Raw genomic sequence first — 144,179 nt, forward strand, 5'->3', positions numbered from 1 at the left:
TTGGTGTAGGTAGACCACTTGATATTTCCTGCAGATTTCTATGTGATTGACATGGAAGATTCAGCCTACTCTCCACCATCGCCAATCTTACTTGGACGACCTTTCATGAAAACAGCCCAGACGAAGATTGATGTGGCCAAGGGAGCCTTAACTATGGAGTTTGGTGGTGATATGATTAACTTTAAAGTTTATGAATCTATTGAGAATCCTAATGATGTTCGTTCTTGTTTTGCCATTGGTGTAATTAAAAATATAGGGCAGGAACGTTCAACACCAATCAAGAAGGATGCATCTAAAACCACCATCGAGGAAGGAATTGGATTGGAGCACAAGGAGCACGCCACTACCCTAAAAACACCCAATATGGCCGTGCCTAATGATAAAAATTGGTGAGATGGTGGCTGCCCTAGGGGCATTGCCACAACATCCAAGTAAGTCTCCAATCTCAATTCCAATTCCCATTTTAACTAATAGGTTGTTACTTTCTTTGGTGCAGGTTCCCAATCAAATCCAAAGTGGTGAGAGCATTTACATGGACTTTAGGAACCAAAACACCACAATCAGGGAGGATCACTATCCCCTCCCATTCATTGAGCCATACTATAAGCATTTTGAGGAGCATGTAGTGGAGGATATACCCCTCCATGCCGTGGGCTCCAATGAAGCCTAAAAGGAGGTATCGTCCAGCTAGAAGACATTAAAGCAAGCGCTTCTTGGGAGGCAACCCACGCAAATAAAGAAGACCTAGGAATCTCTAACATTCCACAACCAGATTTGCGTTCCTAAACCCTACTCTTTATTGCTTTTACTTTGCCATGTTTGTTAGTTGTGTTATTTGTTTGTTTGTTTGTGAGTCTATGCTTAAAACATTGATGACAATGTTTGGTTTAAGTGTGGTGGGGGTAAACAAGCTGTTTTTGCATGATTTTCATGGGATTTTATCATCTATCACTTCTAAAGTTGTTATTCACTGTTTTTAAGTGTTTTTAGAGTGTTTTGAAGTGTTTTTATGTGTCTTAAACAGAAAATCCGAAAATTTGAAAAAAAATCGAAAAGGAGTGTTTTAAAAACCCAAAAAGAGTTGTTTTTGTTTTTGTTTGTTGTTTGTGTCTTAGAATACCTTCCAACACAATGATGAGGATTTGGTTTTTAATTGCATGACTGTTAAAGAAAGTTACAAACATGGGTAGAAGTTTGATATGCTCTTTGGTTTATGCTTAGTTGTAGTTGACATTTACGAATTGACATGTAATCACAAAGGAAAAAAAAAATCAGTTTTTGTAACATGCTTGAAGGAAGAAACTCAAAGTAACGCTACAACCCTGAGAGATTTGAGCCTAAACGTTCTTTGGAGAGTTATTAATCTTGATGTTTTGTTCTCTAAATTCGTTGCATGATCTCATTACTCTTTGCTAGGTTGCTACTTAGAATGCGTTTTATCACTATAGTTCCAAATACTAGAACTCAAGCCCATTTCATTTAAAGTATAAAATTGAGTGCATAACATAAAACAAGATGAAGTTGTTTAGTTAAAACCAGAGCCAAAAAGCCTTAGCCTTTGCATATGTATTTTAGGTTTAACCCCTTTGAGCCTTATTTAGCCTATTTTATTTGTTAACCACATTATCCTTACCTAGCCTAGAATAGGACTATCCATACCCTTGTTCTTAAAGGATAGTGAAGCATGACTTAGAAGGAATTCCTTTTGATCTAAAAATTGCAGAAAAACAAGTGTGGGGGAAGGTGTTTTTCATGGGAATCTAGGAGAATGTATGATTTGTGTGCCAAAGAAAGAATTGGGCACGAAGGAAAGAAAAAAAAAACGTGAAAAAGAAGAAAAAGTTGAAAAAAAAGAAAGAAAAGGAGTTGAAAATAAGTGAGAATGAACTTACAAGTGTTGATTGTTGAAGAAAGGGTCCAAAAGTTTGAATATGGCCCTAAGTGTTGTGTGAAGTTTCCCTTGGTGTTCAAAGTTGATTTTTGCATTGAAAAGGTGAATTCTAAGTGCTTATTTCATTACTTTACTTACTATTTCTTAAAGAACTTTTGTTTATCCTAACCTTTCTTTGTTAGCCAATACCTTAGCCCCGTTACAACACTTAGACTTCGATCTTGATTGTTATGTGTGTCAATATGTGGAGTTTAAAATTGGTATGAGTACATGGTATCCCTGGTTTTCGCATCTAAGTAGTGGCATTCCATTCGTGAGATCATATTCATGTTAATAAATCCAAAAAAGTGCCTTCTTTGATTATACATATGTGAGTGTTAGTCTACATGTTTACATCAATCTTCACACATATACCTAGTGTACGGAGTGTAGTCAAAAAATCTGTGTGAAAACAGAGAGTATATTCGGTGAGGGATTGAGGGATTCTCTAAGGCATGTTACTACATTCAAAATGTTGTTTTAATTGATTAAATGTGAGCTAGTGAGTGGTGACTACGGTTAAGTATACGCTCGAGGGTAGGGATAACTAAAATTTGTGGGAGTAGTGTTTTTTAACATGTCATGTTGCATTGGAAATCCCTGAGGTAAATGTTGGAAGGTCTAGATTGTGTTTTGTTTGTTTTGTTTATTTTGTTTTGCTCGAGGACTAGCAAAAGCTAAGTGTGGGGTAATTTGATAGGAGCATATTTATGCTACTTAGTTAAGTTGTTTGTTTGCATTTAGTTAGCTAATTACTACTTATTACAGTGTTTTAAGTTATTTTCGTGTGTTTGTAGGTCCTAATGACAAAGTTGGCAAGAAAAGGCAATTTTGAGCCTTTTAGAGCAGTTTTGGGCTTATTATGGATAGCTTGCATATGGAGCAAGGTGGATGGACGAATTTGGAGTCAAAAGAGGCTAGGAACATGCTACAAATCTGGAGAAACAAGTTAAAGACAAAGAAGATAAGGAAAGAGCAAGAAATAAGGAACATTATCCAACCTTATCTTATCCAAACCTTTGATGTGAGAATTATACGCACACAAATTAAACCCTCTTTTTATCAATTGTAGTGAAGAATGTAAGTAGGGATCGTTCTGGACCGGGGATTAGGAGGGATTGTTAATCACTTGGATTTGACTCAAAAACGTAAAAACACAATATAAAACACTATACTGGACTCAAAGAATGCAAAACTAAACTTTAAAACACTAAAACAAACCAAAGGACTCAAAACAGCCCCAAAACACTCAAAACTGCCTTAAAAACACAATCTGGGCAGTTTTGAGCACTTTGGTGAATTTGGACGAATTTGTGTAATAAATTGAATCAAAACACTTATAAACACAAACTAAGACACTTTCTAACTAAATTGGACACTAAAGTAAAGGGGGATTGAGGTTTTGACGAAATTAAACTAAATGCACAGATTGTAATAAAGGGCAGATTCTAAAGATGAATTTGATGGAATTGAATGGATGGGAAGCTAGCTAAGGGGTTCATCTCCACACATGTTATACTTGCACACAAAACGATTTCTAATTGCTTTTCAATAAACCATGAATTCTCAACGCCCCAGATTAACCGCGAATTGCACTAATTAACCCTCAGATTTTCCTAACGTTATTGAATTGGATGATTGCATACGACAACCCAAAACATTCCCCACAAGTCCCCTACATGATTGCATAATAGAGATACAAGCAAGAATCATTAAGTTCTATGAAAACCATAAGCGTTGACGAAGCACTTGTTACTATGATTGCATGAAACTTATGCCAAGAATTTACTTAACGCGATTGAGATCATCAACCTTTACTACTTGTGAATATAATTCCATAACGATTAGGTGAAATTTCCTTATATCCTAGCATCCAATTTATGCATGATAATTAAGCGTGCACTCTCAACCAACACACACAAATCAATGTAATTCACATAGATAAGTAAATTGAATTCACAACTTATGAAACGCAATTGGAAGTAATCAAATCATATTGCAAGCATAAACATGTATTTCGAATCCCCCCCTAGCCAAGGGGGGGTTTAGTTCCTCATACGCACAAAACAAAGAGAATTGAAATTAACCATTGAAATCAAGGAGAGGAAAGCACCTAAAAATTCCAACAACTCAAACTTGAATTGTATGAACGTTTAAGCCCTCTTCTCCTCCTCTTTGTTGCGGCACAAGGGTTTGTTGTGAATTTTGGGGGTTATGGATGGTGTAGAATGATGTGTTTAGGATAGGGATGGATGTAGGGGATGGTAAGGCTTATTTTTGGGCAGAAAATATGAAGAATGGTGAAGTATGGATGTGTTATAGAGAGGGGATGAATTTCTGGCGTGAATGGTGAATGAATGAATGGTTTGTGGCCGCAACAAGGATGTTTATTTATAGGTGGCTGAATGATTAAAGAGGGAATGCATGTGGAATGACAGCTAGGGAGTGAATGATTAAAGAGGGAATGCATGTGGAAGTGTGGCTGATTGATTAAAGAGGGAATGCATGTGGAATGACAACTAGGGAGTGAATGATTAAAGAGGGAATATGACAGCTAGGTTAGTTGGTGGCTGCAATGGAGGTGTGGAATGATGATGGGAGAGCATGTGGCTGCAATGGAGGTGTGCAATGATGATGGGAGAGCATGTGGCTGCAATGGAGGTTTATTAATAGGATTTCAGGAATTAAAACCCTAGGTTATTTAGGTTATAATGGAAACTAGTTTCCAATTCTTGATTCCTCCTTCTTCCTTCGATTCTAGGCTCACTTGGTCTTCAATTTCGTCCAACACTTTGACTCCAAGCATAAGCTATCCATTCCAAGCCCAATTTTGCTCCAAAATGCTCCAAAATGCACCTTTTTGCTTCCTTAGCCATATGAACCTAGAAACACACGAAAATGGCATAAAGGACTAAAATAACTAAAGAAACACAACGTAAATGCACGAGAACAAGCCAATTAAGTCGCATAAATATGCTTCTATCAACCTTATCCTAACCTAATCTTGTTCCACCTTAATTTCAGCTGCAAAGAGGACTTCATTTTAGATTAATACACCAAGATATATGGTTCTATAAGGTCCTATCCCTCTCCTACAAAGGTGCCGCACCCCTTAGCCTTTGTTCTTCTAGAAATCTGCCCTAATATTCTTTCTAGAAGACCTTATCTGCTCCTAAATGTATGCTGCACCCTCTCCATATTCTCTTTGGTTTTCTGACTTCTAGAAGGTCCAAAACCCTAACCTTTTCCCCCTAGGATTGTGCAATCCTTTTCCTTTCAGATTTTGGGCACCCTAGTCTCTTTCCTACCTGATTTCTTCCTAACCCTAGGGTTTGCCGTGCATCATATATATATATATATTCATGTTTGTGCGGTAACCCCCCTACCATCCATTCACTCATTCATTCATTCATACATTCAGCCATCTAACACCATAATTCACACCATATCACCCTAGTGCCGCAAGCAAGGAGGGAAGGAGAAGAGGACTTGTGCAATCTACCATCCAAGGGAGTGCAGTGCATGCCAATGGAGTGTGGAGCGTTTTTGGGTGCTTTTTATCCTTAGTTTTAGTTCGATGTTTATTTTAATTTGGTTTTCAATTATGATGAACATGTGGAACTAATTTCTTTTTAGTTAGAGGTGAATTCGAAGCCATGATTATATGTTTTATATGAATTGATTACATCCAGTTATTGTTTCCTAAGTCTTGAATGTGATTTGCTTATATGAGTTATTAAAACTTGTTTATGTATGTTGGTTGAGGGTCGACACTTAATTTGCATGCATGAATTTGATGCTAGAGTATAAGGGAATTTCACCTAATCGTTATTCACTTATATTCACAAGTAGTGGAGGTTGCTAGTCACAATCGTGTTAAGTAAATCCTTGGTATGAGTCTCATGCATTTCATAATGATGAATGCCTTGTCAATGCTTATGATTTTCATAGAACTTAATGACTTTTGATATGTATCTTTATTATGCATTTCATATAGAGAACTTGAGAAAAATTTGGTTGCGATGCGTATTCCATCCAATTCAATGAGTTAAGGAAAATCTGAAAGTTAATTTATGCTTTTCATGGTTAATTTGGGGCATTGTCATTCATAGTCTAAAGGAATAATAACTGGAAATTGGTTTATATGCATATGTCATGTGTGGAGAATGACCCCCTAACTAGCCTTTCACGATTTAATTCACCTTAATTTGAAGTCTTTTTAAGTTGTTTTGCAATCTATTAAGTTTAGGTTTAAATTTGTCCAAATAAACCCCCCTTGACATTGAGTTGTGTGTCCTTTAGTTAGAACTAGTTTAAATCTATCTCCATTGTTTATTTTGAGTCTAAATTAGTTAAATTTGGTCTAAATATCCCCATAGAGTCAGTTTTGTGTCTATTTGATAGCATTGAGTTGTTTAGAGTCAGTTTAGCTTCTTTTGAGTCAAGCTAAGTTTTATTTTCATCAAAATCGCTTGTTAGGTCTAGAATTGAGTCTTTTTGATTGTTTGTTGCTGTTTTGAGTGTTTTGAGTTAGTTTTAAGTCTATAGAGTCTAAATTAGTGTTTTTAAGTCTTATTTGTGTTGATTAGCATCCCTAGTTAATCCCCGGTCTAGAACGATCCCTACTTACATATATACTACAATTGTCAACAATAAGGTTTAATTTGTGTGTCAAGTTAATTTTCACATCATGTGTCACGCGCCACCCACGGCGAGTGGATTCACACAATATTAAATTAATTATTAAAAAAATTAATTAATTTTGCACCGCTGCTTTGGGGATAGCGTGGGCTGTGTTTTTGGGACACAACTGGCGAGTGAATCAATGTGGTTCACTGACATACGTAAGTGTATATTTATGTTTGGTATTAGCAATGTTTTTAATGTACTAAAATTTTGGAAACGTTCTTAATTAATCTTTAAAAAATATCCAACACATGCCAATATTTTAGGAAAATCAAAAAGAGATAATGTTGATCAAATTTACTCATGTTGATTAAGCATTTTAAATTAGAAGGAAATATTCTTTAGGAGAATATTTAAAAAGGATTACCTAATTAACAAAAAATAATGAAATTAGACTAGGGTTCACTAATGGTCTCCTCTTATTTGATGTGGTGTCTGGGAAAAATCTTTAAGGAGACACTTTGGGTGTCAAAGAGGTTTCGTTTTTAAAAGCTTCGTGTTGCCACCCCTCTCAGATTTGACCTGGCCACACATACGGAAGCCCATATGTCGAGCCCATTGCCTAATGCGAGGAGTGGTCTGCTTAAAGCAAGCATCTTGATCAGAATTTGATGTGCCGGGTTTGGTTGTTATGCACTCAATTTGATGTTGCATGAAAAATGGATAAGCTTAAAGCATAATAATGTTTAAATTAGATTAATTTCAAAAATAATTAGAAAATATGATCTTGACTCTTAGAATTGAATGGTAATTACGAGCGACTTAGCGGATTTTGCAATTTCAACCTTGAAGAAAAAGTGAAATATTTTCTAATGAGTTTTTGAAATAAATAAATGTAAGATGTGTAATTAATAATGTCAAAATTATTTCACCCTTGTAGAAAGAAATGGCTGCCAAAAATGTTGTTGTTGATTTGACCAAAGGAGAAAAGCTCGTTGGAACCAACTATGATATTTGGCATAGGAAGATCTTATATCTTCTTAATGAACAAGAGCTCTTGGAGCCTTTGGAGGCTTCGATGGATGAGCCTGATCTTGAGAGAGATGGAACCACTGCGGCCTAGCATACAACTAGAGTAAGGTCTTATGAATCTTGGTTCTAGAAAGATCGAAATTCATGCTTTACTATGATAAGCAGCATGCATGATGATCTTATTGGTGAGTATGAAGGGTACTCGACCGCCAAGGAGATGTGGGACCAGCTGAAATTTGCTTTCGTTGGAACCTTAACTACTAGGCTGAGAAGTCTAGTGTTGAAGTTTGAGGTTTACAGAATGGATCCTAAGCACTCTGTATCGGAACATCTTAGGAAGATGTCCAGCATGTCCAGCATGATATGAGATTTGAAAGCTACTAGGAGTATCCTCACCGATGAACAACAAGTCCAAGCTATGATTATGTCTCTCCCGGACTCGTGGGATGGCCTTAAATTGATCATGACGCACAATGATCAAATTAATAACTTTCATGACATCTTGCGTCATGTTGAACTGGAAGGTGAACATTAAGTGGTGACCCAGAGTACTACCCTTTTGACTTAAGGTGGGTCCAAAAAGGGTAACTAGTTCAAAGGAAAGGCTAAAACCAAGTCTGAGAGAAATGATGCAGAGCTTGCTCCTAATTATAATAAGATCAAGGCATAGAGGCAAACGTGGCAAGAAAGACGAATCCAAATCAATGTGCTTTAACTGTAAAAAGAAGGGACACTTCATTCATAATTGCACTGAGCCGAATAGCAAGGTAATTCCTAACCCTAAATCTGTCATTGTTTGTGTATGTTCGCATATACATGTTGCTCACACGTCCGACAATTGGATTGTAGACACAGGAGCAACCAAGCATGTGACGTGAGAAAAAAAAAGGGTTAAAAAATTATCAACACTTTCCAGCAAAGTCACACTGGGTGTACATGGGTGAAGGAAGTCATAAAGAAGCTTTGGGAGTTGGTTCGCATCGACTTTAACTAAGCACTAGGGGTCAACTACTTCTGCATGATGTCTTGTAGGCCTTTGGAATGCAATTTAATTTACTTTCAGTTATTGCACTTTTATGTGAAGGATATTGTTTTTACTTAAGCCCGTCTAGATTTGTGATATATTTGGATCAAGTTGAAGTTGGATATGGTTCAATAAAGAATGATTTTGTTTGCTTTGATTTGATTGATTCTTGTTGTTCTACTTCTTTAATAACTGTTATTAAACATGTTAATTCTGAAACATGGCATGCTAGACTAAGGCATATATGGTAAGATAGAATGACAAGGTTAGTTAGAGAAAGCCTATTAGTGTCACTCACTAATGTCAATATACCTATATGTGAGCCTTGTTTAGTTGGCAAAGCAATTAGAAAGCCTTTTGGAAAGGTTGTTCGAGCTACTCAACTGTTAGAGTTAATCCACTCTAACATCTGTGGACTAATGAGTGTGAAAGCTCGTCATGACGCCTCTTATTTTCTGACTTTGATTGACGATTACATACGATATGGTAATATGTACTTGATCCCTCATCACTATGAAGCTTTAGATTGTTTCGAATGCTTCGTAGCTGAGGTTGAGAATCAAAAAGGGAAGACTGTAAAAGCTCTTCACAGTAATTGTGGACGTGAGTATTTGTTTAACAAATTCAAGGTTTTTTGGTGAAAGTAAGGGGATACGCATACAACTTTATGTTCCTTACACGCCATAACAAAATGGTGTTGCTGAAAGGAGAAACAAAACTTTATTAGACATGGTCAGGTTTATGATGGCGCAGACAAATCTCACCATATCTTTCTGGGGTGATGCATTATTGATTGCGACATATATACTTAACCGTGTGCCTTTAAAGATGGTTCCCTCAACCTCATACAAACTTTGGAATGAGGTAAAACCCAATCTGGGTAATTTGCGTCCTTGGGGTTGTGCTAAATTTGTTCATAATCAATCACAGAAGTTTGGAAAGTTAGGTACTAGAGCAAATAAACATATCCTTATTGTGAAAACTCGAAAGGTTATATGATGTATGGTGAACATCCAGATGGAGGAACAACCGAGATTGATTCATGTGATGTGGAATTCATAGAGAATGACTTCCCAAAACTTGATGATACTGTTAAAAACATTGATCTCCATGAGTTGGAGAAAGATGAAGAACTTCTAACATCTTCAACCGAAGGAGAAGAATTAATTTCCAATCTGATGGTCGCAAAATATGATGTAGGAAGACTTGATCTGAGCGGGAGTACACGACCCAGCGGGAGTAATGTATCCATAAAAATTCAAGAGAATACGCCCAATGATAGAAGCTTACCCTTTGAAATTGAAGGTCACACAGTTCGAAGAAGCAAGAGAGCTGTTTCCCAAATGTCATTTTGAGGTTGATGGGGACGCCTACATTTGCATACCTTTAGTTGCAGATGAACTTTCTTCTTACAAAGAAGCGTTGTGTTCAACGGCCAAAGAAAAGTGGATAATTGCAAAGGAGGAAAAGATGAGCTCCATGAACAAAAATACTGTTTGGGAGTTAGATGACTTTTCGCCTGGGTGTAAAAACATTGGAAACAAGTGGGTTTCAAAAATATAAGGCATGCCTTGTGGTGAAAGGATACACTCAGCAATTGGGTATAGACTATGAAGAGACATTCTCCCATGTGGTAAGGTTTGCCTCTATTCACCTCATTTTAGCTATTGTTGCTCAATTAGATTTGGAACTTTACCAAATGGATGTTAAGACAACATTTCTCAATGGAGAACTAGACGAGGAGATATACATGGATTAACCTCTAGGCTTTGAGGCCAAGGGACAAGAGCGCAAGGTTTGCCGCCTAAAACGTTCCATATATGGCTTCAAGCAAGGGTCTAGATAGTGGAACCTTAGATTCCATAATTCAATCAATTCATTTGGTTTTAAGATGATTAAGGAAGGCCACTGTGTGTATCTTAAGAAATCTGGGAAAAGTATTCTCATACTTTCTCTGTATGTTGACGACATCCTAATAGCGAGAAATGACAAAACCTCTATAGAAACCACGAAAGTGTGGTTGTCATCCCATTTTGAGATGACAAATATGGGTGAAGCACATTATGTGCTTAGAGTTAAGATCAAGAGAGATAGCTCAAGGAAACTTCTAAGTTTGTCTCAAAAAACTTCCATTAAGAAGGTACTTGAACGATTTAAGATGAAGAACTCCAAGCCCATAGACACTCCTATGGAAAAAGGCGTGATATTGTCCTTAGAACAGTATCTAAAGACTAAGAAAGAGAAAGAACAAATGGCAAACGTCCCTATGCCTCTGCAGTAGGAAGTCTGATTAGCACTCCAAAATCTCATTATAGGAAAAAGGCACAATTTTTTTTTTATTTTTTATAAGGAACTGTTATTAGCACTCCAAAATCTCATTATACACTCCTCATAAGTATATTTTCTTTCTAATTATAGAATATTTGAAGTGCCAAATAAGATTTTTGGAGTGTTAATAGCAATTCCATTTTTATAATGTTTTGTATTTTCAATTAATTTTTTTATAATTTTTTATTAATTTTTAACAACTTGATGTCACGTCATTGCCCCTGAGGGCTAAGCCAGTTGATTAGTCAATGGGTGAGTAACTGGGCTTCCTAGGAGGCCAGTGGTTTTTTTTTTTTTTTTAGGGGGGATTAAATCAACTACCTCATACAGGATATTTGTTAAGGTGGTAGTAGTTTGAGACAAGTCCACGGCAATTGGGTGATTGAATCCCTCAAAACCCACAAAATCCTCGCCACCTCAAGCCCAATTAGTCAGGCTACATTGAAAGGAAGCAGGCTCGACTACTATATCGGGCCACAATCGCCCAACCCAACGCCTGATGGAGTATGACGTCATTCACGTTATAATTTTTTGTACCAGGTATGTGCGCTTCACATGCTTATGAAGTGCAAGTTAGTTATCTAAACCTGCAGCATTGGAGTCCGCCCCCTCAACCGTTTGATTTGCACCTAGTTTTTATCCTACAGTCCATATTTTTCTAGCAAAAATAAATAAATAAATAAATAAAAGGAAAAATCTATATAAAAAAAAAATCAGCTATTACCTTTTCGGCCCACATGGCACAATATGAGCTGTTGGATTACAAAAAAATGTAATATAACGATTCATATTAATTACAGGCCATGACACGTGGTATGACAGGATTGATTAAAAATCTTATTTGAAATTAAACATAAATTTATCTTTTTGTTAATTTTTTTTAATAAAAAATTATCTTTTACGGGATAGAGATGCACTCGAATAATTACTATTCATTAAAGTAATAATTTCTTTCCCTAATTGCCCAAGCAATTATTGGCTTGAGTATGGAAATGCTCTTAGAGCAATGATGTTGTAGAGATTGGACGGGATGAATCAAGGATTGTGACAGCCCGTCCCAAAAACATTTTAATGTACGTGTGAAAAGACGAAATTGCCCTTAGTTTGATTTCTTTACGTTTGATTGTCGTTGTGAGCTTTGTTGGCATGTGTGGAGCCACACACACACTCCCACACTTCCCACCTGTCCCTGTCCCTTTCCCTGTGATTTCCCCGAGCCCCATTTCCCTTCCCTTTCACCATAAACGTACGGACACACACACAAGCACACTAAACACCCACAGATCGAAGAAACTAAACCTATATTCGAACTCATGGAGCTTGTAGGAACCCAACCGTACCATTTTCAGGTAAGAATATCAACGTTTTCACGTCGATTCCACGAAGTCCGATTTGGGGTACTATTCATGCAAACGTAATTTCTCACGTTTTAGGGACAATGAAGCTTGTGGGTAGCTTGGTGAGGTCCCAAGGAGTCTCGGAGTAGTTCGTTTGAAGGAATTGGACGTCGGGATCACCATATTCGAAGTTGGCCGGAATTGGATTGTGTGGACAGGTGAGATCTCGTGGTTTTTAACCCTTAAAAGTGGTATATTGGTGTTCTCCTAGGTCTAAGCTTCAATTTGGTAGTAATTTTATGAAATTTGGACGAAAAACGAACGAGATATCAACGTTTGAAATTTTTCCAGTTTTCTGGCGCCGGCGACGGCGCCGGAGGTTAGCCGGGGAAGAAGACGGAATATTCCGTCAAGTTTGACGGAATATTCCTGACGCCGTTGACGGAATCCGTTAGAACTAACGAAATATTCCCTACGGCGTCAGTTGACGCCGTCAGCGTGCCAGGCACGTGCTTGCGCGTGGCCAACGCGTGTGGCCATGCCTTGGCAGGCGCGTGGGGGCGCGTGCGGCGGTGGAAATTTTTTCTAAAAATTTGGGTGTGATCCTGAGGTTGTGTAGAGCACGTTGGTATATTCAATTGTCCAATTTGAGCAATGTATGAGAAGTTATTTCTAAAGTTTGGTTATGTGCTTTAAAATTAACGTTTTTATAGTTATTTCGCATATAGGTGAGACGTATCCCGAGGACGAGCGTTGTCACTCGAGGCAGGGGGGCTACGACCCTTCCACTTATCAGTGAGTGGGCTTTTGGTTTTCCGTATATACCTATATACTGATATTTTTCCCATAAATTGATTTAAATACTTATTAGTTATATGCCATGTGTTATATTATCGTTACTTATGCATCATTAGTTGCTTTATTAGTCATATATATATATATATATATACGTATGCATAACGGGTGTTGTGGACGCTCAGGTAAGTGTTAATTGTGTTTATATTGAGTAGTGATTCGAGATGCTTAGAGAGCTCATAACCTGCACCCCCGGTGTTAGTGCTCCCGCCCAGAGTAGGGCACAGTCCTTCACGTGTTGTTCACCTCCCGCACCACACGCTCAGCTTGGATCCAAGTAAGGTGCACAGTCCTGTCGTACAGATCACTTTAGGTGGTTCCGACTCGTAGGTAACCCGCGAATATTCGCACAGCCTTCACGTGATCGTAGCACTAGAGCGTTTATATGTATTACACCCAGGCCTGTTGTACAGACCACTTTAGGTGGTTCCGACTCGTGGGCAGGTTTAGTTATTGATATTGAGATTTGAGCTCTAGATGTAGCCGTACAGGTCACGTTAGGTGACTCCGGCTGCCAGACTACATGTTATTGATATGATTTCTACCTGAGCACTTGCATTTCATTGTGAGATTTGGCATGGCATATTCTTAAGCATGATTGTTATATATATGTACGTATGTTTATTTTCTGGGAAGTATACAGGTTTTACGGCGAGGGGTTAGAACTTATTTGTCAAAATGGTTTTAGAAAAGCTTTGTTTTTGCCCACTCACGCTTTTGCTTTGCGCCCCTCCAGGTTCTAGCTAGCTAGCAATTTGGTGGTTCCCCAGAGGGCTTTCCCGGCATTTTTGATAGATGATCATCAGCGTAGGGCCACCTTCGGGTGTATTATTGTCACATCTTTTCCTTTTGGACTGCTTTAGGCGTTTTGGCTCTGAACTTAGTGTCTCACTTACGCTAGCACTTATTACTTTTAACTTATGTATGCTAGTTTTTATTTATTCGTACTTTTACATTACTATTTTATTAGCTTCCGCACTGTGCACATGGCTACGTCACTTCCACGTGACGGCCAGCACGCCCTGATCTCGTTCGGGGTGTGTCAAGGATTGTCTTTTGTTCTTTTTGAAAGGCCTACCTCGCACAATCATCATTCCTCAATAGGGTTATAGCCAAGCATTTTGCTTATGTGTGCAGAGATGTTTCTAAACTTATAGTATTAATGGTTCAAATTAACTAGTGGATTCGTGTCTCCTTTAGAAAAACAAATTGTATGAAACGAGATTACCAACATGATGACATTTTGTTCAATAATATAAAGTCATGTAAAAAAATGGTATCACATCTTTGTATTGGAGCACTTCCAGTGTGGTGGAGGCCCCCTAGGGCTATCCACCATGTTATCCACCCAGTGAACAGTAACTGCCTTTAATGAACAGTTATCGCTTTTTGCATCTCCACCCCTGCACTTAAATAGCCCTGGCAACTGGCAATAAAATATTACTATTTTATTTATTTATAAAATAATACAAAATAATTTTATTTGTAATTTCGGATAAGATTTTTAATCGTTCTCGTTATGCCACGAGTCATTATCTGAAAAGACAATTATTGGTGATGGATTTCCGATAACATTTTTAACAAATTACGTCGCATCACGTGTCACAATTTGTTTACAATCTTTAAGGATAGATTTCAGTCAGATTTTTAACGAATGATGGCATGCCACGTGGCATTAACCACAACCTAATCCTTTCTGAATCCTCCATATAATCCACCATCCATCCTCACAAATTTTACACTATTTTTTTCAAGATCTCTATCATTATTCATAGTTTCTGCTTCCTTCTTTCATTGTATTGATAATTGGATAACGGGTCGATCCCGACACTTGTTCAAGGGGGCGTTTCGAGCACTTCAAGTTAGAGTAAAATGTAGAAATATAGAGAATAATCCGAATGATGACTTTGAGGTACGACTTGAATTGTTTCCTTAAAGTGTTATTTGCCTCCACTTGAATGAGTTTGCTAAAGGGTTCTTGGCAAGTCACTTCCAGAATACAACAAAGTATGGAATATTCGATTAGCAAAACCAAATTGTATTCCCTTAGAAATAACTAGAAAGAAATTGTATGAATGTTATGGAGAGAAAAGAGAGCAAGGAATGTAGAAACAAATTTCTGAAAATTGTGCAGACAACAAATTTCTGAAAATTGTGTAGACAACAAATTTCTGAATAATTCCTTTTCTACTAATGTCACCAATATATATAGAGAGAATTACACCCATTTGACATATCCTTTGATTTGAGTATGTCTTTTCACCATGGAATACAACACATTGCAGCAGTATATCCAATGGATATATCTGACACAAAACACCTCTTATCCAAAGGATCATGAAACATGTCTTTTTGGCAATAATCAAAAGATGCATGTTCAAATTGAAGAGATGTGCTTTTTTGGTGAATAACGCAATCTCATCCCCTGTCAATCAAACAGCCGCATATATATATATATATATATATATATATATCTATGTTATATTATATTTTTAAAATATTCAACAACCCTTCCCTATTTTAAGAATATATAGAAAATGATATTTCAACAATTCTCTCTTTATAATTAATCACAAGCATAACGATATAATCATGCATACAATAAAGGTGTCTTTCGAATTAAACCTTTAATTAGTGTAAGTAATTCAAAGTTATAACGAATGCGATGGTGACCTAAGTTTAAACCAACTATTCTTATGTTAAAACCGACACAAATGATTATGTCTTATTTCCTTAAAGAAATTTCTCAACTAATTAAGCAGTATTATGGCATTGTGCTTCATCCTGGTTTCATAAATATTTACAAAAGAAAACCCAACTCTTGGCAAAAGTGGGACCACTTCTTATGTTCATATAGGTGAGGTTCCTTCCCATGTCCCTGCTACTATAGACATAACTACAAATAATCTCATTAAGAGATAAAACTCATCTCCTAAACGTAGTAGTCTTGCATTGATCATTCTGTAATGAGCTATATATTAATTTCAGTGCTTTCTCAACTACTTAACAACAACTTGTTATTACCCATTACACTTTTAAACTAGTGATATTTTAGACAAAGTCGGGTTACCATTATTGGTGGCCAATTTTCAGTAAAGGGTTTTAGCCCCATTCCACTAGATGTACTAACTACCAAAGCTCTTGAAAGTGTTTTCGTTAATAGATCCGCCAAGTTATTACTTGATTTAACATAATTAATATTAATAACTTCATCAGTTATTAATTGCTTGACATAGTCATGTCTCAAGCTAATATGTAGACTTTCCATTGTATACCTTATTGTGTGCTCTAGACAAAGTAGTCTCACTATCATAGTATAAAGAAATGGATGGCATTGGTTGTGGCCACAACTCTATTTCCAATAACAAATTTCTAATCCATTCCGCTTCTTTACCTGCTGCTGCTAATGCTATAAATTCAGATTCCATAGTTGAATGTGCTATACATGTTTGCTTCTTCAAAGCCCAAGATATTGCTCCTCCAGCAATTGTAAAAATCCACCTGATGTAGACTTATTATCATTAGCACTTGTTATCCAACTTGCATCTAAACATCCTTCAAGTACTGTTGGAAACTCATAGTAAGTTAAACTCAGGTTTATAGTTCTTTTAAGATAACCAAATATTCTATTTATTGCTTTCCAATGAGTAGTACTTGGATAACTAGTGTATCTAGAAAGTTTGCTTACTGCAAATGTGATATCTGGCCTGGTACAATGCATGGCATACATTAAACTTACGGTTACACTAGCATACTCAAGCTGTGCAACGAACCTACCAGAATTATTAAGCAAAGTTTCACTAGGGTCATAAGGGGTATTTGCTTCTTTTATTTGTAGATACTTAAACTTAAGAAACAATGTTTTGTATATAATGTGACTGACACAAAGCGTAACCCCTACTATGCTTGTTTACTTTAATTCCTAAGATAGTATCTACTTCATTCAAGTCCTTCATCTTAAATTTTGAATTTAGATACTCTTTAGTTCCAGATACACCTTTCATGTTTGTAAAAAAAATTAGCAAGTCATCGACATATAAACATGTAACAACACCATAATCATTTGTGAATTTAGAGTATATGCATTTATTAATGCTGTTATGTCTAAATCCATATGCTATAATGACAAAATCAAACTTTTCATGTCATTGTTTTGGTGCTTACTTCAATCCATATAACGACTTTACTAATTTACAAACCTTCTTTTCATTCCTAGGGAGAACAAACCTCTTTTGGTTGTTCCATGTAGACTTCTTCATCCAAATCACCATTTAAAAATGTTGTGTTCACATCCATTTGATGCACATGCAAATTATATAAAGATGTCAATGCAAACAATATTCTAATTGATGTGAGCCTAGTTACTGGGGCATATGTATCGAAATAGTCTATTCCCTTTTTCTGCTTAAAACCTTTGGCAGCCAGCCTGACTTTAAATGTCTGAATAGACATGTCTGTATTGTATTTTCTTCTAAATACCCACTTACAACCTATTGCTTTTGATCCTTGAGGCAAGTCTACTAAAACTCATGTTTGATTAGATATCAATGATTCAAATTCATCATCTATAGCCTCTTTCCAAAAGGCTACATCTCTTGAAGTCATTACTTCGCTTAGACTTTTAGGATCATCCTCAACATTCAACAATATGGGTATTTTTTTAAGAACCTTTGTTCTATCTCCTTCGACTAAAAATACAATAGATTGAGATGAAATAAAATCAGAGCCTAGAGTCTTTTCTTTTCTTACTCTTTTGCTTTTCCTTGGTTCATTAACAGTTTCAAACTGTTTTCTTTTCTCACCTTGAGAATGACTACTAGCCGGATTAGAGAAAAGTGTTTGATCATTCTCTTTCCCAAACGTTGAGTAGTCGTTATAGAATTTATTTTCTATAAATTCGACATCTCTAGACTCAACTATTGTATTTGAGTCTAAATTAAGCAACTCATATGCCTTTGAATTTTCTGCATATCCTACAAATATGCTTTTAATTCTTCTTGGACCCAACTTGGATCTCTTAGGGTCCAGTGCCTTGTAAAAGGCTACACAACCCCATACTCTCAAATATGACAAATTTGGTTTTCTTCCTTTCCAAATTTCATATGGTAACACATGTGTCTTTGTAGATGTAATTCTATAGTGTATATGGCATGTAGTAAACAATGCTTCACCCCATAAATATTTTGGAGTATTAGCATTAATCATCATAGAATTAACCATTTCAGTGACTGCCCTATTTCTTTCTGCCAAACCATTTTGTTGTGGTGTATAAAGTGCAGTTCTTCGATGTATAACACCATGTTCTTCACAAAAAATATCAAATTCATGTGAAAAATATTTACCACCTCTATCACTACGAAGGCACGTAATTTTCCTTCCTTTTTGGTTTTCAACTTCAGCTTTATAGCGCTTAAAACACTCAAAGGCTTCATCTTTATTAGACAATAAATAAACATAAGTGAACTTAGAACAATCATCTATAAATGTGATAAAATATCTATTTCCTCCTCTTGTTAAAACACCATTAAATTCACATATGTCGGAATGTATTAATTCTAATGAATTTGTATTTCTTTCAATAGTTGGAAAAGGTTTCTTAGTCATTTTCGCTTGAATACATGTTTCACATTTATCATTATAATCATCATTGCAAGCAATTAAACCAAGTGTGGGCATGTATTTAAAGATCTAAAATTTATATGTGCTAAATGTAAATGCCATAAATGAGAGGGAGATTCAACAATATAAGCAGAAGAATTCACTTTATTATTAATACTTAGTTTGAACTGGAATACCCCTTCCCAACAAACATTCCATTTTTCGACATTATTAACTTGTCGGACTCTATAACAGTCTTTATACTGTTCTTACATAATAAATTTGCAGGCACAAGATTCTTTCTAATTTCTAGAACATGCAGTACATTAAGCAACGTCAATTTCTTCCCAGAAGTAAACTGAAGTTCAACGGTTCCTTTTCCTAGAAATTTGGCGGAATTATGATTCCCCATTAAAACCTCTTGATTGTCCGTTGATGCTTCTTATGTCATGAATTGTGCCTTGTCATTGCACACATGTATAGTAGCTCCTGAGTCGAGCCACCAATCAAAGGATTTTATTACCGCTGCCATATTCAGTTCGGTAATTATGCCAATATGCATTATTGATACCATTGCAAGAACGTTATTAATTCCAGAGTTTTCCACCATATTTACGCTATTGGTCTTACTGGCATATTCCTCACTTGCTTTTTTGTGTCTACAATCACAAATGTAATGGCCTTTCTTTCCACAATGGTAGCAGGCACCATTTGCATTCTTTTGATTGTTGTTGGAATTGGTCTTTTTCAACTTCCCTTTATCAATTTTGACTTTGAAGTTCTTTGTGTATTTGTTTCCTTCGACAATGTGAACTTTGGAGAAACCTTGATTTGCAACACGATTTCGAGTTTATTCTTTAATTTGAATACCTTTTTGCAAATCCTCCAAACTAATATCTTTCACCATGTGTAGAAGTTTTTTTCTATAATTATTCCATGTTTGGGGTAATTTTGCCATAATAGCCCCAACTATCATAGGATCCAGAATAACTATTTTAAGTTCATGAAGCTTTGAGACCAAGGTTCTGAAAGACTTTAGGTGCTAGTCGGGCAGCGAGTTGGGGCCTCGCGCCTAGGAGGCTAGGCGGGGTCTAGGCGGCGCCTAGGCGGACTAGGCAGATTTAACTAAATCCATTATATTTCATGTAAATAAGTGTATGTTTATACTTAAAATATATATAATTTCAACATAAACTATAAAATAGAATGACACATATATTATGAAGTATTGGAATATAATGAAAACATGGGGAACAAGCATATAATGTGTGCTCATTTAAGTATTTGACAAGTCTCTTACAATTTATTGAAAAAAATTAAAATGCAAAATGAAAGTTATCTATTTTCTGCCTAAGTGAGTCGATGCCTAGGCGGGTTTGAACGGGTGCCTAGGCAGTTTAGGCGGGCATCTCAGTAGGTTTATGGGCCCTTTCTTAATTTTCAAACGCCTAGGCATTAATCGGGGCGGTGACCAACCGCCTAGCGCCTAAGCGGGGCCTAGGCAGCGCTAGACGGGGATTTTTAGAACAGTGTTTGAGACCAAGACCAATAATTCATGAACTTGGTCTAGGATGTTATCAAACATAGTGAACTCATAATATTTGAACATTAAAAATTTATCGGTACCTCTTTTCTCCGTTGTGTACTTGTGTTTGAGTGCTTCCCATATTTCCTTTGGAGATTGAATGTGTGCATACGTGTCATATAAGCGATCAGATAATGTGCCCAAGATGTGTCCTCGACATACCAATTCATCTTCTTCACGCTTCTTTTGATCGGCAACTATTTTGTCCAAATCTTCGTCACTTGGTTCACAAATAGGATCCAATTTCGGGTCCAACACATAAATGAAATTTAGAACAGTAAGCATGAAACACATCTTATCCTTCCATCGGGTGAAGTTTGATCCATCAAATTTGTCTAGCTTGTAGAAATCTTGATTGATAATCTTCAAAGCCATGTTATCAGACTTGCTCTCCATGATGAAAATAACACTTTAAGATTGTTAGAGTAAAATGTAGAAATATAGAAAATAATCCGAATGATGACTTTGAGGTACGACTTGAATCGTTTCCTTAAAGTGTTATTTGCCCTCACTCGAATGAGTTTGCTAGAGGGTTCTTGGCAAGTCACTTACAGGATACAACAAAGTATGAAATACTTGATTAGCAAAAATGAATTGTATTTCCCTTAGAAATAACTAGATAGAAATTGTATGAATGTGATGGAGAGAAAAGAGAGCAAGGAATGTGGAACAAATTTCTAAAAATTGTGTAGACAACAAATTTCTGAATGATTCATTTTCTACTAATATCACCAATATATATAGAGAGAATTACACTCATTCGACACATCCTTTGATTTGAGTATGTCTTTTCACCATGGGATACAACACATTGTAGCAGTATGTCCAATGGATATATTTGATACAAAACACCTCTTATCCAAAGGATCATGAAACATGTCTTTTCGGCAACAATCAAAAGATGCATGTTCAAATTGAAGAGATGTGCTTTTTGGGTCAATAACCCAATCCCATCCCCTGTCAGTCAAACAGCCGCATAAATATATATATATATATATTATTTTTAAAATAATCAACACTTCTTCTGCATCATCTTCATGAACATGCGAGGCATGATCGGGTGTAGAGTGTAGAGTGTAGAGAGGTGCTGTTCATGAAAACTTCTAGATCGACAGGCATAACTCTGAATTTAGGACAATCTTTGACAATATTCCAACACTCCCACCAGGTGAATGATTTGTTTTTGCTTTTGGTTTTGGCATTATATCAAGCTTGTGTGTGAAGTTCCTACACAATGCGGGAGAATAAATAATTATAAAGAAAGTAGGTAACAAATAAATAATACAAACAAATAATTATAATCAAAGTAACTAACAAATAAATAATACCAACAAATAATTATAATCAAAGTAGCCAACAAATAAATAATACAAACAAATAATTATAATCAAAGTAGGTAACAAATAAATAAGACAAACAAATAAATAATATATTGTTACCTAATCCGCTAAATTTTCCCCACTTCGAAGATTACCACTAGCTTGTGCCAAGGTGTCTCTCCACGTACTATACGATTGGCTAAGTAATTTCCAACGACTGAACATCGATTCTTTGGTTCTTTTCCCACCCATTTTTTCAAGATAATTGGTATGAATAAGATCCCACATTTCTCGCAATTGCATCTCATTACCCATAAGCGAATCATGAGTAATTTCAACCCAGCTAGTACACATTTCAACCCAGCTAGTACACAACGCAATATCTTCAAGAAGCGTCCAATTCACACCTGCCTCATTAGTCATTCTGTTGGAAAAAAATTGGATTGAAACTTTGGGAGAAATATCAGAATGTGATTGGAAGTAGTTGAGCAAATAGAAATTGTGGTGCAAGGTAGAAGATAATGAGAAGGTATTTATAGAAAAGTAAAATCAATTTTTTATAAATTTTTCAAAATTTTTTTTCTTCAGATTTTTAATAATTTTTTACATTTTTTTTTAATTTTTTTTATTCACATAATTAATCTATACTGTTGGATAAAAACAAATTTGTATTCCAACACTCCAGATTGTGTCACGTGGCACAATAGTAACATTTCTGATTTTAAATTTTTTTTTTTAAATTTATAAAGTCGAATAACGTGGACCGTTAATCTCAAATCCAACGGTTGATATTAAATAAGGTTATTTAATTTTTTTTACCGTTGGAAATCCAACGGTCCACAAATTGTAGTCGTTGAAATCTAGCGGAGGTGGGGAAGCCATGTGGCTCCCCAACGGTAAGAAAACTGAATGCACTGCGGGCCCCTTTTCTGAATTTCTATGTGCTGACACACGCCCATGTGCCAGACAGAAAAAATATAAAAAAGACGGCTTACGTCTCTCTGACTTTAGCCCACGTCAGACTGCCTTCGGATGCTTGGGCCGGCACGAATCCACTGGCCTCTTCCTCGAGCCTGCACGGCCTCGCTCACCAACCAAGGCTGGGCTTCCTCCCTGGGCAATCAAGCCCTGTTCTGCAACCTGTCCCTCGAGCACGAGCTCCTGCTGGAGCTGCTCTTATGACACGGGCTGCCGCGTGGCGGGGAACCGCCCATTTACAAAGAACATTAAGCATTAGACCTTAGCCATTGGGCCCACAAGTATAACACTAAAAAATTAAAAAAAGAACAAAAATTTGTAGGGATGCTCCAATTGGAGGGCTCTTGTATTTCCTTTTGGCTTTGATTTTTTTTTTAGTAGCCACCAAAAACTCTTAGAGTGCGCTTATTGTACTCGACTATCTCAACCTGGACTAACTTTAGGGACTAAGCTAGATTGGCTTGACATGGATTAAGTAGTATAAGGATAATGAAGTATTTTGTGCAGTATCAGACTAAATGACAGATTATTTTAGAGTTAAAATACTTTTTTTTTTTTTGTCTTAATTCATTTGTCTTAATACACACTTTTTGTATTTGACTGTCTTCCCCCCATCCCTCTACTTTTCTTCTCTGGTTTGCATCTGTTCTTCACAAGCTCAGATTTTCTTCCACTGATAATCAAACCCATAAACTTTCTCTTCTTTTCATTTGCTTTCTCTTCAACTAAAATCCATATTTCTCTTTTATTAATTTACTTTCTCTTCAGATCAAACCCAGAAAAATCCCAACTTTTTTTTTTTTTCAATTTGCAAAAGCGCTTAACGGCCTTGAGAAGGACGCGACGGTCGGAGAAGAAAAGCATAATGGCCGTGGGTTGGAGATCTGTGGAAGACGACTGAGGAAGTCGAAACCTCAGCACGATGAAGATGCGAAGCACTGGTCTTAGACCTGGTTTGGTATTGAGGTGATTCTGAAAAAAAACTGCTATCAAAAAAAGTTGGGAGTTGTTTTTGTGTTTGGTAAACACTCAGCTTCAGCTTTTTTTCACAGTTTTGGATGAAAAAAAGCTAAAAACAAGAAGCTGCAAAACCCAGCTTTGAAAAACCGGCTTTTTTTTACATCTATTTTACATAAAAGTTTACCAAACACTCTAATATTGCTTTTTTTTTTCAAAAGCACTTTTACAAAAAAGTTTACCAAACACTCTGCTGCTTTATTTCACAGCTGCTTATTCTCACAGCATAATAGAAGCAGCTTTTTTTCAAAGCATAGCAATCCCATCTTTTTTGCCCGGCCTCGCTAAGCCGAGATAGTGAAGAGTTTAGTCGGAACGAGTCCGAGCTAGTCCCATTAAACTCAGTCCTGGCTTGCACCAAACACGGATTAATATTCTTAGCTAAGCGGAGTCTAGTCCAGTGAGGCTTAGGGAGTGAAAACAAACACGCCCTTAAACTCAGAACCCCAAAACCCTCCGGCGGCCAGGAAAGGGGTTGCTCAGCCGTTGCAGAGAGATAGAGATGCTTAGGGGCGGCAAGAGCTACGTGTCAGCACGTCCGGCCTTCTCACCGACGCCAAGCGCCTCCTTGTCTGCACAGGCACCGCCGTCTGCATCTTTAGCACCTCCGCTGGTTTGCGGGTTTTCCAACTGTACCCTCCTGTTCCTACTCAATTTACACTCCCATACCCCCTCCTGCCTGACAATATTCGATTTTTTTGTTGATTTCTTTCTTGTGATTAGATATCGTCCTTGGAGGGTCACAATGCGTTGGTCACCTCCGTCATTGGGACTTTGCAGTCCCTGAGTTGATGAAGACCATTGATATTAAAATGCCCATTTTCTCTGTGGTAGATAGCTTTGCTGTTTTATTCTAGTTTCTTTAATTTTGTGTTTGGAGCGGAGAAATTTTTTGACGGCGTGACGCTATTTGGTTTTGATTTTCAGGTTGTTCCGTCTACAATGGGCCAACCTGGGAAAGGAACACAAGAAAATGATTCTAATGCAGCTCACGTTTTTGCTTATTTGTCTGTTGAAAATACACCAAAGCCATTGCATGGACAGATTCGGAAGTGTAATTTGACTGAATCTCGTTTGGCTGGAGGTGCTCTCTCAGAGGTAGAGCAATAGCGAACTAGAAGTTATTTGACTCTAGATTTTTTTTCCTATACATTATTATGTGATATTCGTGAGGTTTCCTTCCGGTATGCGTGGAAATGAATTTATGAAGTGAACAAAAGAGAAGTGCTTTGATATGATTTATTGCATAAAAAGTTACATTTACGTGTTTAGTGCTTCTCTTATAGGTTGATAGGTATGTGTTATCATGTGTTATGTATTGCCTGCCAATGTAGTAATGTTCTCATACCCTATTTGATGCTGGTGTATTGTTACTCATGATCAGAACTTGAAGGATATAACAGTCGAAGTCCATAACATTGATGCAAACACATGTCTGTATGAATTTTTCTATAATATACTGATTAAGAGCTAATATTTTTTGTGATCAATTTCCTTTATATTATCCAAGACCAAAAGAATTATTTAATTCCCTCTCAGGAATTCATATTAACTTTTTTGAGATGAAACTTCCTTTAAGAGATACATGAAGATAATTCCATTCATTCTTGAGTTCTTTATCAGTATCCAGAAATTGTGTACGAATAGCTTTTACTTAACTACATTAAATTTGTTGGACATCTGAATCTATATGAAAGGAATTGGAACCCCCCCACCCACCCCGTGGTAACTTGTTATTTAATTCCAATATTTTTTCTCGTATTGCAATTTAAGAGGCATGAAAAACTGACAATGGGTTTGAATTTGACAGACTCGAAAACCAGAGGCTATAACTATCAGTCCCTCAGGAAAATTCTTTGGCATCCGGAACAAGCGGAAGCTTCATATATGGAGAGTCCCTGCTAAAGACTCGAAACTCATGATTGCTAAGAATTTTACACTGCATCATACAAGAAACTTTACCGTTCTTGCATTTCATCCAACTCAGGCAATTGTTGCCGCGGGTGATACAAGTGGGAGAATTCTAATCTGGACAGGATTTCGTAAAGGTAAGTTTTCTGATGGTGACAAAAGAATGAATGAAAGATCAATGAATAATGAGGATGAAAGGGATGGAGTTAGGGGAGATGACGATGCTGATGCTTCCTCCACATGGCATTGGCATGGTACTGGAATAAGTGTTCTTTCTTTCTCTTCTGACGGTGCCTATTTATATTCAGGTATGTGGGTTTTGAGCGAATTCAGGTGAAACTCACCCTGGATTATGCCTTGTTTTGTCATGGATTTCTTACTTTAAAGTGACATATTTATGACACTTCTATCTTATCCAGGTGGAATGGAAGGAGTTTTTGTGGTCTGGCAGCTAGACACAGGGAAAAAGAAGTTCTTGCGCAGAATTGGATCTCCTCTTCTATATTTGACTGATTCTCCAGACCCTTCACTTTCTTCTGTAAGAAAACATCCAATTTATTGGGATGGAGTATCGTAGCATAGTAATGCATTCTCTGTGATAAAGAACTAATGTATTCCACTGTTCACTGATATATGGATTGTAGATTTCTTGCGCAGATAATCAAATTCATATGCTAAAAATGCCCTACATGGAAATCTTGGAAGTCTATTTCAGGGATCAAGGTATTTGAAAATTCTCAGTTTTTTTTTATAGAATACATAAGAGGCTTCTTTTCAAGGCCATGCTATTGTGTGTTATTGACTATTGTGGTAATAATGATTAGAAGACAGGTTATGTTGTCTTATAGGAACCACAGATTAGTAGGTTACATTATTGACAGTGCACATCATTAGGTAGTCAGACGTAAGTTGCATATAGAATGCTACTAATGTTGATGTATATTTCCTTCCTAATGCTAGAATATATTTAGTATAATGGCACAAGCAAGGGTGTCGAATCCACAGGGACTAATTGGACCTATGTAATTACTTGTTTTGCAAAGAACTCTAAGAAATGAATCAAACTAATCAAAATAGGCAGATTTGTTGTTGTAACTTGAAAGCATAAGAAAATGAAGTAAACACAAATCAATGAATCAACAACTTTTATAATGGGATAGTATCAATGGAAATGAAGCTAGGGATTCGGTTTCACCATTGCTCAACTAAGTCCATGTTTGTTAAGTTAGTTTGTAGTCATTCATCTACTTATTTCTTGAGTTTGTTTCACTTGGACATGATCAACCATATGATGTGTGGATTTGATCAAATGTCTCTAATCATGAACCTAATTGTGATGTGCAACTTTGGTTCATAATCAAGAGTATGTAATGCACAAGAAACTTTCATAAAACCAAAGGGAATAACTCGGCAGGATGTTTGCTAAACATTCCCTTCATTCATTCACATATCTACCAAGATTATGCATGATGTGTGTTTTAATCTTGGCTACACAACTTTGTGATTAATTCAAATGATGATCAAACGTTAAAATCAACACACTAAGTCAACATTAAATCAGGGAATGAAACAAGAAATAGATGGACAACTGAGCATTCTAACTTAATTACATGGCAAACTTTGCAAGGTTACATCGAATCCCTAGAGGAAGATTAGTTACAATTCATGTTTACAAAAGATTTGACATAAAAATATAAAACATGAATGAACATAGAATTAATAAGAAGAACCCTTGAAGTAACGCTGAAGTCGAGTTTCTTGAAGAGTGCCCTTTTGTGTTGGTTTTCCAATTGTGATGCAAAATGAAGGTAGCTCGGCTATGGTTGAATGTTGTCTGCCAATGGGATAGAAATGGACAGAGAATGGAGGGGAAATGGAAGAGGTTATGTGTGTGTAATGGACTGAATGAAGAAGAAAAAAATGCGGAACCCTTGTTGTGTGAAGTGAGCTTTATTTATAGAAGGGAATGTGGCTCCAATTCAGATTGGATCCCATGCACAAGTCAGATGGAATAGCATCAAAATGAGCTGGAATTGATGGGTTTCTGAGGTAGTGGACGCATGGTATTAGGGAATATGCATGAATGTTGTTTGTTTAATTTAGCTACATGTGCACTTGCTGCAAAGCTGAAATGACACCCTGGAAAGGGTATCAAAATGCACGGCATAGACAAGGATGAGCTAGAATCACATGGAATGATGGGATGAATGGATTTCTGGAATGATAGATGCAAGGAATGGACATGATCTGCAGGTATGAGGATTATTTAATAAAGAAGCATGTGGATTTATGCAAAGGTGAATTGAACCACCAGAAATTGTTTGTACAAATCTGGAAAGGGGAAGAAAACACACGGCATGGGATGATGGAATGAGTGATTTTCTGGAATAATGGGTGAATAACAAAAGGGAAATGTGCAAGCATGTGGATTTTTGCAAAGATGAAACATGAGAAAGATAATGGAATGCACGGAATGGATGTGAGCATGCATGTGAATGCATGCTTTGGTGTTTAGAAATGCATAATCTGACTTGGAACCACATGGGATTTGCATGACATGATTATGTTTGTTGGTGGAACTATGGTTGAATGAATTAAGTAATGGAGGTGCATGTTCTTGGTGCAAAAGGGAGCTGGAATGGCATGGGAAGCACGGCAAGGTTGCAAACATGCATGTGAATGCATGTTTGGGTGTTGGAATCACATAGCTGACTTCCATGTTTTTGTTTTGTTTAAAATCACCCAATATGGCCGAATTGCATCTCTTAGCACTTCACATCTTTTCTGGAATGTTTTTACTTCATTTGCCTTCCCATTGATCCAAGTTCACACTTGGCTGCACACTAACACCAAATAATGTAAAATGCAACTAGTTTAATCCAAAACAATCACAAAGACACCAAATAAGGAAGATATAAATGCATGCAAAATGTGACTTATCAAATACCCCCAAACCTGGTTATTGCTAGTCCTCGAGCAAACTTAAAACTAAAACACACAAAACACAAACATCTAACTAAACCACTTTCGCTGGCTAAACGATTGCACTGAGCATGTGCAACAAGCCTTTGAACCCCTAGGTGTCCCTAGTTGGAGGAGTTGTGTCTCCTGAGGGTTTACAGTGATGACACCCACAAACATCTACAAACAATTTGGCTAATACATGCTTTAAACAAACTAATAAGAACCAATGAAGGTTTTGTCATTCATTCAACTCAAAAGTTTGCCACTACAAAGAATCGTATCAATTGTAACGTATAAAGATATTTCTTAATGTCTTACAACTTCAAGGTCACCATACCCAAATGCTTAAGATAGAATTCGCCTCAACTCTACTCCTCACAGCTTCCACTCAAGTTTTCACTCAGATCTTAAGGTTTAGTCTCTCAACAACATATATGAGTGAAATTATGTAAAGGAAATCAAAATTCTCACATATGAAATCTGAAATGGAAGCACAGTTTCTGAGTAGATCTCATGAAATGAATCAAATGCTAAGAATATAGATAACACACACACTTACCATCACCCATGAATACATCCTCAATGATCAGCTAGGTCTTTCTCAAGGTTGTAATGCAAGGCTTAGGGTATAGGTTATGAAAGACTTGATATGAAATGCTAGAGTTTGGGGCATACCAAGGTGTCTTTGAGGCTCTTCACTGGCATTTGTCTTCTTTTGTTTTTGACGTCCAGGCCCTATGCTTTATAATGAGGCGATTTGGAATTTGTCTCCACTTTGATCCTCTCTTATTTTTTTTTTTTTTTTTTTAGAAACATTTTCAACATAGGTGCCCTCGGTACACGCCACAATCCTGCTTTATAACTCAATCTGCCCTTAGTCTTCATCACATTGGTATTCCCCAAACTATAAGGTATGGCTTGTAATGGGCTAGAATGGGTAGATTATGGTGTGGGTGATGAATGAATTAGGCTAAAGTGTTTGGCTGCAACAAGGGTGAATGGAGCACACAAATGGGTAGGATTTAAGCCTTTTAGTAGTTAAACATGCATAGCCTAACATCATCTCATTGAGTTCATTCATGAATGATACTAAACACATGGTATCTGCAAAGGAGAATGATTCTTAGTATCCAAACAAAATAAAAGTAATGAGATCATTTAGAGTGAAATTGAAAGAAAAAGATAGGAGTAGAAACACTTTAAACCCTCTCAAAGAAGCAATTAGGCTCAAAATAACTCACTAGGGTAGTCTCCACTATTCTTCTTCCAGAATTTAAGTATGGTACCTCTATCATCATAATTCCAAGAGTTATAGCTTTATACATGACAACAAGATGCAACACTTTTTCATAGCAACCCAATCGTTTGTTTTCAAACATAGCCCTCATATACATTCATATTAGCAAGCAAAAACACACTTAACCCAACAAAAACAAACAAAACAAACAAACCACCCAAAAATAAACCTTCAACAATCTTACCCAAACTAACACATAAAACAAATCCAAAACACAAACCTTCCATCCTACACCCCCAAACCTAACCTAAGCATTGTCCTCGATGCTTAAAATTGTATGCAAAGTAAATAGGCAAAGAATATGGAATGGAAATAACATAAACACAAAATAAGGAAAGAACACAAACCACACTAGGTTGCCTCCTAGCAAGCGCTTTATTTAATGTCTAGGTAAGACATGGTAGCTTGTTCATGGTGTTGTAAACTCAAGAGCATCTACGACTTGATACACTTGCTCTTCCTCCACTTTCTCCAAGTATGGTTTCAGTCGCTGCCCATTGACTTTAAAAGAAGTGTCATTCTTCATGTTCTCTATCTCCACAGCTCCGTGGGGAAATGTTTGTAACACTTTGAATGGTCCCACCCACCTAGACTTCAGTTTTCCTGGAAAAAGTCTCAAACGTGAGTCATACAAAAGTACTTTCATACCTTGGTGAAACTCCTTCCTTAGGATGGCCTTGTCATGATAGAGCTTAGTCCGTTCCTTGTAGATTTTGGCATTCTCATATGCCTCATTTCTAAGCTCTTCCAACTCATTAAGTTGGAGCTTCCTTGCTATTCCAGCATCCTTGTAATCAAAGTTGAACTTCTTGATGGCCCAGTATGCACGGTGTTCAAGCTCCATTGGCAAATGACAAGCTTTCCTACTCACCAATGTCCATCTAGGGAGGCTTACCCCGGGTATGTTCAAGAACAAGTGAACCTCATGAATTCTTACAATCAAAGGCCAAGGAATGATGTGTATTCCAATACATATAACTCAAGTTGGAGAGATCATCCCAACCTTTCATGGAAGAACAACAATCAATTCCAAAATTTCCAACCAAAACCTGCCACTACCCTTGAGGACACGGTTAAATTGTTAGCCCAAAACACCTTGCAATTCCAACATTCCACAAATAGCACTCTCCAACAACATTCAGCAGCCCTAACCAAAATGGAAACACAATTGGGGCAGATTGCAGATGCCTTGAACCAAAGAGAAGTTGGAAAGTTTCCAAGCCAACCCGTGATACTCCAAAGGAACCAAGAGCAAGCCAAAGCAATCACTACACTTAGAAGTGGTAAGGTTATTGATAATAGAGTTGGCAATGAAGTTACTGATGAATATGATCATGTGAATGCAGGTGTTACTCAAGGAGACAATGAGAAACCAAATGAGGAACCAAGCCATGCTACTTCCTCATAGAATTAATAAGAAGAACCCTTGAAGTAACGCTGATGTCGAGTTCCTTGAAGAGTGCCCTTTTGTGTTGGTTTTCCAATTGTGATGCAAAATGAAGGTAGCTCGGCTATGGTTGAATGTTGTCTGCCAATGGGATAGAAATGGACAGAGAATGGAGGGGAAATGGAAGAGGTTATGTGTGTGTAATGGACTGAATGAAGAAGAAAAAAAATGCGGACCCCTTGTTGTGTGAACTAATTGGACCTATGTAAATACTTGTTTTGCAAGAACTCTAAGAAATGAATCAAACTAATCAAACTAGGCATATTAAGAAATGAATCAAACTAATCAAACTAGGCAGATTTGTTGTTGTAACTTGAAAGCATAAGAAAATGAAGTAAACACAAATCAATGAATCAACAACTAATATAATGGGATAGTATCAATGGAAATGAAGCTAGGGATTCGGTTTCACCATTGCTCAACTAAGTCCATGTTTGTTAAGTTAGTTTGTACTCATTCATCTACCTATTTCTTGAGTTTGTTTCACTTGGACATGATCAACCATATGATGTGTGGATTTGATCAAATGTCTCTAATTATGAACCTAATTGTGATGTGCAACTTTGGTTCATAATCAAGAGTATGTAATGCACAAGAAACTTTCATAAAACCAAAGGGAATAACTCGGCAGGATGTTTGCTAAATATTCCCTTCATTCATTCACATATCTACCAAGATTATGCATGATGTGTGTTTTAATCTTGGCTACACAACTTTGTGATTAATTCAAATGATGATCAAACATTAAAATCAACACACTAAGTCAACATTAAATCAGGGAATGAAACAAGAAATAGATGGAAAAACTGAGCATTCTAACTTAATTACATGGCAAACTTTGCAAGGTTACATCGAATCCCTAGGGGAAGATTAGTTACAATTCATGTTTACAAAAGATTTGACATAAAAATATAAAACATGAATGAACATAGAATTAATAAGAAGAACCCTTGAAGTAACGCTGATGTCGAGTTCCTTGAAGAGTGCCCTTTTGTGTTGGTTTTCCAATTGTGATGCAAAATGAAGGTAGCTCGGCTATGGTTGAATGTTGTCTGCCAATGGGATAGAAATGGACAGAGAATAGAGGGGAAATGGAAGAGGTTATGTGTGTGTAATGGACTGAATGAAGAAGAAAAAAAGTGCGGAACGCTGCTTGTGTGAAGTGAGCTTTGTTTATAGAAGGGAATGTGGCTCCAATTCAGATTGGATCTCATGCACAAGTCAGATGGAATAGCATCAAATGAGCTGGAATTGATGGGTTTCTGAGGTAGTGGACGCATGGTATTAGGGAATATGCATGAATGTTGTTTGTTTAATTTAGCTACATGTGCACTTGCTGCAAAGCTGAAATGACACCCTGGAAAGGGTATCAAAATGCACGGCATAGACAAGGATGAGCTAGAATCACATGGAATGATGGGATGAATGGATTTCTGGAATGATAGATGCAAGGAATGGACATGATCTGCAGGTATGAGGATTATTTAATAAAGAAGCATGTGGATTTCTGCAAAGGTGAATTGAACCACCAGAAATTGTTTGTACAAATCTGAAAAGGGGAAGAAAACACACGGCATGGGATGATGGAATGAGCGATTTTCTGGAATAATGGGTGAATAACAAAAGGGAAATGTGCAAGCATGTGGATTTTTGCAAAGATGAAACATGAGAAAGATAATGGAATACACGGAATGGATGTGAGCATGCATGTGAATGCATGCTTTGGTGTTTAGAAATGCATAATCTGACTTGGAACCACATGGGATTTGCATGACATGATTGTGTTTGTTGGTGGAACTATGGTTGAATGAATTAAGTAATGGAGGTGCATGTTCTTGGTGCAAAAGGGAGCTGGAATGGCATGGGAAGCACGGCAAGGTTGCAAACATGCATGTGAATGCATGTTTGGGTGTTGGAATCACATAGCTGACTTCCATGTTTTTGTTTTGTTTAAAATCACCCAATATGGCCGAATTGCATCTCTTAGCACTTCACATCTTTTCTGGAATGTTTTTACTTCATTTGCCTTCCCATTGATCCAAGTTCACACTTGGCTGCACACTAACACCAAATAATGTAAAATGCAACTAGTTTAATCCAAAACAATCACAAAGACACCAAATAAGGAAGTTATAAATGCATGCAAAATGTGACTTATCAAATACCCCCAAACCTGGTTATTGCTAGTCCTCGAGCAAACTTAAAACTAAAACACACAAAACACAAACATCTAACTAAACCACTTTCGCTGGCTAAACGATTGCACTGAGCATGTGCAACAAGCCTTTGAACCCCTAGGTGTCCCTAGTTGGAGGAGTTGTGTCTCCTGAGAGTTTACAGTGATGACACCCACAAACATCTACAAACACTGCAAACAATTTGGTTAATACATGCTTTAAACAAACTAATAAGAACCAATGAAGGTTTTGTCATTCATTCAACTCAAAAGTTTGCCACTTCAAAGAATCGTATCAATTGTAACGTATAAAGATATTTCTCAATGTCTTACAACTTCAAGGTCACCATACCCAAATGCTTAAGATAGAATTCGCCTCAACTCTACTCCTCACAGCTTCCACTCAAGTTTTCACTCAGATCTTAAGATTTAGTCTCTCAACAACATATATGAGTGAAATTATGTAAAGGAAATCAAAATTCTCACATATGAAATCTAAAATGGAAGCACAGTTTCTGAGTAGATCTCATGAAATGAATCAAATGCTAAGAATATAGATAACACACACACTTACCATCACCCATGAATACATCCTCAATGATCAGCTAGGTCTTTCTCAGGGTTGTAATGCAAGGCTTAGGGTATAGGTTATGAAAGACTTGATATGAAATGTTAGAGTTTGGGGCATACCAAGGTGTCTTTGAGGCTCTTCACTAACATTTGTCTTCTTTTGTTTTTGACGTCCAGGCCCTATGCTTTATAATGAGGCGATTTGGAATTTGTCTCCACTTTGATCCTCTCTTATTTTTTTTTTTTTTTTTTTTTTTTTAGAAACATTTTCAACATAGGTGCCCTCGGTACACGCCACAATCCTGCTTTATAACTCAATCTGCCCTTAGTCTTCATCACATTGGTATTCCCCAAACTATAAGGTATGGCTTGTAATGGGCTAGAATGGGTAGATTATGGTGTGGGTGATGAATGAATTAGGCTAAAGTGTTTGGCTGCAACAAGGGTGAATGGAGCACACAAATGGGTAGGATTTAAGCCTTTTAGTAGTTAAACATGCATAGCCTAACATCATCTCATTGAGTTCATTCATGAATGATACAAAACACATGGTATCTGCAAAGGAGAATGATTCTTAGTATCCAAACAAAATAAAAGTAATGAGATCATTTAGAGTGAAATTGAAAGAAAAAGATAGGAGTAGAAACACTAGGGTAGTCTCCACTATTCTTCTTCCAGAATTTAAGTATGGTACCTCTATCATCATAATTCCAAGAGTTATAGCTTTATACATGACAACAAGATGCAACACTTTTTCATAGCAACCCAATCGTTTGTTTTCAAACATAGCCCTCATATACATTCATATTAGCAAGCAAAAACACACTAACCCAACAAAAACAAACAAAACAAACAAACCACCCAAAAATAAACTTTCAACAATCTTACCCAAACTAACACATAAAACAAATCCAAAACACAAACCTTCCATCCTACACCCCCAAACCTAACCTAAGCATTGTCCTCGATGCTTAAAATTGTATGCAAAGTAAATAGGCAAAGAATATGGAATGGAAATAACATAAACACAAAATAAGGAAAGAACACAAACCACACTAGGTTGCCTCCTAACAAGCGCTTTATTTAATGTCTAGGCAAGACATGGTAGCTTGTTCATGGTGTTGTAAACTCAAGAGCATCTACGACTTGATACACTTGCTCTTCCTCCACTTTCTCCAAGTATGGTTTCAGTCGCTGCCCATTGACTTTAAAAGAAGTGCCATTCTTCATGTTCTCTATCTCCACAGCTCCGTGGGGAAATGTTTGTAACACTTTGAATGGTCCCACCCACCTAGACTTCAGTTTTCCTGGAAAAAGTCTCAAACGTGAGTCATACAAAAGTACTTTCATACCTTGGTGAAACTCCTTCCTTAGGATGGCCTTGTCATGATAGAGCTTAGTCCGTTCCTTGTAGATTTTGGCATTCTCATATGCCTCATTTCTAAGCTCTTCCAACTCATTAAGTTGGAGTTTCCTTGCTATTCCAGCATCCTTGTAATCAAAGTTGAACTTCTTGATGGCCCAGTATGCACGGTGTTCAAGCTCCATTGGCAAATGACAAGCTTTCCCAAACACAAGGCGATAAGGACTCATGCCAATGGGTGTCTTATATGCTGTTCTATATGCCCATAGTGCATCATTTAACCTTAGTGACCAATCCTTCCTTGTAGGGCTCACAGTCTTCATCAAGATGTTCTTGATCTCCCTGTTGCTAATCTCCACTTGTCCTGAGGTTTGAGGATGGTAGGGGGTTGCCACTTTGTGGTTGATGTTGTACTTCTTCATCAAGGATTCAAAGGGTTTGTTGCAGAAATGGCTGCCACCATCACTAATAATAGCTCTTGGGGTTCCAAACCTACAAAAAATCACATCTTTAAGAAAATTCAAAACAACCTTATGATCATTAGTTCTTGTAGCCATGGCTTCAACCCATTTGGATACGTAATCCACTGCCACTAATATGTATAAGTAGCCAAAAGAGGATGGAAATGGTCCCATGAAGTCAATTCCCCAAACATCAAAGAGCTCCACTACCAAAATGTTGTTCAATGGCATCTCATTTCTTCGGCTAATGTTCCCCATTTTCTGGCACCTATCACACTTAGAACAAAAATCAAAAGCATCTTTGAATAAAGTAGGCCAAAAGAAACCAGATTGTAAAACCTTTAGAGATGTTTTTTTGGCACCAAAATGTCCTCCACATGCCAATGTATGGCTGAATGTTAGAATGCTTTGTTGCTCACTCTCTGGGACACATCTCCTAATGATTTGGTCAGGGCAATATTTAAACAAATATGGTTCGTCCCAAACGTAGTGCTTTACCATGGCCAGGAACTTCTTTCTTTCCTGAAAAGAAAGGTCATTTCTCATTACACCACAAGCCAGATAATTAACAAAATCAGCATACCATGGTTCTTGTTCTTGAACAACAAGAAGTTGTTCATCTGGAAATGATTCATTTAGAGGTAAAGGTTGTCCCACTCCATGGTTTTCATTAAGCCTGGACAAATGGTCAGCCACAACATTATCACTGCCCTTCTTATCTCGAATTTCCAAGTCAAACTCTTGTAGTAATAGTATCCATCTAATCAAGCGTGGTTTAGCATCTTTCTTTGTCATCAAGTACCTAAGGGCTGCATGATCAGAAAACACAATAACTTTAGATCCCACAAGATATGACCTAAACTTTTCTAAGGCAAAAACAACAGCAAGCAACTCCTTTTCAGTTGTGGAATAGTTAAGTTGAGCATCATGCAGAGTCCGGCTTGCATAGTAGATCACATGTGGAAGTTTGTTCACCCTTTGCCCTAAAACTGCACCAACAGCATAGTCAGAGGCATCACACATTAATTCAAAAGGTAACGACCAATCTGGTGCCATAATAATAGGGGCCGAGGTTAGTTCATTTTTCAAAGTATTGAATGCATCCATACAAGCCTTATCAAAATGAAATACAACATCTTTAGCTAACAGATTACATAATGGACGAGTGATCATTGAAAAGTTCTTAATGAAACGACGATAAAAACCCGCATGACCCAAAAAACTTCTTACTCCCTTCACAGTGGTGGGGGCTACCATATTGGTGATGACGTCAATTTTGGCTTTGTCTACCTCCATTCCTTTGCTAGAGATTACATGTCCCAACACAATTCCTTGTTTCACCATAAATTGGCACTTTTCCCAATTGAGAACCAAATTTGTTTCTTGACATCTTTGAAGTACTAAAGATAGATGGTTAAGACATTCATCAAAAGAGGAACCAAACACTGAGAAATCATCCATAAATACCTCAATGAATCTTTCTACCATGTCAGAAAAGATGGCCAACATGCATCTTTGGAATGTTGCTGGAGCATTGCAAAGTCCAAAAGGCATTCTCCTATATGCAAATGTGCCAAAGGGGCAAGTAAAGGTTGTTTTCTCTTGATCCTCCGGAGCGATTGCGATTTGATTGTAACCTGAGTATCCATCCAGAAAACAATAATGTGAGTACCCTGCCAATCTCTCAAGCATTTGATCTATGAAAGGCATAGGAAAATAATCTTTTCTAGTGCTAGAATTCAACTTCCTGTAATCGGTGCAAACACGCCAACTAGCAGTGGGCTTTGTGGGCACAAGCTCATTGTTTTCATTCTTCATCACTGTGATTCCCACCTTCTTAGGCACCACTTGAATGGCACTCACCCATTTGCTATCAGAAATGGGATATATGATCCCCACATCTAACAATTTCAACACCTCATTCCTAACAACTTCCTTCATGTGTGGGTTGAGCCTTCTTTGTGGTTCACGGGTTGACTTTGCCCCTTCCTCCAAGAGAATCCTATGCATGCACATGGTAGGGCTTATTCCCTTGATATCTGCAATAGACCAACCAAAAACTGATTTGAACTCTTTTAACACCCTAATTAGTTTATCTTCTTCATTTGGGGTGAGATCAGAAGCTATGATAATTGGAAGAGTTTCAAATTCAGCTAGATATGCATATTTTAGATGTGGTGGAAGTGGTTTAAGTTCAAGTTTTGGTGCCTTAACAGTGGAAGGAGTTAGATGTGACATTGATGATTCTAAAGGCTCTAAAAGATATGAAACATTCAAAGGATACAATGCTAATGCTTCCAAGGCAGCTACTTCTTCCATGAGTGCATCTTCTTCATCAAACTCATCTTGAGATTGACTCAAAACAGTTTGTAATGGTTCATTCGATTGTGCCTGCAAGAACTTAGAGAATACAAGTGAATCAAGCACATCAATGGCATAACAGTCAAGAGATGAAGAAGGATGAGAAAGAGATTCAAACACTTTGAATTGAACTGTCTCTCCTAACACTGTCATAGTGAGGAGTCCATTTTGCACATCAATGATGGTCTTGGCCGTGGCCATGAAAGGTCTCCCAAGCAATATAGGCAACTCACGATCATGTATAGGAGCTTCTTCCATGTCCAACACTACAAAATCTGCAGGCAAGATTAGTTTATCAACTTGAACTAGGATATCTTCTACTATACCTCTTGGATATTTAACGGATCTGTCTGCAAGTTGTAATGAAATGGTGGTGGCTTTCAAATCTCCCAAACCTAGTTGAAGGTACACTGAATAAGGCATTAAGTTGATGCTAGCACCCAAATCAAGCATTGCCTTCTCTACTTTCTTGTCCCCTATGGTGATGTTGATAGAGAAACTTCCTGGATCCTTGAGCTTTGGTGGAAGTTTTCTTTGCAAAACTGCACTCACATTCTCAGACACCACTACCTTCTCATGTGGTCCATACTTCCTTTTGTAGCTATTTAACTCCTTGAAGAACTTCCCATATGCTGGCATGTTCCTAATGACATCAAGCAAAGGTAAGTTAACATTCACTTTGCTTAGTATATCAAAAATCTCCTTAAATGACTTATCCTGCTTGCTCTTGGCAAGTCTTCCAGGGAATGGTATTGGTGGAGTGTATGGTTTCTCGGCCTTGTGAAGATTTGGTGCTTCAACATGGCTTGGTTCCTCATTTGGTCTATCATTGTCTCCTTGAGTAACACCTGCATTCACATGATCATATTCATTAGTAACTTCATTGCCAACCCTATTATCAATAACCTTACCACTTCTAAGTGTAGTGATTGCTTTGGCTTGCTCTTGGTTCCTTTGGAGTATCACTGGTTGGCTTGGAAACTTTCCAATTTCTCTTTGGTTCAAGGCATCTGCAATCTGCCCCAATTGTGTCTCCATTTTGGTTAGAGCTGCTGAATGTTGTTGGAGAGTGCTATTGGTGGAATCTTGGAATTGCAAGGTGTTTTGGGCTAACAATTTAACCGTGTCCTCAAGGGTAGTGGCAGGTTTTGGTTGGAAATTTTGGAATTGATTGTTGTTCTTCCATGAAAGGTTGGGATGATCTCTCCAACTTGAGTTATATGTATTGGAATACACATCATTCCTTGGTCTTTGATTGTAAGAATTCATGAGGTTCACTTGCTCTTGAACATACTCGGGGTAAGCCTCCCTAGATGGACATTGGTGATTAGGATGGCTTGGTATGTTGCAAATGGCACACACTTCATTAGCTTTTGGCACCATGTTGAGCACGGATTCAAGCTTCCTTTCTAGGTTAGCTACCTGCAACAAAAGCTCATGATTAGAACTTGTTTCATAGACTCCAACTTTCTTACCCCTTAAATCCTTGTGTTGAGCATTAGACCCCAACATCTCATAAATGTTATATGACTCTTGAGCATTCTTTTTCTTCAATGCTCCACCTGCTGCATTATCAACAGTTGATTGACAATTTTGGGTTAGTCCATCATAGAAAATTTGCATTTGTAAGTGAAAAGGTAACCCATGGTGTGGACATTGCAACAAGAGGCCTTTAAAACGCTCCCAACACTCATTGAAAAGTTCTCCATCATCTTGTTTGAAGTTGAAGATTTGTCCCCTTAATGTGGCTGTCTTTTGAGTGGAAAAGAACTTCTCCAAGAACTTCTTAGCCACGGCATCCCATGTGGTGAGGGAACCTGGTGTTAGAGTCATTAACCAACTCTTGGCCTTATCTTTCAAGGTGTAAGGAAACACTCTCATCCTCAAATTTGCCTCACTAACTCCCTGCAAAGGTAAACCACTCACAACATTGTAAAACTCTTTAATATGAGCTAAAGGGTCTTCATTAGGTAAGCCATAAAATGAGGGAAACATATGAAAATGTGAAGATTTGAGATCATAGTTTCTAGCTTCTGTGGGCAGCAAGATGCATGAAGGTGAATTTGGTATGATTGGTTGAGCAAAGTCCTCCAAAGCTCGAAGTTCATCTTGGTTGCCCGCCATCTCTTCCTCTCTTTCCCAATTAAATTGCTCAGATCCTTTACTTGTTGAATTAGGTGAATTCCTTTCCTCTTCCTCACGGATAAAGGATGAACTTGATGGCACAAAGTTGTCCAAAGTGTGGCCCTTTAACCTTCCAATTCTTTGGCCTAACTCAACAAGTCTATTTGACATATACTACCTGAAACAAAGTAACACAAGTTTGAATGAAAATCACGAATCTACCTAAAATGAAAAGAGCAAAGTTTAAATAACACACAACAATGAAAAACACAAAGTTTAAATAGCAAACAAGCAATTACAAGGGACTGAAATCAGTCCCCGGCAACGGCGCCATTTTACTAAATATATTCTAGCATTAGGAAGGAAATATACATCAACAAAAATGGCGCTGTTGCCGGGGACTGATTTCAGTCCCTTGTAATTGCTTGTTTGCTATTTAAACTTTGTGTTTTTCATTGTTGTGTGTTAGTTAAACTTTGCTCTTTTCATTTTAGGTAGATTCGTGATTTTCATTCAAACTTGTGTTACTTTGTTTCAGGTAGTATATGTCAAATAGACTTGTTGAGTTAGGCCAAAGAATTGAAAGGTTAAAGGGCCACACTTTGGACAACTTTGTGCCATCAAGTTCATCCTTTATCCGTGAGGAAGAGGAAAGGAATTCACCTAGTTCAACAAGTAAAGGATCTGAACAATTTAATTGGGAAAGAGAGGAAGAGATGGCGGGCAACCAAGATGAACTTAGAGCTTTGGAGGACTTTGCTCAACCAATCATACCAAATTCACCTTCATGCATCTTGCTGCCCACAGAAGCTAGAAACTATGATCTCAAATCTTCACATTTTCATATGTTTCCCTCATTTTATGGCTTACCTAATGAAGACCCTTTAGCTCATATTAAAGAGTTTTACAATGTTGTGAGTGGTTTACCTTTGCAGGGAGTTAGTGAAGCAAATTTGAGGATGAGAGTGTTTCCTTACACCTTGAAAGATAAGGCCAAGAGTTGGTTAATGACTCTAACACCAGGTTCCCTCACCACATGGGATGCCGTGGCTAAGAAGTTCTTGGAGAAGTTCTTTTCCACTCAAAAGACAGCCACATTAAGGGGACAAATCTTCAACTTCAAACAAGATGATGGTGAACCTTTCAATGAGTGTTGGGAGCGTTTTAAGGGCCTCTTGTTGCAATGTCCACATCATGGGTTACCTTTTCACTTACAAATGCAAATTTTCTATGATGGACTAACCCAAACTTGTCAATCAACTGTTGATAATGCAGCAGGTGGAGCATTGAAGAAAAAGAATGCTCAAGAGTCATATAACATTTATGAGATGTTGGGGTCTAATGCTCAACACAAAGATTTAAGGGGTAAGAAAGTTGGAGTCTATGAAATAAGTTCTAACCATGAGCTTTTGTAGCAGGTAGCTAACCTAGAAAGGAAGCTTGAATCCGTGATCAATATGGTGCCAAAAACTAATGAAGTGTGTGCCATTTGCAACATACCAAGCCATCCTACTCACCAATGTCCATCTAGGGAGGCTTACCCCGAGTATGTTCAAGAACAAGTGAACCTCATGAATTCTTACAATCAAAGGCCAAGGAATGATGTGTATTCCAATACATATAACTCAAGTTGGAGAGATCATCCCAACCTTTCATGGAAGAACAACAATCAATTCCAAAATTTCCAACCAAAACCTGCCACTACCCTTGAGGACACGATTAAATTGTTAGCCCAAAACACCTTGCAATTCCAACATTCCACAAATAGCACTCTCCAACAACATTCAGCAGCCCTAACCAAAATGGAAACACAATTGGGGCAGATTGCAGATGCCTTGAACCAAAGAGAAGTTGGAAAGTTTCCAAGCCAACCCGTGATACTCCAAAGGAACCAAGAGCAAGCCAAAGCAATAACTACACTTAGAAGTGGTAAGGTTATTGATAATAGAGTTGACAATGAAGTTACTGATGAATATGATCATGTGAATGCAGGTGTTACTCAAGGAGACAATGAGGAACCAAGCCATGCTACTTCCTCATTTGAAGCACCAAATCTTCACAAGGCCGAGAAACCATACACTCCACCAATACCATTCCCTGGAAGACTTGCCAAGAGCAAGCAGGATAAGTCATTCAAGGAAATTTTTGATATACTAAGCAAAGTGAATGTTAACTTACCTTTGCTTGATGTCATTAGGAACATGCCAGCATATGGGAAGTTCTTCAAGGAGTTAAACAGCTACAAAAGGAAGTATGGACCACATGAGAAGGTAGTGGTGTCTGAGAATGTGAGTGCAGTTTTGCAAAGAAAACTTCCACCAAAACTCAAGGATCCAGGAAGTTTCTCTATCAACATCACCATAGGGGACAAGAAAGTAGAGAAGGCAATGCTTGATTTGGGTGCTAGCATCAACTTAATGCTTTATTCAGTGTACCTTCAACTAGGTTTGGGAGATTTGAAAGCCACCACCATTTCATTACAACTTGCAGACAGATCTGTGAAATATCCAAGAGGTATAGTCGAAGATATTCTAGTTCAAGTTGATAAACTAATCTTGCCTGCAGATTTTGTAGTGTTGGACATGGAAGAAGCTCCTATACATGATCGTGAGTTGCCTATATTGCTTGGGAGACCTTTCATGGCCACGGCCAAGACCATCATTGATGTGCAAAATGGACTCCTCACTATGACAGTGTTAGGAGAGACAGTTCAATTCAAAGTGTTTGAATCTCTTTCTCACCCTTCTTCATCTCTTGATTGTTATGCCATTGATGTGCTTGATTCACTTGTATTCTCTAAGTTCTTGCAGGCACAATCGAATGAACCATTACAAACTGTTTTGAGTCAATCTCAAGATGAGTTTGATGAAGAAGATGCACTCATGGAAGAAGTAGCTGCCTTGGAAGCATTAGCATTGTATCCTTTGAATGTTTCACCTCTTTTAGAGCCTTTAGAATCATCAATGTCACATCTAACTCCTTCCACTGTTAAGGCACCAAAACTTGAACTTAAACCACTTCCACCACATCTAAAATATGCATATCTAGCTGAATTTGAAACTCTTCCAATTATCATAGCTTCTGATCTCACCCAAAATGAAGAAGATAAACTAATTAGGGTGTTAAAAGAGTTCAAATCAGTTTTTGGTTGGTCTATTGCAGATATCAAGGGAATAAGCCCTACCATGTGCATGCATAGGATTCTTTTGGAGGAAGGGGCAAAGTCAACCCGTGAACCACAAAGAAGGCTCAACCCACACATGAAGGAAGTTGTTAGGAATGAAGTGTTGAAATTGTTAGATGTGGGGATCATATATCCCATTTCTGATAGCAAATGGGTGAGTGCCATTCAAGTGGTACCTAAGAAGGTGGGAATCACAGTGATGAAGAATGAAAACAATGAGCTTGTGCCCACAAAGCCCACAGCTAGTTGGCGTGTTTGCACCGATTACAGGAAGTTGAATTCTAGCACTAGAAAAGATTACTTTCCTATGCCTTTCATAGATCAAATGCTTGAGAGATTGGCAGGTTACTCACATTATTGTTTTCTGGATGGTTACTTAGGTTACAATCAAATTGCAATCGCTCCGGAGGATCAAAAGAAAACAACCTTTACTTGCCCCTTTGGCACATTTGCATATAGGAGAATGCCTTTTGGACTTTGCAATGCTCCAGCAACATTCCAAAGATGCATGTTGGCCATCTTTTCTGACATGGTAGAAAGATTCATTGAGGTATTTATGGATGATTTCTCAGTGTTTGGTTCCTCTTTTGATGAATGTCTTAACCATCTATCTTTAGTACTTCAAAGATGTCAGGAAACAAATTTGGTTCTCAATTGGGAAAAGTGCCAATTTATGGTGAAACAAGGAATTGTGTTGGGGCATGTAATCTCTAGCAAAGGAATGGAGGTAGACAAAGCCAAAATTGACGTCATCACCAATATGGTAGCCCCCACCACTGTGAAGGGAGTAAGAAGTTTTTTGGGTCATGCGGGTTTTTATCGTCGTTTCATTAAGAACTTTTCAATGATCACTCGTCCATTATGCAATCTGTTAGCTAAAGATGTTGTATTTCATTTTGATAAGGCTTGTATGGATGCATTCAATACTTTGAAAAATGAACTAACCTCGGCCCCTATTATTATGGCACCAGATTGATCGTTACCTTTTGAATTAATGTGTGATGCCTTTGACTATGCTGTTGGTGCAGTTTTAGGGCAAAGGGTGAACAAACTTCCACATGTGATCTACTATGCAAGCCGGACTCTGCATGATGCTCAACTTAACTATTCCACAACTGAAAAGGAGTTGCTTGCTGTTGTTTTTGCCTTAGAAAAGTTTAGGTCATATCTTGTGGGATCTAAAGTTATTGTGTTTTCTGATCATGCAGCCCTTAGGTACTTGATGACAAAGAAAGATGCTAAACCACGCTTGATTAGATGGATACTATTACTACAAGAGTTTGACTTGGAAATTCGAGATAAGAAGGGCAGTGATAATGTTGTGGCTGACCATTTGTCCAGGCTTAATGAAAACCATGGAGTGGGACAACCTTTACCTCTAAATGAATCATTTCCAGATGAACAACTTCTTGTTGTTCAAGAACAAGAACCATGGTATGCTGATTTTGTTAATTATCTGGCTTGTGGTGTAATGAGAAATGACCTTTCTTTTCAGGAAAGAAAGAAGTTCCTGGCCATGGTAAAGCACTACGTTTGGGACGAACCATATTTGTTTAAATATTGCCCTGACCAAATCATTAGGAGATGTGTCCCAGAGAGTGAGCAACAAAGCATTCTAACATTCAGCCATACATTGGCATGTGGAGGACATTTTGGTGCCAAAAAGACATCTCTAAAGGTTTTACAATCTGGTTTCTTTTGGCCTACTTTATTCAAAGATGCTTTTGATTTTTGTTCTAAGTGTGATAGGTGCCAGAAAATGGGGAACATTAGCCGAAGAAATGAGATGCCATTGAACAACATTTTGGTAGTGGAGCTCTTTGATGTTTGGGGAATTGACTTCATGGGACCATTTCCATCCTCTTTTGGCTACTTATACATATTAGTGGCAGTGGATTACGTATCCAAATGGGTTGAAGCCATGGCTACAAGAACTAATGATCATAAGGTTGTTTTGAATTTTCTTAAAGATGTGATTTTTTGTAGGTTTGGAACCCCAAGAGCTATTATTAGTGATGGTGGCAGCCATTTCTGCAAGAAACCCTTTGAATCCTTGATGAAGAAGTACAACATCAACCACAAAGTGGTAACCCCCTACCATCCTCAAACCTCAGGACAAGTGGAGATTAGCAACAGGGAGATCAAGAACATCTTTATGAAGACTGTGAGCCCTACAAGGAAGGATTGGTCACTAAGGTTAAATGATGCACTATGGGCATATAGAACAGCATACAAGACACCCATTGGCATGAGTCCTTATCGCCTTGTGTTTCAGTCCATTACACACACATAACCTCTTCCATTTCCCCTCCATTCTCTGTCCATTTCTATCCCATTGGCAGACAACATTCAACCATAGCCGAGCTACCTTCATTTTGCATCACAATTGGAAAACCAACACAAAATGGCACTCTTCAAGGAACTCGACATCAGCGTTACTTCAAGGGTTCTTCTTATTAATTCTATGTTCATTCATGTTTTATATTTTTATGTCAAATCTTTTGTAAACATGAATTGTAACTAATCTTCCTCTAGGGATTCGATGTAACCTTGCAAAGTTTGCCATGTAATTAAGTTAGAATGCTCAGTTGTCCATCTATTTCTTGTTTCATTCCCTGATTTAATGTTGACTTAGTGTGTTGATTTTAATGTTTGATCATCATTTGAATTAATCACAAAGTTGTGTAGCCAAGATTAAAACACACATCATGCATAATCTTGGTAGATATGTGAATGAATGAAGGGAATGTTTAGCAAACATCTTGCCGAGTTATTCCCTTTGGTTTTATGAAAGTTTCTTGTGCATTACATATTCTTGATTATGAATCAAAGTTGCACATCACAATTAGGTTCATGATTAGAGACATTTGATCAAATCCACACATCATATGGTTGATCATGTCCAAGTGAAACAAACTCAAGAAATAAGTAGATGAATGAGTACAAACTAACTTAACAAACATGGACTTAGTTGAGCAATGGTGAAACCGAATCCCTAGCTTCATTTCCATTGATACTATCTGATAGGAGCATATTTAGGCGACTTACTTAGCTTGTTTTCGTGCATCTATGTTGTTAATTCATAGTTGTTTTAGTAGTTTAAGCCATTTTCGTGTGTTTTTAGGTTCATATGGCTAAGGAAGCAAAAAGATGCATTTTGGAGTATTTTGCAGCAAAATTGGGCTTGGAATGGATAGCATATGATTGGAGCCAAAGTGTTGGACGAATTTGAAGGCCTTGCATTCATTTTGGACATAAAACAAAGGGCCTAGCCCATTCTCTCTTAAACCAACCCCAAGGCCATGCATTTCCTTCCAATTCCAAAGCCCACAATCACTTCAAAAGCCATGCAAAGAACCATCCATTCCATCAAAAACAATCCATCAATTCACATGCAAAACCACCATTAACACACATGCACCCAAACAAAGCCAACCTAGCTAACCCTACATGCATTCTTTATGCAACTCTTCATCATTCCACCATTCATTCTTTATTCCACAAAAACAAGTCACATGCATTTCCACCTTCCTACTTCATCATTTCACCACATTCTCCCTCTTTAACTCATTTCATTATTCATTCACTTTGCATTCATTCAATTCCACCCCACATGCACCCTTTATTCTTCATCATTGCAACCATGGCACATTTACACCAACAAAACAACTCCCATGCCATGGCCTACTCATATTCCCATTTCCTTTCCAACATCTCACATGCATTTCCACCTTCCTACTTCATCATTTCACCACATTTTCCCTTTTATTTCCACATGCAATTCTTCATCATTGCAACCACAAACACCTTAAACAAATAGCCATATACATCTCCACTCCTCCTATAAATACCCTTGCATTCATTCATTCAAGAATCATCTCATTCACAACACAACACACCACAAACACTTCCCTAGCCGTGAGTTTCTCTCCCTTAGAATCCAAAAACCATCTTCCATTTCCACCAATCCTCATCCATTTCCATAATTCCCCAACACTTCCATCCCCCCAACCAACCTATCCTTAAACCTTGTGCTACAACAACGAGGAAGAGAAGAGTGCCTAAACGTTCATACAATTCAAGTTTTGAGTTGTTGGAATGTTTAGGTGTTTCTTTGATTTCAAAGTTTCATTTTAATTCTCTTTGTTTTGTACGTATGAGAAATGGAAGAAAAGAGTGCTTAAACGTTCATACAATTCAAGTTTTGAGTTGTTGGAATGTTTATGTGTTTCTTTGATTTCAAAGTTATGAGGAACTAAACCCCCTTTAGGTAGGGGGTGATTCGAAACTATGTTTATGTTTGTAATATGATTTGATTACTTTTAATTACGTTTCATAAGTTATGAATTCAATTTGTTTAACTGTTTGATTGATAACCTATTTATGTATGTTTATTAAGAATGAACGCTTAATTTTCATGCATGAATTTGACGCTAGAATATAAGTGAGTTTCACGTAATAGTTATGAACTTATATTCACAAGTAGTGGAGGTTGCTTATAAACAATCGCGTTAAACATATTCTTGGCATAAGTTTCATGCAATCATAGTAACGAATGCCTCGTCAACACTTATAGTTTTCATGATGCTTAATGATTCTTGCTTGTATCTCTATTATGCAATTCATGTAGGGAATTTGTGAGGAATGCTTTGGATTGTCGTATGCAATCATCCAATTCATTAACTTAAGGAAAACTTGACGGTTAATTTAAGCGGACCTAATTAACCCGGGGCGTTGAGAATTCATGGTTTATTGAAAAGCAATTAGACATCGTTTTGTATGCAAGTATAACATATGTGGAGATGAACCCCTTAGCTAGCTTCCTATCCATTCATTTCCGTCAAATCCATATTTACAATTTGTTTTATTTCCAAGTTTCCATTTTTAGTTTAAAGTCGTCCAAATCCAACCCCCTTTACTTTATTGTTCAATTTAGTTAGAAATCAATTTAGTTTGTGTTTTTAAAGCATTTTGAGTCTTTTGGTTTGTCTTAGTGTTTTAACGTTTAGTTTCACATTCTTTGAGTCTAGTTTAGTGTTTTATCTTGTTTTTACGTTTTTGAGTCAGTTTCCAAGGTTTTAGCAATCCCTCCTAATCCCCGGTCCAGAACGATCCCTACTTATACTTATACTACAATTGACAAAAAGAGGGTTTAATTTGTGTGCGTATAAATCTCGCATCACTATCCCATTAGAAAAGTTGTTGATTCATTGATTTGTGTTTACTTCATTTTCTTATGCTTTCAAGTTACAACAACAAATCTGCCTATTTTGATTAGTTTGATTCATTTCTTAGAGTTCTTTGCAAAACAAGTAATTACATAGGTCCAATTAGTCCCTGTGGATTCGACACCCTTGCTTGTGCGAAGTGAGCTTTGTTTATAGAAGGGAATGTGGCTCCAATTCAGATTGGATCCCATGCACAAGTCAAATGGAATAGCATCAAAATGAGCTGGAATTGATGGGTTTCTGAGGTAGTGGACGCATGGTATTAGGGAATATGCATGAATGTTGTTTGTTTAATTTAGCTACATGTGCACTTGCTGCAAAGCTGAAATGACACCCTGGAAAGGGTATCAAAATGCACGGCATAGACAAGGATGAACTAGAATCACATGGAATGATGGGATGAATGGATTTCTGGAATGATAGATGCAAGGAATGGACATGATCTGCAGGTATGAGGATTATTTAATAAAGAAGCATGTGGATTTCTGCAAAGGTGAATTGAACCACCAAAAATTGTTTGTACAAATCTGGAAAAGGGAAGAAAACACACGGCATGGGATGATGGAATGAGTGATTTTCTGAAATAATGGGTGAATAACAAAAGGGAAATGTGCAAGCATGTGGATTTCTGCAAAGATGAAACATGAGAAAGATAATGGAATGCACGGAATGGATGTGAGCATGCATGTGAATGCATGCTTTGGTGTTTAGAAATGCATAATCTGACTTGGAACCACATGGGATTTGCATAACATGATTGTGTTTGTTGGTGGAACTATGGTTGAATGAATTAAGTAATGGAGGTGCATGTTCTTGGTGCAAAAGGGAGCTGGAATGGCATGGGAAGCACGGCAAGGTTGCAAACATGCATGTGAATGCATGTTTGGGTGTTGGAATCACATAGCTGACTTCCATGTTTTTGCTTTGTTTAAAATCACCCAATATGGCCGAATTGCATCTCTTAGCACTTCACATCTTTTCTGGAATGTTTTTACTTCATTTGCCTTCCCATTGATCCAAGTTCACACTTGGCTGCACACTAACACCAAATAATGTAAAATGCAACTAGTTTAATCCAAAACAATCACAAAGACACCAAATAAGGAAGATATAAATGCATGCAAAATGTGACTTATCAACTAAGAATAACAAAACCTTGTGAAGTAGTCCTCAATTTTGGAGGCAAACAACATGCAAATAAATCGGAGTCAAGTTTCCTCTAAAACAAATCAGAGTAGACTGTACCTTTTGTTGTGAGCCAAGTGATGAAATCCTACTCATTATTTTCTCTTTAAGAACCTTTGGAATTGGTAACAAGATTTTGGGCCCTGTGGTTTGTTGCATAAGCATGCAAAAACGACATCATTAAGTCACCATACCTTTGCCGGGGGTGAATATCCATGATGAAATTTCTTCTTATAATTACGTTGTGACGGGCCTTTACCTTGGATGCAGGGTGAATGCAAATTTGTGCATAAGTGAGATAAAGTGAGCTCGCGTTTTTAAGCTACTTTTTTTCTTTCTTTCATGAATGTACCAGGATACATGCTCAGTTTGATAGATTCCTTCAGATTCCTTCACCTTTGTGTACTATATGTCTTTGTTGTTTCAGCAGCTTTTTGTGAGGAATAAAATAGTTTCGGCTTCTAAATAGCTATCTCTACTTTTCAGCTTCCTTATTCAGGTCCAGAGATATACGACGGAACATGCAGCAAGTTTGGTTGCCTTGCGTACAGAGAATTATCACATCCAGTTCTACAGCTTGTTTGATGACCGTGAAATGTCTGAGGTGAAGATGTTTGTTGTTTACTTGATATTTCAATGGATAATCAGATATTGAATTTTCTACGGCGAGCGTTGTTTTTTTGAGAGAGAGAGAGAGAGAGAGAGAGAGAGAGAGAGATTATAAGTTATGGTATGTAAGTGAAATTTTTCTAACTTGGACATTTTGCTGGTTCAAATCTGTGAGGGAAATCATCAACCAGGAGATGAAGTCACAGTAAGTTGCTCATTTTAGTTTCAAGCTTGAGATTTTTTGTTTTCATTCTTCTAAAACACATGACCATAATTTGACCATATCTTGGGTTATTGCGGTCACAGGTAATAGTGACTTTGGTGTCTCTATCTGGAGATGGCTCTATGATGAGCACAGTTGAAGTTAAGCTTCCTGAAGAGGGGTTAGGTGGTCTTGTTTGTCTTAAATTTTGGGCATCAGGGTCACAGAATAAAAGTTTCAGCCTGTCCACTGTTGTTTATGAACCTCACAGGTATGGACCTGACTGATCTGTTGTGGATTTTGATGTCTATATGTTGCCATAATACTAGTTGCAAGGCCTGCTTCTGATAAATTAGTGACTGCTACTGAACTTGCTAAAAATGAGGAAAAACTTGTATCTTGTTAATTTAAAGTCTCTTATCTTATGTGCTTCAAAGTCATGATGATAAATATATTTGTTAGTCAAGTAGCATTGTCATTTGTATGCATGATACGGACTCGAGGTAACTGTTAATATTTTGTGTTGTATAGGGATGCTAGAATTTCTTCCCTTGCGTGCCATCCTACTCGTCGTATGGTTGCCAGCTCATCCTAATATGGGGATTTCAAGGTAATTTCTGAATGATTTGTATGTTTGCTTTTCAGAATTTTGTTTTCCATGAAGTTTTCAGTTTTGTTTCACTGTGTCAGATTTGGGTTTGCAGTGATGAGATGCTGCAGAAACATGAGGTTCTGCAACATTCTGGTTGGATGTGTCATGCCGTAGGTTCATACAAGTATGTTCCTACTCCTTCTAGGAAGGAAAAGCTTTCATGTAGATGTGGTCACTGTGTTCTTGCTGAGAGTTAAAAATCCATCATTTCTTGAAAAAAAAATTACTAACTATAAAGAGATTATTAATTCATGAATGGCCAAAATTTTTGGTGAATTATTAAGATTTTATTGTGTTTTACAGACGCATTATTTTTTTTTGGATTGGAGTCAGATGTCAATCATGATATTTCGAACTGAATATTGGTTAGTTGTAGTAGCTAACTCTGCTGTGTGAATTTCTTGTTCTGGTGTCCTTGCATAAGGGTTTTGATATCGTAGTGTTTTAGAGTACTGTTTTTATAGGCAAGAGGAAACCTTGTCGTCTATTTCGCACTCCATTTTTCTTTTATGAAAATTTGTTTTCTATATAGAAGTGGACACCTCAGGTGCGGAATGCAACTCATGGAAAAATGGGCGGGGGATAGAGTACCAGGGTAAAAGGGAAAAAGGAATGATGTACATTTTAGATGCTTCTGCACATATAACATAACCTGGTGTTCAAAACTCTTGGCTTTTGGTTGTCTTTGTAACACATCTGATCTGCTTTGATAACTCTATCTTATGGATATTCATTTCCTTCTCAGGAATGAGCCAATGACAGCTGCTGCATTTTCTGGTGATGGTTTGCAGCCGAAAATGCAATCACACTATGGGATCCCGACAACAATGCACTTGTAGCTGTGATTGGAGAGAGGCAGAAACATTTGTTATTTCATCTGAATCATTATATTAGTGTGTGGAAAATGTGGCTTGCCCTTTCTACTTGTAATCTTTACAATGGGTTCTAAATCATTATATCAGACGTCTTTGCTGCTCATGCATTTATGCATACACACGTACGTAAATATATGCAAGTATGATGAGTCAATATTATATTGTATATTTCATCCTATTCTTAATATAATTTGATAATCATTCTGGTAGAATTTTGATACTTTGTTTTATATTTTCAATATAGGACATTCGATTTCCTCTGGAGCAAAACGTGACCAAACGGACGAATTTTGGAGTGATTCAAATTGGAGGACGTTCGTGTGTTCCTTAGCTTGTACGTGTCAAAATTTCAGCAATTTCTATCGAGCAGTTATTTTCTGGAGATTAAATGAAGGAGCAGTGCGTGTTGCTGGAAAGTGACGTTTCTGGGCTTAAACTGCGTTTTTGGAGCCCAAGATGACCTCAGATGGGTTTGTGGTTTTCTGTAGAAGTATTCAGAATAGTCGAAGCTTTAAATCCAGCTATTTTGAGCCAGTTTTGGAGCTGATATGGGTTCAAAATAAAGAATTATTTATGAGGTTCTTTTATTAAATTTTTTAATTTTTCAGTGGGTTTGTGTGCTAATTTCCCAAAATGTTAATGGTGGCTGAGTTAATTGACAATTAAACGTATTCATTATATCAGCTTCCTTTTCGATCTCAATTTCACAATCTTGCAAAAATGATGACGTCCAGCTCTGTGGAGTCAAATCACTATTAACACTTCACTATTAACACTTCACGTGAAGCAGTGGCCTTGCTAACAACGGATCAGGATCCTCTCCCTAGTACGGGGATTCTCATGAACAAAAAATGTGGACCGTTAGATTTTTATTCAACGATTACAAACAGAGAGTCCTTCTAAAATTATAATAATTATAATCGTTGGATTTTTATCCAACGGTTCACACTCCTTGATTATGAGGATCCCCATACAAAGATCAGGAGAGGATCCTGATCCGCTAACAACATCGTCTGTCTTTATATATATTTTCTTTATAAATTTATATATATATATATATATATACATATATATACATATTATGTACCATACATGTGTAAACCTATGTATATGTACACGTTGATGAAATTAAAGGTTAGGAAGTCATATATAATAATAATAATAATAAAATTGACATAAAGTTCGTGCCCAACCCTTTTCTTTATAGCTCTTCAACCAGAATTATTACATCTAATTAACAACTTGCTGTTGATATGGAATCGTGTTGTGAAATTGAGAAGGAAGCGTTGCATTCGTATTCTAGATCCTCAAAACCCCAAAACTCATCTACTTCTTCTTCCTCTGCCATCTACCACCTCTCTGTCTATTTCCCCTTCTGATTCCATAACCTCCAATACCTGCAAATATAGTGGCAAATTAAATTACTATATCGAATGTATTCATGTCAATTCCTCGTTTTTTTATTTTTATTTTTTGGAACAAATGATTTTATCTTCACTAAGAGGAGGGGGTCAGTCTGGTCTCACAATGAGTTAGCAATAATGTAGTTTGAATTCGCTTTTCACGAAAATCGAATCTAAAGACCTCATTTACAAGTAAAAAGAAATATCACTAGACCGTATTACTAAGTGACCCTCGTTTCTTAAAGTTGATGACATACATTTTAATTTCTAAGTTTAGTATTTGGACTGATTATTGGACTTCACATTAATAATATTGAACCATAATGTATTTTCTATATACCATAACAAGTATACTATGTGACGGTCCGTTCCAAATTTTCGAACCGTAGGGGTGAAATGACGATTTTGCCCCTAGCATGGTTGTTTCGTTGTGTGATTGTTTTTGGGAATTTTTGTTGGCAGGTTTTGGACCACACACACTCCCCCACACCTCCTTCACCCTTTCCCTGCCCTGCACCCCTGTCCCGAGCCTTTCTCTTTCCCATTTCCATCCCCATTTGTACGAACACACCCCAAAACCCTCCAAACCTCCACAGATCGAGGAAACAAAGTACATATTCATGCTCGTGAGGTCCGTAGGAGTTCAACCATACCCATTTCAGGTAAGGATACCTTCGTTTTCACGTCGAACTTGGGATACCCCGATTTGGTCACTGTTCATGCACACGTTAATCCTTGTGTTTTTGGGAATTTCAAGCTTGTAGGAAGCTTGGTGAGGTCCTTAGGAGGCTCGGGGTGGTTTGTTTGAAGGTTTTGGACGTTGGGATCGTGAGTTTCAAGGTTGGCCGAAGTTGGTGGTGTTTTCCCGGCGTGATTCCATGGATTTTAGTGCTTGAAAGTGGTATGGATTTGTTCCTCTTGTTGCAAGCTTCATTTTGGTACCAATTTTGTGAACTTTGGTTGAAAACCGAGTGAGATATAAGGTTTTGAAGTTTTCACGATTTTCCGGCGTCGGCGACGGCGCCGAAGCTTCGCCGGAGAAGACGACGGAATATTCCTAACGGCGTTAACAGAATCCGTTAAAGTTAACTCTATATTCCTGACGGCGTTAACTGACGCCGTCAGTGTGCCAGGCACGTGCCTGCGCGTGGCCGGCGCGTGCGGCAGTGGAAAATTTTTCTAAAAATATGAAGATGTTCCTGAGGTTGAGTAGATCACGTTGGTGTATTCATACACCCCATTTGAGCATTGTATGAGAAGTTATTTCATAAGGTTGGTTATGTGCTTTAAAATTAACGTTTTTATAGTTGTTTCGCATATAGGTGAGACCTATCCCGAGGACGAGCGCGGTCACTCGAGGTAAGGGGGCTACGACCTTTCCACATACCAGTGAGTGGGCTTTTGGTTTTCCGTATATACCTATATACTTATGTTTTTCCCAGAAAATGAATTAAAACGTTTATACGTTTCAATGCAATGCATTATGTTTGCCGTTTGTTTATGCATTGTTAGTAGCCTATATGTATATAAATGTTGGTGCTGTGGACGCACAGGTAAGTGCCAGGTGAGTTATGATTTACGTTTACGTTTAGTAGTGATTTGAGATGCATAGAGAGCTCATAACCTGCATCCCTGGTGTTAGTGCTCCCGCCCAGAGTTGGGCACAGTCCTTCACGTGATGTTCACCTCCCGCACCACACGTTCATCTTGGATCCAACTTAGGTGCACAGTCCTGTCGTACAGACCAATTTAGGTGGTTCCGACTCGTAGGTGACCCGCGATTAGTCGCCCAGCCTTCACATGATCGTAGCACTTGAGCGTATATATATATGACACCCAGTCCTGTCGTACAGACCACTTTAGGTGGTTCCGACTCGTGTGCAGGTATAGTTAGTGAGATGGAGATTTGAGCTCTAGATTCAGCCGTACAGGTCACGTTAGGTGACTCCGGCTGACAGCTTATATGACATTGATTTAACATTCCTAAGCACTTACCTTCTATTTAGAGACATTTGGCATGGCATATTTTCCGAGCATGATTATATATATGTATATTATGTTTCTGGGAAGTATACAGGTTTTACGGCGAGGGGTTAGAATCTGTTTTTGAAATGATTTTTGAAAAGCTTTGTTTTTGCCCACTCACGCTTTTGTTTTGCGCCCCTCCAGGTTCTAGTTGGCTAGCATTCTTGGTGGCTCCCCAGAGGATTTCCTCGGCATAACTGACAGATTTTCACCAATGTAGGACCACCTTTGGGTATGTTTACGTATTATTGTGTCTCCTGGACTGCACTAGGTCTTCGTGCTCTGAACCTTGTTTTCACACTTACGCTTGCACATGTATGTTATTACTTTGTGTAAAGCTGGTTTTTATTTATTCGTACTTTTATTATCATTTTACTTAGCTTCTGCACTGTGCACATGGTTACGTCACTTTCACGTGGCGGCCAGCATGCCCTGATCTCGGTCGGGGTGTGTCAGTTTCGTATCAGAGCCTAGGTTTTCGCAGTCCTGTGCTTTTGTGAGTATTCTAATGGTTTTGGTGTCTTCTGTCAGAATTATGCAGCCTCGTCGGGAACCACGTCGCTCTGCTGAGCCTAGTTTCCCCGATGTAGCTCAGCTGGGGGAAGCTATCGCTACGGCTATTCATTCGGCACTCCGCCCTCCCCAGAGGACTCCTCTGGAAACTATGTATAATCTGAAGTTGGATAAGTTCGAAGGCAACGAGGGTTTTGAGGGTGCGGAGTGGTGGCTAGAACATATTGAGAAGACCTTTTGTGTTTTGCATAATCAGGGGAATCTCCCTGTTGAGAAGTGGGTAGAGACGACATCGTGGTTTTTGGGTAACGATTCTACATCCTGGTGGGAGCAGACTGATTGGGATGTATTCCGAGAGTTGTTCAGGAGAAGGTTTGTGCCTCCTGAGTATATTGATCGCAAGAAGCAAGAATTCACTGAGTTGAGACAAGGGAAGCTGACAGCAAACGAGTACTACCGGAGGTTTACTGATCTGTCTCGCTATCATCTGGATATTGCTGGCAATCTAGCGGAGATGCTTCGTCGTTTCCGTTTAGGCACTAAGAAGAAGTGGCGTTCGATGGCGACCACTACCCCTTGTGACACCTATCAGGAGTTTTATGAGATTCTGTTGAGAATTGAAGATTCAGAGGACATGCCGAGCGAGAGTGAGGAGGAAGAGAAAGACGGTAATCAGAGGAAGGACGATAAGGGCAAAGGTCAGGCATTGCTCGGACCTCACAGGACCCAGAACTTCAAGAGGGGTGGCACTAGTTCTAGCTCTTCTAGCGGCGGCTTTAGCTGTTGGAAATGTGCCCTAAAACCAATCATATGATGATACTTTACGGACATTTCAAACTAATGTAGTTTAAATGTAAAGGGCAAACATTATTGTTTGAGCCGTCTCATATAAATGTTATATGCTTAAACGATAAGTCTAAGGAATATGTGATTGGAAGAATGCGATCTAAAGAAGTTAGATTCATGAGACCATTCTTTCGTTGACACATCCTAAACGTTCCTGATCATAGGATTGTCAATTGGGCATTAACAGTCCGTTAAGATCAGTACGTGCTATGTCTTCTCTTAGGGAGAGTGACTAGTCTCGAGTCATTGGTGTGTGTGACATCAAGACAAGTACGTAGGTGCTCAATAGAGAATGAGTTCACTGAACACGATCAACGAAGAGTTCTCATATTCATGTCACATGAGAACTCATGGTTGGGATAATGCAAATTAGTCTTTTGACCTGAGGCATCACAGTTGTCTTGTGGTTAGGTCCTTAATCTTTGATTATGTCAAAGTCACTCCATTAGGAGGGTGTCCAAGGCTGTTGGAAATGTGCCCTAAAACCAATCATATGATGATACTTTATGGATATTTCACATGTTAAACTAATCTAGTTTAATATTAAGGGCAAACATTATTGTTTGAGTCGTCTCATATAAATGTTATATGCTTAAACGATAAGTCCAAGGAATATGTGATTGGAAGAATGCGATCTAAAGAAGTTAGATTCATGAGACCATTCTTTCGTTGACACATCCTAAACGTTCCTGATCATAGGATTGTCAATTGGGCATTAACAGTCCGTTAAGATCAGTACGTGCTATGTCTTCTCTCAGGGAGAGTGACTAGTCTCGAGTCATTGGTGTGTGTGACATCAAGACAAGTACGTAGGTGCTCAATAGAGAATGAGTTCACTGAACACGATCAACGAAGAGTTCTCATATTCATGTCACATGAGAACTCATGGTTGGGATAATGCAAAGTAGTCCTTTGACCTGAGGCATCACAGCTGTCTTGTGGTTAGGTACTTGATCTTTGATTATGTCAAAGTCACTCTATCAGGGTGTCCACGGCATCGTCGGGGTTAAGCCACTTAGCCATGGAGGCAAGTGAATGCGCAACAAGGGATCTCTAACCTTCAAACTGTTTGAGGGAGAATACTCTATGATATGATTTAGAATCTCTGGCCAGAGTATGAATGAGATGTTGGAATGCGTTCCAGATCACATTCAAGGTAATCATATAAGTACAAGATTCACATTGGATAGTAGACATGAATAAACTATCAAACCAAACAATGTGGTCAAGAGTATTGTATTAGAGAAAGACCGTATTGCATTTGTAATCCTAAACTGAATAGGTTCTCCACCTCTTCTGATTAGCTTGGGTAACCATGACATGCTGCTAGGCGTCAACCATGGTTTGTGGAAGCCCTAAAAGTGTATTATCACTAACGGGAGAATTGAAAGTAAGTTTCAATTCACAATCGATTAGAAAGAGTTTTAATCGCCCACTGCCTCGCTAAAAGGAACCTAATGGATCGTTCACCGAGTAAGGTAGAGTTTGAAGAAACAACGGAGATGAGTAAGAATAATTAAATGGTTTAATTATTTATCTAAGGCTAGGATTAATTAATATGTTAATTAATCAAACGAATAAGTTCGTTAAAGACCTCGGGTTAGTTTTGGGCCGCAAGGCCCAATGGGATTTGAATGTCAAGCCCATTAACTCAAGTTGTATGACAACTTGAATAAAACAAAGGGCTTGAAAGCCAAATAAACCTATAGGCTAGCCATGTGTAAAAGAATAGGGCTTTTGGTCCATTAGGTTACTTATTTGAAGGGACTATATAAAGGACTTTATAGCCTAAAATTTACTAAGGGTTAATTTTGGGGAAAGGATGAGAACACAAGCTCTCCTTTCTCTCAAAAATTTCGGCCACCTTGGAGGGATCATCTAGCAATCAAACTCCTCCAAGGTCACTCATTTCTTCTTCATTATGCCTTGGTGATGAATCATTAGAGTTTCTCAATTTTGGGAACTTGGAGAAACCTTTTCATCCATCCAAATCCATGGATCTAAGATGCAAGGAATGAAGGCCCTCTCTTTGGGTGATTAGCCTTTGCTTATGCAAAGAGGAATCTACAAAGGTATTGATTTCTCAACTCACTTTGTTTTGAGTTGAGTCTTGGTTCACCTATCTACTAGGCTTTGAATTTCATGGGTAAATGTTTTGTTTTAAGTGCATACAAGCATGATTCCGCCTTTAATTGTTAATTGCAAGCTATTGATGTTGCTTAAATGAACATGTTTTTCACAAATTTTCCTTCAAAGGCATCGTTGGGGTTAAGCCACTTAGCCATGGAGGCAAGTGAATGCGCAACAAGGGATCTCTAACCTTCAAACTGTTTGAGGGAGAATACTCTATGATATGATTTAGAATCTCTGGCCAGAGTATGAATGAGATGTTGGAATGCGTTCCAGATCACATTCAAGGTAATCATATAAGTACAAGATTCACATTGGATAGTAGACATAAATAAACTATCAAACCAAACAATGTGGTCAAGAGTATTGTATTAGAGAAAGACCGTATTGCATTTGTAATCCTAAAACTGAATAGGTTCTCCACCTCTTCTGATTAGCTTGGGTAACCATGACATGCTGCTAGGCGTCAACCATGGTTTGTGGAAGCCCTAAAAGTGTATTATCACTAACGGGAGAATTGAAAGTAAGTTTCAATTCACAATCGATTTGGAAGAGTTTGAATCGCCCACTGCCTCGCTAAAAGGAACCTAATGGATCGTACACCGTGTAAGGTAGAGATTGAAGATTCAACGGAGATGAGTAAGAATAATTAAATGGTTTAATTATTTATGCCAAGGATTAATTAATATGATTATTAATCAAACGAATAAGTTCGTTAAAAGACCTCGGGATAGTTTTGGACCTTAAGGCCCAATGGGCTTCGAACGTCAAGTCCATTGACTTAAGTTGTATGACAACTTAATGAATAATGATTCACAAAGGCCCAAATAGCCCAATAAATCCCTAAGGCCGGCCATTTAGAGAAAGAGTGGGTTTTGGACTTATTTACAAGTTTGCCACTCAAATGAATTAAGGTATAAGTGTGACTTAATAGTCAAAATTCATAAAGTGTTGTTTTTGGTGAAATTGGAGAAACACAAACTCTCCTTTCTCTCTAGAAATGGCCGGCCACCTTGAGGATAACATCTAGCAATCTTACTTCCTCAAGGTCACTCATTTCTTCTACAATATACCTTGGTGTGGAGACTTAGAGGTTCTCAATTTTGGGAACTTGGAGAAACCTTTTCATCCATCCAAATCCATGGATCTAAGATGCAAGGAATGAAGGCCCACTCTTTGGGTGATTAGCCTTTGCTTATGCAAAGAGGAATCTACAAAGGTATTGATTTCTCAACTCACTTTGTTTTGAGTTGAGTCTTGGTTCACCTATCTACTAGGCTTTGAATTTCATGGGTAAATGTTTTGTTTTAAGTGCATACAAGCATGATTCCGCCTTTAATTGTTAATTGCATGCTATTGATGTTGCTTAAATGAACATGTTTTTCACAAATCTTCCTTCAAGTGGTATCAAGAGCCTAAGTCTAGTAGTTGGTGAATCCTTTTGGGTTTTGTAGTTCATAGTTTGTGATTTGAATGTTGTAATTGTTACAAGCTTTATTCTTGCTTCTTTGAATGTAAATTTTGTTAGAAAATTTGCCATCTCAAATGTTGTAGATGTAGTTCATATGAGCATGAATTTTGGAGCTAAAATTTGGTGCCATGTTTTTGGGGAAATTCGGCCAAATCCAAAGGGTGGATTTTTGGGTTCTTGTTTGACTTGTTAAAAGTGTTTTAAAGTGACTTTTGGAACCCCTATGTACCCTAGTATGGTTGTATGTTATTTCCCTTAAGTTTGAGTGGTTTTGGTATGTTTTTGGGTGAAGAATGTTCATGGAGCTCTTATGGGTTTTCATGAATGTTCTTCATTGTTCTTGATATGTTCTTGCCAAGAACAAAAGGTTTGGTGTTTTGATTCAAAGTTTTGATTTATTTCATAAAGTTTTTGTTTTGAAATATTTCTTATGTTTAAATATATTAGATATTTATTTTGAAAAATTAAAGAAATTTTAGTGGGTTTGGTGTGTAATGATTTATTCCATTACACACACCCCACTTACAAAACTTTGAAATTTTTTTATAAACTTTGCTTCAATGGCCGGCACCCTACTCAATTAGGGTCCTTGTGGGGCTTTTATGAAATTATATAAAGTTTTGATACTTTTGTGTATTTGCATTTTGACCCAAAAGTTTACGTTTTTACGTAAAGGTCCAAAATCACTAAAAGGACAAATTGTTTTGCTCCTTTAATGAAGTTTTATTTTTATGGAAAATTTTGGGTTCTAGTTGTAATTACATGAAGTAGTGGACTTTTATATTTTTACAAAGTGACCCCAAAAGTTTAAGTTTTTGCAAAATAGCCCAAAAGTTGAGGTTAATTGCACTATGGCCCAAACAAGTTGAGGTCATAGCATTTGGCCCAAATTAGGTAGAGAACAAAATTGTTTTGTCTCTTTAAATGAGAATTGGATTTTCATTTCATTTAGCTCCATTTAAATCAATTCTATGGATACAAAAACCAAATGAAAATGTTGCATTCAAGTTTAATTAGTTAAAGCGTTAATTAATTAAAGGAAGGGTGATTATGAACCTTAGCCTACGATAATTGAGCTATGTGAAAGGCCGTTTCAAATTTGTTTGAACCATGGGAATGTGTAGATTAAATTTTGGTTGTAATTTGATATGATCAATTGTTGTAAAAGAGCATAAGCTCTTCTTTACTTTAAAGTAATTTGATTTGATCAATTGTTGTAAAAGAGCATAAGCTCTTATTTACTTTGAAGTACTCCTTTCTTGTTTTATTCGATATGCATGAAATTGGAGTAGTTGGGTCCAACGCCCAATAAGACAACACGCCTTAATGTGATTAAACGCGTAACTAAAATCAATCTCCATCCCTAGACCGAGATTCAACACTAGGCTCGTGTTGAATCGAATCAAAGGTTCATAGTCATCCTAAGGCCCTAAGGCAACTATATAGTCCATCAATGAATGCAAACCTTATGTTAGTAGTATCATATACTCTTGCTTTAAAAAACCGTTTTAAAAGCTTAGTGGGAGTATTATATACAACTAAATCAATCAAATGGACCAATAGTTGTAATAGGACCAAAATGTTTTAATTGGATTAAAATGTATGTTTATATGTGATGAGACCTAAAACCCTCAACAAATCAATATTAAGTTGATAAGCGAGAGATGCTTTGAATATCTCTTCGTGGCCTTCCACCGTGGTAGGCTCCAATCGTTTGTGACTTGTACACCGGCTTCACCCTATAATGGGGGAGTACAAAGTGCATGCTTACATTCAGGAGAAGTCTATACGCATATGATGTGGTGAGTGTAGACAACGAGTATGACCAACATCATATAATTCTGAGGTTGTGCTTGAACCTCTACATAAACTAAGCATGGTGGGAATAACTTAACTAAGTGCAATGGTGCCAACATGATATAATTCTGAGGCATTCATTCTCTAGAGGCCAAACTAGATGGGTAATTACAAGAGTTGTAAATGAGTAAAGCGTTATTCTCTCATCATTATTTTTGCTAACCAACATCGTATAATTGTGAGGTGGGCTTGGTAATGGTGAGTCTCCCATACCCTGCTAAGTGTTCAACAAAACTCTCGAATTTCGATGAGGGATATGGAATTTGCCAAAAATAGTGGGTGGTGCTATTTGATTTAAAGACCCGAATCAAATGGCTTAAAATCAATCAATTTATATTCGTTATGTATTTGTTTACCAATATATTTGCAAACGCTATCCAAAACTTGACAAAGAAAAACCGAACGCTTTAATTTCCGGACTTAGTTCTACAATCCCATAGATTGTCTTTAATGGCTTGTAGATGTAACTAAGTAGTCTCATCCTCACAATCTTCCTATTGATAATGTATCATTGGAAGAATATGTTAGATAAGTCTAACATGAGAAGGACAACACTTTTAATGTCATAATTCTTCAAATACAAATTGTTGTATGAAGAAATAAGAGTTGCTTTGAACAACCCTTAATCAACACAAACTTTAGTGCTTGTCTCTTTGTTACACGAACAAGGAACTTGAGAAGTAAGCACAAGGGCATGGACACTTCATGTGCCATGATTCTTCACTTACAAATTGTTGTATGAAGAAATGAGAGTTGCCTTGAACAACTCTTGAGAGTTTGTTATTATGTTTAGAACATAATGGTTGGTTGACAAAAATAATCCATTTATATGGACTTATGATGATTTTGAATCATTGAGTGTTGAAGTGTTAAACCACTTAACGAGACGGAAACTAGGCAAGGACTTCACCTTTGTGTCCCTATCCTAATGGTTCACTAAGTTTATTGTAAACTATATAGTGAACAATAACCGCACGCTCTCCAAATCGTTTGATGTGTATAACACATTTGAAATAAGTTTCAAGAGAGATAGTGGGAGTTTAGGGACCATGACTATTGTAGTCAAAAGGGAAGTCAAATGAAGAAGGCAAAATAACTCCAAGGGAACAAACTTTCTTTATGAAAGGATGGACATTGGAAGGGGTATTTGCAAAGAAATGTCTTGCAAGTGTCAAGAACACACCTTTTGAAGGTGTTGTAAAATGTTCTTGAAAAGTTCACAACAGTTGGTTCTTCTACTTGAATGCATGATTCTGTATTAGTAACTATGTTTTACAATTGATGTAAAAGTGTGCTAATAAGAAGTAGAAGATTAATGAGAGAAGAGAAAGTACTTCACATTCCAAACGTGAATCGAATATAGATCTCTGCGAAAGCGGATTGTACTTACTTCCTCATATGAACTACCAAAGAAATTGGAAAATACTAAAGATTGTCTTTACATTCCAATTTTAAGGAACTTAAATCCGTCACTATAGTAGAGATGGATAAATGTTTTGTTTGACAAAAACGTTGTTCTTTATTAATCAATAATTAGATTATTGTAATTTAATTGGTTGTCTCTATAGTAGAGATGATGTGGTAGTGTTAACTGTTTAAGAATATAACGATGCTTAAAACCCAAAAGGTTGCAAGGGAGTGACTAATCCCAACTGAGTTGTGACACCTCTAGAACATAAGTTACGAGTTGGTCATAGATGGATGCTTTGGATCGTTAGATCCGGATCCAATACCTTCTTGTTAAAATTGTATAGAGGCGAAATGTTCAAATCTTTATTCTTTTGGAAAGAAGAAAGAATCACAAAGTTGTTGAGGTTAATTCACTTAGATGTTAGTGGCACTTATCCACAACATAATACTACTCATGTTGTATGACATTCACCGAAGATCACTCTCGGTTGGACTATAGTTTATTTTGAATAAACACAAGTCCGAATGCTTTGCAAAAGGTTTCAAAGAATTCAAGAAATGTAAGTAGATGAGTAAGACGTCTAAAGTATTTACCTCCTTAGATTTGATCCAAGGAAAAAGTAACACTTTAGATTAATTTCCTTGAAAAATATCAAGGAAAGTAGCATCGTAAGATAATGAATTTCTCCATTAGGAGAAGAATGAACATAAATAAGATTTAGTTCGTTGGACATTATCAATTACCCATATATATAATATATACTTCTAAGACATGTTAGTTGTAAGAAGATCCATCCATCATGGATCTTAGCAAGCTAGTGGGAGCTATAAGCGTCTTATGAGAAAAGATCAATTGTTTGATTTCTCATAAAGATGTAAATGAATCTTTTGTTTACTAGGTTTACAAAAGATTAGTGGGAGTTGATCATATTCCTAAGTTAGAATATATATATATACATGATATATATTAATTTTGAAAATGAAAGGAATTCTTCATCGTTAAAGTTATGACTTTAAACATTCTATAATGATAGAATGTATATGAGAGACATAGTCTATATACATGGGATGGAAATCTACAATGATAGATTTCAAGATATAATTGGGTTATATCAATCCCTAAAATAGACAAGAGATGCTAGGAAGTTTCTCATATGATGATAAACTTCAATTAGAATGACAATTCTAGTGAGACTAGGAAGTTGTTCTTCTCAAAGGGAATGTACCCTTTGACTCCCAAAGACATAATGCGTAAATAGAATCCTTTATGCATACGCAGAAAGGTGATTTATGTATTTCATATTGTATGAAAACATTGATATAAGTCGTACCTAGAACGGTACAAGATGATATCAGTGCAAGCCCAGGATCAGAACCATGGCAACTGTCAAGTGAATCCTTAGGTATTTAAGAAATACTAAGGATGGATTCCTCAAGAATGAGGAAGAATTAGAGTAACGTAATGGAAGCGTAAATGTATTAGATTAAGAATCTAATCCATCATAGAATATCTCTTCATTATGAATGAAGTGATAATGAGATATCTCTTTATTATGACTAAAGAGATATTTGGGTGGAAACGTTAAAAGTAAATGACTTTAATGTGTTCCATCATGTATGCAAAATATATTGCCATATAGAAGCTTACAACATTGTTGTTTGGATGGGAAAGTTCATTCATGAACTCTTCATTCGGTTCCAACCAGAAAGTGTATGACACTAATGGGGCGATAGCTCAAGCCAGGGAATCAAGGTCTCATCAAGGTCCGAACTCAAATGAGAGACTGAACCACATGATTGAGAATCATGTATAATGGTGACGTCGTTATTCTCAAGGTTGCTTCTATGGATAACATATAGATATCCTTTGTTTAGGCCTACTACTCAGCCATTTATGAAATGAATTACAGAAGAGGTATCATCAATGATGACTAAGCTGATTGGCTCTAGTGCAAGTGGGAGATTGTTGGAAATGTGCCCTAAAACCAATCATATGATGATACTTTACGGACATTTCAAACTAATGTAGTTTAAATGTAAAGGGCAAACATTATTGTTTGAGTCGTCTCATATAAATGTTATATGCTTAAACGATAAGTCCAAGGAATATGTGATTGGAAGAATGCGATCTAAAGAAGTTAGATTCATGAGACCATTCTTTCGTTGACACATCCTAAACGTTCCTGATCATAGGATTGTCAATTGGGCATTAACAGTCCGTTAAGATCAGTACGTGCTATGTCTTCTCTCAGGGAGAGTGACTAGTCTCGAGTCATTGGTGTGTGTGACATCAAGACAAGTACGTAGGTGCTCAATAGAGAATGAGTTCACTGAACACGATCAACGAAGAGTTCTCATATTCATGTCACATGAGAACTCATGGTTGGGATAATGCAAATTAGTCTTTTGACCTGAGGCATCACAGTTGTCTTGTGGTTAGGTCCTTAATCTTTGATTATGTCAAAGTCACTCCATCAGGAGGGTGTCCAAGGCATCGTTGGGGTTAAGCCACTTAGCCATGGAGGCAAGTGAATGCGCAACAAGGGATCTCTAACCTTCAAACAGTTTGAGGGAGAATACTCTATGATATGATTTAGAATCTCTGGCCAGAGTATGAATGAGATGTTGGAATGCGTTCCAGATCACATTCAAGGTAATCATATAAGTACAAGATTCACATTGGATAGTAGACATGAATAAACTATCAAACCAAACAATGTGGTCAAGAGTATTGTATTAGAGAAAGACCGTATTGCATTTATAATCCTAAAACTGAATAGGTTCTCCACCTCTTCTGATTAGCTTGGGTAACCATGACATGCTGCTGATGCGAGATTTATACGCACAAATTAAACCCTCTTTTTGACAATTGTAGTATAAGTATAAGTAGGGATCGTTCTGGACCGGGGATTAGGAGGGATTGTTAATCACTTGGATTTTTGACTTAAAAACGTAAAAACAATATAAAACACTAAACTAAATTGATTTCTAACTAATTTGACAATAAAGTAAAGGGGGGATTGTGTTTGGACAATATTAAATTAAATGGAAAAATTGTAATTAAAGGCAAAACGTAAATATGAATGAGATGAAATATGGATGATGGAATAGCCAAGGGGTTCATCTCCACACATGTTATACTTGCATACAAAATTGATCCTCAGTTGGTCTTTCGATAAATTATGGAACTCGACACTCCAAGTTAATTAGGTCCGCTTAAATTAACCTTCAAATTTCCCTAGAATCATTGAATTGGATGAATATGCATCGCAAACAAATTATTCCTAACAAGTTCTCTATATGAACAGCATGATAAAGATACAAGTTAGAATCATTACGTTCTTTGGAAATTATAAGCATCGACAAGGCATTTGTAACTATGAAAAGCATGATACTCTTGCCAGGAATTCAATTAACGCGATTGTTTATAAGCAACCTCCACTACTTGTGAATATAAGTTCATAACTATTAGGTGAAATTCACTTATATTCTAGCATCATATTCATGCATGAAAATTAAGCGTGCACTCTCAATCAACATACATAAATAAGTTATCGATCAAGCAGTTAAACAAATTGAATCCACAACTTATGAAATTCCAACCAAATATAATCAATTCATATTGCAAGTATAACCATGGTTTCGAATCACCCCCTAGCTAACTAGGGGGATTTAGCCTCTCATGTTCACAAAAAGAGAATTAAAATTGAATTTAAACATAAAGCACAAAGGATTGATTACACCTAGAACGCCCAACGAATCCACGTGAATTGGTGCGCGTCGAAGCTCCTCTTTCCTCTTCTCCTTCTGCGGCAGATTGGTTAAATGGATGATTTGGATGTTATTTTGGGTTGGGGATGGATTTAGGGAGGATTGGTGGTGTAGGAAGGTGTGTAAGGTGATGTGTAGAGGTCTGGAATGGAATGCACGGATTGAGAAGGGAATAATGTCCAAGTCGTGGGTGGATGAATATGTTAGGTTTTGAAGGTGCTACGGATGGGAATTCATAATGGGAAGTCAAGGTGGCTGAATTAATAGGATAGAATATGGCTTAATGGATAATTAGTGGGATATGGTTATAATGGAGAGAATTGTGCACGGTTTGGTGGGGAATTAGAATTGTTAATGAATTAGGTTATATTGGCTACGGAGGGAAAAGAATGTGAGAATCCTCTACGGGTTTCAATGAATAATGGGATATATTGTATGTAAAATGGGATAGTGGATGTAATGCACGGATGGGATAGGATAATGGGAAGTGGTGTGGGTGGAATGGTGTATATAATAATTAGAATGGTGGGTGATGGTGCTACGGATGGAATAATAGGTTAGTGGAATGAATGGAATGGTGTGAATAATGAATGGGAAAATGGGATATAGTGGTGTAGGTGGAATGGTGGGGGGGGGGAGAAATTAGATTAGAAAAATGGCATGGTGGAGGTAATGCACGGTTTGATTAGAATTATGGAGGAATTAGGAGATAATGGAGAATAAGAAAATGGAGAATGAATGGGATTTGCGGATGTAGGTGGGAATTATCAATGGGTGGATTAAATGGAAGGCTATGGATTAAAGGGAATTAGGGTTTATGGATGATAGATAGGAATGGTGGGATGCACGGCTTAGGAGGAAGATTGTGTGATGCATTGTTTTGGACGTCCATTCCTCGTGCTCTATTTGCATACACCACATTCCAGCTCAGTTTTGCTCCAAATTGCATCATTTCATGTAATATGTCCTTTAAACCTGAAAACACATGAACGTAGCTTAAAAGACTACTTTAACGAAGAAAACATAACAAAAATGCATAAGAACTAGCTAACTAAGGCGCATAAATATTCTCCTATCAGCTGCTAGGCGTCAACCATGGTTTGTGGAAGCCCTAAAAGTGTATTATCACTAACGGGAGAATTGAAAGTAAGTTTCAATTCACAATCGATTTGAAAGAGTTTGAATCGCCCACTGCCTCGCTAAAAGGAACCTAATGGATCGTACACCGTGTAAGGTAGAGATTGAAGATTCAACGGAGATGAGTAAGAATAATTAAATGGTTTAATTATTTATGGCAAGGATTAATTAATATGATTATTAATCAAACGAATAAGTTCGTTAAAAGACATCGGGATAGTTTTGGACCTTAAGGCCCAATGGGCTTCGAACGTCAAGTCCATTGACTTAAGTTGTATGACAACTTAATGAATAATGATTCACAAAGGCCCAAATAGCCCAATAAATCCCTAAGGCCGGCCATTTAGAGAAAGAGTGGGTTTTGGACTTATTTACAAGTTTGCCACTCAAATGAATTAAGGTATAAGTGTGACTTAATAGTCAAAATTCATAAAGTGTTGTTTTTGGGGAAATTGGAGAAACACAAACTCTCCTTTCTCTCTAGAAATGGCCGGCCACCTTGAGGATAACATCTAGCAATCTTACTTCCTCAAGGTCACTCATTTCTTCTACAATATACCTTGGTGTGGAGACTTAGAGGTTCTCAATTTTGGGAACTTGGAGAAACCTTTTCATCCATCCAAATCCATGGATCTAAGATGCAAGGAATGAAGGCCCTCTCTTTGGGTGATTAGCCTTTGCTTATGCAAAGAGGAATCTACAAAGGTATTGATTTCTCAACTCACTTTGTTTTGAGTTGAGTCTTGGTTCACCTATCTACTAGGCTTTGAATTTCATGGGTAAATGTTTTGTTTTAAGTGCATACAAGCATGATTCCGCCTTTAATTGTTAATTGCATGCTATTGATGTTGCTTAAATGAACATGTTTTTTACAAATCTTCCTTCACTTGGTAACATAAATTACAAGTTGGCCTTAGATAGATGCTTTAATTTGGATCGTTTGATCTGGATCCAATGAGCTCCTCTTAAACTTGTACAAAGGCGAAATGTTAGAATCTTTATTCTTTGAGAAAGAAGAATGATTCACAAAGTTGTTGAGGTTAATTCACTTAGGTAATAGTGGTTCCACTGCATAATACTACTCATGGTTTATTACATCCATCGAGTTTTTTTCTATCTAACTAGGTTTTAATGAGGCACTCATCCTGGGCTAGTCTTACTGTTGTGAGGTTTCCTACTTGCATCCTGAAGACGTATAGTTTTGACTTAATGCAAACTTCTCATGTGTTCTTCTTAGACTATGAGTTTCTCTCTCATATTGGGTTCCACCATAATGATGTTTTGTGAGTTTTACCTTTTTATGCATTCTTTCTTTTAATTTGAAACTCTCATTCGCTCATTATGCCAACGACTTTAGCAACTAAACTTACTTCATCGATGAAGACATGATGTGCCATTTACACACCCAAGAGGGAGTGTTGCAATCCTAACCTAATTAGGAATGTGGTTGTGTAATTCTTTATGAGATTCTATTTATATTTTTTAGATAGTTCCCAAATTGTATTGTGATACTTAAAGGCTAAGGAATTTACTTTCCTACTACTATAAATAAAAGTGAGAAATTATATCTCAGAATTCACCGAATTCTCTCTATTTCATGCTACCGAATTCTCTCTGTATCATTCTCCCGGTAAATGAGACTACAACAAAATTTTATTTTTCTCTGATAAATAATTTTTACGTACTTTTTTTTACCACTCAAAATTTTTTTTTTTTTTTAATTGAAAAAACAAAAAAAAGGGCAAATATAATTAAGTAAAAACTTATATGCTAAATCCAATCTCGCACCGAAATCAACTTGGTTCTGCTTGATAAAAGCACCTTCTCCCAAAATCATGAACCACCTCCCAGTTACTCCTTACTCTCACGCGGACTATGGGGGACCGAGAACGAGACAGGGACCGGGATCGTGACCGAATTCGGGACAGAGACCGTGACCGAGAAAGACGCCGAGAGCGAGACGACCGCGACCGTGACCGCGTCCGCATCAAGAGGTCGCGTACACCCGAACGCACCAGACCACGCCACACCCGCTCCCGCACGCGCTCGCCCGACCGGTACCGCTCCCGCACTCGCTCCATCTCCCGATCTCGGTCTCCAGACGACAGGTCCCACCGGCGGCGCCAGCACCACCACCGCAGCCCCTCGCCAGAGCCACGCAAGCGCCAGCGGCGTGAGTCGACTGTAGAGGACGAGAGGGAGCGGCAGAAGGCGGTGGTTTCGGACTCCGTTGAGGGCATCTCGAAGGAGCCGAAAACTCTGCAGAAGCCGAGCAGCGATGGTGGTGGTGGTGGTGAGGGTATGGACGAGGACGAGATTGACATGATGAAGAAATTGGGGATTCCGATTGGGTTTGACTCGACAAAAGGGAAGCCAGTGGCGGGCGCAGATGTGAGTGGCGTTAGGGCGGTCACTAAGCGGCAGCCGAGACAGTATATGAATCGCCGCGGTGGATTTAATCGGCCGTTGCCTGCCGAGCGCAATCGCTAGATTACTGGTTAGGGTTTATAATCCCCTTATTTGCTGATTGAATTAGGGTTTTGGAATGTTCTTACTTCTGCTCCTTCAAGTTTAGATTATAAGTTGGATATTGTTGAGTGGTATAATGTTAGTTTATGATTTCTTTTATTCGTGTTCTGGTAATTTGAATTGGATGAATTTGAATTCTGAGCTTACTAATTTCTTGTTTTGTGGTGCAATTGACTTAAATTCATCAACCTATCTACGTTTTTGTGTATTCATCCTTTTGTCAGCTATAATCTAGAGGTATTAATGTGGGAATCAATTCGTAATTTTATGGGTTATAGCCTTCGAGGGTAAGGTTATTCATGTTTTTAGTATCGAGGGGGACGGTTCGTTTTACTTGCGAAGTGGGATGGAGGGTTTATTTATGGGCTAAACTCGTGCCCATTTGTTAACTTGTGTGGTAGAACTCTCTAGTATCTGTTTGCTAATTTTGAAGATATAGGGCTTATATTTCAATGTTTATCAAGTAGAGAGAAGAACTAGGCCTTATCAAGTAGAGATAAGAACTAGGCCTCAACATTTAGGCCTTAATACTAAAAACATCCCCAATGCAGCATCATTTGGCATTGCTAAATTTGCTCAATACAGACAGATGTATTTGAGAGTCAAGATGATTCCTTTTGGTCTGTTAGTGTGAATGGAAATTCACTTATGGAAGTCATCTCCAAGTTATCTAGATTTTTTTCTCTTCTTTTCTTCCAAAATTAAGTTCGTTTAACTGTGAATCATGTTAAGAGTCAGTATCAGAAACGGGATCATTACACATAAACGTACAGTTTGACATGGCTGAATGTTCACGTCTTTTCTGCTACCTTGTGTGAATCGATTTTTGGCTTGCTCTTTTTTATCATAAATTTTGCTTCCTGGGATATATTATATATGGTTTGTCCTTCTCCTTCCCTAACTGAACGTGATTTTTAAATACGTTAATTTTTCTTTGGTAAAGCTTTTCTTGCTTTTGGGGTCAGGCCGGGATGCTTGGATGTGTGATGTTATTGTGAATAAAATATCTTGACAATGAATACATCAAACATGTTTTGAAGGTAAGAATCAATAAATAGTTTGATGCATATATCCAGCAAAGGCTTTCAGGGCATTCCTGAAAGTGTTGTATTGAAGATTTGCAGTGCAATGTCAGGCTATTTTGTATAAGCTATGCTCTCCTATGTTATACGTTATAGATTTGTGGATGCTAGCAGAAGTGCAAAAGTTGTTCTTAGAGAGACTTGAGCAGCACTTAAACGGGATGCACCAACAAGCTGTAGGGGTGGTGTTCCTTGAACCAGAGGTAATGACTTCCCCGTGGATAATATGTAGCGTATTAGCAGCAGGTCGTTTGGTCTATTTGAAGTTGTATCCAACATGCCAAGGGGGCCAAAGCAGCGTCGTCTCATTTTGATAAGTTTATAACTTGCCGAGTATTTCATTTTTCTTCCCCTGCTCACATCCACCACGGCTCACAAGCCGGCTTCTTGTTGACGTTTTGCTTTTAGGTCTACGCACCCTCTTCTTCCGATTGATGGTAGAGCAATGGGCGGGGACTTTGGTAGAGAAATAGATGAGGTTGGGGTATTATGTTCTTTCTCCTAGGGCAAAAGCTGAAGGGGATTTTTGGAAGAAAAAAGGCACCTACTGTTGGATAATTTGTTTTGAAAAAGAAATTTTGTTGGATCTAAGAACACCAATGCCCTTGTAGTAGAGTTGTTAGAGGTACGTAATTATCGGACTGCCCTAAAAATGGACAATTTGAGCAAAGAAAGACTTGCGCACAAAATTTAACAAACATAGACCCATATAAACCACTCAAAAACAATCTAGTCTAATAAAAGTTACCTTCCACTTTGAATTAATCAAAATAATTCAGTAATATCCATCAGTGACGCACCTCAAAATTGCAAACTGACAAGCAAGAGGTGAGAAGTGCATATTTAAATAAAAACTTATATGCACCTACTGTTTATGTTGGCTTGCTTTGGTTGGGTAGAGAAGAAAGGTGAGAGGAAGAGGCACAAGGATCAAAAGATGAGCTTTTGCCGGCGGCGAGGAGGGGAGAAGGTTTGCCGGCGATTGGGTGGTCATGGGGTTGGGTGGGTCGTATAAACCTAACAGCCTCAAAAGTGTAAAAAATTATGCTTATCACAGGGGTGGCAAATGAGATTTTCTCACAACGCAACTAAACTTGGTTTTTTATTGTTAATGGCGAGTTTGAAATTAATTTGTTTTCTCAATTTTTAGTGTAAATATATTAATGTATCCAACAAGTTTGAGAGACTTGCGTAAGACAAATACGTCAAGGTAGTGTTGTCTCAAATTTATTACGATTTCACGTGTGTTTCAACTTTTTTGTATAACAATGCATGATTAGTTAAGAATACCACCATTATAGCGTCTTCATTTGCAAGTCATTCTAGTGGCCTAGGAGACGAGAAAAACTTCGATTTGATCATTAGGTCATTCAATAAGATGATGCCACATCGTCAGTTAATTATCACGTAAACCTTCATTCAGAAAATATATAAAACAACTATAGAACCGAACTATTTCTCCCACCTGATGGCAAAACTCATGCACGGTGGCGAACTAGTAGTACTGTTGTAGCGTGCTTCATAGGCACTCATTAGGGCCACAATACCTTAAATCTCACATCGGAGAAGTACGACGAAGGAAATGAGCTTTCACTACCATAAAAACTCCACAAAAACACAAAAGACAATTGCCAAAAGACGGGCGGAGTAGTCAACCTGTAACAGCTGCGGCCACTTTAAGTTGACCTCTTCAAAGTAGGCCAACAAGTACACAAGCCAAGGACATTTGATTTGGGTACCATCTCACGTGGTTAGGCAATGACCAAAGCTTTTCTCCAAAAAGACCCTCAAATAATGGAAAAAAAATAAATTCTTGAATGCCGCTCAACCAGCGCATAAATTAGTAACACCACATGATAATATTACCATCAAACAAAAAAATTTCTCCAAAAATAAAAAAACCCCGCACATCGATCTCCCTTGGCATTCTTTTTCATGTTTGCTGGTCGGATTTTATAGAAAGTAGAAACAACATATCAGTTTATATGAATGAATGAAGCCAATTTCAAACCTACATCGTAATAAGAAGAATTCTAGCAATTTTTACATCATAAGAATGGCAAATGAGGAATGGTACTAGAATTGATGATACGACATAAATAACAAATGCTAGGAGGAGAGGAGATCCACAAGTACTTATGCTTGCAAGTAACTTAATGCCAAAGCTTCATGCAGAACCCGTTTGGCACGACAGATGATTTCTTACTCGAAATACTCTCTGAGAAGGTGTCGACAAGTTGCCCTGCAAGCGATGCAGGATCTCCTATAAAGGTATCTACAAACACTTTCACAATCCTTACCTCCTGAGGGGTAGCTCTCAAGCTATACCAGGTAAGAAATTTCTGCCGGAAGTTCTGCTCGAGATGTCCCTCGCACTCTAACCATCTGATAATCTTCACGTAATACTCAAAATCCCTATCTGAGATGTTGTTTGCCACACACTCCTCATCTTTCCTTTCAGCACTTCTCTTCTTCGATGTGCTGCCATCTTGGGGTTCCTCTCCTTTCCCACTTCCATTTTTTAAATCCTTGCTACTGGAATTTGATCTTACATTCCTTCCCAGCCCATCTTTAAGTAGGTCGATTTTGCAAGGAGTGATGGGTAAGCCAGCCTCTGAGCTACCACCAAATGGGACACATTCCATTCCAGTTCGAGCAGGGGAATTTGAACCGTTATCAGTGCTGATGTCTTCGACAATATGGCCTTCTGGTGATTGCTTGTGCTCAAGTTCTATGACATCAGATTTAGATATGGAGCCAATCATCCCATTGATGTGCTCCTTGTCCAGCAACGAAATTTTATCTACTGTAGGTCCTCTGTCCATGCTGTTGCCATTGACAGCATCATTGGATAAATCAGCGGAGACAGTATTATCAGTGTCCTGGCAAAAAGTAATATAGTTGTCTGCTCGGTTATCAGCTTGATCACCATATGGAGTTATATTATTAGTTTCATCTTCCACTGAAGAAGGATTAGAAAGGCTGCTATAGTTGGTAGCTGGGCTCTGACTTCTCTGTGTCACTGAACAATTAGGGACTTCATCTTCACCAGTACTTGTGGAAAACCGAACTTCACACATGCCTAAATGTCTTGAATCATTGAACGAAGTCACTTTGAAACAGTACTCTGTAGCTGGAGTTAGTCCAGTGACAACAAATCTCGTCTTTGGTGCAAACAACAGTGTTGCAGTCGGTTCTGTTGGATAATTCATATCATCAGCCTTACAGTGCCATAATTTGTAACCAACTAAAATTTCTGAGGGAGGATATTCGGAACTCAAAACCACGGTGAGCGATGTAGCACGGACATTCTCAAATCTAATCATGTCCGGAGCAATAAAACTTGGATCTGAAATGTTTAAAAATGTACAACAGAAAACATCCATTAAAATTCCTTCCCTCTGGATAAACCAGTAAACAAGATAAAATACATCCTCTCCATTCTCCAACAACCTCATGGAATTTCTGTGATTCGATTAGGAAGTGGCGAGGACCGAAACAAAAATACCAGAAACTCAGAATCAAATGAATGAAGAGATCATATGAAACTAAGTACTTACCACAACTACATCATTGTTATTTAAATTATCATCAAAAAATATGTGGAAGCAAGTAAATTCAATGATTGTCGGGGCATGAAAATTGCAGACATTTACAGAGTTATCGAATGCATGCAAATCCAGTGATTAGGGATAGGGTGTGACAGTTACTGACAAATAGATCACCTTGTACATTAGGCTTGGCCAATGGAGGAAATGTTGCTTTCTGAAGCACCAAATCCAGTGACTCCACAGCAAATGCACAAAGTTTCTGAATCTCTGGTCCAGAAGAAAGCCTGTTAACAATACCCCGACCCATCCTTAATGGTAAGCCAGTTAGCGGACCCACTTCACCTTGAAGCTTCATCATAGCTTCATCCACAATCTCATGAAGCTCTTGATACTTTGCAGTCCCATTGAGGAGCTTATGACTTAAGGAAATACGATAGCACAGTATGTCTACCCGCCTGGTATCCTTTGCTATTACTAGCTGTTTTCGCCAGGATCTAAATACATGTAAGAACATAGGCCAATCAGATTGCTATACATGAGGAAAACGTAACATCTAAGGAAACCAGTACAAAAAATTAGTATTAATTATGTGCCTTAAGTATTTCATCATAATCATTCACTCAGAAAAGAACTAAGAACCATTTAATTGTGTTATAAGAACAGGAAATAAATGTATTAGTCAACCATTCATGATGTCTTCAAGTGCCTCACTTGTCAACAAACAATCACAAGCTTCTCTCACTTTATTTATCATAGAGAGAGAGAGCTTTTGACAAAAAGAAACAGTCTCAACTTTACACATGACTGATTAAGACAGAACTCCTAATTTTCAAACAATAGAAATAACACACGAACACCTGCATGTTGGCGTGATATATATATTTACATGCTTGCCTTGAGAGAGAGAGAGAGAGAGAGAGAGAGAGAGAGAGAGATATGTACGTATGTGTGTATGTGTGTATGTATCTACCATATCGCTTTAGCAGCAAAGACCCCCAAACCACATTTTCAAAAGCACTAAACATTCTCTTTTTTATATTACAATCAAGATCTGCAAGTTATCATGTCATGAAACCAGAATTGTAGCAGTTTCAAGTGAAAGTTATTGACCCAACAAATAGGGTAGTGCCACCATACTACCCACTCCATATCTGTGCTCACCGCTCACAGAATCTAAAGACAAGTCAACATAAGTGATGTCGGACAGTAGAAATAGATAGGAATATAGAAGAGATCCAGACTCACTTCGGCCAAAGGTGTACTGGAATCACACCAATAGAGAAATTAGAGAAATTCCGGCATCATACTGGCCTTCAGCTTCACCCTGAAGGTGCCTTGGAATCACTCAAAGGTTGCTGTGCTTCACACACAAGCCAGAAACCCAGAATTTTTTCACTAACAATCGTATTTTTACAAGCTTACAAAGTAGCCCTTTTATAGGCTAGTTGGTACATGAATCTGGAACGATCCACATAAATATAAATAGAAATTCTAAAGACTAATTTATGACACCTAATAATAATATAGTAACATAGAGAGACTCAAACACAAAGAACTTGCATACTAAACTGCACTTATTACAAAGGAAAGTAGAATGACTCTAATTTATTGATCTGCCACATGAAACTGCCATTTAGTTGCACTTTATCCCCTAAAACTGATTTCGTCTCACTTTGCCCTATGAAACTATCATTGTTGTCTCATTTAGTCTCAATTCACCCCATTTTCATCCATTTAGTCAAACAGATGTTAAATTAAACAGTAGTATGGACATATTATTTTTGATACAACTCTTTGCCTCCCACTTCCATGCTAAAACAATCCCAATTCCATGTTCGATAACTCTGATTCAAATCCTTGTCCGTCTCTCTTGCAGATTGGTGTGGAGCTGTAGTTGCAGGCATTGGCAAAAGCAAATAATGGTTTGTGTTTCAATAGCAAGTAATGGGTTGTGTTTCAAAACCTAATTCAAACCACTCATTGAAGCCAACGGCTGCAACTACAGCCCTGCATCAATCTCAAGAGAGAGAGAGAGACGGGTTTAAATTGAGTCATCGAAAATGAGTTTGGGATTGTTTTAGCAGGCAAATTAAAGGCAAAACATTGTGTCAAAAATAAAATGTGCCTACGATCCTTTAATTTAACATTTATTTGACAGAATGGACGAAAATAGGGTTAACTGAGACTAAATGAGGAAAAAATAACAGTATCGGTGCAAAGTGAGACAAAACCAGTTTCAGGGGTAAAGTGAGACTAAAGGCAAGTTTCAGGGGGCAAGTCAATTGATAAGCCTTTATTAAATTTCACTTGGCTCCACCATCAGTAACTCGTCAACTCGATCATTCTTAGGTGTTAGGAAAGTTTCACAAAAGAAATGTATAATCCTTGATATTAAATTGAGGGAATGCAGAAAGCTTCTGTTTAAGGCGTCAGGATTATGATTTGCAACACATTGATCTATGATAGGCGGGGATTTTTAGAACAGTGGATGCAATAATGAAACAAAATATTTCATTCAAAGCTGTGAACGGTCGTGTAAATTATGTTACACTCGTAGAACCAGTATAGCGAAAATAATGCCAATGTACAATATAAGTAACCAGTGTTCCTAAGATACTGCAATGAAATAAAATTCATCACCAATAAGTAACTTAAAATGTTGCAAAATTTTTATTTTTTTAGTGGAAGACTTGGTATAAACTTTGAATAGAAACATGAAATTCATCACAACTTTGAGCAGTGGTCTATAAAAATCCAAAAAATTATAAAAGAAACATGGTATAAAAAATAGTTAATAGGTAGGAAAATTTACCCAAGTAGATCATTCACTTTGCCACAAGATATACAGTAAAAGCTCCCATCCAGTCCTCTATGTCCTCTCTCTTTTCCAATACCAGAACTTTCACGTTTTAAAGCACACTCAAGGTGGCACGACATGCCACATGAATTACCCTCGAACGGCGGCTCTGAGCTGCAAACCAACCAAAGGCTCGGGTCCTTATTGTCATCAAACTTGTGACAGATGCAACACGAACACCTCTTGCAAAATGCATCTTCTCGATTTAAGGTAGCTCTGCAAGCTGAGTTTTTGCAGAATGTAGTATTGGCTAGGTCACTCCCACTACTATTGTTAGAAATACTATTCTCCGGAACATGTAGTCTAGATGGATTCTCAGTTTTCCTCTGCCTTTTAGTAGTTCTTTGGCCAGTGGCATTAGATGACTGTGGTTTAAGGTCTGTTACATCCTCACTTCCCCCTGGTTTCTTTTCAGAGACAACTTTCAGAAGGTGCTCTATTATTTTCAATTTTGTCAAGCCAGTATATTTCCTTTCTTTCCCCATTTCTGCACATAGGATCTGTAAAATCTCCTGGCGGCTCCATGACTGTAACACTTCAGAGGCACCGTCTGACCACTTTGATACTTCATAGACAAACTCTCTCTTTTTATCCATACTTAACTTGCCGTTGTTTGACTGATCAAGTCCAAGTCCTAAAGCCAAGGAGAAGGAACATATATCAGTATATAGAAAGTAGAATCGTTGAACAGAAGAAAGCAAAACCATAGATCTCTGAAAAATTCCTAAGAGAAAGGGAATGATATTGAAAGGGAAATAATGAGAAAGCTAATCAAAATTCCTAGTTACATCATATCTCCATTAGGACCATCTATTTGAATCCATAATCCATACGATTAACATATCAGTTCTCAACAATGAGGAAAAGAAACATGATATTGTTTGATCAGTAGCAAAAATCCTTAATCAACTAGCATGCACCCATATAAATTTACTAATCTCCATTGCCTGCCATTTCAGAGTCCCATTAAGAATCACCTTTCAGATTTTGATTTATGCCATGGACTGAGCTCAGTACTAAGCTGTAACATATTACCGACAATACCAAAATCATTAAAGAAAAAGGGTTTACCTTCATTTACAAAGACAGCTCAACTACACCAAATATAATAAGAATAGGATGGAACAGGCACGCATAATTGTGTACGATACATCAAGCCCACATGAATCCTTAAACTAAACACAATATTCAGTTGACTTTGGAATGCCCCTGGCTCTGCATTTTCTTAAGAGCTTTCACATGAGTCATTTGATAAGGTAGCATACCCCATTAGAAAAGAGATACCAGCTCACTTCTCCTTTAAGAAATAATATTAAGCAGCGAAAAAGACGCCACTGCATTATATCATCAGATTAAATGAAGCTGAACTCAGAAATCTACCCTTGACAATTTAACTCTCAAATGCTGAATATCATCAGTAAGAAGATGATCTAAAATCAAACATCAATCTGGAAACAATAAGCACTAAACAAAAGTCAATCATACATAACAATATAACATACGCAATTACCCGTCGATAATTATCCATAGGTACCATATCCTTCAAAACCCAGAAGCTCAAATCACAAACAAAAAGAACACCAAATTCCCAAATAATTTTTCAAATTTTTCTACATAAAAAAAACCCACAAACTTCCTGCAATCTGAGTATAACATGCATGTTCCAAACTCAGCACAGGATTCAACTTTGATCCCCCAATCAACAAAAATACCAAATCTAAACATTCACGGACCTGATGAATCAAAACCCAGAAATAATTTGAGCATAAAAAGCAAAAATGTAGAGTAAAAATAACAAAAAGGGTACCGTGAGAAGAATCCGCGGCCATAGCTATTGAAGAAGAAGCAGTGCACCCTCCACATTACCTCCAAAGAGCCCAACTTTAGTGAAGCTGCAAATCAGATGAAAAAGCAATTAGGACACACCACATATGAACAAAAAATAGTAAAAGTAAAGAAAAACAAATAAACAAAACCCAAAAGGGAAAGAAAGGAAGGAGATGGTGAAGAGAGAGAATGAGAGGGAATAGAATAATTACCCACAAAAAGACGCTTGCAATTCTGCCGCACAGCACAGTCTACGAATCCATCACTTCTCTCTCCCTCTCTACTTTTTCTTTCAGGACCCGAAGATGCAGAGGAAGGAGATTCTAGGAGGACTCTTCTTCTGCTGTTTAGTGAGAGAATGGAGAAAAAAGAGTATCAAATAAACTTATGTGAGAGAGAGAGAGAGAGAGAGAGAGTAGTGAGGCGACGGCCTTGAATTGAGGGTACGACAAGGGCAAAAGCGGCTGCATGTCATCATCTTTATCTCCTCTCTCACTCATGCGTTACTTGGTTTTTCTACATATCCTTTTCCTTTGTAAATTCAGAAAATTAGAGTTTGGTGTTGAATTTTCATTTGATTCAACCCCAAAAAATATGTGATGCTAAATTGTTACAATGCACAACATTAATATTTTTGACAAACTTTGTTAGAACTGCCGCCTTTTATTTGTTCTTAGACCTATTCCAATCTTTGAAATAAAATTCATATTTTCGGTTTTAAACATACCTCAACTTGCTCCGGTCTTTGCGCCAAATATGAATTTTAACCCAAAACTCATTTTTGGAACAAATTTAGGCTAGAATTCCTCCTAGGTTAGTGGGCTAACCCACCATGTATATGTACTTATTTTTTAGTTTAATATTTACTAGAATTTATATCAATAGTCTCTTAACTTTAACTCAATTGGGAAAAAAAAAATATAGACCAAGAGGCAAATATAGAAAATGATGAAAAAAAAAAAAAAAAGTGTAGCAATGATCCATCAACTTTAACCCAATTAGAGAAATAGGCTCTCCACTTTAACCCAATTGGAGTAATGGCCTCTCAAATTTAACCCAATCGTAGCAATGGTCTCTTAACTTTAACCCAATTGTAGTAATAGTCATTCCAACATGAGTCATTTTTCCAAAATTCTATTGGTGTTGACGAAAAAGATCATAGCACCACATTTTGATGAGTTAATGGACAAATGGTCATAAATTTTTTGTTGAGGAACCATTGCTCTAACTGAGTTAAAGTTAAGAGACCATTGCTACAATTTGTTCTTATATTTATAAATTCATTGAATCAAACGGCTAAGATCTAATATGATCAAATCCAACGGTAAAATAAAAATAAAAATCTAACTGTCCAAATTTAAATTCAACGGCTAAAATAATTATAAAAAAAAAAAAAAAAAAAATTCTTTCATGTGTTTATTATTTTTTCATAGTGTTCCAAGAGTTTCATGATGTCGGTTTAGTAATTTTTCAAATATTTATCGGAATCTAAATATTTTTAGGTTAAAACGTTCATAAAATTAAATTTGTTATATACATTGTATTTAAGTGTGATTGTGTAAATTCTAGATTAGATTTGATACTAGTTAATTTTCCCTATTGGGACTTGTATTCCATGGAGGAGAAGAATTCTTCCCTCCCTTATTACTATAAATAAAGGCATTGCGTATGGAGAATAAAACATCATCTACACAACACTACAAACACATCTCTCTCTGTGGTGAGCCCTCTCTCCCCTGTCAGATTAATATAAGCCATAACACGTTATCAGCATGCTCATACCGCTATGCTTAGGAATCTGACATGGAAGTTTTCTGCTTCAAACTAATTCATCAATATCATCTTGCAATTAGGTTCTTCCAAAACAACTGTTTTTATCTCGATATTTTCTCAGCTCTGATAACATGAACATTCACCATAATGCATGACCCAACTTTATGTTTTTTGAATTTTAGATTCTACATAAATTGTGTATGAATTATATCCATAATTGTTTAATTATGTGAATTGATTGCCATAAATTGCATTAAATATATGTCCATGCACTGATCTATATGTTGCATATACCTGAAATTATATTGAATTAATCTGAAAAATAAAAATAAAAATAAATTTCTAGGTTTTTTTTAGAACCCCGACAGTAGTGGCCTGAAGCCAAGCCGCCGTCGAGCTCTCCCTGAGCCGGGAAACCACAAGCCAAGGCCATGGGCTCCTGGTTTGGAACCCAGAAAAAAAACCGACGCCTTTAATAGCGTCTCCACCATCACAGGTGGGCCTGCAGCCCAACCTTGACCTTGGGTCCTCGTCCTAACGACCTGAAGATTGTCCCCTGACGAATTTTGGCTGAGATTCGTTTTTATTCTCATCAGATTTTTTTCAAAATTCTAACTCAATTGTTTTTAGGGTTTCTAAAACGTTGAGAATTTTTACTCTCTGTTCACACTTTTGGGTCACCAATGAACCCACGATTTTTTTACCGTGATTTTTGTGCACGACACAACAGCCTGAAGAAGTGCACCAATCTTCTTCTCTAGAAAAGTTCACCTAGCTCGCGCTAGGGTGTCTGGATCACAAACCCAAGCCAACTTACACTTGGCCTACTCTCGGTGAAGCACTAGCCCTTTGGGCTTTGGAGCTTTCCTCGACCCAACACCAACCATTTTGGCCATGGTGTTCCAGTGTCTCATCCACAGAAGAACCCAGCCCTGCATGGTTGTCCCGGTTTCCATACTCTGCGTCGCACCTGATCCCAGCCTACCGCTGATGCATCGGTACACCTACTTCGCGTTGCACCAGATCCCAGCCCATGCGTTGGTGTATCTGTGTCCACGTTGCACCGGATCTTAGCCACGCATTGGTGTATCCATGTACGCATTGCACCTGATCAAATAGGCCTCTGTCTTTGGGCTTGCTCCTACAGCCCATTTATTTTGTGATGTTGGGCCTACCTGCATGTTAGGTCCGATCCTAACCTAGTTCAATTTTTGGGCTTGGATTGCACATTCCCAATTTTCTCAGCTTACTCATGGGCTTTGGTCTATGTTTTTGGGCCCCGAGCTTAATTGTTTATTTATTTTTAGACTATTTGGGTTTCATAATTTTTCACCCACACTTTATTATAATTCAATTATAATAATATACCCTAAAAATCTATTTGCATATGTTCTTGTTGCATATTTTTGTATACATATTTGTATTTGTCTGCAGGAACATATGAACCTGAAGTTCATATTTCTTTCAAAACCTGAAGTTTTCCTTAAAAAATCAGCCATGAAAAACCTGAAGCTTTTTCATGAAACTTTAAACCAATACATGTCTATTAGAACCTGAATGTTCTACTCCTATGTGAATGGATTGATTTTTTATCCACTACACTAACCACATTCTTGTCCATTTATTTGTGATAGGGACATGTCGAATTTGAACAACTTGACTTCACCGTTTTAGATGTCTTTGGAAGAAACTACCTCAAGTGGGTCCAAGATGTGAAGCTCCACCTCATAGCAAAAAAAATTACGTCCCACCATTAAAGATGAGACGGTCAACCTGATTGGCAAAGTTGAGAAAGCCACTACAACGGTTTTCATCTGAAGACACTTTCATGATGCACTACAAATTGAGCACCTTGCTGAGGAAGATCCATGAGCACTTTAGGTTGCTTTGGCTAATAGTTTCGATCACCAAATGGCCATCTTCTTGCCTGAAGCAAGAAATGACTGACAGCATCTACGCTTCCAAGACTTTAAGTCTGTGAATGAATATAATTCTGAAGTTTGACGAATCCGATCACTTCTCAAATTTTGTAACAAAAACTTGACCGAAAGATCTTCTGGAAAATACTTATTCGACCTTCTTTGCTACCAAAATTGTCCTGCAGCAACAATATAGGGCTCAGAAGTTCACTAAGTTTTCAAATTTCATCTCTATTTTACTTTTTGCTGAAAAGCACAATTAGTTGTTGGTGAAATATCATCAAGCTCGACCTACTGGGGCGACTAATGTGCCTGAAGCACATTATAGCATAAATCAATGCCCAAAACGCCAACATAGGCGTAGAAGCCACCCCGTCAAGGTCAACAAAGCGAAGGCCCATCTAAGGGAGGAAATTGAATCTACAAACGTCCTAACCTTGCTCACAAGGCCTTAAACTTCAAGAATAAGGGCAAAGCACCTGACACCATGGATGTAGACATGTGCTATCACTGTGGTTCAAATGACCATTGGTCCCGTGTTTGTCGTGCTCCCTAGAAGGTTGTAGCTGAATATCATTCTAGTCGTAAGAAGTTTGAATCAAACTTTATACAAGTGGATGAACCGGAGAGTACCAAAATGGAGGTTTCTAACTTTCAGAAGGCTATTACCCCTATGGAAGATTAGAATCTTAGACATGCACTACTTTTAGTTGCATTTTTAGAACAATATGGCTGAATTCCACCTAGTGGCCAAACCCCCTCCTTGTTTTTTTGTTTAAGTTTGAACAATTTTCCTTTATATTTAGATTACTTGTTGGTGATTTGTTTTTTGGATATTACGTTTTTTTTAAAATTACCATCGTTGAATACTTAAATTATTTTGGATGGATATTTGTTTTTAGAACTTTTATGCATGTGACCGATTCAAATTAATTTTTATTTCTAGGGATGACTAGTGGGAAAGTTAGTTGTCTGGCAAATAGTGCAACCACGCACACCATTTTGTGTGAACGCATCTATTTCACTAACTTCATACCTAAGAATGCACCTTTGGCAACCCTCTCAGGCCCATCCAACATGATTGAAGGATACGGTAAGGCACGTATAATGTTGTCCAATGGTACAATTTTGACCATTGATGAGGCACTTTATTCTCCACATTCCAGAAAAAATGTTGTTGAGTTTCAAGGACATTAGAGATAATAATTACCATGCTGAACATATGTAGAAAATGGAGTTGAATTTCTATGCAATACTTCCTATGAATATGGCCAGAAGCATATTCTAGAAAAGATAGAGTGTTTCCCGAGTGGTCTATATATTACAACCATATGCCCTACAGAAAGCCATTATGTGGTCGGCCCTACCTTAAGGACTGTGCACGAAATTACACTTTGACATGATCGTTTGGGACACCGTAGACGAACAGCGATGCACCGTATCCTCAAATCATCACACGGGCATCCACTAACCTGAAGTTTAGGTTCAAGGAATTGTATATCAAACCTGCTCCATGGGAAAGCTTATTATTAAGTCTTCTTATGACAAGATTCGCTTGATTCTTCCTATTTTTCTACAAAGGATTCAAGGGGACATTCATGGACCAATTCAACCCTCCTTGTGGACCATTTAGATATTTTATGATTTCGGTTAATGCTTCCACACGTTGGTCACACATATGCTTGTTTCCACAAGGGCTCACCACCCTGATTATTCAATCAAATCTATTCAATTGGATAATGGTGGAGAATCATATCTAAAACTTTTAATGGCTATTGCATGTCAGTTAGGGTTGAAGTTAAACATCTAGTACCCTATGTTTATACCCAGAACGGCCTGGTAAAGACATTCATTAAGCGCTTACAAATGATTGCTCGATTGTTGGTCATACGTACCAAGCTTTCGATTGCTACTTGGGGCCATGCAATATTGCACGTAGCCATATTGGTCCCCTTGAGGTCTGTTGCGACCCAACCATATAACACCTTTTAGTTGGTTACTAGATACAAACCCGACATATTGCATCTGCGCATTTTTGGTTATGCGGTCTATGTGCCGATTTTGCCGCCCTTACGTACAAAAATGGGGCCTCACTGAAGGATGAGAATCTATGTCGGATATGATTCTCCTTCAATTATTCTTTACTTAGAACCTTTGATAGGCGATCTGTTTACTGCTTGTTTCGCGGATTGTCATTTATATAAGACAGTCTTCCCGTCGTTAGGGGAAGATAAGAAAGTCACCGTTCCTGAAGAACAACATCAATTATCTTAGACTACTCCCACTTTGTCTCATTTAGATCTTCTCACCACTTAGTCTGAAATTGAAGTGCAGCTCAGATTAGATCTTCAGAGCGTAGCTTAGAGCATACCCGATGCTTTCATAGATTTGGCATGAGTGACAATATCACATATTTTAGTTGCAAATGTGCTTGCAAAGATGGATGCACCAGATGTACGACGAACTTCCCTCCTGGAGACCCGGGACACCAACTTGGCCAATCCACGTACATTATCGGCTAGCCAATTATTTGCCCCTACACAAAAGTATGGCAAACCACTTGGTTCAAAGGATTCACACTTCTAGAAAAGGAAACCCACGGAACAGGCTTACCATGAATCCGACTGTCACCTATTCATTCTATCCAACTCATGAGGAAATTCTAGATTACGAAAATGTATTTGAAGAGACGAATCCACCTTGCGAGAATCGAGAGATTTAGATCCATTATGCTAGTTTGGATGATGTTTGGTGTAGAAATGAGATGATTATCGACGATGCATTAACATATGCAGTAACTACTGAGATCATGTTGAATGATGACATTGAACCCTGTTCTGTTGATGAATGTCAACGTAGAACTAATTGGTCAAACTGGAAACAAGCAATCCAAGTCGAACTCAATTCGCTTGCGAAACATAAGGTGTATGGACCTGTAGCTCCTACTCCTCCATATGTGAAGCTTGTTGGCTACAAGTAGGTTTTCGTTCGGAAACGTAATGAGAAGAACAAAATTATGCGTTACAAAGCTCGTCTTGTTATGCAAGGTTTCTCATAACACCCTGGGATTGACTATGATGAAACTTATTCACCCGTTATGGATGTGATTACTTTTCACTGCCTTATCAGTTTTGTAGTTTTTGGAAAACTAAATATACAGCTGATGGACGTAGTAACTGCGTATCTCAATGAGAATCTTGATATGAAAATTTATATGAAAGTTCCCAAATGACTTACATTGACAGGATTAAATATTTCTAAACCCCGAAACACATTCTCAATTCGGCTGAGGTGTTCACTCTAAGGTTTAAAGCGATCCAGAATAATGTGGTATAACTGTCTAAGTGAGTATTTGACTAGTTAGGGATATGTGAAAGCGAAATATGCCCTTGCATGTTCATTAAGAAGTCACATTCCGATTTTGCAATTATTGTAGTTTATGTCGATGATATGAACCTTATTGGAACTCCTGAAGAGCTTGCAAGAACTACCGCACACCTAAAGTCAGAATTTGAATTGAAAGATCTAGGAAAAACTCGATACTGTCTCGGTCTAAAGATAGAGCACCGTTCAGATGGAATCTTAGTACATCAATTGAACTACACCCAGAAGGTGTTGCATCGCTTTAACGAGGATAAAGTGAAGCCTTCGAGTACTCCTATGGTCGTTCGGTCGTTAGATGTACAATAATATCCTTTCCGTCAGAAGAAGGAGGATGAAGAGATTTTGGAGCCCAAAGTTCCTTATCTAAGTGCGATAGGTGCTTTATTGTACTTAGCTTAATGCACTAAACTTGATATCTCCTTCCCTGTTAATATTTTGGCAAGGTACAGTAATGCACCAACACGCAGACACTGAAATGGTGTTAAAGACATCTTCCATTACCTTAAGGGTACTACGAATCTGGGCTTGTTCTATCCCTACAGATCCTTGAGCGATGCCTTACCCCTTTATCTCGAGTCGATTCTTGCCTTGTTGGTTATGCCGACGCAGGATACTTATCTGATCCAAACAAGACGCTTTCTCCAACGGGTTATGTCTTTACCATTAAAGGCACCACAATCTCTTGGAGGTCAACTAAACAAACCTTAGTTGCCACTTTGTCTAACCATGTTGAAATTCTCGCCCTACATGAAGCAACATAGGCATGCTTCTGGCTGAGAGCAATTGTGGGCCATATTCAAAGTTCCTGCAATCTTTACCCCGTCGTTAACATCCCGACAACAATCTATGAAGACAGCGTAACATGCATTGAACAACTCAAGAAGGGTTACATCAAAGGAGACAACACCAAGCACATTGTGCCAAAGTTCTTCTTCTCACATCAACAATAAGAACATCAAAAGATTGAAGTCACATAAATCCGTTCACAAGACAATATGGCCGACCTCTTCACCAAATCATTACCGAAGGCGATGTTTCATAAGCTTGTTTAAGGAATAGGTATGCGTAAACTTTTTGAGTTGTAACATTATTAGTTCTCTTTAGAATTATGTCAAACTCAGGGGGAGTATTCTGAAGTATACTTGCTTGATCTTAATGTACTCTTTTTCCCTACGATTAAGAGCATTTTTCCCATTGGGGTTTTGCTACCTAACGAGGTTTTGACGATGCACCCACCTTGGGTTAATCATATCCCTGATGACGTGCTGTAGGCGTATTTGACTTTGCATTTCTCACGCATTTTTCTTTAGACTATGGATTTTGTCCCTACTTGGGTTTTACCGAAGCCATTGGTTTTTTGTGAGACTTAGTTCCATATGCAAGTTCCTACTTTACATTGAGACTAGCTTGTTCCCATAATCAGTGCTGACGAGTCGACATCCTTAACTCTACATGATGCTGAAGCTACTTGAGTATACACACTCAAGGGGGAGTGTTATAAACATTGTATTTAAGTGTGATTATGTAAATCTTAAATTAGATTTGATACTAGTTATTTTTCCCTATTAAGACTTGTATTCCTTGGAGGAGAAGGATTCTTCCCTCCCATATTACTGTAAATAAAGGCACTGCAAGGGGGGATAACACATCCTCTACACATGTGACATCCCACATCGCCCAGGGGAGTGATCCTTAAATGTATATTCCCATCCCTACCTAGCACGAGGCCTTTTGGGAGCTCACTAGCATCGGGTTCCGTAGGAACTCCGAAGTTAAGCGAGAAGGAGGCTAGAGCAATCCCATGATGGGTGACCCACTGGGAAGTTGCTCGTGAGTTCCCAAAAACAAAACCGTGAGGGAATGGTAAGCCCAAAGCGGACAATATCGTGCTACGGTGGTGGAGCGGGCCTGGGAAGTGATCTGTCCCGAGCCAGGATGTGACCAATTTGGTATCAGAGCCTAACCCTGGCCGTGGTGTGCCAACGAGGACGTCGGGCCCCTAAGGATGGTGGATTGTGACATCCCACATCGCCCAGGGGAGTGATCCTTAAATGTATATTCTCATCCCTACTTAGCGCGAGGCCTTTTGGGAGCTCACTGGCTTCGGGTTCCGTAGGAACTCCGAAGTTAAGCGAGAAGGGGCTAGAGCAATCCCATGATGGGTGATCCACTGGGAAGTTGCTTGTGAGTTCCCAAAAACAAAACCGTGAGGGAATGGTAAGCCCAAAGCGGACAATATCGTGCTACGGTAGTGGAGCGGGCCCGGGAAGTGATTCGCCCCGGGCCGGGATGTGACAATTTGGTATCAGAGCCTAACCCTGGCCGCGTGTGTGCCGACGAGGACGTCGGGCCCCTAAGGGGGGTGGATTGTGACATCCCACATTGCCCAGGGGAGTGATCCTTAAATGTATATTCCCATCCCTACCTAGCACGAGGCCTTTTGGGAGCTCACTGGCTTCGGGTTCCGTAGGAACTCCGAAGTTAAGCGAGAATGAGGCTAGAGCAATCCCATGATGGGTGACCCACTGGGAAGTTGCTCGTGAATTCCCAAAAACAAAACCGTGAGGGAATGGTAAGCCCAAAGCAGACAATATCGTGCTACGGTGGTGGAGCGGGCTCGGGAAGTGATCCGCCTCGGGCCGGGATGTGACAACACAACCCTACAAACACATCTTTCTCCCTACTCTCTCTTTGCAGGTGCACCTCCTCTCCCCAGTCAAATTAATATAAGCCACAACAAAATTAAGATAGTCTACATAATTTTTTCTTTTTTAAAGTTACTTTATTATTACCAAATTCATTCTTTAATAATCTAGGGCTAAAATTTTAATTCATAAGGATTGGAGCAGAAAAACTGTTTTTGGGTTTTATGGATTAAAAATATTAGATTTTAACACAAGAGTTGGAAATGATCTTAAAAAAATTTATTTTAAACTAAATTTAAATACTCACAAATTTATAATTTATTGACCAAATTTAGTGATCAATACTCCAATTTTTTCTTAAGATTTTTCCTCCGTTTTAAATCATTATTAATATTTTTAATTACTAGATCAACTTTATTCTTCTTTTCTTTATATAATGTTGTGATGTATTATTGAATAAATCTATTTGTTAATAATTTGATATAGGAAATGAGCTACACTTTGGCAGTTGAGATATTAATTGATGTAATCCAATCTTTATTAACATAAAAATATTTTTCTTACCACTGTTATCACTTCATCTGACTTAAAAAGCTTACAAATGGTCAATTGGTTTACCAGCATAACTTCATCACCTACTTAAAAAGAAGATTTTAAATTTAATTCACATGAATTCAGAACAATATATTTTTTAATAAATTCAATACTATATTGTAGCTTGATATTTACTTGTTGTGATGAATTAGTGACTCATTGTAAGTAAGAATAAAAATAAATATCATCTCATTTGTCAAAAAAAAAAGAAAAAGAAAAAGAAACTAGCTCTACTCTCTACTAGTTGACGAGGTCTTTCTTATGACCACATTGACACTAGCTTTCTGGTCTACATACGATTGGCATTTTTCAATGTATAATAAACACAACAAAGTTTCTCCATAGTGTGAGAGAATTCTTCAAAATTCGTAACACGCAACAAAAATCAAGCCACTTAGTACTATAATCTAGCGGTATTCCTCTTCACTTGTAAATGAAATGTCATAAGTTCAATTTTCACTAAAAACAAATTCATACCAATTATTATGACTATCTCATTATAAAATTTGCCTACTTCCCCATTCCATAATAAATATAATAAAAAAAATGCTACAGAAATCATGTGTTCAGGTCATATTTTGTAATAGTATGTAATTGAAAAAATGGTTCTTTAAATATAAGTCCATACAACACTTATTTTCTTGACAAAAACCCATTTCATTTTAAACATCCAAATAAAACCTAAATTTGAAATAGACAGTCATGTAAACAAATAAATACCTATTATTTTTAAAGTATTTACAGTTGTGCCATAACACCCTAATTATGTTAATGAATTTAATTATCCACCATAATAATGGGAATTAAGTCCCTTATTATTACAAAATTATCTACTTTATACTTCTCTTACCATCATATGTTCCATTTCTTTTATTTGTTTGACAGTCATTGTAAGTATTTTGCATGTATGTATTAAGCACATTTTGTGAAAATTACACATATGTGTACAAATAATTTATCTATATTTTTATGTAAAATATATGTGACAGCCCGTCCCGGGAATTTTAAAAACGTACGCGTGAAAAGACGGTTTTGCCCCTAGTGCGTTTCCTTTACGTTTTATGGTTGTTTTTGGGTTCCTTGTTGGCATGTTTTGGGCCACACACCCTAACCTGCACCCACATCCTTTCCCTTGTCCTGTACCCCCTATCCCGTGCCCAGTTTGTACGGACACACACACAAACACATCAAACCTCTACAGATCGAAGAAACCAAGCACATATCCATGCTCGTGAGGCTCGTAGGAGTCCAACCATACCCATTTCAAGTAAGGATACCTTCGTTTTCACGTCGAACTCACGATGCCCGATTTTGGGTACTGTTCATGCACACGTAATTTCTCATGTTTTTGGGAATTTCAAGCTTGTAGGAAGCTTGGTGAGGTCCCTAGGAGGCTCGAGGTGGTTTGTTTGAAGGTTTTGGATGTCGGGATCACGAGTTTCAAGGTTGGGCGGAGTTGGGGTGATTTTCCAGGTGAGATTCTGTGGATTTTAGCACTTGAAAGTGGTATGATTGTGTTCCTCTCGTTGTAAGCTTCATTTTGGTACTAATTTTATGAAATTTGGTTGAAAAATGAAGAAGATAGGACGATTTAAAGTTTTCCCAATTTCCGGCGCCGGCAACGGCGCCGGAGGCTCGCCGGAGAAGACGACGGAATATTTCGTCAAATCTGACGGAATATTCCTGACGCCGTTGACGGTTACCGTTAAAGATAACGGAATATTCCTGACGGCGTCAACTGACGCCGTCAGCGTACCAGGCATGTGCCTGTGCGTGGCCGGCGCGTGTGGCCGTGCCTTGGCCAGCGCGTGGGGGCGCGTGCGGCGGTGAAAAATTATTTTAAAAATATGGGGATGTTCCTGAGGTTGAGTAGATCACGTTGGTGTATTCATACACCCCATTTGAGCATTGTATGAGAAGTTATTTCTAAAGGTTGGTTATGTGCTTTAAAATTAACGTTTTTGTAGTTGTTTCGCATATAGGTGATACCTATCCCAAGGACGAGCGTGGTTACTCGAGGCAGGGGGGTTACGACCTTTCCACATACCAGTGAGTGGGCTTTTGGTTTTCCGTATATACCTATATACTTATATTTTCTTATAAATCGATTTAAACGTTATTAGTTATATGCCATATATTATATTGCCATTTGTTATGCATGGTTACTTGCATTTGTATATATATGTGTGTATTGGTGTTGCGGACGCACATGTAAGTGCCAGGTAAGTGTGATTTATGTTTACATTCAGTAGTGATTCGAGATGCTTAGAGAGCTCATAACCTGCACCCCCGGTGTTAGTACTCCCGCCCAGAGTTGGGCACAGTCCTTCACGTGATGTTCACCTCCCGCACCACACGCTCAGCTTGGATCCAAGTTAGGTGCACAGTCCTGTCGTACAGACCACTCTAGGTGGTTCCGACTCGTAGGTGACCCGCGATTATTCGCCCAGCCTTCACGTGATCGTAGCACTTGAGCGTATTTATACATTACACCTAGGCCTGTCGTACAGACCACTTTAGGTGGTTCCGACTCGTGTGCAGGTCTAGTTAGTGAGATTGAGATTTGAGCTCTAGATTCAGCCGTATAGGTCACGTTAGGTGACTCCGGCTGACAGATTATATGATGTTGATATGATTTATACATGAGCACTTACATTTTATTCTGAGGTTTTGGCACGGCATATTCTTAAGCATGATTGGTATATATATATATATATATATATATATATCTATTTTCTGGGAAGTATACAGGTTTTACGGCGAGGGGTTAGAACTTATTTTATTAAATGGTTTTCGAAAAGCTTTGTTTTTACCCACTCACGCTTTTGTTTTGCGCCCCTCCAAGTTCTAGTTGGCTAGCACGTTTGGTGGTTTCCCAGAGGATTTTTTTCGGCATTTCTGACAGACGATCACCAGCGTAGGGCCACTTTCGGGTGTACTGTTGTTGCGTCTTTTTCTTTCGGACTGCTTTAGGCATTATGCTCTGAACTTTGCGTCACACTTATGCTCGCACTTGATATTACTTTATGTAAAACTAGTTTTATTTATTTGTATTACTATTTCCATTATTATTTTATTAGCTTCCGCATTGTGCACATGGTTATGTCACTTCCACATGACGGCCAGCATGCCCTAATCTCGATCGGGGTGTGTCAATATAGGTAATTAACTAATTTTGAATCAATTGGCTAAAAACATTAATTTATTTTGTAGGTAAATTATTTTTCATGTGATATTACATATATACTAGCCGTATTTTGTTATTATTATATGGTATGTGCAATCAATCAACATTCTTTTATTTTGTAGGTAAATTATTCTTCATGTGATATTACATATATACTAGCCACATTTTGTTATTATTATATGGTGTGTGCAATCAATCAACATTCTTTTATTTTGTAGATAAATCATTTTGCATGTATTATTACATAGTTTACTAGGAATTTATATTGTTATTATATATATGTCGTACAAAATAATTTACCTATATTATATTTAAAATATTGATAATTTTGAATAAAATAACTTTTAAATATTTGTAGGATATACCAATTTACCTGTTAGCATCATGTGAAAACAACTATATAAAGAATATTGAAAATCATGTAAATTTTTGTTATTAAATGCATATGAATAATGACATATAAATTTTTTTTCCAAATCTGCATAAGGTATTTGAAGACATTTAATTGAATGAAATAATGTAAAATAAATGTATGTAATAAGTGAGAGACCCAAAGTAAGTGTTATTAGGGGTAATTTAGACATCCAAAAATACAAATTTTACCATGTCAAACTTAATTATGAATATTGTTTAGTTGGAGCCTAGTCATTGAATTTTTGTTAGAAAAATTTATTATGATAGGTTTTAATTAAAGAAAATTGAATTTCAAGTGATGTACTCATATTTTCAGTTAAAACAATTCAAAGGTTAGATTCATGTAGGAATAATGTGCACAAGTTGTACGTGTACTCTCTAGAACTAGTAAGTAGGGCATGAAATTATAAAATAATATCAATTATATGAGCACTTTCTTTCTCTTGGTCCATGTATATATTATATATATGGCACTTTAACAATGTTAGGTTGGGGGGCACTTTCTGATGGTGCAATACAATAGTAATAAAACATAATTGTACAAACGGGTATGGCCCAAAAACATAAATAGATGACCAACTAAAGGATAACAAAGTTGTGTACACAGTTACGTGGTCTTCTATACTAATAATACAGAAACATGTTAATAAAAACTAACACAAATCCTTGTAGTATCGACAGAGAATGTCATTGTGACAATATAATCGTGTCATAAAGTTTTTCTTCAACCAAAAAGGGGTATAATTGTCAATTTCCCTAAGTAACACAAAAAAAATCAGTTTGATGATTCAGTTGGTGCCAATAAGCAAATTGAATGAGAAGAAAGATAAAGAGGGAATGAATATGTCGATGCACAATGGAGTGAGTGCCCAAATATAAACAGCAAAAAGTAGGTTTGTGCATGATTTCTCAAAGCTCTGAAAGTTTGTTCACTTATTACTAAATTGTACAAAAAACCAGTGATAGTGCTCCTATCAACGACAATGATGATAGGAGTATATTTAGGCGACTTAATTAGCTTGTTTTCTTACATTTATGTTGTTAGTTCTTAGTTATTTTAGTATTTTAAGCTATTTTCGTGTGTTTGTAGGCCCAATTGGCTAAAGTGGCAGGAAAGTGCAATTTGAAGCAATTTGGAGCAGTTTTGGGCTTGGAATGGTTAGCACATGCTTGGAGCAAGGTGGATGGACGAAATTGAAGACCAAAGGAGGCTAGGAATCTGCTAAAGAGATGGAAGAAATTAATTCAAGACTTGGAAGAAAAGGAATCAGCCACAAAGAAGGAAACATGAGTCAAACTTCCTTGTTTTGACTTAGTCAATCCTAATCTTTTCTTACTTATGTTCCAGCTATCAAAGGGGTTCCCAATCAATTTAGGACACCTAAATATGAGTTTTAGAAGCCTTAATCCTAGCTAAAGTGGGATGCCGCACCTCCTTGCCCTTTCTTCCTTCCTTGCCGTGCAAGGGAAACACATTCCCTTTCCTATTTTCCTTGCCGCAAATCCCTTCCCTTTTCCTTTGGGATTCTAACTTTAATTCTCCTTTTCCTTGTGGATTTGGGGTCCAATTCTTTCCTTAAAACAATTAATTAAAGTCATGATCCTTGCCCTAAAATATATACACTTTGCCGCACCTATAAACACATCTATTCATTGATATACACAATTCAGCCATCATTCATCCTAACACACCCCCATCCGCAGCCTTCATCACCATTTATACACAATTTCGCACCCTATCCTCCATCATACTTCCTTGCCATTCATCAATCCTTCACCATAACACACCACAACCCAATTTCACACCCTTACACTCTTGTGCCGTAGCCTAGCAAGGAAGAAGGAGAGGAGAAGCAACCTTGGACGTTTTTGCTATTCAAGTTGGATTGTTGGAACGTTTTTAGGTGTAATCTATCTTTTGTTTTCAATGTTAATTTAAATTCTCCTTGTTTTGTTGTGAACATGAGAGGCTAAACTTGTTTTAGCTAGAAGAGACTTTGAAACCATGATTATATTTGTGATATGAATTGATTAATTCCAGTTGTGATTTCATAAATTGTGAATGCAATTTACTTAACCGTTTGATTAAGAACTTATTCTTGTATGTTGATTAAGGAGGCCTACTTAGTTTGCATGCATGAATTTGATGCTAGAATATAAGGTTGTTTCACATAATCGTTACAAACTTATATTCACAAGTAGTAAATGTTGCTTGTCACAATCATGTTAAGTTAAATTCCTGGCATGAGTATCATGATGTCATAGTTATGAATGCCTTGTCAATGCTTATGATTTTCACGAAGCTTAATGATCTTTGCTTGTGTCTCTATTATGCAGTTCATGTAGGGAACTTGAAAAGAATAATTTGGTTGCCGATGCGTTGTCCATCCAATTTAATGACTTAAGGAAAATTTGAGGGTTAATTAGTGATGCCACAGTTAATTTGGGGTGTTGAGATTCATGGTTTATTGAAAAAGCAACTGGAAATCAATTTGTATGCAAGTGTGTCATGTGTGGAAAAGGACCCTCTAGCTAGCTTATCACTCATCCATTCACTCAATTTCGTGCCAAACTTTGTTTGAGTCTTTAAATTACTTGTTTTTACTTTAAATTTGTCAAAAACCCAATCCCCTTTACTTTGTTGTGTCAAATTAGCTAGAATCTATCCAATTTGTGTTTTTAAGTGTTTTGAGTCAAGTTAAAGTTAGAATTCGTCCAAATTAAGTCCTAGTGTCTAAATTGAGTCTATTTGATTGTTTTGTGCTGTTTTGAGTTTTTTTAGTTTGTTTTGAGTTCTTTGAGTCTAGTTAAGTGTTTTCAAGCCTAGTTTTATGTTTTTGAGTCAGTTTTAAGTAGATAAGCAATCCCTCCTAATCCCCGGCCTAGAACAATCCCTACTTACATCTTTACTACAATTGTCAATAAGAGGGTTTAATTTGAGTGCTATCTTTTATCACATCAAATGACTTATATGAAATAAGTCTATTGTTATTAAGGTGTTTTGATTCAATAATGTCATACTATGTACAAATGTTTTCCACCTAACATAATATTACTGGATCAAGACGCCATGTGACAGTAAATATGTTTCATACAAGTTGTTCTCCCTATTGACCATTTGTTATAAAAAAAAAAAAAAAAGGGCTAAAATACTCACTATTTGTTAATTTCAATGCGAAATACTCACTTTGGTACTGTACATAATAGGATAATTATTGGCGTTTTGAGTATGGTTGATTGAGGTTAACAAAAAGTGAGTATTGTGGTCAATTCCCCTTTGCCTTCCCTTGCAGAGTCGGAGTTGTAAGACATATTCTGAAATCACAACAACATGACATTAGGATCTCGAATGTGATAATCAAATCGACATGAAAAAGAAAATAAACTTACAGGCCATTTATGCAAAGGGATCCCCATTTTTTTCAAAAAAATGGGGATTAGGTGTAGGGCTCACTCCACATCGAACTTCAACGATCCGAACCGTCTATTTTGTAAGTCTCGATTCATAGATCATCCTTGCAAAAATTCAATTCAATTCAAAACCATTTGCCTATTTAATTATCAAGATAAAATTTCATTGTTTCTTATATAACAAAGTATTCGTTAATTTCTTTGAACCCAATTAGATGTCTTAAACATTTCCGATTTAGCTAATATTTTGCAAGGATGATCTATGAGGTGCAACTTGAAAATTTGACGGTTTGGATCATTAAAGTTCAATGTAGTGTGGACCCACAACTAATCCCCATTTTTATATAAAAAAAGGGGGGGGGGGGGGGGGGGGGGTACCTTCCCTTAAATATAAGAGGAAGACATGGTGCTAGGGCTTGAAGGAAAGGTCTTCTCCACTCAAGCAGTCGTAAGTCCCTTTTGTTGGTGAATATGGTTTAGCATGAAACAAGGATAATTACTGTGAGTGCGGGGACCTCCTAAATATATTGATAATTATCCATGTAATTCGACCAATTAACTGATTACATGGGATATTTCATATCAATTGGGGTATCATAATAGTCATAAATGGTAACGAATTCTTTGTCAACTATTTAAGGTTTTCCTAATTAATTTCACTAAATAAGGACTCCTAAACCTAACCAAATAAGGCTCCATAATTTTCTCAACTATTAACTCGGATTGACCAAGTTACTTGTATGTCAAGAAATGGGGAGCACATGTGGCTAGGTGGTAGGTGATCACTAAGTCCCACAAAATTTGCAATTATACCTTTAACAACTTGCCACTAGTAGTTTAAATATTGGATTATAGAAAATAACATGTAATTGCTTCTACTTGTTTACTTTATTACCACAAATATCAAATTACAAGCACCATGTTGCCTGACATCATTTGTAAAATTCAGGTTGATAAGTAAAAGATCAATTCCTAAACAGAGCCTCATGCAAACATGATTCATATTTTTTATCAATTAAAACATAAAAATAAGAGAAGATGCAAATACAATATACTGTTACACAATTACTCTCTTATCAAGATTTATGAATAAAAGTTTACTATTAAACCATTTTCCTCTAACACTTCAATTCAATAATACAAAAGCAATTTCAAACTCTCACTAGTTAAAAGAGTAAAAAATCTCATAACCACGCATACCTCTTAAACGCTCCCACTGATAAAACATTAGTCAAGTATTTATAATTACAAATTTTGAGAATTCAACATCAACTACTAATTTTTCTGACTTCATCTCTATGTCAGATATTGCAAGGAAGTGAGTGACTGAAAAACTAAACAAAATCGTTTTATTCATCTAAAATTTGACAGAAACAGAAAATTTTAACTGGAACATTTTCTGATTGCAACATAAGCATATAATTCCAAAATCATCTTTGGACAAAATTCGATTACATTAGGTTTTCACAGCTAAAACATAAAATACAAGGGCAAACGTAAATAATTTCAACACTTTTAAGCAGATGAAATATATACAATATTGTTAATTCCATGTTTAATTGTTCATTGATTTATAGTTTTAATGAATAAGAAAACACTTTTGAGCAGATTAATTATCCATCAATAACATGTAAATCACAAGTTCAATTTCTTGAACAACAAACAAGAATTAATAAGCAAAAAACTTTTGAGCAGAATATACTCATTAACCTTTCCTGAATTTCCTGCAAGACTAGTTGCATATATAACAAATAAAATATAAACAAGTATGATAATATACATTTTATCTACTAAAGCCGAGGCCATTAAGCATGCAAAATTGATGAGTGTCAAACCCATAATACATTATTTCTCCCACTTGGGCAAACACTCAAAATTGCAAGATTAAACATTAGAGAAATTGGTTTTCATAGAACAAAATATAGGCTTGTGTTAATGTCTAATTAACAACCAAAATGCAAGTCAATTGAATCAATAGATCAAATACATAAACTTTTCCTATAAGTAGATTAGAATTAAAAGGTTCCATAAATAAAAAAAAACTTATGCAATGATTACAATTTTTATTTTATTTTAGTGCATGAGAGAAAACTCACATATGTGTTAAAAACTTAGGTCATAAATTAAAATGAAACTTAATAAGAGAGTCCAAAGTCAAAATTTATGTTTTAATTCTAAAACAAAGTCAATTAAAATAAACAGCTAGTTTAGATATCTCAGTAACATCAAATTTTAACAATAATTTTAGTCCAATTTAGAGCTCAGAGATAATTAAGGCAAAAGATTGACAAATTTACCTCCTCATTCTCAATTCTGCAAGATTCATCATGGAAGTAGTCGAGGTATGGAGGATCGAACCAACTGCAAATTGCATGATTGTTACACCTTTGGCAGAATCAAATTATGCAAAGGAAATACTTGCATAGTTAGCCAAAACGTAAAATACATATAGCTTCAACAACTTTGGCTAGATGAAAATATGTTAGAAGTACTTTATGATTTGCTATAATACTAATTTATAGTTGGTAATTGATTTCCTGAAATTCCCTTTGGGACAAAAGTATTCACCATATAAATTAGAATTCTAATTTTTTTAAATAATTATTTAGAACAGTATTAAATAATCCATTTTGTTGGATATTCAATGATTCTCAAAAGATTAAATCAGACATAAGAGTATGTCGTTATTGACATTGAACAATAAAATTCTCGAAAAAGAAAACATAGTTATTCAGTTATTCGATAGAGACTAAAATGATCAATTAGTAAACTAATGCCACTTTCCAATTTTTGTCTCAAAAGACAATGATCATCATAATCCAAATTGATGACCAAACAGAACATTGGTTTGAGCAAAATAAACCAATACACCTTTGAATCAAAACTTAATCAGTGTTGCCTAATAAAAGTCATTAGTATAGAGAATTTTGATAAGAGCATATTTATGCTACTTAGTTATGTTGTTTCCTTGCATTTAGTTAGCTAATTACTACTTATTATAGTGTTTTGTAGGTCTTAATGACAAAGTTGGCAAGAAAATGCAATTTTGAGCCTTTTAGAGCAATTTTGGGTTTATTATGGATAGCTTTATGGATAGCTTGTATATGAAGCAAGGTAGATGGATGAATTTGGAGTCAAAAGAGGCTAGGAACATGCTACAAATTTAAAGAAACAAGTTCAAGACAAAGAAGATAAGGAAAGATCAAGAAATATGGAAACTTATCCTAACAACCTGATCTTATCCAAACCTTATCCTATCTTATCCTAACCCAATCTTGTTCCACCTTAATTCTAGCTGCAAGTGGACCTAAATACATGATTTTTAGGAGTCCTATCTGTTCCTAAAAGGGTGCCGCACCCTTCCCCTTTTATTCCTTCTAGAAGACCCAAAATCAGCCACAAAACGCATAGTTTCTAAAAGGCCTAATTTCTGGCGAATTTCCCTAACATTTTCCCTCTTGGATTCTGATTTGAATTGGCCCTTTTCCTCTTGGATTTGGATTGTATAAGTCCATATCAGAAATTAATTGGGCTATGACTTATTTCCCAAGCCTTGTGCCGCACCCTAAAGGCCCTAATCCTTTGTTTCTGCTAAGTTATAACCCTAATTCTGATTTCCTAGGGTTTGCCGTGCACTATATATATATATATATATATATATATATATATATATATATATATCTAAGCTTTGCTGCACCCTCCTTACACACCTTACGCAGCCATTCATTTTTCCATTCATTGATTCACACACATCACCCATCATATATTCAGAAAACCACCTTTGTCGCAACTTTGGGAGAAGGAGGAGTTTTTTGTGGTTTCCATAGGAGAAAGAGGACCTTGTGCCTCAAGCAATCTGCATCCATTGGGGATTTTCAGAGTTCTTTCTTCCCTCGTTTTGTTTCCATGTTTATTTTAATTTGCTTTTCAATTGTTATGAACATGTGTAACTAAGTTTTCTTAGTTAGAGATGAATTCAAAGCCATGGATGACACACCCCGACTGAGATCAGGGCATGCTGGCCGTCACGTGGAAGTGATGTAACCATGTGCACAGTGCGGAAGCTAATAAATAATAATAAAAGTACGAAGAAATAAAAACCCAGCTATACACAAAGTAAAATAACATACATGTGCAAGCGTAAGTGTAAGAAACAAAGTTCAGAGCACGGAAGACCTAATGCAGTCCGGGAGAAACAACACTAAATAAACACACCCAAAGGTGGTCCTACACTGGTGATAATCAGTCAAATAAGCCGGGAAAATCCTCTGCGGATCCACCAAAAGTGCTAGCCAATCTAGAACCTGGAGGGGTGCAAAACAGAAAGCGTGAGTGGGCAAAAACAAAGCTTTTCAAAAACCATTTCATAAACAAAGTTCTAACCCCTCGCCGTAAAACCTATATACTTCCCAGAAAGATAGAATATATACATATATATAAATCATGCTCGGAAATATGTCATGCCAAATGTCTCGAAATAAAATGCAAGTACTTAGGTAATGCCAAACAATACCATGTAATCTGTCAGCCGGAGTCACCTAACGTGACCTGTACGGCTGAACCTAGAGCTCAAATCTCCAACTCACTAACTATACCTGCACACGAGTCGGAACCACTTAAAGTGGTTTGTACGACAGGACTGGGTGTATAATAAGTACGCTCAAGTGCTACGATCACGTGCAGACTGGGCGAATGATCGCAAGTCACCTACGAGTCGGAACCACCTAAAGTGGTCTGTACGACAGGACTGTGCACCTGACTTGGATCCAAGATGAGCGTGTGGTGCGGGAGGTGAACATCACGTGAAGGACTGTGCCCAACTCTGGGCGGGAGCACTAAGGTGCAGGTTATGAGTTCTCTGTGCATCTCAAATCACTACTAAACATAAACATAAACCATAACTTACCTGGCACTTACCTGTGCGTCCGCAGCACCAACACACACATATACATATGCAACTAATAATGCATAATTAAATGGGCAAACATAATGCATGGCATATAAACATATAAACTTTTCATTTCACTTTATGGGAAAAACATAAGTATATAGGTATATATGGAAAACCAAAAGCCCACTCACTGGTATGTAGAAGGGTCGTAACCCCCTTCCCTCGAGTGCCCGCGCTCGTCCTCGGGATAAGTCTCACCTATATGCGAAACAACTATAAAAACGTAAATTTTAAAACACATAACCAATATTACGAAATAACTTCTCATACAATGCTCAAATGGGGTGTATGAATACACCAACGTGATCTACTCAACCTCACGAGCATCCCCATATTTTTAGAATAATTTTCCGACGCCGCATGAGCCCCCATGCGCCGGCCAAGGCACGGCCATACGTGCCGCCCACGCGCAGGCACGTGCCTGGCACACTGACGGCGTCAGTTAACGCCATCAGGAATATTCCGTTAACTCTGACGGATTCCGTTAACGCTGTTAGGAATATTCCGTCCAAACTGAAGGAATATTCCGTCCAAACTGACGGAATATTCCGTCATCTTCTCCGGCCAAACTCCGGCGCCGTCGTCGACGCCGGAAAACTGGGAAAATTTCAAAACTTCGTATCTCACTTGTTCTTCAACCAAATTTCACAAAATTGGTACCAAAATGAAACTCACAACAAGAGGAACAAATCATACCACTTTCAAGCACTAAAACCCATGGAATCTTGCCAGGAAAACACCACCAACTCCGGCCAAACCTGCAACTCACAAACCCGACGTCCAAAACCTTCAAACGAACCACCCCGAGCCTCCTAAGGACCTCATGAAGCTTCCTACAAGCTTGAAATTCCCAAAAACACAAGAATTAACGTGTGCATGAACAGTGACCAAAATCGGGGATCACGAGTTCGACGTGAAAACGAAGGTATCCTTACCTGAAATGGGTATGGTTGAACTCCTAAGGACCTCACGAGCACAACTATGTAATTTGTTTCCTCGATCTGTGAAGTTTTCAAGGGTTTTGGGTGTTGTCCGTACAAGAAAATAGGAAAAGGAGAGAAAGAGGGACTCGGGATAGGGCAGAAAGAGAGGAAATGAGTGTGGTGTGTGTGTGGTCCAAACTCCACCAACCAAAGCCCAAAAATGACCACACAACGAAAAAACCATACTAGGGGCAAAACCGTCATTTCACCCCTACGGTACGAAAAGTCTGGGACGGGCTGTCACAACCTGCCCACCTTAAAAAATTTCATCCCGAGTCAAAAAACAACCGAGGATACAAATCTCTCATCCGATCTTCAGTTTCCCAAGTAGCTTCCTCCACGGAATGATTCTTCCACAAAACTTTCACCAAATTCACTGTCTTGTTCATCAGAACCTTTTCTTTCCAATCTAGAATCGTCACTGGTTCCTCATCATAAGTCAAATCCGGATTAATTTTCAAGGGTTGAGGAGGTATCACATAAGACAGATCTGCAACATAATGTCGAAGCATAGACACGTGAAAAACGTTATGTACTTTAGCTAGCTCAAGAGGCAACTCCAGCCTGTAAACCACCTCACCAACCCGCTCGGTGATCATGTACGGTCCGATATACCTGGGACTCAGCTTACCTTTCTTTCCAAACCGTACCACACCTCTCCATGGTGAAAACTTCAGAAACACCCAATTGCCAACCTCATACACTCTGTCAGTAGCATGCCGATCTGCTAAACTCTTTTGCCGATCCTGGGCTGCCTTCAAGTTAGACTTGATTAACTGAACATTTTGAGTAGTCTCCTCCACAATCTCCGGGCCCACCAAAACTCTTTCTCCGACCTCTGACCAACACAAGGGTGTGCGACAAGATCTACCATACAACGCCTCGAATGGTGCCATGTCGATACTCGAATGAAAGCTGTTGTTGTAGGCAAATTCCATTAAATCCAACCGCTTATGCCAAGCATCACCAAACTGTAACACCGAAGATTGCAACATATCCTTCAATGTCTGAATGGTTCTCTCTGACTGTCTGTCCGTCTGAGGATGATATGCCGTACCATAAAGTAGTCTCGTACCCAACGCTTTTTAAAACGCCACCCAAAATTTAGATGTAAATCTTAGGTCACGATCCGAGACAATACTCATAGGGACACCATGGTACTTCACGATCTTCGAGATGAACAACTCAGCTAATCGACCCAAATAATACTTCTCCCTCACTGGAATGAAATGTGCTGACTTAGCTAGCCAATCAACAATCACCCAAATGTCGTCAAAACCATTATGTGTACGCAAAAGCTTGTACACAAAATCCATAGTAATGTTTTCCAATTTCCACTCTGGAACGGGAAGTGGCTACAACAACCCAAACGTCTTCTTCCTTTCCGTTTTAACTTGCTGACAAACAGCACACCTACTCATATACTTAACTATCTCCCTCTTCATACCCAGCCAATAATAAAATGGTCGAATGGTATGATACATTTTAGTAGCTCCTGGATGCATACCATAAGCCGAGATATGTGCTTCATCGAGAATTGCTTTCTTTAAATCCAAATTATTAAGCATAAACATCCTACCCTCCTGCATCAGCATGCCATCCGATTCACGAACTCTGAGGTCTCTCCTCATCCCTTGATCTCGAGCTTGAATTATTTCTTGAGTTTCCTCATCAGCTACCTGAGCTTCAAGTACCCGATCAACTAAAATTGGCCTAACTTGAAAATTAGCAAGTAAGGCCACCTCTCGATCTTCTGCCTCCAACCTCACTCCCGTGGATCTTAAGTCTGCCAGAAGAGGAACGCGACTAGCGTACAATGCATTGATACGGCTCTGAGACTTCCTGCTAAGTGCATCAGCTACCACATTTGCCGGACCAGGATGATAATCAATCGTGCAGTCATAATCACTAAGCAGTTCTAACCACCTCCGCTGACGAAGATTAAGATCCCTCTGCATAAAAAGATACTGAAGACTCTTATGATCTGTAAAGATCTTACATTTCTCTCCATAAAGGTAATGTCTCCACAACTTCAATGCAAAAAATAATGGCGGCTAACTCCAAATCATGTGTAGGGTAATTCAACTCATGAGGTTTCAATTGTCGTGAAGCATAGGCAATTACCCTACCATGCTACATCAACACACATCCCAGACCATTCAAACTATAGACCTCGAAATCACCACTATCGTCCGGGAGTGCCAAAATAGGTGCATGAGTGAGACAATACTTCAACTACTGGAAACTCTACTCACACTTATCATCCCACTCAAATTTAACATCTTTCCTCGTTAACCTCGTCAGTGGTAAAGCAATCACAGAAAAATCCTTAACAAACCATCGATAATACCCTGCTAACCCAAGGAAACTGCTCACCTCAGTGACGGTTCGCGGTTGCTCCCACTTCTCCACAGCTGCCACCTTTTGAGGATCCACCAAGATACCCTGAGCTGAAATGACGTGCCCCAAAAATGCAACTTGGTCTAACCAAAACTGGCACTTGCTAAACTTAGCATACAATTGGTGTTCCCTCAACATTTTCAACAGCAAAGTAAGATGTCGAACATGTTCTAATTTAGATTTAGAGTACACTAGAATGTCGTCGATGAAAACAATAACAAACCTATCCAAATATGGCTGGAATACTCGGTTCATCAAATCCATAAAAGCAGCTGGTGCATTTGTCAATCCAAATGGCATAACCAAAAACTCGTAATGACCATAACGAGTCCTGAAAGCTGTCTTAGGAACATAATCCCTTCTAATCTTCAGCTAATAATATCCAGACCTCAAGTCAATCTTGGAGAATACACAAGCACCTCGAAGCTGATCAAATAAATCATCAATACGCGGCAACGGATAACGGTTTTTAATCGTTACCTGATTCAATTGCCAATAATCAATACATAGCCTCAAAGTTCCGTCTTTCTTTCTCACAAACTACACTGGAGCTCCCCAAGGTGAAGTACTAGGCTGAATAAAACCTTTATCCACTAATTCCTGCAACTGAACTTTCAATTCCCTCAACTCAGCAGGAGCCATACGATAGGGAGTCAAAGAAATATGATTAGTACCTAGAAGCAAATCAATGGTGAACTCCATGTCTCGGTCTGGCAGCAAACCAAGTAAATCCTTAGGGAAAACATCAGGAAAATGTCTGACTACCCTTACATCCTCCACATTACTAGGAACAACATCATCCAACACCACATGAGCTAAGTACCCCTGGCAACCTTTAGATAACAACCTTTTCGCTCGCACAGCAGAAATAACGCCATGTCTCACCCCACTCTGCTCGCCCACAAAAGTAACTAACCACAGGTAATCCAGGACGATGGAAAGTAACTATTTTCCCGTAACAATCAATATTGGCATGATTGAAATGCAACCAATCCGTGCCCATAATCACATCAAAGTCAACAATATCCAATGGGATAAGATCAGCTGGCATAATAACATCCTCCACCATCACTGGACATCCTGGGTACACACAATCTACAATACATCTCTCCCCTCTAGGCATAATAAACTCTAAATCATACCCTAGAGGTGTAAGGTGAGGTTGCGTCACTTAAGAAAATGTATGAGAAGTCACAATGGACATATGTTTTATATGAATTGATTTCCTCCAGTTTTTGTTTCTTGAATTGTGAATGCAATTTACTTAATTGATTTATTGAGAACTTGTTCTTGTGTGTTGATTAATGATGCATACTTAGTGTTCATGCATGAATTTGATGCTAGAGTATAAGGGAATTTCACCTAATCATTATGAACTTATATTCACAAGTAGTAAAAGTCACTAGTCATGATTGTGTTAAGTAAATTCTAGGCTAGAGTATCATGCAGTTCATAGTTACGAATGCCTTGTCAATGCTTATGATTTTCACAAAGCTTAATGATCTTTGATTGTATCTCTATTATATTGTTCATGTAGGGAACTTGATAAGAATAATTTGGTTATCGATGTGTATTCCATCCAATTCAATGAAACTAGGAAAATCTGAAAGTTAATTTGTGCTTCTCACAATTAATTTGGGGCATTGTCATTCATGGTTTAAAGGGATAATAACTGGAAATCAATTTGTGTTTCACATGTGCATGTGTGGAGAAGGACCCTCTAACTAGCCTTTACCCATTCAATTCAACCAATTTAGTGTCTAATCTGTTTAGTTTTACAATCTGCCTAGTTTAATTAATTTCGTCAAAATCAATCCCCTTTAATATTTTGTGTCTTAACTTAGTTAGAATCTGTTTAAGTTTAGTTCTATTAGTGTTTAGAGTCAAGTAAAGGTCAAAATTCGTCCAAATAACCCATTAGTTCTTATTTGTGTTAGTTTTGTCTCAATTCGTCATAATCTGTCCATATTGAGTCTTTTGAGTCTTTTTAGTTCAATTTTCGTCCAAATCACTTTCTATGACCTGTTTTGAGTCAATTTAACTTAGTTTGTGGGTTTTGAGTTCATTTAGCTTGTTTTGAGTCATTAGATTCTAGTTTTCTGTTTTTAAGTCTAGTCTTATGTTTTTGAGTTAGTTTTGAGTAGATTAGCATCCCTAGTTAATTCCCAGTTTAGAACGATCCCTACTTGCATATATACTACAATTGTCACAAATAGGGTTTAATTTGTGTGTCAAGTTAATTTTCACATCAAATTTGCATAAAATAAGGACATATGGAACAATAAACTTGTCTAATAGTAGGTGCCAATAGATGTGCACATATCAGTGAAATAATATCCCTGAACACAACCAGTTGTTTGAAGTCCCAAAATTCAGCAACACTAAATTATTTTGTAAATTCACTAAAAACTCAATTCTTGTTAGGTTGTCATGAAAGTTTTCAAGTATGAACTAGACATATATGGCTTGTAACATCCCACATCGCCCAGGGGAGTGAATTATGTAAGCCTTATATGTATATTCTCATCTCTACCTAGCACGAGGCCTTTTGGGAACTCACTGGCTTTGGATTCCATTGGAACTCTGAAGTTAAGCAAGTTCGAGAGAGAGCATTCCCAGGATGGGTGACCCACTGGGAAGATCTCGTGTGAGTTCCCAGAAACAAAACCGTGAGGGTATGGTCAGGGCCCAAAGCGGACAATATCGTGCTACGGTAGAGTTGAGTCAGGGATGTGGTGGAGGCTTGGGTCGGGATGTGACATGGCTACTACTCCGCAAAATTTCATGATTTTTAAAATTTTCTAAGTGAGCTAAAAATGAATTTGAAAAGAGAGGTGCTGCAGAAAATGTTCAGTACAGACCTGAGATTACAAATTCACCAAATATTCATTGTTCATCTGATAATGCATGAAAATTTTCAGACATAAAGTAAACATACAAAGCTGTTAATTCCCAAAATTTTCATAATTTTTGAGATTTTACAGATATACTAAAAGAAAATTAGAAATGGGATGTGCTGCAGAAAAATTCTCCAGTACATACCCAAGACTAAATAATTCACCAAAAATTTAATTTTTCTCCAATGTGCATGAAAACTTCCAGAAATGAATTAGCCATATAAATTTACTGTCACCCAAAATTCTATAATTTTTGCAATCTTAAAAGTGGGCTAAAAATAAAATCGAAATGGAATGTGCTGCAGAAACTGCGTAAATTCTGCACTACAATCCCAAGATTAAAAATTCACCAATAAGTCATTTTCAAACCAATGCGCGTGAAAATTTCCAAACCTAAAATAAAATCCTCAATGTATCATACTAAAGTTCATGAATTTATGAGTTACATAGATATATCAAAATACTATCACAAATAGACTATGCTGCAAAATTCCAGCAACACAGTGTAACACTTAAACTTTTATCATAAATCCATTTCTTGTCCGAAAGACATGAAAATTTTTCCATCTATAGAATTCATTATATAACATAACATGACTTGATTTCATCAAATTTGGGGTTAAGAAAATTTATCAAATTGAAATTTACAAAACGTTCTAATCAGGTCACAATAAAATGAGATAAATATGCATTGATGAGAATTTGGCTAAACAATGACCATTCACTATATATTTGCTACACCAACTGCAAATAGGTAATAAAAATTTCATTCTTTTGGTGATTACAACAAGCAAGGCATCCCTTTTCACCATAAAAGAAAAGGATTTAGTCATTTAGACAACTTCTCTTAAAGTCTACATCAGTGAAATATCCAAATTTGTTAACCATATCAAATTTCAATGCAAAAATCACACTACTATCCTTTTATTTCATTAAGCCAATGTAGTTAATGTCACATCCCGGCCCGGGGCGGATCACTTCCCGGGCCCGCTCCACCATCGTAGCACGATATTGTCCGCTTTGGGCTTACCATTCCCTCACGGTTTTGTTTTTGGGAACTCACGAGCAACTTCCCAGTGGGTCACCCATCATGGGATTGCTCTAGCCCCATTCTCGCTTAACTTCAGAGTTCCTACGGAACCCGAAGCCAGTGAGCTCCCAAAAGGCCTCGTGCTAGGTAAGGATTGGAATATACATTTAAGGATCACTCCCCTGGGCGATGTGAGATGTTACAGTTAAAATATAAGTTAATGTAGTTAAAAAATCTCAACACTACCACTGCAATTCTTCTCTTCAATACAAGGATAATATACTCATGAATAATAATAGAATAACAGTGAGCAGAAGCATGAAAATCCCAAAAACACATAACGATGGGATTATTTTATAACGATAAGGACCAAAATTTTAAACTTGACCAATGGCACCGTGAGCAATGACTGAATGACTTCTTGCCGGTGACCAATGTGTAAGAGAAAAACTTGAAACACCATGCGCTAGGGGAAGAGAAGCCTGATGTACCTCTTCCTTTTCTTTTCTTTTTTTGTTTAAATCGTGCATAGTTATTATTATTTTAAATGGGATTCCAAAACAAGGAACCCTAAACATTGACCAGCAGCAAGAGCAATGCCATCCAAGTCAATCTTGATATTATTCATATTAAAATAATTAAATCAACCTATTTAGATGCAAATTGTGACAAGCCTCCAAACTCCAGAAATTGATAATATACACACATATAATTAATTAAGGTCACAACAAAGTAAGAAGAAATTATCAAATCAACCAGACGAAGATCTAATTCAATGCAAAATTGTATATATATATATATATAACTTTCATCAAATAAATATAGCTATAAAGAAAGCAATCAGATTTGCTTCTTAATTAATATATATATATATATATATATATATATATAACTTTCATCAAATAAATATAGCTATAAAGAAAGCAATCAGATTTGCTTCTTAATTAATATATATAACTTTCATCAAATAAATATAGCTATAAAGAAAGCAATCAGATTTGCTTCTTAATTAATATCACGACATGGCTAAGAAAACTCATCTTTATGTCTTCTCAATGAAAGCAAAACAAAACCACTTTTGGGTGACACTTTTTCTTGGTGGAAGTGTCTGATGTCATAATCCCTTGTCACTACCTTGTTCTTGGTTGGTCTTTCTTGGTGTTTGCTTCCAGGTAGGATCTCTTGTCCCTGTTTGGCTTCTTTGCCCTGAAATGTGTATTCCTAGTTTTCCCAATAAAAAAAAAACAAAAAAAAAAAAAAAAAAAAAAAAACAAAACCAGTTTTGATAATTACATGAGAGTCCCAAATAAGAATTCATCGATACTAATTGGCAGTAGCAATATGCATCGCTACCTAGAGCAGTACTGATATTATAATTAATAGTCATACCAATGGATGCAAATATATTACGTCTCTTTACTCATAATAAGGTTGAAAGGAATTATGAAATTAACCAAGAAGGAACCCAATGGAGAAGTGTATATGTATCCTTAGTCGCATATATGTTTTCACAACACTAAGACTCATTAGGTAAAACCCCAGCACGATAAAGTAACAGACGTGTTTGATCATTTATGAAATTATAATCAAACATCTTACCTTTAATCCAAACCCTAAGCTTGTTGTGTGGTTCTAATACATCATGCAAGACATATTCTAAAATCACAACAACAAGACATTAGGATCACGAATGTGATAATCAAATCAACATGAAAAAGGAAATAAACTTATTTGTAGAAGAGGAAGACATGGTGCTAGGGTTTGAAGTAAGGGTCTTCTCCACCCCAACAGTTGTAAGCCCTTTTGCTAGTGAATAGGTTTAGCACGAAACAAGGATAATTACTGTAAATGTAGGGACCTCCTAATATACTGATAATTTTCCCTAGGGTTTATCACGAAACAGATAATTACTATGAGTGCAGGGACTTCCTAATATACTGTAATCCGGCCTATTAATTGATTACATGAGATATTCCATATAATTTAGGGTATCATAATAGTCCTAAATGGTAACGAATTCTTAGTCAACTATTTAAGGTTTCCATAATTAATTGCACCAAATAAGGACTCCTAAACCTAACCAAATAAGGTTTTATAATTTTCTTAACTATTAACTCAAATTGACCAAGTTACTTGTATATCAAGAAACCGTGAGCATATGTCATTTGACACTCACAACTTACAAGAGTGTCATCTAAGGCCTCGTTTGGCAACTCGAACAATACTAACTTTTTCAAACGGATATAGAATAATTTTTCATCAGATAGTACTGATTAAATTAGTCGAGCATTTGGTGCAACATCATATTATTTATACTGTGTTTGATATTGTACCGGATCCGAGAACTTCGAAATACTATTTCTTTTAAAGAAAAGGTTAATGGAAAAGAAAATGGGGGGAAAACAAATTTTTGACTGGTATTAGCAAACTTTTCTTCTAATTTCCCAAAATTCTTTCACCCAAAAATAATTTCAACAACAAAGCCAGAACTAAACAGGCTTACAAGTACACAAAATAAGAATAACCCATGTCCGATTATACCATATTACAAACAACTTATATCAGAACCTACCATTTTACAAACAACCCATATCACCAAAAGGATTAAAATTTCCAGATTGAACTTCGAAACAGCTGAGGACGATGAAAAATGAAAGTAATTGTAAAACTAAACAAAAAGCAGGTAAATAAGAACAGGGGACGAAGAAGGAGACTCTAAAATTCTCAGATCGAACTTCGAAAGATGCTGAGGACGATGAAAAATGAACATAAACTGTAAAACTAAACAAAAAAACAGGTAAATAAGAACGGGGGTTGATGAAGGAGGAGACTCTATCTGCCTGCAAGAGGTCGGGGGTCCTTGTCGAGATCTTCGAGCTCCTTCAAGATCTGTTTGGAAGCCATGGGTCGACCTCGCAGATCGTAACGGATCTAAGGATGGATGGAAGGGGCCTTGCTTGGATAGAGAGGAGAAGAGAAAGAAAAGGTTCACTTGACGAAGCGGTCGGATTAATAATACGCCCTTTTTTGGGGAGGATAATTAGTTGGGTGTGAGGAGTATTAAAGTGTTGGGGCCGGACATTTACTTCGGATACTATTTAGTACGTTAGAGCACTAAAAACTCAATTCTGTATTATTAGTCTTATCTAATGTTATATACGGCGTACCAAACGAAGCTTAATTGGCCACAATACTCCAACTCTTTATCTAATAAAGAGTAATTAGCATCTAGGAACAATTGTTGGTTAAACGTTTGCATAGTTGGCACGTCTAGTTTCCTTCGGCTTATTTGTTATCACCAACCAGCCAACCACACTTATCTCTTTTGAAAGTTCTGACCATCTCCATGGAGTGACATGCTGTTTGTATATATGTGTCAATATTTCATTAGGCCATTCATAAATCCTGCAAAATATGGCGTGGTCTTTAACAGTGACAAAGCTTTTTAATGAGGTGATCAACCTTTGATTTATGGATACTGTATACGTGCCACCGATGAGAGGCAATGAAACCCATAAAAATCAGATATCATATGATGCAGAAAGTGATGCATGTTGAATACAAGTTCGACGTCGGGAACTAAAGAAAAATATAAGACAAAATGTAAGTGTATGATTCTACTCTTACTATTATCGTGGTATTTTCTGATTAAATCTAACTTGTAGCAATAGGTGGTTAAGTTGGAACAATATTGGTGTGACTAAAAGTGAGGTAGTGGCACGTCTCTCTGAATATCTGACAATTTGTACATGTCACGTCAATTATTGAATTTATATCATAAAATAATGATTGTATGCATCACTTGTTAAAGATGACACATTAATATTATGTGATATAAATATATATGTAGTCTTCTTAGTTTACTTTTTATTTTTGTCTGTGAGGTTTGGCATTAAAAATTTATCCAATCTTACATGAACTTATACAAAGTTAAGTTACGTGCTCTCCATATTATTAAGTGATTATAGTAAAGTCCCCACTTCTTTCGTTATCAACTGAAAGAAATTGAGAGGGTTACAAAAATAATAAGAGATAGGGAAGGAGAGCGCCAACAAAAGTATAGGTATGAAGAAACTTTTAGAGATATATAATTAACCCAAAAATCAGGAGATAAGGAAGGAGGTACTCTAATTGGCGCCGACAAATCAAATTAAAATTTGGTCATGAAACACCACATGAAATGGGGGATGGGAAAGGGTGAAGCTTCAGCTAAGTTGTTGTCTTGTGGGTGGGATCAATTATCAAACCCACTCTGCCGCCACCTGTATTCCTAGCAATAGCAATAGCAAAGGATTGGTGGAATTATTTGACAATCTACAATATCCATAATATCCAATATGCTTCCACTTGGCACATTGGAATGAGGATGCCAACCAACCAACGAATGTATTCAATAATTCGTCTAGCTCTCCATGCATTGTTCTGAACTGCATCAATAACAAGCTTAGAATCTCCCTCTACGCTTATTTTCGGGGGAATCTTTCTGCTTTGCAAATCGACATGGTCTTTTCCAGATTCCTAGCTCCAGTGATAACAGGACCACCATTTTCGCCTCAAATCACAAACCCAGCCCCTGTGTTACTCCCCACTACGGATCATTGGTTATCTGTGACCCCAATAACTTCAAAAACCCAATGTTATATTGTATTTGACCCCTATAAACAGCTTAAGCATACTAAATTACAACCTCCTCTGTCTACTTCTATTTTCTTTTATCATATTTATCTTTCTTTTCTCTCTCCTTATATGAAATATTTTAGTTGAAAAGTCTTGGCAGCCTTCAACATTACTCCACAGTATTCTGCATCCACTCTCGACAAGCCTCTACAAATAATAGTAGTTGTCGACATATGTTGGCTAAACTTTTTGCATATGTTGACAGCAATTGTAAGGTGCCTATTGGGCACTGGACGAAATGGTCAATGAAGTTTTTTTATTGATATTATGACCCTATTATTTAAAAATCATGGTTATGCCATTGCCATAGATCCATCGAAGTTGATCTTCACAAAAGTAGCCTCTTGATTACCTCTTGGACCAGATCAGACTTCCTCTTCTTACCAGATCCACAACAGCTAAAGAACGAACTTAAGCCGGGAGGGGCTGCACATTTCTAAAAATCAAGTTATTCCATATTTGCTAACATATCAATCAAGCTTTACTAAGCTTTGATAGTTTAGTAGTTTCAGAATTTGAAAGAGAATTAATCTAACCAGTCAAGAAAGTTACTGTTGGCATTCAAGCCCTGTTTGGTGGGATGGATAGGATAGATTGTGATCAATTAAAATGGAATTGAGTCCAGTCTGCTGTTTGTTGTGTCAAAATGTGAGATAGACATGACCGAACATGATGGGTTGTGAATCCACAATAAAGTGGATTGTCTAACATATCCTTATACATGGGTTACAAGTCCTGTCTTACAAGTCATTGCCAATCCAATCTTATCGCTAAGGTCCAATCCCATCTAACCACCAAACGGACCCTCAAAGAATTAGGAGGGGTAAGGTCAAGTAGTAACCTTCACAACTCCCTAACGTAACTGCACGTATTGAAGATATGATCTTGATCTTCTTCAGTTGCACCACAAAGAGCACACCTACTAAGTCACAGACAAATCTTTTCAATCTCTTCCTTGTTTGTATTTTCTCTTTAATCAATAACCAACTAAATAACTTAATCTTTTGTTGAACGATTAAGCTCCATATTTTATTCTGACCCGGTGTATATGAAATTTGTTGAAATATAGGATTTGAATAATATAATGTATTCAAATTGAATTAAAAGTGGAAGCAAGATAGCATGAACTCAAAATAAAATCATTCTCCGATGACTTTCAAGGCCTAACAGTTCATGAACCAAAAAAAAAAAAAAAAAAAAAAACAAACTAGATAGAGGGAAAAATGTATTTTTATTCCTTTGAAGACCATGTTTGTTCTCACAAGCACACTATTACTTAACAGAAATGGAAAAATGAATGAATCGGAAAGCTTAAAAATAGGAGAAGTAAGGAAAGTGAATCAAAACAATTAGTGTCCCCTTGTCGACCCGATTCCTTAGTCTTTTAATATTTGATTACGGATATTAATGAAAAACTTGCACTTTTTTTTTATTCTTCACGTGTAAGTAAACGCATGAGAGAATTAAGTAGTGAAATGACTCCCTTACCCATATTTTAGTAAACCTAAGGAACTCAAAATAATTCCAGTTCTCATTCCTTGTAAGTAAAAATTCCCAAAGTTTACGCCCAATACTGGTCTTCAATCCTTGCTCCTTTGCTCTTTTGTTGGTTTGAAATGGAATCTCCAAGTCCGAAAGAAATGAGACCTCTACATGTCCACACCAAGGTAGAGGCGTAAAGGCGGTGATGAATGACCTAAGGAGGCGTTTGGTGCTAGAAAAATTTCTCGTAGAGCAGCTCCAGCGTGTCTTTTGGCCCTGTGGACAGGCTGCTCCAACAACCCAATTGCCTGCCAAAGTGGTTCCAGCCCATTCGGGCTATTGGGCTGAGGGGGAGCCTGAGGGAGAGCTCAAGCGCAAACCCAAGGCCCAAGTACCTGAGGGGAAAGTGATGCAAGGCTGATGTCAACATGACGTCAGCCATGTTCTAAAAAAATTTGCATAAGGTGCATGGCTAACAAGCATATGTGGGGGCGTGTCTTTGACACATTTTCAGACGCTAGGACCTGCATGTCAGCCCCACTCTTAGTCACCTATGAATTTGGATGACTGATTTCCAGATCAATGATCCATGTTTTTAGGCTTTAAAAATAAATAATAAAAAAAAAAACAAAAAATGAAAAAAACTAGAAATGTTATGGTGGGCGATGTGTCACATTCTAGACTGTTGGATTTTAATTTTTTTTTTTTTGTAATCCAACGGTCCAAATTAATTAAGTTAATAATTTTTTTTTAAATATTTAAGATCCGAAAAATTTCAAAAAATTTTTAAAAAAAATTATATATTTGTTTTTCTATGAATACCTTATCATTTTCTCCCACTTTACACCACATTTCAATATTTTCAACGATTCTAAACAGTTAAGGACATGTCGTGCGATGGCATTGGTTAAAAATCTTATCGTAATTTATCTACAAAAATTTTACTTTCAGATAATGACACGTGACGTAACGAGATTGGTTAAAAATCCTATTCGAAATTTAAAATTATTTATTACTTTTTTATAAAATAAAAAATACTAATATTTTATTGCCTATTGTCATGGCTATTCTGACACACCTCGATCGAGATCAGGGCATGCTGGCCGTCACGTGGAAGTGACGTAACCATGTGCACAGTGCGAAAGCTAATAAAATAATAATAAAAGTAATACGAATAAATAAAATCCAGCTTTACACAAGGTAAGAGCATACATGTGCAAGCGTAAGTGTGAAAACAAAGTTCAGAGCACGAAGACCTAATGCAGTCTGAGAGAACAATACTACATAAACACACCCCAAAGGTGGTCCTACACTGGTGATAATCTGTCAGATATGCCGGGGAAAATCCTCTAGGAAGCCACCAAACGTCGCAAAACAAAAGCGTGAGTGGGCAAAAACAAAGCTTTTCAAAAACCATTTCATAAACAAAGTTCTAACCCCTCGCCTTAAAACCTGTATACTTCCCAGAAAATAGAGTATACACATATATATATATATATATATATATATATATATAGATATATATAAGTCATGCTCAGAAATATACCATGCCAAATGTCTCGAAGTAAATGCAAGTGCTCAGGTAATGTCAAAACCAATGCCATGTAATTTGTCAGTCGGAGTCACCTAACGTGACTTGTACGGCTAAATCTAGAGCTTAGATCTCCTACTCACTAACTGTACCTGCACACGAGTCGGAATCACCTAAAGTGGTATGTACGACAGGAATGGGTGTAATATAAGTACGCTCAAGTGCTACGATCACGTGAAGGCTGGGCGAATAATTGCAGTTCACCTACGAGTCGGAACCACCTACAGTGGTCTGTACGACATGACTGTGCACCTAACTTGGATCCAAGATGAGCGTGTGGTGCGGGAGGTGAACATCACGTGAAGGACTGTGCCCAACTCTTAGCGGGAGCACTAACACCAGGGGTGCAGGTTATGAGCTCTCTATGCATCTCAAATCACTACTAAACATAAGCATAAATCATACTCACCTAGCACTTACCTATGCACCCACAACACCAACATACATATATATGTAGGCTACTAACAATGCATAAACAAATGGTAAACATAATGCATGGCATATAAACGAATAAACATTTCAATTCATTTTCTGGGAAAAGCATAAGTATATAGGTATGTACGGAAAACCAAAAGCCCACTCACTGGTATGTAGAAGGGTCGTAAACCCCTTGCCTCGAGTGACCGCGCTCGTCCTCGGGATAGGTCTCACCTATATGCGAAACAACTATAAAAACGTTAATTTTAAAGCACAAACCAACCTTATGAAATAACTTCTCATACAATGCTCAAATGGGGTGTATGAATACACCAACGTGATCTACCCAACCTCAGGAACATCCCCATATTTTTAGAAAAATTTTCCACCGTCGCACGCATCCCCACGCGCCGGCCACGAGCAGGCACGTGCCTAGCACACTGACGGCGTCAGTTAACGCCGTCAGGAATATTCCGTTAACTTTAACGGATTACGTTAACGCCGTTAGGAATATTCCGTCCAAACTGACCGAATATTCCGTCGTCTTCTCCGGCGAGGCTTCGGCGCCGTCGTCGGCGCCAAAAAATCGTGAAATTTTCAAAACTTCATATCTTCTTCGTTTTTCAACCAAATTTCACAAAATTGGTACCAAAATGAAGCTTACAACGAGAGGAACAAATCCATACCACTTTCAAGCACTAAAACACACGGGATCTCGCCGGGAAAACACCACCAAATTCGGCCAACCTTGTAACTCACGATCCCGACGTCCAAAACCTTCAAACGAACCACCCCGAGCCTCCTAAGGACCTCACCAAGCTCCCTACAAGCTTGAAATTCCCAAAAACACAAGAATTAACGTGTGCATGAACAGTGACAAAATCGGGGTATCCTGAGTTCGACGTGAAAACGAAGGTATCCTTACCTGAAATGGGTATGGTTGAACTTCTACGGACCTCACGAGCATGAATATGTACTTTGTTTCCTCGATCTGTGAAGATTTGGAGGGTTTTGGGGTGTGTCCGTACAAATGGGGATGGAAATAGGAGAGAGAAAGGGCTCGGGACAGGGGTGCAGGGTAGGGAAATGGTGAGGGAGGTGTGGGGGAGTGTGTGTGGCCCAGAACCTACCAACAAAAATCCCAAAAACAACCACACAACGAAACAACCATGCTAGGGGAAAAATCGTCATTTCACCCCTACGGTTCAAAAATCTGGTACGGGCTGTCACATATTCAGTTTAGAGGTAGAGATGCAAAAAGCAATTATTGTTCATTAAAGATAATTACTATTCATTTAATGGGATTCAATGACCTGTTGCCATGGGAAACCTTTGCACACTGAAACTGCTCTTAGATGGCCAGTCTCCTAGAGAAAAAAAAGAAAGGAAGGTTTGTCCTATGGGTCCAATGAGCCGAAGCCCAGTGAGCTGTGAAACCTAAAACTAATTTAAAGCCTTTTTAAAACTTGTCATGTAATTCTTTAACCTTTTAATTAGTCATAAGCCTAAACAATTATGGACCGTTTATAACTGTTTTATTTTTTGTTTTTCTTTTTAAACTGAAAGCCAAAAACTCATTTGGTAACTACTTATGGATTACAATTTTTGTTTAAACAAATAAAATTGAAAATAAAAAACTTAACCGTTTGATAATCATTTGTTTTTCAGTTTTCACAAAAATGAGAGACCTAAAAACTTATTTAGTAACTATTTCTTTTAGTTTTCAAAATGAAACCTTTAACGTCTTCCCCAATTTCAGAGCCCTTCAGAATCCACCCCTGCTTGCCGGAACCCGTGGGACACTCGGCGCTGCCGTTTGAAATGCTAGAGTTCTCCCAAGAGGAAGGCTCAGTACTAGTAATACTCTCCATTATTATGGGGCACCATGATGCACTTTCTCTATATTCTTCGTATCAATTAAAGGGTTTACTGTGTTTTGGTATTGATATTTCCTAAAGTGGAGAATACTTGCAAAAGTGAAGTGATCACTCACCCTATTCTTCTCTGTCGAATACGTTAATCGATACTTAATTAATAATTCAATTATCAACAATATTATTTGATTTAAAAATTTGGTCTCTTTAGCATAAACCAATTTTTAAATCAAATTTGCAAACTAAATGATGTGCCACCAATAGGAAATAAATACATTAATCAACACTTAAGTAATAATTCAATCATCAACAACCACATCACTTGATTTACAAAATTTAGTTTAAAAAGCATTACCCATTAATTAAACCAATAGACAATATTATAAGAGGTAAGCATGACTTGTCTTCTCTGCAAGTTTAACTTATTGCTTGTCATTACCACCAAACTTGTTTATGTCATTCGAAACAGACAGTACTTCATAATTCAGTCACTAATGTAATCTCCCTCTCTCTCTCTCTCTCTCTCTCTCTCTCTCTCTCTAGATTTCTCTGTACATTAATTGGTTTGATGAAGAACTTCTTTTATTTTCGAGACATCACTCATCACAAGATTAACAATAGCATGCAACAGGAGCAACTTGTTACAAATAGTACATCTGCATGTATAAATTATCATGACCTGCACCTTGCTGCCTTAATTCGAAACTTCTCCTTCATTATTATTAAATGGAGATCCGGTGCTAAATGTCGGAGGAACCATTACTGAAGAGGAAACCTTGAACCTCTTACTCCTTGAACCCTCCTCACTATCATCACCAAGGCTAATCCGACCTATCTGATTATCTGGACTATCCATCCACCCCATAATTTGGTCCATGATACTCCCTTCCCCAATTTCAGATCCTTCAGAATCCACCCCTACTTGCTGGAATCCGTGGGCCCACTCGGCGCTGCAGTCTGAAATACTAGAGTTCTCCCAAGAGGAAGGCTCAGTACTAGTACTAGTCTTTCCAATATTATGGGGCACTATTATGCTAGGCTGCACCACTTTCTCTATATTCCTCATATCAGTTAAGGGGTTTACTGTGTTTTGGTATTGATATTTCCTAAAGTGGAAAATACTTGCAAAAGTGAAGTGATCACTCACCCTACTTTTTGAGGACTTGTTATGATCACTACTCCTAGCCATGATACTTTGGAGGTTCTTGCTTAACTTGGCCTTCAAGGAAGAGAAGCTAAGCCCTGCACCAGCATGGCGACCATCAGACCCCGACACAAAGCCCCCATTGGAAGCACAAGAAACCAATGGGCATGAGTTAGGGTTTGTGGCAGGCCCGGGGGGTGCAAAGTTTGTGCGAGCGTTTTCGCCACGCAGCGCTCTAGCAGCTTCATCATAAGCTCTTGCTGCTTCTTCAGGTGTGTCATAAGTGCCTAGCCATAGCCTCACACGTTGGGATGAGTCCTTGATCTCTGCTACCCATCTTCCAGATGGCCTTTGCCTAACCCCAACAAACCTCCGGAGTGTAGTTTTAGTGTTTGATGGTGATTTCGCCAGCATGTTTTTGTGATTGGTGGTGGTGCTTGTGGCAATAGTGGTTTTTGTGAGTACTTCAGGTTCTGCCATTCACAATACGATTATTATATCTAGGGTTTCTAGCTTGGAGCTAGGGTGGTACTTGAGCTTTGTTTAAGGGCTTTTTTTTTTTCCTTGCTGAACATGTGAAAAACACATGGAGTTGAATTGTAATCATTTGGCCCTATATATAAGGTTGCTCCAAGAATTGATGATTATTATTTTACAATATAAATATATACCCATCTTTATTAAATGTTTGTCTTGGCCTTCATCTCCTACACAATATTTTATTCTTAACCGTGTGCATGATTTACCTGAAAGTTGGCTTAGCTTGGCTTAAGAAGTGTGACATCGGCTAGCTAGCTGATAAGCACTCCATCAATCTTAACCCTAGCCTTAATGATGAATACAAATTTGTGTTGCTTTTGACGAGTCTCGATTTTCCATTTGTGTTTATGCATAAAACTGTTTTAATCGTACATTGTAATTATAGAATATTGTCCTAAATCATATTATCATAAAGATGTGGTATATCGAATTTACATGTTAAAACAGAGCGTGATTTTAGATAATATAAGAGTATTGCGCACTTATTTGAGTGATCTTCATATATACATCAAAATTCATAACATGTGATGTACTAGATATATTGTATAATTTCGTGGTATGTATAAGAAATTATTGATGCAATAGAACATCTTTATTGCTACGTCTAAATGAAGATGGGGTATTTGACAATATCTTACCAGAGTTGCTAGATTTTCTTGGACTTTTGCACATGTTATTACAACTTTACAACTTGATGTAGGGGAACCCCCGTTTGGCTCCCAGAAAAATTATTTGGATTGCCATTTCTCTATCCGGAGGTGCCAAGAAGAGCTAAAACCAATTACTTAGCACGTACGCCAAATGTAGTTTATCGCATTGGAGATACAGTATGAATTATCAATTAGCCAACAATAATCTTTGAGAATCTAGCTTAATCAGAGCTGAGCAGAGCTTGCTCGACTCTGAAAAATCAAATAATACGTAGAGTATCGGACAGAAGAAAAGGCGGTCCGAGCTTGTCAGTTTGCAAATGAAGAACGGATATGGGACGTCGAATTGGAATTTTATAAACCCGGCTGCTCAATCAGTTTAAAAGCTTTATATATATTGGATGATTAGTGATGACGCAAGGGGTAACCCTTGGATTTTAGTTTTTGGAGACTTGATCTGACAATGATTGTGGGCTCCACGATTTCCAAACTTTGTCCTTTCTACTGTTTATATTTTCCTGGCTAAAATGCCTTTCGTATTTGACCTATTTATCCCTTTGCTTTGGGACCATTAACGATTTGTTTTGCAGTGATTAGTGGGTTAATTAAACTTAATTCTTGTCTTAATCATGAATTCCGTGGCCCTTGGATAGTTGGGATTACGACTATACTCGCTTAAGTGCGGCCAAAGATTCCTATTATCTCATTCCTCATTAGAGTGAAGTTGTGAACTTGTCTACCAGCTTACCAAATTCCATCTTTTTATTCTCTTCTTTTCCGAAGCAACATGCAAGAATGGCACGTGGCACACGCCAAATTGGCCAAAGAATCCAGGGCATGAAGATGGTTTTGATTGGGAGGCTTAGATTGTGGTAGGTGTGAAGGCCTTTGACTGTGTTTAACAGAACATGTTTCCTTTTAGATTAACTGGGCTGGAAGGCTAAGGAGCATTAGAGTACTAATTAAAGAGCTAATTATTGGTTGTCTGTTAATTAATGTTGTGTAGCAGATTGCATCATTCACAATTTTGCATGTCGATGTTATCAATACAAGACTTGGTCACTCCCTGGACTGTAAGCAATGGAGTTTAGTTAATCTTCAACTTGACTACTCTTGCTTCTAACTCTGTGCGTACTACACAACAATTTTCATTGTATTTGAGAAAATGACAACCAAACCATTGAAAAATTTGGCTGCTAACTGAAGTTACCAAGGGGATAAAGACATGCATGTACGTAATGGCATCAGGATGAGTACTGGTGAGCGTAATGTATATGATAGTAGTAATATCGAACAAACACTGCATGCATGAGAATTTTGCAAGGGCCTTGTAGTTCAGGTAGTGAAGTGGCGGTTCAGAACATTTATTCAGCATGTGATGATATCTTGTGTTCAATCCTTTTTCTTTTAATATCGCTTCTTCAAACAGTAATAGGTCAGTAATAATTAGAACAATTATACCGTTTTTGCTAGCTAGTTAACTATGGGTCTGTTTGATAACCATTTGGTTTTTTGTTTTTAGTTTCATTTTTGTAACCCCACAAGCGTGAGATGGTTCTCTCTCGCGATGAGGGAGAGGGCCTTAACCCTTAGGGTAGGTCTTTCTCATGGTTTTTCCTAGAGATATCTAGCTTGACCCAATGTAAATTTCAGGGGGGATTATTACTCTTTCTTATAATTAGAGTTATATTATTTGGTTTGGTAATTGATGTAGAGAACGCAAAGGAAATTGGGGTTAAAAAAGATGAAAATAGGAAGTGGTTTATTGGAAACAAAGGGGAGATAAAATCAAGGGTTGGCATCTGATTTCATCTCACAATTTGGTAATTCAATCGTCAAACTACAGAAGAAAAAATGGGCCATTCCCGATATGGCGGCGGGAGAGAGAATTAGGGATTCGACCCAAATTGGGGATCCTGTAGTAGTCCATTTGATTACGATACTACTCCAATTGGGTAAGCCCATTCATGTTAAATCCAATCTTTTATTCATGATTTTTAAGGTGCGGACAACACTTTGTGGACTGCGCATGCAGATGTGGTATGTTGGATGAAAATTGAACCGTTGAAAACAATTTCTATCATAATGAGCTTAGGATGAAACCGGGTCATAAATGATCCATGAATTAATTAAAATGGTACCCGGCATGAATTCAAAATTTCTTGGGATTTAAACTGTATCTCTTGACACCAACACTTTCCGTCTTAAGTAAGTCTTGTTCTCCTACAAAAACACCCCCTCTCCCGCGTTTGCTCAAACATCGTTGCCATCGAATACATCATTCCCGTTCGAAAACTTGCTTCTTGTTTCAAACCCAATTATAGTTGGTATGTGGTTGCGTTATTTGGCCTCACATAAATTCCAGACAGCAGTGAAGGAAATCAAGGGACTTTGGTTGGAGACTGTGCGATGGGTTCCAAAGAAAGAGCGTGTTTTTTGCTTCATTCAAGTTGGGTTCAAACCGCTTCCGCGATAACCGTGGTCATATTTTATTCCCCATTGAATTTCAAATTTGGCGAGTTTTGAAAATAGAACCCTAGAATTTCATTTAGCTATTTTTGTTAGGGTGAGTTGTGAACTTATGAAGTTATGTTGACGGGTTGTGTGGATGATGGGGCATTATCTGTTGTTATGGTAAAGTCGTTGTTTTGAGTAGGGATTGAATTTTGTATTTGAATTATTGTTAATTTTATGGTGGTAGGGATTGATTTTTGTATCTGAATTATTGTTAATTTTATGGTGGGAATTGAAATTGCTTAAGTAGTGATGCTTTGTTAACAGCAGATGTAAAGCTATGAAGCTTTTTTAGTGATAGGTCGTTGTTAGGTTATGTACCATTGATTGTTGATGTGTGTGTATTGTTATGTGTACATGATATGGCAACTCAGGGTGTTCAACTAGCAACGAGATACTAAGAAGTGCATAGGTGAATGGTTAACAACCTATCCCAAGCCTCCTATGTGTTAAGATTGATTGGGGAGAAGTTTAATAAGGCAGAGCTTGGTGCCTTTGGGGCAACCTGCTTTGGCCACCTTCAAGGTGTGGATGAATTGGCCTTCAGTGGGCAATTAGTCCATGAGTTATCACTCTGTTGAGTAGCAAATCAAGGGGTTAAAAACCTAGAAGGCCTGGCCTATTTAATAGGTTATGACCTGATTCACAAAACAGGAATTCTGCCTCATTACCATGATACGAAGTGATGAACCCATGACATAGAGGTAGAGCCACAAAGGATTAGGCTGCTGAGGGAGTATTTTCCTAGGAAATTAGGGTTGGTAGGTGAAAGTAGCAAGGGGGAAAGAAAAGGGGAAAGGTAAAACGAAGGTTGTCCCTAAGAAAGTCAGCAAAAAAAAAATCTATGACTTGCGGCGAGCTTGAAATGACGTTTAAGGAGTGCAAAACCAGGGATTATGCTTTCAAGCTAGGGTTGGTATACTTTGCCGATGCTGTATTGATAGGGGCGAAGAACAATGTTGCTGTGAATCTAGACTAACTTGACCTTGTGGAGGATATGGATAGGTTCAACGACTTTACATGGGGTTCCATCTCATTTGAACAACTTCATGACAGCCTCTCGTTTGCTGCTTCAAGGAGAGGTAGAGGTAGAGTAGAGGGGGATGGCGAGGGAGATGAGGAGATGAGAGTTGTGAAGGAAGAGGGTTGGAATGAGTTTACAATGACTGTTGATTGGGCCAGTCCTTTACATGTATATGCGAAGATGGTTGGTTTGGTTCAAAAACTGGCAATGGAAGAGCTTGAAGATGTCAATGGTTTAGATGATGACAATGAGGTGGTGATCATACTCAATGGGCATCATGTGGGAACCAAGAAGAAAGTCTTGCGCACAACGGCAATGTCGAATTCTATGTGGATGAGACTTAGGTACATGTACAATCCATTCAAGACAATCTATAAGATTGTGGTACCAAGATAGGGAAACTAAAGCCTTTGACTTTTCTTTGTCAAGTTTTGGATAGTGTTTGCAAATATATCGGTAAACATATACATAACAAATATAAATTGATTGATTTTAAGTCATTTGATTCAGGTCTTTAAATCAAATAGCACTACCCACTATTTCGACAAATTCCATATCCCTCAAAGGAATTCAAGAGTTTTGGAGGAGACTCTTAGTAGGGTATGAGAGGCTCACTATTACAAAGCCCATCTTAGAAGAATATCATATTGGCTAGCTTTATTAATAATGGGAGAGTACACTTACTCATTTACAACTCATGTAAGTACCTATCTTATTTGGTCTCGAGAGAATGATGCCTCAAAAGAATCTCATATTGCATCCATTGCACTTAGTTAAGTTATTCCCACCATGCCAGTTCGTGTAGGGGTTCAAGAATGGCCTCAGAAGAATATCGTATCGGCCATGCTCGTTGCCTAACGTCACAACATCATGTATGTATATAGAACCCCTCCTAAGTGTAAGCACATACTTTGTATTCCCTAGAATTGGGCGAAGGCAGTGTATGAGGCACAAATGATTGAAGTTTACCACGGTGGAAGGCCATGAAAGAGTGTTCAAAGCACTTTCACGCTTGTCGGCTTAATAATGGTTTGATTGAGGATTTTTAGGTCTCATCACATATAAGCATGCATTTTAATCACATTAAAACAATTTGGTCATATCAAAACTATTGGTCCATGTGATTGATTTAGTAGTATATGATACTCCCATTATGCTTGTAAAACGATTTTTAAAGCAAGAGTATATGGTACTACTAACATAAGCTTTGCATGCATTGATGAACTACATAGTTTCCTTAGGGCCTAAGGATGACTATGAACCTTTGATTTGATCCAACATGAGACTAGTGTTGGATCTCGGACTAGGGATGGTGGTTGATTTTAGTTACACGTTTAATCACATTAAGGCGTGTTTTTCCTATGGGACGTTAGACCCAACTACTCAAATTTCATGCATATCAAATAAAATAAAAAAGGAGTACTTTAAAGTAAAGAAGAGCTTATGCTCTTTTACAACATTTGATCAAATCAAATTACAACCAAAATCTAATCTACACATTCCCATGTTTCAAACAAATTTGAGAGACACCTGTCACATAGCTCAATTATCGTAGGCTTAGGTTCATAATCAACCTTTAATTAAATAAAGCTTTAACTAATTAAACTAGAATGCAACAATATCATTTGGTTTTGGTATCCATAGAATTGATTTAAATGGAGTTAAATGAAATGAAAATCGAATTCTCATTTAAAGAGACAAAACTATTATGTTCTCAACCTAATTTGGGCCAAAGTGCAATAACCTCAACTTTTGGGCTATATTGCAAAACACAAACTTTTGGGGTCACTTTGGTAAAACACAAAAGTCCACTACTTCATGTCATTACAACTAGAACCCGAAAATTTCAACAAATACAAAAACTTCATTAAAGGAGCAAAACAATTTGTCCTTTAGTGATTTTGGGCCTTTATGTAAAAACGTAAACTTTTGGGTTAAAGTACAAATACACAAGAGTATCAAAATTTTATGTAATTGCATAAAACCTCCAAAAGTACCCTACTTTAATAGGGTGGCCAGTTTTGGTAGAGAGAGTGTGGGTGAGACACTTTTTTAAGTTTCGAAAAACGAAAAATGATGGTGATATCCATGAAATAAGGTTCCATGAAACATGGAAAAGTTTTGATATGAATAGTGATGTGAATAGTGCAAATCATTTCGCATCAACTATTAGAAATTATTTTTTAAATAAAATTAAAAAAAAAAAAATTGAATCAAACACCCAAAACTTTATGTTCATGTTATGAACATGAGGAACACATCAAGAACATTGAAGAACATCCATAAAAACCCATAACCATGAACATTTTTCACCTAAAGACACCACAAAACCCCTCAAACTTAAGGAAATAACATATTAGCATACTAGGGTGCTTAGGTCATCTCCAACTGAAGGCTCGCCAGAGGGCTCGTTTTAGCCCTCTGACCCTCTAAGAAATTAATATTTTAATGAACAGTACATGGCCATATTTGCTTCCAACTACAACCGAGGGTCAAAGGGCCAAAGGGCTCGTTTTAGCCCTGTCACAAAAAACCGTCTCCAACCGAGGGCCAAACATAATTTATTATTTAAATTTAAAAACTACAACAACTTAAATTTCAAAACTACAACTTATATTTAAAAACTACAACTTAAATTTAAAAACGACAAATTAGATTTAAAAACAACATTAACTTAAATTTAAAAACTACAACAACTTAAATTTAATATCCATAATCAACATCATCTTCATCATCCACCATTGCAGGAGTATAGTCAGAGGTAAACAATTACCGTCAGGTCATAATTTCTATTTTTTTTTTCCTATCAAAATAGGCCTTACTCATTGGAGTGTAATTCGAAGTGTTCCTTTCCATATTCTTATCATCCATCTCTTCTTGTATTTGTTGGGCCCGTTCTTCATGCCTACGGTTCATTTCTTCCTCCTTAAGGGTAGTTTGCTCGACCATTAATCGCAGTGAGGCCGCCACTTCTTGTTGAGTGGTGTAATCATCATTTTCCTTACCCTTTTCCTTCAACCTTCATGCCTTGTTTCGTCCCATAGCCCTAGGTATGGAACCTTCACCCGAAGATGGATTTTATATCCTTGTTTGTTGAATGATGTGAAAATTAACTTGACACACAAATTAAACCCTATTTGTGACAATTGTAATATATATGTAAGTAGGGATTGTTCTAGACCGGGGATTAACTAGGGATGCTAATCAACACAAATAAGACTTAAAAACACTAATTTAGACTCTATAGACTTAAAACTAACTCAAAACACTCAAAACAGCAACAAGCAATAAAAAAGACTCAATTCTAGACCTAACAAGTGATTTTGACAAAAAATAAAACTTAACTTGACTCAAAAGACTAAAAGAAAATAGATTTCGACTCAAATAACAAGACTAAATGAAAGGGGAATTGTTTTTGACGAATTTAAAACTTAAAACAGAAACTTTGCATAAAACACTTTGTAAAAACGAATTTGGGTGAATTAAATAGGTGCAAGGCTAGTTAGAGGGTCCTTCTCCACACATGACATATGCATATAAACCAATTTCCAGTTATTATTCCTTTAGACTATGAATGACAACGCCCCAAGTTAATTGCATCGCACAATCAACTATCAGATTTTCCTTATTTCATTGAATTGGATGGAATACGCATCGCAACCAAATTATCTTTCTCAAGTTCCCTATATGAAACGCATGATAGAGATACATATCAAAAGTCATTAAGTTCTATGAAAATCATAAACATTGACAAGGCATTCATCACTATGAAACGCATGAGACTCATACCAAGGATTTACTTAACACGATTGTGACTAGCAACCTCCACTACTTGTAAATATAAGTGAATAACTATTACGTGAAACTCCCTTATACTCTAGCATCAAATTCATGCACCCAAATTAAGTGTTGACCCTCAACCAACATACATAAACAAGTTTTGATAACTTAGATAAGCAAATCACATCCAAGACTCAAGAAACAATAACTGGATATAATCAATTCATATAAAACATATAATCATGGCTTTGAATTCACCTCTAACTAAAAAGAAATTAGTTCCACATGTTCATCATAATTGAAAACCAAATTAAAGTAAACATCAAACTAAAACTAAGGATAGAAAGAACCTAGAAACGCTCCACACTCCAATGGTATGCACGACACTCCCTTGGATGGCAGATTGCACAAGTCTTCTTCTCCTTCCTTCCTTGCTTACGGCACTAGGGTGATGTGATGTGAATTATGGTGTTTGATGGCTGAATGTATGAATGAATGAATGAGTGAATGGATACTTAAAACTTGCGGCAAAGTTTATAGGCCAGGTCTTGCATAATTTCTGAAGGAAAAGGATTACACAATCCAATGGGAAAAAGACTAGGGTTTTGGACCTTTTAGAAATCAGAAAACCAAAGAGAATATGGAGAGGGTGCGGCATACATTTAGGAGCAGATAAGGGCTTCTAGAAAGAGTATTAGGGCAGATTTCTAGAAGAACTTAGGCTAAGGGGTGCGGCACCTTTGTAGGAGAGGGATTACAACTCCCAATCCACCAAGGAATGGCATATATGCGGCACACAAGGGATAAGGTCTCTAGAATCTAAGTTATGTATTTAAATGTATAACTAATCCCTTCTAAATAGCTAGAATTAAGGCACAAACTGATTTGGATAAGATAAGATAGGATAATGCTAGATTTAGGAAAGGATAAGGTTGGATAATGTTCCTTATTTCTTGCTCTTTCCTTATCTTCTTTGTATTTGAACTTGTTTCTCCAGATTTTAGCATGTCCTAGCCTCTCTTGACTTCAATTTCATCCATCCACCTTGCTCCATAGTTAAGCTATCCAATCCATGCCCAAAACTGCTCCAAATGGCTCCAAAATGCACTTTCTTGCTCTTTTTGCCATTAGGACCTACAAACATACGAAAATAGCTTAAAAGACTATAATAAGTAGTAATTAACTAACTAAATGCAAGGAAACAACATAGCTAAGTAGCATAAATATGCTCCTATCATTGAATGGTAGGAGATCCATATTCATCCATATCTATGTTGTGGTGGATCTTCAAATAACACCCACCCTTTACAAATTTCCCAACAACTGTGAAACTGAAAGGGTTTTGAGTTGCCCTCCATATACAATTCCTCCACTTGGCATACCTAGAAAGTATAATTACAAAAATTAAAGGAAATTAATTTATGAAATTAAATGTAATATAATTAATTGTATTTACAAAAATTAAAGGAAAGTAATTCATGAAATTAAATTTAATATAATTAAATATTTAAAATAAATTGTGAAAACACTTACTTTAGTAGTTAGCACCGCTTTCATGTCTACTTGTGGTTGCTAACAGTGCTTGATGCCATTTGTTCAAATTGGGTGAAGAACAACTCTCGTGGTTTCGAACATTCAGTGGAGTGGTGCCTTCGTAGGACTCTAAGTATTTTTTGGACACACAAGTCCAAACACCTTCACTTGTTTGAGAACTCTCCCTTACATTATCTTCCAACACCCATCTATAAGCCCTGCAAAGAGATTCATCTTCTTTTCAGGTCCAAGCCCTACCTTTTATTACAGACGAGGCTAGCTGACATCAGCTAGTTGTTGGATTCAATTTTTTTTTAAGAATTCTTGTTGGATATAACTAACAGGATTAATAACAATGATGTCGGTTATATCCGACAACAATTCTTAAATTTCTAGCTAACTCGGGGCTAGCTGGCTAGCTGGATTGGGCCAGCCCTTTGGCCCTTTTCAGATTCTATAGGGCCCACAAGCCCTCTAGCCTAGCCCTCGTTTGGAGACGATTTTCGACCCTCTGGACCCTTCGGTTGGAGATGGCCTTAGGGATTCCTAATGTCACTTTAAAACCGTTTTAACAAGACAAACAAGAACCCAAAGAATCCACCCATGGATTTGGTCGAATTTCCCCAAACAAAAAGCACCAAATTTTAACTCCAAAATTCATGCTCATATGAGCTACATCTACAACATTTGAGATGACAAATTTTCAAACTAAATTTACATTCAAAGAAGCAAGAACATGCTTGCAATCATTACAACATTCATATCAATGACTATGAACAACAAAACCCAAAAGAGTTCACCAACTACTAGACCTAGACTCTGATACCACTTGAAGGAAAATTTGTGAAAAACTAAGTTCATTAAGCAACATAACACATGCATTTAATGATTAAATGGCGGAAGCATGTTTCTATGCACTTTAAAACAAAACTTAAACTATGAAATTCAAAGCCTAGTAGTTGTGGTGAACTAAGACTCAACTCAAAACACAAACAGAGTTGATAAACTTTTATACCATTGTTGAATCCTCTTTGCGTAAGCAAAGGCTAATCACCAGAGAGAGGGCCTTCATTCTTTGCTTTTTTGCTCCATGATTTCTTGGAGAAGGATGGGTGAATGGATTATCCAAAAGTCTCCAAAGTTGGAGACCTCTAAGTTCCAACACCAAGAATGGTGAAGGAAGAAGATGAGTGACTATGGATGAAGAAAATGCTAGCAATCTTCACCCACAGTGCCCAGTCTCCTAGAGAGAGAGAGAGAGAGAGAGAGAGCTTGTGTTCCCTCATATTTCCTTAAAGAAACCCTAATGAGGGATGAAGCTATAAAGTTGCTTTTATAGTCATTCCAAATGAGTGGCAAACTTGTAATAAATCCACCATCTCCTTTCATCTCTCTATGGCCGGCCATGCCATTGTTAGTGGGTTAATTGCCCATTTTGTTTTAGTTGTCACATAACTTAAACCTTATGTGCCTAGTGGACCAAAACCATTTTGACTCCTAAAACCTGACTAACTTAAGGTTTAAAACGAACCTTTCATTCTTGATTAATTAACTTTTAATTAATCCTTGCCATATACAATTAAACTATTTAACCGTCATCACTCATCTTCGTTATATCCTTCAATCATTACCTTACATGGTGTGCGATCCATTAGGTTCCTTTTAGTAAGGTAGTGGGCGTTTAGAACTCTTATTAATCGATTGTGAATTGAAACTTACTTTCAATTTTCCCTTCATTGATTATACATCTTTAAGGCTTCGATAAGTCATGAGTGACACCTAGCAGTATATCTTGGCTACCCAAGCTAATCACAAGAGGTTGGAGAACCTATTTAGTTTGGGATTACAAATGCAATACGGTATTTCTCTAATATAATACTTTTGACCACATTGTTTGGTTTGATAGTTTATTCATATCTACTATCCAATGTGATCCTCTTACTTATATGATTACCTTGAATGTGATTTGGAATGACTTCCTAAATCTCGATCATACTCTGGCTAGATGTTCTTGATCATATCATAGAGTATTCTGCCTCAACAGTTTGAAGGATAGGGATCCCTTATTCTGCATTCACCTGCCTCTATAGTTTAGCGGCTTAACCTTAACTATGTCGTGGGCACCCTTTGATGGAGTGCCTTTAACATAATCAAAGATCAAGGACCTAACCACAAGACAACTATGATACCTTAGGTCAAAGGACTACTTTGCATTATCCTAACCATGAGTTCTCATGTGACATGAGTTTGAGAACTCCTTGTTAATCGCGTTTAGTGCACTCATTCTTTATTGAGCACCTCCGTACTTGTCTTGGTGTCAGTCACACCAATGACTCGAAACCAGTTACTTTCCATGGGAGAAGATATAACACATACTGATCTTAACAGATTGTCAAGGCCCAATTGGTAATCCTATGATCAAGAACATTTAGGGTCTGTGTATGAAAGAGGATGGTCTCATGAATCTAAATTGTTGATATCACATTCTCCTAATTACATATTCCTTGGACTTATTGTTCAAGTATATAACATTTATATGAGATGGCTTTAAACAATAATCTTTGCCCTTATATTAACCGAGATTGGTGTAACATGTGAAATGTCCATAAAGTATCATTATATGATTGGCCTTAGGGCACATTTCCAACATAACTTAATTCTTAAGAAGCTATGACGGTTCTAGCAACCAACCATTATTTGTTATGAAAACTTGTGAATGTTTATGAAAACCATAACCCAACTTCAATCCACCTCAAATTCATTCCAAACTCCAGCTCCCTCTCTCTGCCTCTCTTCCTCTCTCTTTTCCTTTCAACACCCACAACGCCTTACCCCTCTTTCTCTCTTGCTCCCTGTTTCTGTCTGTTAGATAAAAGATACTAACTGAATAAAAAAAATTGAAAATTTTCTAAATCTATCGGATCACAACAACCCAGTTCTACTCGTGAGCTTATCCATTCTCAGCCGTTAGATCCTTGTTCGCACGGATGGGCCATATGCTTCATCCACACCTTAGAAACACGTATCTTTTATTCTTGTTTGTCATAAGAAAAGGCAGTTTCTATACTTTTCAAGGGAAATTAAGAATCCAGTTAGGTCCACAAAGTTTATTGTTGTGTTTTTTCTTTTCTTCTCTTAATCAATCATGTTTAAGGGAATTTGGCGAGCACGATGGAGATATGTGAATGCACAACAAGAAATCTGTTACCTTTAAAGTAATCACGAAGGTAGATATTCCTAGAGCGCATTGACAATATATCTCCTGAAGTCTCCCATACATCTGGGTGATCGTATCATACTTATATCTAGATTTGACAATAATTCCATGCTCTAAAATATATGATCGAAATATAGTAGACAAAAGAATCAAATTGCATTGTAACCATAACTAAAGTTCAAAATATGTGTTGTATGAATTCAAACATATTTTGACTAATCTAGGTAGTTAAAAACTATTGCTAGATTTTACTATTCGGTTTGTAGATATTCTTGATTAATCAAATTATCCACTGCCAACTTTAATTGGAACCTTAAGTTCATATACAATAGATTGACATCAAAATATAAGATTAGTGAAGATTAAGTTGAAGATAAACTGTTTATTTAAATATTCTATTTTATATATTTAATTAGTTGGTTTGGGCCTTCTATTTATTATTATTTATTTGAACTAAATAAAATAAGAAATCCTAGTACGAATAAAATATAGAATTAATTAAATAAATTAACTATGGGCCCTTGTAAAAGCCTAGTGGCAAAGGAGAGGTACGCCAAGCCCAAGAAAAGGTCTCTTAGAACTTGCAGTACACATATGTGGTGGAAGATTAAATTGTAATCCTACTTGCTTAAAGACTTGTTTTCTATACAAGCCTTAGGGGTATATAGACCCAATGTGAAAGGTAATTCACAAGTTGCAAAACAAAAATTAGAGAGAAGGGAATTAGGTTTTCCAATTTATGGTGGGCAAAGGTCCTCGTAGATTGTCGTCTTCATGGTTCACCAACTAGATATTTATTTATATGGATACTATTAGATGGCTAACATTTGGGAGCCTCAATAATATCGAATTTGTCCGCATATGAAATCTAAAGGTTGGAAGTTCAAACTTAATCTAACTAACCTTATACATGTGATCTTAATTTAATTTTGCTTGAACACAAGCAAGTCAATTAACCAGGGTCACATGGATTGATTTAATATGACTAAATGGAATCCAATGTTCCACTAATCATGCATGTTCAATAGATTATTTACGCGTCACGCTTCTGCACACGTGTATTAAAGTAGCCCACAACCTAACAACCTTTGCCACACCGCCACCATGTCACACTCAAACCCAACTATTAATTATTGCAAATAGATTAAACTACTATTTTCAGTTAACCTGAAATTCGTGTCGTGTTTTCAGTGTTCGTGTCGTTTTCATAACATACCCAATATCTTACTGTTGCGAGAATTATACGCGCATAAATTAAACCCTCTTTTCGTCAAATTGTAGTATATGTATAAGTAGGGATCGTTCTAGACCGGGGATTAGGAGGGATTGTTAACCACTTGGATTTGACTCAAAAACGTAAAAACAAAGTTAAAGACGTTCACAAAGACTTAAAGGACTCAAAACAAGTTCAAAAGACTCAAAACTGCCTAAAAACACTAACTAGGCAGTTTCTGACCTTAAATCCAATATTGGACGAATTTAAGGTTATGGCTTGATTCAAATGTAAAAACACAATATAAAACACTAAACTAGACTCAAAGAATGTAAAACTAAACACTTAAAACACTAAAACAAACCAAAAGACTCAAAATAGCACCAAAACACTCAAAACTGCCTTAAAAACACAATCTGGGCAGTTTTGAGCATTTTGACTACTTTGGACGAATTTGGGAAATAAAATGAATCAAAACACTTAGAAACATAAACTAAGACAGATTTCTAACTAATTTGACATTAAAGTAAAGGGGGATTTATGTTTTGATTAAACTAAATGACAGATTGTAAATTAAAGCATAAGGAAATGAAGTAAACACAAAATGAATGAATCAACAGCTAATAAAAAGAGATAGCACAAATGGAGATGAAGCTAGAGATTCGATTTCACCATTGCTAAGCCAAGTCCATGCTTGTTAAGTCAGATTATACTCATCCCTCTACTTATTTCTTCGGTTTGTTTCACTTAGATATGATCAGCCATATGATGTGTGGATTTGATCAAATGTCCCTAATCATGAACCTAATTGTGATGTGCAACTTTGGTTCCTAATCAAGAATATGTAGTGCATAAGAAACTTTCACAAAACCAAAGGGAACACTCGGCAGGATGTTTGCAAAACATTCCCTTCATTCATTCACATATCCACCAAGATTATGCATGATGTGTGCTTTAATCTTGGCTAAACAACCTGTGGTTAATTCAAATGATGATCAAGCACTAAAATCAACACACTAAGTCACAATTAAATCGGAGAATGAAACAAGAAATAGATAGATTAAATGAGAATTCTGAATTAACTACATGGCAAACTTTGCAAGGTTACATCAAATCCCTAGAGGAGGATTAGTTACAATTCATGTTTGCAAAGGATTTAACATAATAATATAAAACATGAATGAACATAGAATTAATAAGAAGAAAGAACCCTTGAAGCAAAACTGATGTAGAATCAAAGAAACACCTAAACATTCCAACAACTCAAACTTGAATTGTATGAACGTTTAGGCCCTCTTATCTTCCTCTTCGTCGTAGCACAAGGTCTAAGGGATGTTGTTGGTGTGTTGAATGGATTGGGGAATTATGGAAATGGATGAGGAGTGGTGGAAATGGAAGGATGGTTTTTGGATTGTAAGGGAGAGTCACGGCAAGGGTGGTGTTTATGGACTACATTTCTGCAATGGATGAGTTTATGAATGGAATGGATGGACTTTGTGAAGGGCACGGCCCCAAGGGACCAATTTCTGTTGTGAATGAATTGTGTATGAAATGAGATGAATGAATGAGTATTTATAGGTGAAATGGGGGGGAACATGACAGCTAGGTTGCATGTGCTAATGCTGGAATGGTATGGTGAGTGAATGTGCACGGCAATGAGTGTTGTTGGTGCTGAAAATGCATGTGTGTGCATGTGAAATCTGCCAAGATGCATGTGATTAAAGGGTGGAATGAATGGAATGAAATCTGAAATGCATGTGAATTAAAACTAAAGTGAATGATTAGGGTGAGTGTGCATGTGCTTTGACAGCTAGGATGAATTAATTAAAGGAAGTGCATGTGATTGCAAAATGTGAATGATTATGAGTGTATGTGAGTGAATTAAAGGATGGAATGCATGTGAAATGAATGAAATGCAATCTGAAATGGGATAGGAGTGCACGGCATGGTTATGATGAATGCATGTGACTAATGATGAAGGAAATGCATGTGAGTGACAACTAGATATGTTGATGAATGCATGTGAATGCATGTGTAGATTTATGAAGATGCATGTGCAATGAAGTGGAATGATAGCTAGGTTGAATATGCATGTGAAATGGCTTCATTTCTGAAATGTTGAATGATTATTTGGTGAGGGGATGCACGGCATGGGTAGGAGAGATGATTATGGATGCATGTGTTGAAGTGGTGATGAATGTGGATTATGTGCAATGGATATAGGAAAGGTTTAAATGTCCTATAACTAAAGAGAACAAGGTTTCAACACTTTGGTCTTCAATTAAATCTTCAATTTCGTCCAACACTTTGGCGCCAAGCATAAGCTATCCATCCTTAGCCCAAAAGTGCTCCAAAAGTCTCCAAAATGCATCTTTTTGCTCCTTTAGCCCTTTGGACCTACAAACACACGAAAATAGCTTAAAGTACTAAAATAACTAAAGAAACATAACGTAAATGCACGAGAACAAGCCATTTAAGTCGCATGAATATGCTCCTATCAAATACCCCCACACTTATCTTTTGCTAGTCCTCGAGCAAAACCAAACAACAAAAGAACACGAAACTAGACAAAACGAACAAAACACAACCTACACCTTCCAACAATCGTCTCACGGATTTCCAATGCACATGACAAGTTAAAAATCATTATTCCCACAGATTTTAGCCATCTTTACACTTAAGTACATTCTGAATCACAGTCACCACATACTAGTTCACAATTAAGCATTTAAAACCATGATTTGAATGTAGTAACATGCCTTAGAGAATTTGCTCAAATCCTTACAAGAATGCACTCTATTTTCACACAGATTTTCTGACTACACACCCTACACTAGTTATATGTGAGAAGATTGATGTAAATATGAATTCTAACACTCACATATGTTATATCAAAGAAAGCATTTTCTGGAATGTATATGAATATGATCTCATGAAAGGAATGCTACTAATTAGATGCGAGAACCAGGGACACCATAAGCTTACATCAAATCCAAACTCCACATTATTGAAAACATAATGATCAAGATAGAAGCATAAGGGTTGTAACGGGTTAAGGGTGATTGGCTAACAATGAAAGGTAAGGATAACAAACGTTCTTTAGGCAATAACAAGCAAAGTAATGAAATTTGACACTTAGAATCACTCGTGATTGCAGAAACTCACTTAGACACACAAGGGGAATATTCACACAACTCTTAGGGCCATATTCAACGTTTTGGACCCTTTCTTCAACTACCACAAACATGTGAGCTTATTTTCACTTATTTCATACTCTTTTTCTTTCTTTTCACAACTTTTTCTTTTCTTTTTATTCTCACTCATGCCTTATTTTTTTTTTTTTTATGGCATATCAACACACACACACAAATTCCCCCACACTTGTTGTTTTGCATAATCGAAAGGATTCCCTCTAAATCATGCTTACTACGCTTCAAGAACAAGGGTATGGGTGTTCCTAATCTAGGCTAGGTAGGGATGATATGGATAAACGAATAACAAAGGCTAACAATGGCTCAATGGGGATTATGACCTACAATATATAGTGCATGGGTTGGCTGTTTGGTTGATGGCTTCACTACACACTTCATCTTGATATATATTATGCAATCATGCTTTGAATGGAATGGATGCAAGTTCTAGCATTTGGAACTAAGTGATGAAACGCCTTCTAATTAGCAACCAAGCAAGAATAATGAGATCATGCAACGACTTTAGAAAACAAGAAATCACAGAAAATAACTCTCCAAAGAAGGTAATGGCTCGAGTCTCACAGGGTTGTAGCGTTTGTTTGAGTTCCTTCCTTCAAGCATGTTACAAAAACGAATTTTTCTTTTATGATTGCATGTGAAGTCATATATTATAACCATAACCAAGCATATACCAAGAGTAAATCAAACTTTTCTCTATGTTTATAACTCTTTTTAACAGTCATGCAATTACAAACCAAATCCTTATCATTGTGTTGGAAGGTACCCTAAGACACAAACACACAAAAACGACTCAAAACACTCTTTTTAGGCTTTTCAAAACATAATTTTCAAATTTTTATGTGTTTTTCGGAGTTATAAAAACAAAACATAATAAAACACTCTAAAACATCTTAAAAACACCTTAAAACAGCAAGGAACAACATTTAAAGTTATGGGTGATAAAATCCCACGAATTTGCATTAACAACATTAGTTACCCCCCCACACTTAAATCAAACATTGTCCTCAATGTTTTAAGCATAGATTCACACAAAGCATAAGTAAACACACAAAAAGCATTTAAACATACTAAACATGGCAGAATGTAATTAAACAAAGAGAAGAGTTTAGAGACGCAAATCTGGTTATAGAGTGTAAATTCCATCTTCTCCTTGGTAATTGCATTGAGGCTTTGATCTTTGTGATTCCACAGGCTTACTCTTGAACTGCGCTGCTCCCATCGTTGATTTTCCTTTGTGCTACTCTTGAACTGGGCAGCAGGCTTCTTTTGGTCTCCCCCGAAGGTCTGAGCTTACTCCTTTGGTCTGTTTCTTTGTTCAATCTTTCCAATTCGTATTGAAAAGGGTTGGAGGATAACTCAGCCTATGTTTGTCTCCACATGCTTCAATGTATCATTTTCACTTGCCTTGCTTGCTCCCCTTGCAGAAGTGGTCCCTTCTCCGGAAGTGTGTCAACCGTTGAAGATGACTACTCGAGAGCAACTCTAGGTAAGCAATCAGGAATGGATTCCAGGCAGTCGGTTCCAGAACAGAAGACTGGCTCCAAGTGCCTCTGATTGCTTTTGTTTACTTTGCCATGCGAGTAATAACAAGGACAAAGAAAAGGACAGGGAAAGAGCATGATATGAGATACTTTTGCTTTAGACCTTGATGATATGAGATACCTTTGCTTTTGAAGAAACGGCGAATGAAGCAGCACATGTATTTGTTGTGGTTGTCTCCACATGCTTCGATCGACCGTTTCCTTTTGCCTCATTTGTACTCTAGGTTTCTGGTATCTTCTTTGGGGGAGAAAAAATTGAGTATTTCAAGAGGCTTCGCTGGGAGTGCGCCCTCAGAGGTGAGGAAGAGTTGGGCATTTTCTTCAGGTTTGCCTTGCCATAAAAGATGAAGGTCGACATATATAGAGATAATATAAAGTGGTGGTATTGTTCTTTTACCCGTGTCGACAAACGTCTCTTCGATTTCCGAACGGACGCCTCTTCGATTTCTGCACGACGCCCCTTCGATTTCTGCACGACACGTAGTAGTGCGTACGCGGCTCTGTCAGAGCTCTTTTGACAAAGTCGCACGCGTTTTCTGAAAAGCAGAGAAAACGTCGCCGAAATTTACGCTTGTCGGCAAAAGTGTAGCTGCGATGATGACCTCCACGTGAACTTTTGACAAAGTTGAACGCGTTTCTGAAAAGCCGAGAACGCGTCGCCTAACTTACGCCGGAAATTCCGGCTTTTTGAATCGATGGACGCGTCGCCTTGGCTTCTTATAGAGCTATCGATCACCACAACAAACACACTCTGAAGATTTCCCATTCTTTGAAATTCGACTCCGGCCCTTTGAGAATTAACTCCATCCACCCCATCTCTTTGAACACTTTTGAAAAATGGCAAACCCATCGAACCTTAGCTTAGATTTGAGTCTCAGCAGCGATCCGGTTGCGCCCCGTCAAGGTAATGTATGGCGTCCTTCTTTTTTATCTTCTAACGGTCTTCTTACAGGTGAAGACTCCGTGATGCAGGACGCCACAACAGCTACAATAGTAGCTAGAAACCTCCTTACTCCAAAAGATAGTAGGCTGCTGTCAGGACGGTCCGATGAGTTGGCCGTTCAAGAGTCCCTCGCACTTAGTGTTCAGTGTGCGAGTTCTGTGTCCAACATGGGCCAACGCCTGCTTGCCCGCTCCCGTCAGGTGGAATCATTGATGGCAGAGGTGGAAAGTCTTAAGCAAGAGGTCAAACTGCTTAAGTACGAGAATAGAAGTTTGCATGTGCTTGCAAACAACTATTCGACGGGCATGAAGAGGAAGCTTGATGAGCTGCAAGAATCCAATGGTCGTATGCAAAGTGACCGTCAAAGGCTTGCGGCTTACTTCCAGAGGCATATTTTTCCTGGGTCATCCAGCGCTTGGCCAAGTATTGAGGCCTGGAATGCTCTAGCTCCGATGCCTTCCGCTCCGATGGCTTCCGCTCCGATGCCTCCCGCTTCCATGCCTCCCACTTCTATGCCTCCCGCTTCTATGCCTTCCGCTCCGACGCCTCGTAGTGGGGCTTCACGTAAACAACCTTTGTGAAGCTCCATCTTTCTCCATGTTTAGTATCTTTTTTTTTTTTTTTTTTTTTTTTTTTACTGAACATGCTTTGTTTTATTTAGTGCATTGGGTTGCCTCCCAAGTAGCGCTTTCTTTTATGTCTTGCAGCCGGACGAAGAACCCAATCACTCCAGGATATGTTCACGAATCGGATGAGAACTCCGAGTCATAAACTAGTACCTAGAACAAGAAACAAAACACAAATCAGAAACTAAAACTAAAATACATAATAAAAACGAACAATCCAAGGAATTAGCAAATTTTCTAATCCCCGGCAACGGCGCCAAAATTTGTTGCGAGAATTATACGCGCATAAATTAAACCCTCTTTTCGTCAAATTGTAGTATATGTATAAGTAAGGATCGTTCTAGACCGGGGATTAGGAGGGATTGTTAACCACTTGGATTTGACTCAAAAACGTAAAAACAAAGTTAAAGACGTTCACAAAGACTTAAAGGACTCAAAACAAGTTCAAAAGACTCAAAACTGCCTAAAAACACTAACTAGGCAGTTTCTGACCTTAAATCCAATATTGGACGAATTTAAGGTTATGGCTTGATTCAAATGTAAAAACACAATATAAAACACTAAACTAGACTCAAAGAATGTAAAACTAAACACTTAAAACACTAAAACAAACCAAAAGACTCAAAACAGCACCAAAACACTCAAAAACTGCCTTAAAAACACAATCTGGGCAGTTTTGAGCATTTTGACTACTTTGGACGAATTTGGGAAATAAAATGAATCAAAACACTTAGAAACATAAACTAAGACAGATTTCTAACTAATTTGACATTAAAGTAAAGGGGGATTTATGTTTTGATTAAACTAAATGACAGATTGTAAATTAAAGCATAAGGAAATGAAGTAAACACAAAATGAATGAATCAACAGCTAATAAAAAGAGATAGCACAAATGGAGATGAAGCTAGAGATTCGATTTCACCATTGCTAAGCCAAGTCCATGCTTGTTAAGTCAGATTATACTCATCCCTCTACTTATTTCTTGGGTTTGTTTCACTTAGATATGATCAGCCATATGATGTGTGGATTTGATCAAATGTCCCTAATCATGAACCTAATTGTGATGTGCAACTTTGGTTCCTAATCAAGAATATGTAGTGCATAAGAAACTTTCACAAAACCAAAGGGAACACTCGGCAGGATGTTTGCAAAACATTCCCTTCATTCATTCACATATCCACCAAGATTATGCATGATGTGTGCTTTAATCTTGGCTAAACAACCTGTGGTTAATTCAAATGATGATCAAGCACTAAAATCAACACACTAAGTCACAATTAAATCGGAGAATGAAACAAGAAATAGATAGATTAAATGAGAATTCTGAATTAACTACATGGCAAACTTTGCAAGGCTACATCGAATCCCTAGAGGAGGATTAGTTACAATTCATGTTTGCAAAGGATTTAACATAATAATATAAAACATGAATGAACATAGAATTAATAAGAAGAAAGAACCCTTGAAGCAAAACTGATGTAGAATCAAAGAAACACCTAAACATTCCAACAACTCAAACTTGAATTGTATGAACGTTTAGGCCCTCTTATCTTCCTCTTCGTCGTAGCACAAGGTCTAAGGGATGTTGTTGGTGTGTTGAATGGATTGGGGAATTATGGAAATGGATGAGGAGTGGTGGAAATGGAAGGATGGTTTTTGGATTGTAAGGGAGAGTCACGGCAAGGGTGGTGTTTATGGACTACATTTCTGCAATGGATGAGTTTATGAATGGAATGGATGGACTTTGTGAAGGGCACGGCCCCAAGGGACCAATTTCTGTTGTGAATGAATTGTGTATGAAATGAGATGAATGAATGAGTATTTATAGGTGAAATGGGGGGGAACATGACAGCTAGGTTGCATGTGCTAATGCTGGAATGGTATGGTGAGTGAATGTGCACGGCAATGAGTGTTGTTGGTGCTGAAAATGCATGTGTGTGCATGTGAAATCTGCCAAGATGCATGT

General features: G+C 37.5%; 4 protein-coding genes and 2 pseudogenes across 12 annotated transcripts; 3 read left to right on the plus strand and 3 right to left on the minus strand.

Moving 5' to 3' along the window:
* The first annotated feature begins 23,889 nt into the window (after positions 1 to 23,889).
* Positions 23,890 to 52,922, plus strand: LOC103942418. 9 transcript variants are annotated; one of them, XR_007261050.1, is made up of 11 exons: positions 23,890 to 24,261; positions 24,353 to 24,459; positions 24,557 to 24,727; positions 25,440 to 25,848; positions 25,960 to 26,078; positions 26,185 to 26,263; positions 50,387 to 50,504; positions 50,670 to 50,714; positions 50,816 to 50,982; positions 51,243 to 51,321; positions 52,109 to 52,147. XR_007261050.1 is itself a non-coding variant. In XM_048591897.1 (9 exons), the coding sequence occupies exons 1-9, from the start codon at positions 24,132 to 24,134 to the stop codon at positions 52,200 to 52,202; spliced, it is 1,260 nt and encodes a 419-aa protein (XP_048447854.1). In that variant the 5' UTR covers positions 23,890 to 24,131; the 3' UTR covers positions 52,203 to 52,922. The 9 variants fall into 9 exon arrangements, 6 of the variants coding, with proteins under 6 accessions (XP_048447854.1, XP_048447859.1, XP_048447858.1 ...); XR_007261049.1 differs by lacking the exon at positions 52,109 to 52,147 and adding an exon at positions 51,416 to 51,474; XR_007261048.1 differs by lacking the exon at positions 52,109 to 52,147 and adding an exon at positions 51,402 to 51,461.
* LOC125480852 lies at positions 39,819 to 39,929 on the plus strand (annotated as a pseudogene).
* Positions 41,394 to 41,504, minus strand: LOC125480851 (annotated as a pseudogene).
* Positions 52,923 to 70,609: 17,687 nt separating the features above from the next.
* Positions 70,610 to 71,429, plus strand: LOC125480788 (U4/U6.U5 small nuclear ribonucleoprotein 27 kDa protein). The gene has a single exon (XM_048591895.1). It carries the CDS (start codon positions 70,677 to 70,679, stop codon positions 71,289 to 71,291), a length of 615 nt encoding a protein of 204 aa, XP_048447852.1. The 5' UTR covers positions 70,610 to 70,676; the 3' UTR covers positions 71,292 to 71,429.
* A 2,946-nt stretch (positions 71,430 to 74,375) lies between these two features.
* On the minus strand, positions 74,376 to 81,121 carry LOC125480818 (VIN3-like protein 2). Its single transcript, XM_048591958.1, has 5 exons — positions 80,860 to 81,121; positions 80,628 to 80,712; positions 78,776 to 79,454; positions 76,138 to 76,457; positions 74,376 to 75,761 (listed from the first exon to the last, which is right to left on the minus strand). The coding sequence occupies exons 2-5, from the start codon at positions 80,647 to 80,649 to the stop codon at positions 74,566 to 74,568; spliced, it is 2,217 nt and encodes a 738-aa protein (XP_048447915.1). The 5' UTR covers positions 80,650 to 80,712; positions 80,860 to 81,121; the 3' UTR covers positions 74,376 to 74,565.
* A 39,849-nt stretch (positions 81,122 to 120,970) lies between these two features.
* LOC125480824 lies at positions 120,971 to 121,900 on the minus strand. Its single transcript, XM_048592004.1, has one exon. The coding sequence runs from the start codon at positions 121,898 to 121,900 to the stop codon at positions 120,971 to 120,973; it is 930 nt and encodes a 309-aa protein (XP_048447961.1).
* Between the last annotated feature and the right edge of the window lie 22,279 nt (positions 121,901 to 144,179).

This window comes from the organism of the source record quoted next, unplaced genomic scaffold (genome assembly GCF_019419815.1).
Source record: "Pyrus x bretschneideri cultivar Hongxiangsu unplaced genomic scaffold, Pyrus_bretschneideri_v1 Contig36, whole genome shotgun sequence".
NCBI lineage: Eukaryota > Viridiplantae > Streptophyta > Magnoliopsida > Rosales > Rosaceae > Pyrus > Pyrus x bretschneideri.

Coding starts and splice junctions, on each gene's coding strand:
- LOC103942418 (XM_048591897.1), top strand. CDS start 24,132: ATGCTTAGGGGCGGCAAGAGCTACGTGTCAGCACGTCCGGCCTTCTCA. Junction 24,460..24,556: donor AAATGCCCATTTTCTCTGTG/GTAGATAGCTTT, acceptor TTTGATTTTCAG/GTTGTTCCGTCTACAATGGG. Junction 24,728..25,439: donor CTGGAGGTGCTCTCTCAGAG/GTAGAGCAATAG, acceptor TGAATTTGACAG/ACTCGAAAACCAGAGGCTAT.
- LOC125480818 (XM_048591958.1), bottom strand. CDS start 80,649: ATGGCCGCGGATTCTTCTCACG. Junction 79,455..80,627: donor GGCCGCGGATTCTTCTCACG/GTACCCTTTTTG, acceptor CCTTGGCTTTAG/GACTTGGACTTGATCAGTCA. Junction 76,458..78,775: donor AAAGTGAATGATCTACTTGG/GTAAATTTTCCT, acceptor ACATGTATTTAG/ATCCTGGCGAAAACAGCTAG.
- LOC125480788 (XM_048591895.1), top strand. CDS start 70,677: ATGGGGGACCGAGAACGAGACAGGGACCGGGATCGTGACCGAATTCGG.
- LOC125480824 (XM_048592004.1), bottom strand. CDS start 121,900: ATGGCAGAACCTGAAGTACTCACAAAAACCACTATTGCCACAAGCACC.